At 40.3% G+C, this 121,896-nt stretch overlaps 7 protein-coding genes across 9 annotated transcripts in view; 4 read left to right on the top strand and 3 right to left on the bottom strand.

The window, feature by feature from the left end:
* The window catches only part of LOC121304822 (prostacyclin receptor-like), a 19,493-nt gene extending 16,543 nt beyond the window's left edge, over window positions 1-2,950 (bottom strand). The window contains exon 1 of the mRNA XM_041236228.1: window positions 2,102-2,950. Coding sequence (XP_041092162.1) covers window positions 2,102-2,899 — 798 coding nt within the window. The 5' untranslated portion in view covers window positions 2,900-2,950. The remainder of the gene's footprint in view (window positions 1-2,101) is intronic.
* A 7,489-nt stretch (window positions 2,951-10,439) lies between these two features.
* Window positions 10,440-15,524, bottom strand: LOC121304821 (protein phosphatase 1B-like). The gene is made up of 5 exons (XM_041236227.1): window positions 14,078-15,524; window positions 12,398-12,515; window positions 11,516-11,627; window positions 11,139-11,205; window positions 10,440-11,050 (listed from the first exon to the last, which is right to left on the bottom strand). The coding sequence occupies exons 1-5, from the start codon at window positions 15,038-15,040 to the stop codon at window positions 11,021-11,023; spliced, it is 1,290 nt and encodes a 429-aa protein (XP_041092161.1). The 5' UTR covers window positions 15,041-15,524; the 3' UTR covers window positions 10,440-11,020.
* A 2,005-nt stretch (window positions 15,525-17,529) lies between these two features.
* On the top strand, window positions 17,530-29,840 carry LOC121305014 (reticulon-2-like). 3 transcript variants are annotated; one of them, XM_041236494.1, is made up of 10 exons: window positions 17,536-17,636; window positions 19,599-19,652; window positions 20,085-20,603; window positions 21,394-21,591; window positions 25,819-26,029; window positions 26,253-26,391; window positions 27,306-27,375; window positions 27,741-27,787; window positions 28,694-28,752; window positions 29,108-29,840. In XM_041236494.1, exons 1-10 carry the CDS (start codon window positions 17,579-17,581, stop codon window positions 29,148-29,150), a joined length of 1,398 nt encoding a protein of 465 aa, XP_041092428.1. In that variant the 5' UTR covers window positions 17,536-17,578; the 3' UTR covers window positions 29,151-29,840. The 3 variants fall into 3 exon arrangements, with proteins under 3 accessions (XP_041092430.1, XP_041092428.1, XP_041092429.1); XM_041236495.1 differs by lacking the exon at window positions 19,599-19,652 and having other exon boundaries at window positions 17,547-17,636; XM_041236496.1 differs by lacking the exons at window positions 27,306-27,375; window positions 29,108-29,840 and having other exon boundaries at window positions 17,530-17,636; window positions 28,694-28,738.
* Window positions 29,841-34,554: 4,714 nt separating this feature from the next.
* Window positions 34,555-37,841, top strand: LOC121305016 (rho-related GTP-binding protein RhoU-like). Its single transcript, XM_041236499.1, has 3 exons — window positions 34,555-34,971; window positions 35,807-35,865; window positions 36,227-37,841. The coding sequence occupies exons 1-3, from the start codon at window positions 34,755-34,757 to the stop codon at window positions 36,680-36,682; spliced, it is 732 nt and encodes a 243-aa protein (XP_041092433.1). The 5' UTR covers window positions 34,555-34,754; the 3' UTR covers window positions 36,683-37,841.
* A 20,479-nt stretch (window positions 37,842-58,320) lies between these two features.
* LOC121304920 (ras-related protein Rab-4B-like) lies at window positions 58,321-67,540 on the top strand. Its single transcript, XM_041236350.1, has 8 exons — window positions 58,321-58,510; window positions 60,660-60,740; window positions 60,982-61,096; window positions 61,394-61,456; window positions 61,800-61,954; window positions 62,459-62,554; window positions 63,197-63,354; window positions 63,615-67,540. The coding sequence occupies exons 1-7, from the start codon at window positions 58,495-58,497 to the stop codon at window positions 63,310-63,312; spliced, it is 642 nt and encodes a 213-aa protein (XP_041092284.1). The 5' UTR covers window positions 58,321-58,494; the 3' UTR covers window positions 63,313-63,354; window positions 63,615-67,540.
* Window positions 67,541-69,009: 1,469 nt separating this feature from the next.
* On the bottom strand, window positions 69,010-73,677 carry LOC121304878 (AP-2 complex subunit sigma). Its single transcript, XM_041236293.1, has 5 exons — window positions 73,525-73,677; window positions 72,309-72,458; window positions 71,318-71,431; window positions 70,705-70,764; window positions 69,010-70,172 (listed from the first exon to the last, which is right to left on the bottom strand). Exons 1-5 carry the CDS (start codon window positions 73,525-73,527, stop codon window positions 70,071-70,073), a joined length of 429 nt encoding a protein of 142 aa, XP_041092227.1. The 5' UTR covers window positions 73,528-73,677; the 3' UTR covers window positions 69,010-70,070.
* A 2,626-nt stretch (window positions 73,678-76,303) lies between these two features.
* LOC121304876 (rho GTPase-activating protein 35-like) lies at window positions 76,304-120,188 on the top strand. The gene is made up of 7 exons (XM_041236288.1): window positions 76,304-76,880; window positions 96,935-101,142; window positions 103,715-103,859; window positions 111,123-111,200; window positions 111,698-111,829; window positions 112,345-112,450; window positions 113,683-120,188. The coding sequence occupies exons 2-7, from the start codon at window positions 97,333-97,335 to the stop codon at window positions 114,065-114,067; spliced, it is 4,656 nt and encodes a 1,551-aa protein (XP_041092222.1). The 5' UTR covers window positions 76,304-76,880; window positions 96,935-97,332; the 3' UTR covers window positions 114,068-120,188.
* Window positions 120,189-121,896: the final 1,708 nt, after the last annotated feature.

Genomic DNA, 121,896 nt, shown 5'->3' on the forward strand with positions numbered 1-121,896 from the left:
AAACATAATTACAGGACTGGAAAAAACAAAACTATATAAACACTTGCCATGTGTAGCACATACTTTAGTATAAATGGTCTGTCCCTTACGTGATTAATTAGTTTGTTATGCATAACAAAAGAACTCATATGCACAATACACTTCAGCTACAACCCATTATATAAAAGCACATTCAAAAAAGGATGTTTTCAATTTAAACTTCCAATGTTTCAGCCTGCCTGGTGTCCACCAGAATAGTATTTAAAACACCATCCTTCTAAACTAGATCCCCTAGACGGGACGTCCCGTGATACTGACCTTACCAATGCAACCAAATCATGTGTCCCTGCGTCAAATGCTGTACCTATAAATGCCAGGAGCCCTGATTGCATTTTAGCTCCAGATGTTTCCATCCTTTTTTATGAGACAGATGGAACACATTCAGGTAAAGGTGCAGTCTGTCTATCTGCTCTGCAGTGCGCTGCTACAGGGAACGTATTTTTAACAGCTATGGTCTTTTTCATGAGCTCATTTCCAGACTCTTGTAGCTTTGAAAGAGATTAATGGATAGAGCTGTCTTCAGGCAATTCAAATGACAAAGCTCCAGTAATACACTTTAAAAGCATTATGTATTGTGTGATGCGCTGCCACTACTGTCAGTGAGACGAGATTAGCTATGGCCAAAGCTTTCTGTATCATTTCTTATGGGATACAGTATTTTGTATTTAATGGACTTGTTATTGCTAGAGATGTAATAATTAATTTGTGACACTAAATTAAACATTGCATGATTAAGTGTTCTTGTTCCCTGTATTTGGTGCCTTTCAAAGCAAGTCAAATCTGACCAATATAACAATAATACTAATAATACTTTACACCTACCACCACTGTGAATATTACTACTACAAATGCTAATACTTAAATGTATAATAATAATAATAATAATAATAATAATAATAATAATAATAATAATAATATAATAATAATAATAATAATATTCTCACAGTCTAGCCTTGCATTATACAGGCGAGATTCTGATCTTTATAAACGAAGGGCTATTTTAGAAACCTAATGAAGCAACATAAATCATCAATCTACAAACCCTAAATTTAAAGGAAGTAGAAAGTTTGTATGAGGACTGTTAAAACTATACTCCAAAAAAATGGGACAAGGAAGAATATGGAAGAATGTAGTAAACATCTTCATAGGAATCTGATTTAATGAGTCAATGGCTCATTGTGAGACTCTGTCTAGATGATTCCTGACTTGAGGTCTCAGTGGCTGAAGGTGGTCAGGACTGATTCATTTCACTTTGCTGTGTAACACAGCTGACTATCTCTGGTATTTTAGTTTGTACATTTTTCCGTATCTTTCCCTTGTCACCATGTCCATTTCCTTTTTCAATAGTTTTGAGTTTATTGGTACATTTCAAGGTATTTTATATAATAATAGAAACATATTGAAGTTTATTAGGTTCCGGGCAGATCAGCTGATTGCTCTACAGACCTAGTGCATTGACCGTCTCAATACGACTCTTCTGTTAAGTATTGCGTTCGAGGCTGGCAATAGGTTTACAATACAATTCTTGGTGGAAGTCAGAATTCTACTACAGTTTAAGTTGTTTGTAAACAACAAGTATTTGTTTTTTTTTACATACCTTTGCTATTGTTTAGTCAGCTTTTAGTAAATAAACGCATTTAGGTTTTGTTTTCTGGTTGGACATCTATTAAGCGTTATATGTACTCGTTCGTGGGACACTTAGAAAAAAAGCCTATTGTGGTAAATTTGCACGGTGATTTGCCAGTATACCCGTGTTTTGCCCGGGGCTGTATTGTACATTTACTATAGGTTACCATGGTTTGCCATAACGTACCTCTCTGTGATAGACAATGCTCCATTACTATGCTTTCACTATAATTGTAGATTACATTGCTGTGTAATCTTGATTTGCTGCATATTATATTTTGTCGTATAATTTGCCCTTGCTGTCAACTATACTGCATTTCAATAATAGTTTTGCATTGTAACCCTCTATTGCACTACAAGTCGCCTTGGCTATTATTTACCATTCAGCCCAGTGCGTGGTTTCCCCAGTTAAAGAATTACAACAGGATTGTTTTACCGTGAGTGGCAGGGAGCAGATGACAAATATCGTAGTCATTAAAGCCAGCAGGATGAGGTGGTCAATTTCTTCCTCTCTCTGACCAAAGAAAGTTTTTCTTCTGCGCTGGGATGAAGCCACCGATCCTCTTCTAGTCTTCTGGTTCATGTACATCTTGCAGAGACTCACGATAACCGAGCCGTTGCAGATGATTATGACCAGAATCAGAACCGCCATGAGGGTCGCATAGGACAAAGAGAAAGCCACAACCGCAGGCCTGTCTGATTCCATCTCGATAAAGCACCAGGTCCCCGGACAGTACTGTTTGTGCTCCCCGAACGCGTAAAAGGGCATGGAACAAAATATGCTGCAAAAAATATAAATAACGGGCAAAAGCACTTTAGCGAAGCTTCTCCCGATGTGTTTCGAGTAAAAATAAGGGTGGCTGATGGCCATGCACCTTTCGACGGCCATGGTAAAGAGAATGAGCATGGAAGCCAATCCGAAAAATGTCATTGCAAACGCGAAGAAGTCACACAGCCTGTGACTGCCCGCCAGACCCAGGAGGGAGGCATTGCGGGCATAGGAGACGAAAACCACTGGGCTCAGGAAACACGTTCCCAACAGGTCGGTGATGGCCAGTCCAGTTACTAAAATGCAAAATACTGAAGACTTGGTGCGATACTCTCGTATGTGGACGCCAAGGATCCCCAGCGCCACTAAGTTTCCCAACACGCCGGCAGTGAACATCAGCGTGCTAACTACTGGGTTTCCATCGGCGTGTATCCTGGTAGTATTCGCACATGTTATGTTGATCATGTCTATTATGCGCAGGTAAACCCAGTCATTAGATTAAGTCAGGTGGGTTTGACTGCATTCATAGCAGCGCGAGTCCGGTTGAGATTTATTGAAAAGTTTCGAATCTTGTGATGCAAGTGGTCCGCTTATCCCAAGAAAGACGTCATCATTAACATATTCTTAGATGTGTTCTGTACATGTACAGCACTGATATTAAAAATCTTTATTTAAACAAATAAAATAATAATAATAAAAAAACAAAATGCTTCTTGCAAATAAAACTAAAATGACGCAATCTAAAAGCTCTGACTTTCTTTTTCAAAAGACTGCATTTATCATCTGCGTGTGTTATTTTAACTAATAAAAGCCCTATGTTCGCTGTTATATGAGTTTCTCTTCTTCTGCAGAGCTGCTGGTGAAGTACACGCTTCCAGTGTGCTGTACAGTATCTTGCCAAGCTGGATTCAATGTTCGTTTGAAAACAGCCCGCTCCTGTTGCTTAGTCAGAAGCTTTGAGGAACTTGCTAAAGTGATTCTGACGGAAGTGTGGTCTACTGTATTAATAAATTGATTTCTTAAAGCTATAGCGCACCGTCGAAATAGAATAATTATAATAAAAATATAAAGTCAATATCTCACTGATATAATTATGTTGCTTGCTTGAAGGATCGTGTTTACTTTAATTTGTTCTGTTCATCATGGTAAATCATGTAGAAGACTGGTATCGTGTAATCGCAGGCTATAAAATAGGGTTGATAGCAGATCTGATGCAAAGAAATGAGATTTATGTATTAAATTATTTTTAACGATAGTCAACAAGACTAACACATGTGTATGCGGGAGATCTTGAAATAATTTATTTTAAATGTTGTAAGAATTGCAAATGTATTGACTGTATGTGGCGAATATGAACACAGGGGGTCAGGATGGTTGGTCTTACGCATTGTATTGAATTTTAATTTATGGTATATTAATAGAAACGATTTTCTATATAATGTAAATGCAATATCAATGTAAATGCAATACAAAAAATAAATCAATAAATTAAAAAAAAAATGAATACAAAAAATAAACAATCTGGTTATTCAACTAATTTTTAATAATGTGTCTTTCTTTATATCAATTGCATTGTTGATGTTAGCGAATTCCTTTTAGACACTGGTATTTTTCCGTAAATTTATTAACATTTATACTGCAGTGCTATAATTAAAATAGTCATAACATTATGACAACAGCCTTAAATCATGTTCTTAGTTCCAGCCCGTTATTGTATTAAGGGAACAGTCAGCCGTATACATTACTTCATTTAAAATTAAAATGCACTTTTTATAATTCTATAGGCCTATATATATATATATATATATATCTATATATATAATATATATACTATAGAAGTTATATTATGCTATATGTATATATATTATATATAGCCTGATATATACCAATTAAATTACGGCCTGCTATATGTTATTGATAATGCTGCTGCTGATCTTTAATTGATGTATTGATTTTGTTAACAGTATTATATATTATCTCTAAAGCATTGTATATAAATATAATTTTTTTTGTTTGGCAGCTCAAAACAAACCGCAGATGAAAAAAATCTATCGTCCGTACTTTCCGCCTGTGCGCATGCGTTATTTCGATGGCGTGGATTTCCACTCTGCTATGGGGTCTGGTAATTCTGCCTATGGAGCGCGCTCTGTGCTGCTCATTAACTTTACTGTGTTCAACTTGTCTTATAATTGAATACTACTCTGTTAAGCACAATATTTCGGCAATATAAATTATCTGGTAAACATAAATAATAACCACAAGACTCATACTTTGACGGTTTTTGTTTTATTGATTAGGCGCGGCTGCATTGTTGGTTATTATAGGGTTATCTTGAGATTCATGTTTCTGATATTGTAAACATTTCAAATGGCACACAAGAAATCTGAGATGGTACGTGATAAACATTTACAGCGCAGACTATTTGTATTATTTATATTAACTTTGCTGAAGACGAGCGTTTCCAAAGAAATTCCAAAATACTGCCTTTTAATTCCATCGATCCAGAACACTTGGAAACCAGTTGTAGCAAGCAGGTATGAGAATTAAAAAAACACCCGAACAATGTAAAAAGTCCGGTGTTACCGGCAAAATGTTTACTGGCACTCAATCAGCTGCACAAAACCAGTTCTTAATTTAAACAGCCATTTCATTCTTTGTACTGGCAATAGGAAACCCCGCCAGTACTAACCACTTTGCAGGAATGACAAATGAAAACTCTTTTAAAAGAAAGTTTAAAAACAACAATGTCAAAAGTAATGAAAAGCTATGTTTTTTTTTCATCGTGTTTTTATTTTTTATAATACATTTAAACTTTAACTTCACGAATTAAGTAGATGTAAATGCTGTATAGTCGATGTTTAACTTTGAAACAGCCCTCGCTGTAGACGCATTAGCTACGATTAAGATGTATTTTTCACAATGTGCTGCAATTTATCTTACATATCACGATTCATTTTAGACTTGTCGGGTTATCCTCCGACCTCCTCAGCGTTTCCTTAACTAAAAATCTATTTTTTTTCTTGGCTTGACTTAAAACCTGCATCGTGAATGAATGTGCATAGCGGGGAAATTGTCTGGAATTACTGTTCATTATTCCGTTACGTAGCCATTTAGATTACACAATCTAGGCAGGAGATCAGAACGAGAGAGAGAGAAAGAGAAACCCCTGCTGTTTCACCTACGCCTGCACGTGGAATGTAGTAGCCACTAGCGGCCACTAGAGGGTGCAAAAGAACTTAACACTTATCACACACTCAAAAACAACATTATACCAAATTTCTCATCCTTGACCTTTATTATATTAATGTAAAGAAAAAAAATGTGGAAAATAATAACAAATAAATCTAATGTCATTTACAAAAATAAGTAAAACAGAATACAGCTGAACTGTTACAACTATACAAACAACAAAATACATACAACCGCTATTTTTATTCTTTATCCAAAAACCAGAAAATCGCAACGGAACGAATTGAAACTCCATGTTCACCTTACCTCATTTATAATTACTAACAACAACACCTATTTTTCCATGTGCCACTTTAGTCCTTGCCACATCATATGTGACTTACCCCTACCCCTAAACATAACCCTAAAGCTAACCTCTACCCCAACCCTAAACCTAACCTCTACCCCACCCCTAAATCTAACCCTAAACCTAACCTCTACCCCACCCCTAACCCTAACCCTAACCCTAACCTCTACCCCACCCCTAAACCTAACCCTAACCCTAACCCACTAAACTAACCCCAAACCTAAACCCTAAACCTAAACCCTAAACCTAACCATAAACCTAAACTCTACCCCACCCCTAAACCTAACCCTAACCCTAACCTCTACCCCTACCCCTAAACCTAACCCTAAACCTAACCCCTAACCCTACCCCTAAACCTAAACCTAACCTCTACCCCACCCCTAAACCTAACCATAAACCTAACCTCTACCCCACCCCTAAACCTAACCTTAAACCTAACCTCTACCCCACCCCTAAACCTAACCATAAACCTAACCTCTACACCTACCCCTAAACCTAACATCTACCCCAACCCTAAACCTAACCCATAAAATGAACTCTTGTCACTAGTATCAAATAATTTACTATTATTTCAACACCGTTTGTTTTGCACCCTCTAGCGGTCTCTCGTGGCTACTACATCCGACGCTCACTGCCCTGAACCGAGAGGCAATATACGTAGTAGTGGTTTTACCTATATTTCATAAATAAATTCATCATTTCTGCATGTCCTCACTTTATTGTTGTTAAAATGACACATTAAAGCTTAATGAGCAAAAAAATTGGCAACATTTTCTATTTTTGAGCGTGTGAGTTAAGTGTACCTCAACTCTATAGTTAATGAACTGTTTTTCCGCTTCAAATACGTCAGATAAAATCAGAGTTCAATTATGTTCGCAAACAAGCTTGAAACTCATTTCAGAAACCAAAACTGATGTGACTGACTACAAAAAACAATTCCTGCCAGAAGAAATAAGTGAAATGCGTCATCAGTGGCACTGGAACAATTTTTAAAGTGGGGGTGTTGAAAGCCATTGAACAAAACTGTAACCCCTGTACATGCAGCACCCCCAGCACTGCTAGTTCCAGCGCCCGTGTGTGTCACATCGTTATAAAACATGTCAGTTTGAGTTCTGGCAGCTGTAAATGTGTTAAATAATTTCTGGTATACTAAGAGACACTCACAACACGATCATTACCTCGTAAAACACACAAAAAATGAAGAAAGTATTTAATTAAAAAGTGATGTTTTTTCCCTTACGTATGTATGTTTACAAGAAATGAGATACTTGCATTGTGACAAAGCTTAAACGGTGACAGATTTACAGAGAGAAATATTCAACACAGCAACTGATATAGAAAATGGAAATGTAGCTTTAGCCAATATCACACTGAGGCGCTTGCCAGAGTTGTCAACCGCGCCCTGAGAATTCTGTAGCCAGTTCGCGAAAGCCAGACTCCTGACTGAAACACTGGAAATGAGATTTGGCAGAGTTTGGATCGCCAGATGGAACTGTTAGTCGTTACCAGGGTAGCATTTGATTTAAGCTTTTACTGCACACCAGGCAATATGAATCTGTCACACGTTCCTCAGTAACTCTGTGGGAGGTACGATTTTCAAGTTATTTAAACCATAATTATGATTCATGCAATTATTTCTAAACAGTAGAAACATATCTGTGATTATTAATGGTGTCTGTGTTACATGTCTGCATCGTTGATGGTTCATGAGTCATATCATGGTGCTGCTTTTATGATTACAGTCCAAATATGTATCCAAATTGTTACACCGCTTTTTCTCATGTTAATTTCGTTCCCTCACTGCGCACAACAACGCAGGAAAACTGAAGGTCATCGGGCGTCCTCGATTCCAACGCAATTGCCGGCAGGTGTCCACTCTGAGCTCAAGGAATGAGACTACTAGGTTTCGCTAAAGGATAAGAAAGAGACCTTGTTGATTGAGCTTTCCTAACGTCATTGTGCATTTACCAGGTGAGCTACTTGGGAACCAATGCATATTCCTGAAATAAAAAAAACCGAACAAGTGTTATTAATGAAAACAATTATGTTTGAATTGATATCAGAATTGGAGATGGGAATATCAAAATAACATGTAACATATTCGTGTTTTATATTTGGGGAAAATTAACTTAACAATTATACAAGTCTCTCCTATTATTAGCTCAATTAACATTGGCTTAATTGTATTGAAAATCGTTTGTTTCGTTAATTATTTTTACAGGTGATTTAGAATATGCAAATATTTCAAATACGCCATAGCCTAATATAATTTGATAAGTTATACCAGTTAAAAATGCTTAAAAAAATTACAAAGTAGCCTGTTCTCAAATAAGGACAATGGCACTTAATATGGTTCATTAGGTTACTTTATATTCTAAAGCTTCCAATCATATGCTTTCATTTCTCAAAGGGATATTAAGTGGGGCTTGCCCTCATTAACTCCCATTGTATTCCGTTTGGGAATTTCAATGTGGTGATACCAAGCGGAGGGTGACATTAACCAGAGTGATATTAGGGGTGTTTGACTGTGTATAGAATCTTTTTAAAAAAAGAAGTGTGCAAATTCTCTGAACAAAGCCCCCCCCCCCCCCCCCTGGGGTGTGTTCTACATTCTAAATTGGATTTGTGAACAGACGTTCCACCACTGAGGGGTGAGGGTGGAGTAGGAGTGGCCTCTGGAAGTGGGGGAGCAGAGGGGGTGAGAGGGGATGTAGAGAGCAATGATAGTCTGGAGATAGGAGGGAGCAGAAAGGTGAAGACAGCAAAAGGCGAGTACAAGAATTTTGAATTAGATGCGAGCGGAGAAAGGGAGCCTAACTTTTCTTATTAGCCTGTCTTATATATCTTACCTAACTGTGTGTGTGTGAAGCTGAACTTTGTGAACTCTGCTTACACTGTGCTTTCCTTACAATATCTTAACACTATCAAGCCTACACCCACATCAGCACTCAGAACCAATCACAACAGCACAGTGAAATAGATGGAAAAAAAGGTCAGCCATTTGTCTTCCTTAAATAACCAGACTGACAATACAAACACAAACACAGTAAGTCACAGACTGCGGTTACAAGGAAAGTTGGCAGAAGATGAAAAAGGGTTTTTGTGCGAGCAAAGGTGCTGGTCATTAAGTTAAAAAAACTTACTCAGAAATAGTTTATGAGGTGCTCTAAGGCTTTCCATTATTGTGCAGTGGAAATTCCTTTTAGAGGGTTGTATTCCACCTGGTATTCCTTGGCTTATTGCTCCTTAGTCCGTAGTCTTTATAAGGACCTAACGCTGTGACTTACCCTGCACACCACACAGCCATGCCATTACCAGGGGAGAGCACGCTGTTCATTGAAAAGGGAAGGCAGTGATTGTGTCGTGAGTGTGTTGCTGAGCAGTCAGGTTCCCTACACGTTGTGTGTGTGGTTTTGGCAGTGAGGGGATTAAAAGTCCACCCCTGCAATGTTAATTGATGTGTACTTCCTTTCCCAACCAAACATGTGAAAATGTGCTGTTCAAACCTAACTGGGAGGGAAGGAAATCCATGTGAGGAATGTGGTCAGATTAAATTGATTGCAAATTTAACCTGGACATGTATTTAAAGCATCATCCTAGGACTGAAGCAGAGTGAAGTGTAGGCCCACTGTTCTGGTCTCTGAGAAAGCTGTCAGTTTGGGCGACTATAGCAAGGGTCATTTATTTGATTTTGTTATTTTTTAAAATAAAAGTGCACTTAAATGCATTTCCTGAGTCAGCAGGACCTGCTTCAACTGTTCTGCCTCACCACCAATCTACCCATTCACAAAGTGGCTTAGAAAAAAAACAAAAAAAACATCAAAGCGATCCGAGCAGGCTGTTCAGAGAAGTACCTGGTGCTGAATTCAGAAGTGCAACTACCACTGGAATCACTTTGTACCCAATTCTTGAAAGACTCCTCTGCAGTTCTGCATTGTCGTATGTTAGACAAGGTCGCCACCTTCTGGCATGGAGGTGTAATCACTTTGGAAAATGACAGTAAACATGCTAAGTTGTTTTCTATTTGTTGCTTAGCCATTAGAAGTGAGTAATTGGGAGAGGGGAAAGCATGGTGGTCCGAACTGGTCGGCTAGATGCCAGTCTGGGTTTATTCCATTCATTTAATCACAGTATTGGTGCAGAGGATCGTGATGACAAATGTATTGTTCATATTCATCTCAAACAAGTTCAAGACGCAAGTTCTCATTGCTACAGAAAATACCAGGAAGAGTGCAGCCAAAGGCTCAGGGGAATAGAACACCACTGTGGATTAATAGAATATCCAAGGATGTGTTTCTCAAGTGAGAATTGGTAGGTGCACCTTGGTGCTACCTGACTGGAAATGTTGATCTTCTCACAGACACCTGGATTAACATAGCAACACACTGCATTTTAAAAGCAAATACGATTGTGAGACAACTCAAAATTATAACACTGAGGAGACTTTGGAACATCAAGAATACATCTTTATTGTGTAATGATATATTTTTCAAGGCAAGAAAGAATACATAGTAGGAAACTAGGCTAAAGAACTGGGGAATTAATTGTCGACCAATAATAATTGGTTCTATTAAGTAATTGAGAAATCAGGTGGAACGAAAACCAGAAGACCCTGTGGCTCTCCAGGACCAGGGTTGGCCAATCCTGTTATAGTGTTTTCCAATGAGACCAGAAACCTCAATATGCCCTTCAATGTTTACAGAAAGGTTCAGCAATGTGTGTTCAAACACAAATACAGTCTGAGGCACATTGTAACTATGCATGATAACATTGTAGTTATGTGTAAGTACATATGAATTTACTAAGCAACTTTAGTGCTATTTAAACTCATATATCTAGGACAGGCAGCTACAACTGTAGAGCAAAACCTTAACACATACCTCTTTTATAACCCTACATATTTTTTGTCCATGTATGGATGACATGCAGTCTGTGCTAGCTTGTGATTGGCTAGCTTTTCAGACATGGTTCAGGAAGCTTGCTAGGATGTGAGGGTGGTGTTTCCATGGAGATGTTGCACACTGGCATTCTGTTTCCACAGAAATAGGCTGTTAGCCGGAGTCGTCTGAAACGTTGATATCCTGAAAAGATACATTTTTATTGATCTATGTTTTTTTTTTACAACTATTTTTTATTTCTTTTTTGAGAAATTGTTAATAATCAGCTCACCGTGGACTCTCCGAGTATGCCCTTCTCAGCTCTTAGCTTGTAATATGCAGAAATAACAGTGTCCCTCCTGCAAAGGAACAAAGGAAAACATGAGTCTTTCTGTCCATTCTTATCCTATTTCTTTCTTTTCCTCTTTTTTGCACATCTCCCTTGGCTTTAAATAAGGCTTCATACCATCCTTTTCCTGTTCATCTTTATCTTTCTCCCTTCCCTCTTCTCTCTTCACTCCCTCTCTTCTTCCCCGCTCTCTTCTTTCCCTGTTCCCCTAACCCCCTTTCTATCTCTCCCTTCCTCCCTCCCTATTCCCATTCTGAACTCCCCCTAGTGGAAGCCCCTGGTAATTCAGCATTAGTCTCCTCACTCTCCCCTTCACTCACTTGTTGGCCAGTCCGCCCCCTGGTGGCAGTCCTGGGATTATCTCAGATTGCAGGTATTTCATCACATAGATCAGGTCAGGCACGCCTTCCTCCTGCCACTCCTCGAAGATTTCTGTGACAAACACACAGCACAATACTCACTGTAAGAACAGGCCTCCAGCCTATTCTAACCTGCAGTTTGATCAAAGGTAAATGGAAAATGATCACGTTAAATGGCAAAACTTCACATAGCAGGTAATAACAGTATGATCCATCTAAGCTCATTCGGTTCCTAGTAGCTGATTGATCTCAGAGCTTTGTCAAGTTGGGTCTTAAAGGATCCCAGTGATTCTGCCTCAACAACATGACTAGGCAGCCCATTCCATCCCCTCACTACTCTCTGTGTGAAGAAGAGACTCTTTCAGCAACATGACTAGGCAGCCCATTCCATCCCCATCACCACTCTCTATCTCCACTTCATTTCCAACTCTGTCTCCTAGTTCTGGTTTCTGTGCTTCACTTAATGCAACTCCTTTTAAGATTTTAAAGATTTCAATCATGACTCCTCTAATTAGATTCAGATCTTTCAGTCTATCTTCATAGTTTAATCTAATCCCTGGAATTAGCCTGATCTAATCCATGGGATTAGTCTGTTTGCTCTTCATAGGACTCTCTCCAGGGCCACAATGTCCTTGGTTATGCATTATATAGCCTCATCATAAATGCTTTGGATTTGTAATCTGCTCTTTTGTCTATATACCCAAGCATTGTGTGCCTGTTTGATTGCTTGCCCTGCACGGTGCGGTTGCTGACAGAGTCTGTTACAATACAAATAAAAGCACAGCTTTATTCGATGTTCATGCTAGCAAGGGCATATTTAAAACAGAGCTTTTCTTTAGTTACCTGCCACTCTGCTTTCCAGCACTTCCTCCAGCTCAGCCTCACGCTGCAGTGCCTCTGGTGACACCTGGGGGGCGCCAGGGAAGCAGATCAGGGTGATGCTTATGTTGTCCTGACTGCCCTGGGGATGGTGAGAGGGGTTACACAGGGTCAGGATCAAGATGAACCTTATCATCCTGTATTCCTTTACAACGGAACATCATTACAAACATTAATGGAATGCTCTCATGTTAAAAGTCCTATATAATATTTAATCACAGGAGGTTTGTACAAAGCCAAACCCTAAACCCGATATCCTGGAACGAATTTAGATGTTTACAGGAATCCTTGGAGGGGGAGAAACAGGGGGAGGGGGCAGGGTATTTAGATGGCATAATTTAGTGCCAAGACAACAACAGCAACTATATTATTAACTGTTTAAGCCTGTGTTTTATGCAGCAGTTATGTATTGTAAATGTTCTTTGTAGTGATGATAAGAATCTGTACAAACCCTTTAAAGGCGTTCCGAGAGATTTAATTTATAGGTCATCAATACTGGCAGACATCATTCGAAGAGCCTGTATAAGACCAGAGATTTTCTTTCATCATGCAGAAAAAAGATCAAATCCGTAAATGAATACTGTATTTCAGTATTTTTCCGGCAGATTGATTAGGAACAGTGATGAACGATAGCATTCGAGGTCCTTCACCAGAGATTAAGGACCTCTTATTGACCAATCAGGTTAAAGGGAATCTGTAATGAAGCTTTAAAAGGGCTTTAAATGGATGAGTGAAATTTATGGAGACAACAATAGGGATAAAACATTGTTTCAGATCACTGGTTTTGATCAATACATTACATAAAAGCTCACTGAAAACTAATACAGAATACAAAAGGTTCTTTCAAATAATGACGTCCTTTTAGGCCATTTGTAATTTGAACACAAGCCTCTACCTGAAATCGGCTTATAAGGTCACAGCCTTCTTATGTAACTTTAAGTAGTTTTAAAACCTTTACAAGGCACCCTCTTTAAATGATGTCATTTTGCAATTTCTGTGTTCGATAGCCAATTAGATAGGGTCTGTTTTCAGATCCTTTGTAATCCAATCTCTGGCAAATGAATGGGGTTTGCAAGTTTGAGATGAACATTAGAGTATAATGTTGTGCTACTTTACTGTTTAGCGATTAGAATTCCTTTTTAGGAATTCTGTGTCTTCCAGATTCAAGGACAATTCCCTAGACCCTGTGGAACTTAAGAACATAAGAAACATTTTGGAATGAGAAAAGAGCATTTAGCCCATCAAGGCTCATTTCCAGTTATGCCCGCTTGTTCCTCTCTGTGCTAACTTTGAAGTAGAGTCTTGGGTTAACTTTATCTTTTCTATTTATTATTTTATAGTCTTCTATAGTCTTGTACAACTATGGCCAAAAGTTTTGCATCACCTAGAATTTTAGGATTGAGAAATAATTTTAAAAACTCAACGAAACTACAAAATGATGTCACAAAAGTCTACCGGAAGCCATAGTAATAGTACAGTATTTCATGTTAGAAATCTTACTTAATTTTTTTGTTAAGTGTATGGAAAACTACAAAGTAATTGTAGTTCAATATGTAAATGAAATTTGTTAATCCTATAGGGTGATGCAAAACTTTTGACCATAGCTGTGTACATCTTATATGACTGGTTAAGAAATGCACTCACCTTATACAGACATGTATCAATGATCTGAGCGCACACTTCCTTCAGATCACTGCAAACCTGGAGCCGGTTCGTAACGAAGGCGCACAGAGCCTCATTACTTATAATGTCCCAGACTCCATCGCAGGCCAGCACCAAAAACTCATCCCCAGGGGAGCGGGCCACCTCATACACCTCCGGTTCGGGGGAAACCAGCTGCTCGGTGGGGGAGCGCCACTCCACCTCCTTGAAATCAAAATCGCCCAGCGCCCGGGACACAGCCAGCGAGCCGTTCACCCTCTGCAGGGTCACCGTCCCGCCTGCATTCTGAATCCTCTCCCTCTCCCGAGGGTTAAAAGGCTTGTGATCTTCAGTGTAGAAGCACACCTCTCCGTCACGGCACAGGACAGCCCGGGAATCGCCGCAGTTGATGAAATAGATATGCTCGGGTGAAAGCATGACGGCCACAGCGGTCGAACCGCTGCTGTCCCAGCCCCGGTACCTTGTCAACCGATGCATGTAGCTGTCGATGGTCAGAAAGCCTTCCCGGATGCTGTCCTTCACTGTCTCCGGGTCCCCACCTTGCTTCACTCCTCCAGCTTTTAAGATGTGCTCCAGTAAGTGGTTAGAGCAGTACTGGGCCACTTTGGAGCCAGCATGCCCGTCGTAAACAGCAAAGAAGCACCAGTCGGACAGCTCTCCTGGCAGCTCAGCCACACACGAGTGGGCATCCTCCATTTGTGCCCTCCAGCCTTGCATGCTGGCCAAGGCATAGCGCAGGCCCCCCCGCGTGCCCCCCTCGCCCGTTTCCTTGTCTAGCACCGGCTGGTCCAAGTAGACACGGTCCAGCCCTTCCTCCTCCTGGGGTTCTCCCTTGAAGAAGAAGGACACCATCTTCTCTGTCTCCCGGGCCAGCAGCCTCACAAAGGAGGTCATCTGGGGCATCTTGCTGTCCCACTGCGAGTTGTCCGCCCCCCTGCACTTCATCAGTCTGGCTTTTTGTTTTTCTAATTTATTCCGATGTTTCCTTTCTGTCTGTACTCTCTGTACGGTCTTTTCTACTGTTTTGTTCTTTTTTGCACACACTCTATTTATTTCCTTCTCTCAATTCAGTAAAGCATCATGATCGTTAACAAAAAATGGTTCACAATTCTAAGGTTATATATGTATGCTGTAATTAAATTTCCATGCAAGATTCACAGTGGTTCAACCTATTTATTTTTCTATTCTCTGCTAAGTCCTGCTATGCCCTCTATCAGTCGACAGTTGGTCTGACAGGTTATAATTCTAATGCAAGAGTACCCGATGGTATCATCGCCGTCTTTCCCTTTCTTCTTCGTCACTGTAAAGGTGGCTCAGCCTCTCTCTTTCTCAGTTCTTTGTTCGAAAGTCTCCCCTCTCCTCTCTTACCTGTGTACTTCTCAGACTCTCTTGGATCACACCTGCTTTGTTGTGATTGGATGCTCTCTTTCTGGCCCGGTCTATGTTTAGCTCTCTCTCTCTCTCTCTCTCTCTCTCTCTCTCTCTCTCTCTCTCTCTCTCTCTCTCTCTCTCTCCCTCCCTCCCTGTTGTTTTGTTCTTATTAATCTGTGGCCTAGTTAATACCTGAAGATTAAGAGAGTTTTCCCAGCGCATTTTAGCCCTGGAGAATACATCTAGTCTCAACAGGCTGCTTCGATTATTTTTAATGAATGTGTTTGTTTGTTTGTGAGGTCATGCGTTAGTTTACCATTTTATTTCCATATGTTCCTTCAGCTACAGGGCTCTTTAGAAATACAGTATAAATGAAGCAATAAAATTGTGCTTAACTGCTGGCAGCAGAGCTGAGACCCACTTTCTTTTCTTCTCATTTTTGAGAAAAAAAGGGTTTCATAAATTTGGCAGGGATGGGGTTAAAATACCCCCCCCCCCAAGACTAATAAACCCTCTACTCCCAAGCAAAATGCATTCCCAGTATAGCAAATACACTGTGATAAACTAATAGACTCAGCCAAAAACAACGTTGCTTATCAAAACAAAAGCTTAAACCAAATTAACAGGGTCAAAAAGCTAAGCGTTTCTAGTTGGAAGATGGTCTGACTTAAACATGAAGAGATCTGATATGAGCGTGTGGTTGTTATACACGGTTTCTGCCTTTCCCTGATGTGACACTGTTTCCCTGTCAGTACCTGAAGATTATTTTGCTCTGTAGTTTCTGTTTTAAAAGCTTCACTAGGGGCCCTGCTAAAATAAAACTTCAATGCAAGATGACTGTTTGGATGATGTAAAAAACGTTTGGATGATGTTTGGATGATGTAGTTTGTTGTTATCGTCACATGTATTTGTATTTACACTCCATTCATTGACAAGCTCTTAGTTCCAGTTGCAATTTTAAAATTAACAATATCTTTGCTTTCTTTTTCTTTTATTGATTTGAAATGTAATTTTAATCATTTAGGTCAGATTGATCATTGTCCTTATAGTAGCATCACAAATGATTTACAGGCTTCTGTCTAAGGACTGCCAAGGACACAACTGCATTGAATATTGTTCCCGTCTTGGCAGTCACTGGCTAGATTTGGCAATTCACCCAGTCATTCAGCATTGCTGGTAAATGAATTAAAATCTATTCCACTATATCAAGATAATCAGTAAGTAAAGGGTCTGAGTGAGGAAATGCGGGCAATACAATCCCCACCCCTAATCTTGCTGGAAATCATTTTTGCCATAATTTGTGCTGGTACGGTACATAGAATGTAAATACATGTATTATTATTATTATTATTATTATTATTATTATTATTATTATTATTATTATTAGTAGTATTAGTAGTAGTAGTAGTAGTAGTAGTAGTAGGGTTATTATTATTTATTTGTTAGCAGACGCCCTTATCCAGGACGACTTACAGTTATAACAAAATATCAGAATACAAAGTATCACTTTACAAAATATCAGAATACAAGGTATCACTTTACAAAATATCAGAATACAAAGTATCACTTTACAAAATATCAGTTAAGAGCATTTACAAAGTACAATAAAATCAATAGAAAATAAGATCAAATTCAAATAAGAGCAAAGCAAAGAATACAGTAAATAATTACATATAGATGGAAGACAGGTATAAAGATACATAGTTAAATTAAAAAATACATAGAGAACAAAGATCTGACCTACCTAGGCTGCCGTACCCTTCCCCCTTCCCATCTGCCCTTCCATATACCCCGTACCGACGCATGGGAAGGGGGACCCAGGGTAGACGGGAAGGTTATGGGGAGGGGTAGATAGAGATGTGGGGGGGATGGGAGGTGGGGATACCCTCCACCCCCTATCCCACCCCCACCCCACAAACTCACACACGGACGTCGCCTGGCAATAAAACAAACAGCGAAAGAGAGAGAGAGCGAGACAAGAAAGAAAGTGATACAAAGAGGAAGGAGAGTGCCTGACAGGGAGGGAGGGAGGGAGTGGAAGAGGGGAAAGGGGGGTGGGAGAGAGCTGGGGGCAGCAGCAGCAATAGAAGCTGAGCAGGGACTCAAGTTTGAATGGGCCCCGATGGTGCTGGATGGAGCATGGGCCAGGTTTTAGGGTTTGCCCACTGCAGTACGTATTGATCTTATTGTTACACATTTTGCTCTGTTGTCTTTGTACGAATGAAGAAAAATATGGGAGGATGACTGGAGCCACCTATCTTTGTATCCATCCGGTGTTTGTATGTATGTATGTATGTATGTATGTATGTATGTATGTATGTATGTATCTGTACTGGATATATGTAGTAGGTAGGTACATATTTGCATATGTTTAAATGTAGTACCTGTATATATGTAACAAAAGATGTATAGCGTTCTATGTTTGGAAGTATGTACACAATGTATGCATGTTTGTTTATGTGTATATCATGTTTGGATGTAAGTATATGAATAGCACTAAAAAAAGCAGTTTAGTAATTCAATTAGATAAACATTTTAACAAAGGTCTTTGTCTATCTATACATCCATTCATAGTGTATATATGTACTGCATATACTACATAAATATATATATGTATGTCAGCATACAAGCATATACAGTACGTATCCCTCGCTCTCTTTCTAACTGTCACATTTTCTTGTGAGATGTCTTTGTGTTCCCATTGACAAAGGTTGCCTATATTAGGTTTGATTTCCTATAGAATATGTAGAACCTATGTAGCTGCACATTACTGAAGGCGTATGATAATCATTTGCCTTCAGTAATGTACAGCTACATACGGACTCAATACAGTCAAAGAACAAAGCCACCACTACTCCTTCATTATACACAGTGTGTGTGTGCGTGCATGTATGCGTGCATGTGTGCGTGCGTGTGTGTGTGCGTGTGTGTGTGTGCGTGTGTGTGTGTGTGTGTGTGCGCGCGTGCATGTATGCGTGCACACGTGCGTGCGTGCATGTGTTGTGTCGGTGCGTACGTGGCTGCATGTATGCATGCTTGTGTGTGTGTGCGTGCAACACGTGCGTGTGGTGCATACACACATTGTGTGTGTGTGTGTGTATGTGTGTGTGTGCATGCGTGCGTGCGTGTGTGTGCGTGTGCGTGTGTGAGTGCGTGTGTGCGTGCGTGCATGCGCGTGTGTGTGTGCGTGCGTGTGCGCGTGCGTGTGTGTGTGTGCGTGTGTGTGTGCGTGTGTGTGTGTGTGTGTGTGTGTGTGTGCGTGTGTGTGTGCGTGTGTGTGTGTGTGCGTGAGTGCGTGTGTGTGTGTGTGCGTGCGTGTGTGTGTGCGTGCGTGTGTGTGTGTGTGTGTGTGTGTGTGTGTGTGTGTGTGTGTGTGTGTGTGTGTGTGTGTGTGTGTGTGTGCGTGTGTGTGTGCGTGCGTGTGTGTTTGTGCATGCGGGAGTGTGTGTGTGTGCGTGCGTGTGTGTGTGTGTGTGTGTGTGTGTGTGTGTGTGTGTGCGTGCGTGCGTGCGTGCGTGCGTGCGTGCGTGTGTGTGTGTGTGCGTGAGTGTGTGTGTGTGTGTGTGTGTGAGTCTGAACTCAAACCAGTTTTTTCCTGTCTCCAGTGAAAAGGGGAACAATTACTGTTCATGCATGTTCCAATAGAAGTCAACTTAGGGGCTTAAGAGAATTTAAGGTGTGGTTGAAAATAAATACACCTCTGGTCAAATGTTTCGCTTCACCCTATAGAATTAACTAATTTTGTTTGCTTCATGAAACCTCCTGAATAATGTTACGTTAACATATTGAATTGCATACCGCTTTGTAGTTTTCCATATACTTAACAAAAAAATAACAAAAATTTCAAAATCTACCATGAAATACTGTACTACTATTATGGCTTCTGGTAGACTTTTCCGATATCATTCTGTAGTTTCTTTGATTACACGATGTTAAGCAAAATATCTAAATGATGTTTATATATCGCCATATCAAACCCCAAGTCTCCCCTGGTGTGCCATCCAGCGGCCTGAAGCCTAGTCTCCTGAAACCAAGTTCCAGTCCACAGAGTGGCTTCGTGTTCCCTCAGCTTTAGTTTCCATAGTTACTAGCCATCGCTTCGTTAATTTTGTCCCACTCTGATTGGTTACAGAGGAATCTGGTTCTATCTCCACTACACCTGACTCCACCCCTTCCAGCATTGAAGGTAAGTGATACCTAGACAATAAGAGAGTATGTTGCGTAGGAGTGTGTATCTACAGCTGTGGCCAAAAGTTTTCATCACCTAGAATTTTAGGATTGAGACATAGTTGTCAATAAGTGAATATAATTTAGATCTTTTATTTAACATTATGTAATCAAAGAAACTACAAAACGATATCACAAAAGTCTGATAGCAGTACTGTATTTCATGTTATATTTCGAAATGTCAGTTTTTTTAACATTAAGTATATGGAAAACTACAAAGTGGTATGTAATTTAACATGTTAATGAAACATAATTCAGCAGGCTTCATTTAAAAAAGCAAATTTAGTTTGCTTTTTTAAATGAAATGAATTTAGTTCAAAACATTTGGCCATAGCTGTACACAAGGTCAAATGAAGCCCATGCTGTTGAACACGGTCTCCTTGTTTTCCAGGCGGAGATGAAGAGCCAGATTTCCCTGAGCTGCAGACAGCTCGGCACTGGTCGAAGGATGAAGAGAAGGAGGAGGAAGAGGGGGTTGGGGGAGGCTGTCCGCTGGTTTGGGGGACCCCTCGCCAGAACTCCTGTGAGCTCACTTTCTCCTACATCACCTTTGCGGAAGAGGAGGCCGGCCAATCACAGCAGGACTCAGTGGGAGCGAGGAGGAGGCGGAGCCGGACGTCTGGACTGAGCAGGACTGACACAGCCGAGACTCTCCTTCTCGACACAACCAGGAGCTCCCCGCTGGGGGAGGATGCCTTCGCACAGTGGGATCCTGCTTTTTCCTTAGTGGAAGATTCCAAGACTCAGGAACAAGGTTTATCCAAGGACCTTCAGGGTGCTCCTGAGCGTAGCTTGGAATACCATCTCCAGCCTGGGATTTCAGAGCCCTTGGAAGGACAGAGGGACAGAATTCCGGATGGACAGATTTCCGAGACAGAGGATGTCACTCCTGGGAGTTCAATAATCCCCGGTAAGAGTCCCCTAATCTACAAGAAAACATTTATTTACAATATTTACAGTGTTCACGGTTTTGGTCCAACTCTTGCTAGGAAGACACAGCCTGAGCAGTAAGTCCAAACAGGAGCCAGACACAGACCCCTTGGCAACAGAGAACAAACAAGTGTTCGTAGGAAAGTTAGAGCTCCTACAACAGAGCTTGAAGTGTGTATAACCTCCTAATGCTGAAAGTAGTAGCGTTAACATTCTTACCTGGATCAGAGATTACAGTGGCAAGCAGGTTTAACGTGTTTTCATTACAGCTGAAACTACATTTGGGAATGTAAACAAACTGGGCTGTCAACACTTTTTTTCTGAAATGTAATATCCCGAAGACTAGGCAAAATTTAAATATGGGCCAAATTGGATCTAAAATAACACATAGCATTCTGAATGTGATCATTCTGGATGTGAGCTCATGCTTGATGATGTAGTCTCTCATATTACCAGATAGTTGATGACTTTGTCTAATGGAGGTAATGTAGTGTATCATAGTTTCACTGTCTTCAACATCTTTGAGTTCATTCATTAGACGAAAGGCTAATCCCAATAGCTTTTACCAGATTGATAGCCAGCTCTGAAGTATCTTAACTGTTCTCTTATGTTTTTTTTTTGTTTTTTTTTGTAATAAGAAGCTCCAACTCAACTCAGCTTGGGTAGACTACACGGGAGAACCTGGATCAGCTTAGACTGGCGCTCATGGAAACAAGTTTATTTGGATTTGGGATTCATTGATGAACAACATTTCCTCTGTCTGTTTGCAGAGTCGCTGCAGTCCAGCGCTGACCCCTACGCGACCTTAGATACCACCACACTGGTCTTTACCACACTGCCAGGGGCGGGGCATCAGGACATCACCTCCCACCCCATTGGGCTGGACAGTCAGGAAGAGCAAATCAGTGAGCAGTGGAACACAGCGTTAACCCAATCAGAGAGCCCGAGGGGAGGCATGCTCCTGTCAGGTGAGATCTCATAATCCTGTAATAAATAAACACTGTCTGGAAGATTCACTGGGACCTGTACCTAATATCTGGTTGGGCCTCTTTTTGCCTTGATGCGAAGTTGGTGCAGAGAGGTAGTAAAAGGATTGCTATTATAAAAGTTACTCCCAAGCATGCTCACTTGGAATGAAACTGGGGAGAAGTTGGGGTCAACTGGAGTTCATAGTTGCGATATAGGTAAGTAAATTATCTTAGCCCCACTCCATTCATTGGTGCTGATATTTGTTCAATACACAGATGTTCATTAGCCAGGACTCCTAGGTGTTTAATAATCTACACACAGGCCATGCTTTAGGGTTTGTGTGGGCATGCCAGGGTTTTGAGAGGGTATGCAGACAGACAAAAAGTGAATTCAAAATGAAAAGATAGAAATGATTTTGTCGAGATTTTTCTAATACCTGGAAGGGGATAACTGACCCAAATTTCTTCAGAATTGTTGTCAAAAAGAAAGGAGATGTAAAGGCAAAGAGGAACTGGAGTCCTCAGGAGTGAATTTGGTCCAGTTTGCATTGACTAGATCTACTTTCTGCTTAGCTTTGCAGCTGATTTGTGTAAGGGTCATTTCTCTTCCCTGTCAATTAAAACTTTCTGTTTCTCTTGTTAAATATGTTGAATATATATATGCCACTGGATTGGCTGCTAGGCAGATTTCAGCTGTTGACAAATGCATTTGTACTTGGATTTTGTTGCAAAGACAACACTTTTCCCCAACAAATACAGACTGCATGTATATATCTTTCAACTTTAGTTCACCGGCAGTGGTCAGAATCCAAAACGTTTGTGCATCAAACATCACTGACTGACACACTTATCCCCTTTGACCGCAGGGATCGTATTGCAGCCACACCATGAGATCACAGCACTGATGTAACAGGGTGGAGCGCAATCCAGTGACCACACACACACACACCGCAAGCCATTGTCTTCGGTAACCACAGGGGTCACACTCCGTAATGGCAATACGTCACACAACACAACACACACGCACACGCACGCACACACACACACACACACACGCACGCACTCACGCATGCACGCACGCACGCACACACACACACACACACACACTCACTTGAATTACTTCAGATTATTAACAAATTATATTAGCTCAAACCCTCTTGGGCCCTAAGGCCAAGTGGCCTTAGTGATCTATGGGACAGAAGCCTGAGTGCAGTGCTCTTCCTGGTCTCCATGACGACGGCTCCCCTGGGCCCGAGGAATGAAGGTAATTAGGAGGAGCAGATAGAGCTTGTCTGAAGCTTCTCCCCGTGTCAGCAATTTACTGGAGAATCAACAAGGCAGCTGGGCTCAAATCTTATTGAGAGCACCAGGCCACACTGACAGCTCTAAATAAAACTGAATAAACCAAATGAATAATCACACCCAGTCCTTCTGCATGTGTAGTAAATAGGCCACGCTGACAGCTCTAATAGGACACATTGCCAAAGAAGCAGCATTTCATAGATTTTTTGCCAAAGTAGGGTTCTGGGAAATGTTCAATTCACAAATATATATATATATATATATATATATATATATATATATATATATATATATATATATATATATATATATATATATATATATATATATATGGGGGGGGGAAATACACCACAACATTGCTGCAGCTTGATATGCATTCATATCTCTAATACTGACAGAGAGATTAGTGGATAGCAAGAGTCTTGTATTATATCATACGAAGGGTTAGAGCTGAGAGCCTGCTAGTGAGGGTGGAGGAGCAGCTTTCACAGTCTTGTAAAGAATATGGAACAACCCACCCAGCCCAGGAAAAGGTCAACAGCAGGTGTGACCCTTCCTGTGATTGGTCAGTTATAATTAGGCCCTCTGGCTGGGAGGCCAAAAAAAGCACACAGGGTTTTGAATGTTAGGCTGTGAGGGAGCAGAAGGGACTGGCAAGCCAAAATGGCAAGCAAAGGTGAGGCTTGATGTTGTTGTTGTTGTTGTTGTTGTTGTTGTTGATGGCGGTGTGGGTGTGTCGCTGAGCTGTGAAAGTAATTTGTCGGACGAGAGGCTCTTAAACTTTGTTTTGAAAAGAATGTCAAAATCCATTTTTGACATACATCCCCCTGAATACAGAAACAGCCTTTAATATAGTAACCTGTTGTAGAGGCTTATGTGCTATTTCAGTGTTGCTCTCCTATAGGTGAACCTATATGAGCCCTATGGTGGTTCCTACAGAATTTCTCATTCTGAATAACATATGATTTATTTGGTATATAGGATTCATATCCTATATAAGCGAATACTGTAGGAATATTAAAGGAGTGTCTTGTCTAGAGTTTCCTATATGATAGTAGCAGTCTTTTACACAATGTATGTATAGATATGACTATACTGTGTTATGTCGGTGACTAATTTGTTTCGTTGTACGTAACTGGCTTTTAAAATAATCCAAATACAAGACATAAAAATAAAATAAAATACCCAAGCGTGCACTATATTAACTATAGATGCAGGGTTCCACTCTAAGTGATTATAAACAATCTATAAACATGTTATTGATTATGGTTTTAGCAATTATAATATGTGATTAGAAATATGAAGTCTGTTATACACTTTTGCCTTTTTGCTAAACTAAAGTGTTACCCATATAATATACTTGGATTGAACAGTCTTCCTTGCTTGTGAAAATCTTCGATTTTATCCACTCAGTAAGCTGTTTTATCGGCTCAGCATGTCCCGTAGCTGTTGCTTAACTATATCAACACAGTATATCAGAATTATTTAGATGATTCCAGACCACGTCTTTGACAAAGACCTGTAAGGCACTGCTTTATGAGTGTCTTCAAGGGAGCAATAAACAAGTGCAGCTATTTTAAAACTCAATCCTGCGCTGTGACCTTTATCACATGATACATATTTGAGCAATCCTGTGTCTCATGTTGTCTCAAACATGGTTTAGAGAGGCTGTATTTCAGAACACCTTGTAGAAAAAATATGTGATCTGTTTGTTCCTAATTTTTGTAACGATCTTGTGATGCAGACTGAACTGCTCCCTCACCCCTAAGGAAAGGGTGCTCCCTCCAGTCAAGAGCAGGCTTGAGACATGGAGACTAATTGCTCCCTCACCCTGCTCAGTTCAATAAAAACAAAACATGATGTAACACTTTCTTCCCATGCACAGGGAGCAGTTTCTGATGGGTATGTCAAATTTTGGCTAGCTGTGAATTCAGTGGTAGGAAGTGCTGTAATGTGAGACTGGAGCTGAGGAGAGAGAGAGTGGGGCGAGTGGAGGAGTAAGGGGGGGGCTGTGTGAGGTGTTGGAGCAGCTGGATAAGGAACAGGACGTCTCCTCTCCAAATCCCCCCCCCCCCCCCCCCCCACGAAGGTTCTGGCTAAACTTACTGCATTCTTCATAGTTTTACCCAGAATCCCGACAAACTGGGCGCCCTACAGTAGCATTTGCTACCCCCTTAAGAATCGCATAGCATCAGCAAAGCGGCTTTATATTCAAAGGGTAAGAAGGCTCAAATGTCCACTCAAGGGGGCTCCTAGCTGTGTCTAGTGTGAAAAGACATCATGGGTTTTAAACAAAGAAATAACTCCTCGTTCCTGCGATAAATGTTCAACCGATTCAAACTGACATGGCTTGAGTTTTTCTTTTTCATTTTAAAGTGTTTGTAGCTAACAAAATAAATCCATACATTTCCCATGCCATGCACATCCATTTACTATACATTCTCACATGTGTAGAATTGAAAGAAGTCTGTTTTAACAAACATGTATTTATATTTTAATACATGCTATCAGTTACTGCACTGGGCTGAAGATATACATCTGTGATGGGTACCTGTGTGTGTAGGTATTTTGCATTTGTGTTGTATTGTTATTTAAAACGTATTGTTTAGTTTATAAACCAGGATGGTTTTGCTATTATTATTTTTTCAGCATGGATGGGGTTAAAACTCCCCAACTATACTAAACTTGTGTAGAATGTGGCCGTCTCCTAATTAATTTATGGCTAATTTGGAGACAGTCACATATATAAAAACCTGAATATAGCAAAATGATTCTGTCCTATTAAATTCCCCTAATAGGGATAAACGGTGTGCTAAGATGGGACTACCCTTAATAGAACCGCTTTCTCATTCCTAACTTTTCTTGTGTTGGTGGCTTTCTCTCCTTGAACCTCTTTGTCCCACTCCTGTTCTGTCCCTCTCCCAGTGGTCTCAGAGCTCATCTACTGGAAGGACTCCAAGCGGACAGGCGCTGTGTTCACCGGCCTGGTGGTGGCGCTCCTCTCCCTGTCTCAGTTCAGCATCATCAGTGTCATCTCCAACCTGGCCTTCCTCCTCATGTGTGTCACCTTGGGAATGAGGCTCTACACTAAGGTCCTGCAGGTCTTGAACAAGTCTGATGGAGCCAGCCCCTTCCAGTGAGTCCCGCCCAGGCTTCCCATTGTATTGTTTCTGGGACATTTCAACATGGTGGTAACATGCATAGGGGTTCCATTACATGATATTAAGCGATTGTAGTACAATTTAGTAACTAAGAAAAATTCAATTGTTTTGTATGATCCTGTGAAATGCCTCACACTGTTTTTTTATCAAGCAATTGTATAAAGCTTGTGTGTTTGTGTGTGTGTGTGTGTGTGTGAGGAAGTTCCTGGATATGGATATCAGCCTCTCTCAGAAGCAGGCTCAGAGCTATGTCGACAGGGTCATTTCAATGGGCAACTCGGCCGCCATTGAGCTGAGGAGACTTGCACTCATTGAGGACTTCATTGACTCCTTGAAGGTAGGAGAATCCATCTATCTCTGTCAGTCCTATCCTCCCCTCTACTTAATTCTACCTTCCAACTCTCTTCCCTTGCTCCCTCTCTATCAATCTTTCCTCCCTCTCGCTTCTCACTTTCCCTCCCTCTGTGACATGAATTATGTATAAGAGTATGCTTGTGACTTTATTAAACATGCCAGATATTGTTGACTGCAGAAACAGTAATAAAACATAATGAAGGGTGCAGACAAAAGTATTGGCACCCAAAGCTTATTATAAAATAATTCAAGGAAACAGATTAAGAACAAGCACTTAGTGAACTGTAACCACTTTTTAATAAAAGACACAATTTGTAGTTATTTAACAAGTAATATTTATCAAAAAACATGCAAACTTATTTCATTTAAAGTATTCCTTCATGACTAAAGTATTACTTTAGTATTTTGTGTCTCCTCCTTTTGCTTTTATTACAGCTTTCAGACGTTTGTGATCATTCTCAACCAGTGTGTTACATCTTGTTGGTGAAATCTGGACCCATTCTGTCTTGCATATTTCCTTCAGCCCAGACAGATTAGATTTACAATGCTTGGCTACAGCTTTTTTTCAGCCTGAAATATTTCTATTGGATTGAGATCTGATGATTTGTGAAGGCCGTTTCTAGAACTTTTAACTTGGTTTTCTTCAAGAATTCCAGTGTTGACTTAGCCGTATGCTTTGGGTCGTTGTCGTGTTGGAACTGCCTGCCAGACCTCTCCTCCATGTACCCTCCAGTTTTTATGATGCTCCTGTATAATAAACAGATACGCAATATATTGGGCACATTTAGAGGGTATTTAGTTCATGTAAATATATTTGTCTTTCCCTCTCACCCTCCCAATTCTTCTTTGCGAAGGTGCAGTACACTGTGAGTTAAACCCATGTGTGTGTGTTCTCAGTTTGCAGTGCTGATGTATATGCTGACCTACATTGGAGCGGTGTTCAATGCCCTTACTCTCCTCATTATAGGTAAGAGCCTCCATTCTCACCACCACAAGGACTGGACAGAGCTGGGATTCAACACTGATTTGGTCTTTTCTTTTCAGTCTTTAGGCTGTAGTTTGTGGTGAACTTTCAGACACCCAGTGGGTCCATTATTGCCCATTGTAAATTAACATAGCTCACTTTTCAATTGCAATATCACCTAACATTTCATAGTGAGAGAACAAACACTAGCTAGTAAACACGGTTTCCAATTGATTACAATTTACAACTTTTTTACTATTAGATTATGGTCCAAACAATGCAAAATACACGAACCTCAGAAATTGCAAAACTGTAGTTAGACCACTGAGGGGTGCTGTTGTGACGCGTGTCTCTCTCTTCTATTCCAGCGGTGATCTGCGCCTTTTCTCTGCCGCTGCTTTACAGACAACACCAGGTAACGTCCTATAACACTGTGTAACACAATTTTTGTTCCTGGGTAGTAAGTGTTATTTCTTAATTGCTTGTGCCTCAAAAGTATAGAAAATGGCTATTATTCCCCTCAAACTTTGCTTTTGTGACCAGGACAGGTACATTTCAAAATATCACTATTTCCAATGAGAAAACGGACACTTGTGTCTTTTCGTTCACATAAAGTCAGAAAAAAACAACATGTAAATTTACAGTATAATCGTAAATCTCGAAAAACTACTCACTTCTAAATCTTTTGTAGTCATTTTTGTATTACTTTAGTATAAATAAATGTTAATTTGGATTCATATGTTGTTTTTTTCTGACTTTATGTGAACGAAAAGGCACAAAAGCGCCCGTTTTCTCATTGGAAATAGTGATATTTTGAAATGTACCTGTCCTGGTCACAAAAGCAAAGTTTGTGGGGAATAATAGCCGTTTTCTATGCTTTTGAGGCATAAGCAATTAGGAAATAACACTTACTACCCAGGAACAAAAAAAAAAAAAAAAAAAAAATGTAATCAACTCGCCACGTGTGCGTGAGAGCAAGCGTGTAGAGTCTATAATACAGAGGTACCAACCAACCAAGCCCCTGCTGGCATCCAGCAAGCGAATCAGACCTGAGAGCTTTCTGTCTCATTTTGCCTGTCTTGCAATGGGGATACGCATTTTTTATATATTTCACAATGCAAGGAATCCATCTGCATATCAGGCCGTCACATGATACATACAAACATACATCCACACACATGGACATACAAACATATATTAACATACATAACATTCATTACAACTAAAACAAGTCTCCAGTGCATTTGTTGTGTGTGTGTGCGCGCGTGCGTATGTGTGTTGCTATGTAAGGTGTGACTCAGCTGTCCTCTCTACGTTTCAGGTGCAGATTGACAAGTATGTGGAGCTGGTCAGAGCGCAGCTCAGTGACATCCGAGCAAAGTGAGTACCCAGCACCCCCTGGTGGCGCTCGGGGGAATAGCGAAATAGAATTGGAAGCTTTGCATTGAAAAGCTGGGAATTTGCATGAGGGTTTGATTAAGATATGGGGCTGGATTCTCATAGTAATTTACTTTCTGTTCAAACCCATTAAGCTCTTCAATTGGATACTTCATATTGCAAATCGCAGTCAACCATAAGGATCCTATAGCTATCCATTCGACAGCCCCCTGTTTAAATAGTTCAAATAGACCATTGTTTGTATTGCACATTTAGGTAGGATTTAATGGAATTAGATCCATGTTTTTTCATGTGATTTTTTTTCCCGCTAATCCAGTTGAATATTTTTCTTTTCTAGGATCCAGGCGAAAATTCCAAGTGCCAAACCCAAAGAGGAGTGAGTCGGGTCAGAACATTTGAAGTCTTTAAGGACAATTCCTCATTGTCGATTTTATAGACTGTATAGAACTCCCAATCTATTTATGACGTGGGTCCTATCCACCGGGCTGCAAGGAGAAAGGAGTATAGCGACTGACAGAAAAGATTCATAAAAATGGTCCTGCTCGAAGAGATCCTACAGTTAAATGTTTCATAGAAGTTCTAAACAAAAATGAAAAGCAGCAAAACATTCAAACCAAGAAAACTTCACAGAAAATGCTTGAATAATCCTACCTAATCCCTTCGAAAACTAACACATGCATAGACGTTTTCCCGAACGCATTGTCATGACATTTACTGTAATGCTACAAAATTATATTATTTAATAGAACACAACAATTACACTATAAGTGTTAATGATTACAAGTCGTGCGTTTAAAATTCTGGACGACAGTAGTTATGAGATAATAATTAATACTTACTTGAATGTTATATAGTGCTATGTAGCATAATGCATCAACCCAAATACATTGTTATCCATTCTGTATTGCCCTCAGTCTATGTGGTTTTACACCTTCTCACCTTCTAGAGACCTATTCAAAAGCAGTATTTTTTCATGATACAAAATGGCTTATTTCACTGTCTAAAGAAAGGCATTTCAGGATATTACATCATTAAACACAGTATGCATTAAAGCAAAAAAAAAAAAAAAAGTGAAATATCCCCTTCTTATACTGTCTTTATTTATCTTTAGTAGGAATAGTTCTGATCTTTGATGCAGCTGGTTTTTCTTTCGTTGAAGACATTTTTAAAGAAGTGTGTTCTATCATTTACTGGAAAGCAACTAAACCGGCTGCCAGGTTCCTAATGCAGTGGAACAGGCAGCGCGTCAATATGGCAAACTTTTGCTGTATTTATTTTTAAGTGATAAAAAAATGCATGAAAAAATTATTTTATTGAAGTTTGTTTTTATGAATAAAATATTGTTTGATACTTTTGAAACTTTCACAGGGTGTTTTTAAAGATGCCAACACTGTCACAGACTTAAAAACTAATTTGGATCATAAATTCTTTAAATAATCTAGCTTCAATTTTCTCTAACAGAAATTTTATACAAAGAAAGCAACTTCAGAAAACCACCCAATGCCTCTTGAAATATAAACCCCACCCCCATGTATAAACCCCGCCCCTCATGTACAAATGTCCCTCCCCAGACTCCACCCCTTACCTACTAGTCCCTCTTCCACACAGCCACCTCACTAAACAAACCTAATTTATTAATACATTTATTTATTCATTACAAATTATTTTCCCACCCTCAATTTAGTTTTGAATACCTGGGTGTAGTCTTAATTCTTACCCCTTATTGTATACTATGATCACACATACTTTGTCCTCTCAGTCCAGAGAAATTGATGATAATAATGATAAATACGCTCAAAAATTAGATTCAGCAGCAAAAGCATGATTCCAAATCAAACAGATTCAAACTAAGAGAAAAAAAATACATTGTCACATTGAAAACAATGACTAATTCGCATTGAGATCTCAATATGATGTCAATGTCTTCCTTGCATAAAACCAAAACCACACAGCAATGGCAACACTGTGGATTTGGATCCTATATTGCCCACTGGATTACCAGAAGTGTGTGTTATGTGATCATACCATTGGGATTGTATTGATATCTCAACATAGAAGCCCATTGTGGTGTATTGCCAATAGCAGGCTCATCCCGTTGTAGCTTCCCTTGTGCCGCAGGCATTGCACAAGCCCGATGTGTTGCCATTGAAGTGACCCAATGGAAAATGATCCCGTGAAAGCTGTTTTTGTGCCTCCTCGCCAGTATACAATATTGGATTGTTTCAGATTCTGTTTGTAAGGCTGGTGAAAGATAAAGTCTTAATAGAGGATTCAAATCCAAATGTCATTCATTTTGTATTGTTAACATGTAAAGGACTACTTTTCAACAACTTGCAATAAAGCAAAAAGAAAAGTGGGTGGTGCTTTTTTTTTTTTTTTTTCCTGTAGCACTGTGTTTATTTCCAGTGAAGAATTAGTGTTGCATACACTGAAGACATGTAGAAAACTGTACAAAGCGGTGTGTTATTCAATATGTTAATGCAAAATTATTCAGCAGGTTTCATTCGACTTTATGATTCAAAATTAGATATAATTCTATAGGGTGATGCAAAACCTTAGGTCATAGCTGTATATCCAAACCCCTTTTTACTGTAATATAGTAAACTCTAACATTTTTTGGGGGAAGTTACCTTTGAAAAGGAATCTATTACATTACAACTTAATTGACCAGAATTCTAACTAGCTACAATAATTATTACTTTGAAAAAAATATGTCTAGTTACTGTAATGTATTACTTTGAAAAAATGTAACTTGTTAGAGTTACATATAGTTACTTTTCAGACACAGTTGACAATTTGAAGTACATTTAGGGCAGAAACAAATGTGCACACCTGTGTTGCCTTTAGACAAATCCTCTGCAGTTCTTTATGCAATAAATAAATAAAAACACGTCATGCTCCTTTCAAAATGCGGTAGCATGAAGTTCAAACGTGGGCTTTTAAAAATCAATTGATGTTATATATATATATATATATATATATATATATATATATATATATATATATATATATATGAAGGGGCCCCTAATATAGCCTTCAGATCAGCTACTCTGTAGGGCGGTGCTGTGATAAAGCCAGGGATGCATATCAAAGAACAACCCTTTGCATTGTGCGAGTTTGTTTAGCTTGCGTGCTGATAATTAGTATCACCTAGTCAGCTAAGATCTGTGTGCTGAAGAAAATTGATTTTCTCAAAACAATAGGGGCACGGGGCATGGAAACATGAGCACTGAATGTAAATGAGTCACCGTTTGTCCAGGCTAAGACACTGGCTTTTACCCTTTCTGTTTTGTATCGTCCTGGTGACAATGTCATGAGAGCTGACTCCATACCGCCTCCGGTGTGTTTGTCTGTCGGCTGTTATCAGGCTGTGGCTGCAGCGGCACCGAGGCTGTTTGCCCAGCTAATGGACAAAGCTTTTATATTTTACAAGGACAGACGATTCGAAACCTCTTCTAGCTCCTTCTCAAAATAAAAAAGTAGTGTACACTAGTATAATACATTTCCCCGGTGAGAAATTTCTAGGAATCAACGTGGTTTCCTGTTGTGGAGAACTGAACCGCTTAAAAAAAGGTTTTGTAATTTAAAAGCATTTGGTAAAAGTTACTATTTTTTTATATAAATGATATCCTCTACGCACTAAAGATTCAAGTCTTTATTGATTTGAAACATTAACATGTACGCCTATCAAGCCAGGTGTCATCAATCTTATAATCAAATAAAGAGGCGATCTTCTTATCAGCAAGAAAACGATCGACTCTTTGTTTTGTAGCATCATCTCAACGAGACATCGTAACGAGGAGAACCCGACGGCGTGATCAATAAATACATTAGGAAGTACATTACGAGGAATAATGAATTGAACTCTTTAGCACAATCGAATCAATCAGATAATCAGGATTGTCCTGCAGTTCATTACAACATTAAACGCGTTTTTCTTTCTTATACCTACTCAAAGCGGTCTGTAGGCTTAGTAAATTGAACACAAATGGAAACGTCTTTGAATGGGTGCATCAGCTTTGACTCCGGGGGGGGTGGAGTTTATTTAAAAAATCAAGTTCCAATTGCTTAAATAACTTTAGTTTTTAATATCCAGAAGGGGGAAGACAACTCTCGGGAGTAAGACAACGAAAACAGATTGGGTGTTTTCCCGCTTCGGACAACCGTGTAGTCTACTGCTGCCTGTCTCTGTATCCCAAGTACGTATTTTGGTTTCCTTTCTTAATAACATAATATATGTGTTGGCTACACTGCACTGCATTGATATATTTGTGTATTACTACAAGAAAAAACATTTCCCCAAGGTATTTGCGACTACGACAAAAATGAATGGATTTTGATGTAATAGAATACTGCAGTCTATTTGCAGTATTCTGCGCCTCTAGATTAACGCTGTACACGCAATTAATGATATGTGTTATTGGTAGCCTATCGTCTAGCATTGTGAATACACGAAGGGGAAGCCCGTCTACATCCTTGGAATAGACACTTGACATTTATGAACTTGAAAATTTCTGTAAAAAAAAATATAAGATATATATATAAAAAAATACAATTATCTCAGAGTTTTTCAAAAAGTCCAAAAGGACACCGCGGTCGCATTCGTCCGCGCGTTGCTCACGCGCGCGTCGGTTTATTATGCCATTAGGACTGTAATCCGTTAATAGCCAATTCTCCTAAAGCTTGGCACAACCGTGTGTGATATAAGTGGAGTAGGGCAAGTGTGTGTGTGTGTGTGTGTGTGTGTGTGTGTGTGTGTGTGTGTGTGTATATATATATATATATATATATATATATATATATATATATAGATATATATATATATATAGTGTATATGTATACATTTATTATTGATTTATTGATAAAGGGTAGTCGTAGAAGATATTTTATTACAAAAAATAATCACCATTTTACAAATATTGATGGGACCCACATCAGTGTTTATATGTACAAGAATAATACAAAAATAGTCTGCAAATTATGTACTTTGCAATACAATGCAATTACTTTTGGTGTTGGTAAAACTTTTTTTTGTGTAGCTGAGTTTTGTTATATAGGGTCAAAATGGCAACGCGTAAGTGTTTTATTTTTTATTTTTCTGTTTTAAGTTATTTACATAAACGTCACATTTATTTAAATGAATAACATGGTAATGAAAATATGTTTCTATGTTTTGTTAATATTAAAGTTAGGCAGAAGTTGTCCTACAGGGGGAGACGTACTCAAGGCATTCCCCCTGCGTTCTTTATACGGCTCCCCTTGGCACACGAAGGAACCCCGACCAGTCTATGAGATATTGTTGAATATAAATTCGGTGTGTTCTAAATAGAAGCATTATGGGTTCCTAAATCTGATGCTTCATATTTCAAATCGTTGTGGATTCCGAATTTGCAGAATCGGTGTTTTTTTTTTATTTTTATTTTTTAATCCCCTAGTGATTTCACATTACACCCTACAATATGAAGAATCAATAGTTGCATCAGACCTCAGCAGGAATATTTTTTTGTTAAACTATATAATAATAATAATAATGAATGCCCATGTGGGTAAAACGCATCTATTGAAATCGACAATGATGACTTGCAATTAAGTGATTGACTCTGACACTGTAATTAGTTTACACAGTATGTAATAAAAAAATTAAAAACCTGTTCAAGACGTCAGCTATCAATGGAGGGGCGGGGACTGGGTGTAATGCGTTCTATTTCCCGGTAGGGTATCTGCGCACAGTGGGAGTGGGGAGGCGGGGACATGCAGATCACCGAGGGTCTTTAAAGCATATTTGCCAAAGAAGACAGTCAGAAGGCAAAGTTAGTCTGGTTTAATATCAGTGACACTACAGAGCTTCAGAAATCGTGCAGGAATTTATTACACCCTTTAATACAGCAACACTGTAGAGCTGTCCGCACGTTTCTGAACCGTCTCCTGTAGTATATTGATATTATTTTGAGATTTCTTTGTGCACATTATTAAAACGACAAAACATGCCACCTCAGAAGACCTTGGATTACGGACAGCACGTGGCTCCTCCGGTGCCGCCGCACAACGGTAGAGAGACCGGGCACAGCATCGGACAGGAGCGGAGTTTGAAATGCGTATTGCTGGGAGACGGGTCTGTTGGGAAGACCAGTCTGGTTGTCAGCTATACCACGAATGGATACCCGACCAAGTACGTGCCCACTGCGTTTGACGACTTCTCAGGTAAGAGTTATTATTCTGATTCTTGCAGATATTAATAAAGAACGGGTCTGGGGATAATTGGATACATTGCAGGACCCGAACCATAACTAAATGCACCATTTCTGTCACAGTATGAAATTATTACATGCAAATGTGTTTTTAGATATCTAGTTAAGGACGTATTGCAGAACAGTAGCATGTTTTATACACGTGTCTTGCATTGAAACGATTCCTTATTCATTTTAACTATAGGACTATATAACAATTGTGACACTGGTTTTCAGCAGAACACACACATAGTTTGCAACATTGTGTCAGTCTTATGTTTTCTTATTGTTACTTTGGAACTGAAAGGAAGTTTGTCTTGACGTGCTGCTAATCAGAAGCAGGCGCTGTTGAATCTCCTGATTAAATAAATAAACAAACACAACAGAACGAACCCTGCAGAGGTGGGAGACTCAAACTCCAGACCCCTTGCAAAGCACGTAGGCAAATTTGGGTATTATTTTATTGGCACAGCGCCTGGGGGCGGATTAATTGGCCTAAACACTTGGATATAGCAATATATGGAATATTAAACTTGGGAAATTATTTTCTATGCATGCCTTCATAAGAAGCAGAAACGGTGTAGTTAGCACACTTCGTTAAAATGCAACCCTTTTAGAATTCCTATAAGCCTTTCAAACGCTGGCAAAGGTTTCGGTGCAGTAGACAAGTGTACGTGTCTCTATGATAATGATAATGAGAGGAGAGACCGTCTCCTGTGCAAATTCTGCCTTACTAAATAAAGTGCTGTGTAAACTGTTTGTCACAACCGTGTAGTGGCTTTATATTTTAACTGTGTTTGTGATTTCAGCTGTGGTGCAGGTTGATGGAACTCCAGTGAGACTTCAGCTCCGCGACACTGCTGGACAGGTAAGAATTATTTGGGGTGTAGTTGGGTTGTTTTTTTTATTTTTTTTTTGCAAGGCCTGTCTTCTAACTGAACTTCGGTCTGCTGTATTTAAAAGTCCACCTAAAAAGTTGTTGATAAACAAAACTCCAATTCGTCAATCTCAATGAGATTTGTTTCCTGTTTAAACAAAAGTGAATAACTAGTCAAATAAAGAGAACTGGAAAGGCATGCTTGTTGTGTAACATGAGTGGGTGTGTGCAATCCTTTAGGTGCACCTAATTCAACCTGAACTGTGCACAGACAAGCGGGGGCAAAGCTTGTAAATGGTATTGACATGAGCACACAGTTTAACTCTCTCTCTCTCTCTCTCTCTCTCTTTAGGATGAGTTTGACAAGCTGCGGCACCTCTGCTATCCGCGTGCCGACGCCCTGCTGTTGTGTTTCAGTGTGGTGAGTCCTGCCTCCTTCCAGAACGTTTGGGAAAAATGGGTGCCTGAAATCAGGCGCCACTGCCCCTTGGCACCAGTGGTCTTGGTCGGCACACAGTGCGACCTTCGCCAAGACGTGAAGGTGCTGATCGAACTCAACCGGCAACAGGAGAAACCGGTGCCCGAGAGCGACGCCAGGGCGCTGGCAGAGAAGATTGGAGCCATCTCATACGTGGAGTGCTCAGCCCTGACACAGAAGAACCTGAAAGAGGTTTTCGACGCGGCGATATCTACCGGACTGAGATTCTCCGAGCAACGGGCGCGCAAAGACGGGAAAATGAAAAACACGGCAGATAAAATGAAAACGCTCTCCAAATCATGGTGGAAGAAATACGCCTGCCTACAGTGACAGTTCACGAAGTCTGTTTCCTCATCCTGTTCTCTCCCAGGTATCAACCTTCCAAGGTGATTTTTGACGCTCTCGGAAGTTGGTATTTAAATTTGCACTGGGATCGATTTATTTTCCCAGCTGTGTGAGTGATGGAACTCTGTCTGGATCTTGTACTGTATTTATTTTCTGAAAACATTTTTTTTCTTTCTGGAAGAATGTCTTTGTTAAGTCCTGTGGATTTTTGTATAAGAAATAATTTTAATAATAAATCCTTTTTAAAACATACTCAGCAGAAGTGTAAACCAGTAGTAACTTTTTTTTAAAAGGGTTTGGATCTAACCAGGGCCTGAATGAAATTTGAATTATGGCCACGCATAAAATTGAAAATTGGTTTAGTTCTGAAAATTAGGTATTGCTTACATTGAATCGGCCTCTATAGACTTTTCTGTGCATGAAAAACCAAGACCCTGATTTTGTATATGACACCAGAACCCAATAACATAGAGGGAAGTTGAAATATAGTCTAAATATTTATCTCCAGTACATGCAACACAATTCAGTAGGTCACTGTGTTGCCTGTTTTAAGGACCTGGTTTGATCACAACATACACCACAAATTGCATTTGATTAAAGACTGTTGTAAATGTTTTTTTTTTCCTCATTCTACTCCTGCTGCGGGTATATTTGTGTCATATTGCTTCTCATTCTTTAGAAGCTTATATCTGTTGTTTTAATCAGATGGTTTATTGTGTGTCAGTGAGAGAAATGCAAGATGTATGAGATACTGTTAAAGAACCCTCCTTTTTTTTTTTTTTCACCAGTTGTTGACTCCATTCTAGCTGGGACCAGATCTCTAAATGGGGTCTGATCTACCCAGCTAAACCATTCTAGATTTGCAATGCTGTGGATTTAGCTCTTCCAGCTGATTACAATTCAGGATTTTAGTCTGGTGGGCTGCACACCCTGCTGTACATTATCGGTAGTGGGGAGCGCAGTAGTTGTATTGCCCAGCAATGTTTTCTAGGAGGGGAAATGGTCTTGTCTGATTTGTTTGTTCCTTTTTAAATGTGATTCGTGTTTCATTCCTGCCTCTGCTGGGGACTGCGTTATAAGCAGTTTGCTTTTAATGGAATTGTGTCTTATGATTTTGAAATAAAACTAATAGTTTAGAAAAAAACAAAGTTCTGTTTCCTGGTGTTTTTGTTTTATACTCTACTGATAAAACTGCTTGATCTACAGGTCAGGGGGAGTTTGCCTCACTCTTCACACCTCAGAGGCCCCTACCAGTCAAGCGCCCTGACACAGCCAGGCACACGAGCCAAACTCATTGCTTGGGTTTGGCTGATGAAAAGAGACCTCGTGGTTAGAGCAGAGGGACTGGGAACGGGGAGAATCCTGCAGCCCAGCCCCTGACACACTGACATCCGGACGGATGTGTCACTTAACCCGAGTGTGCCTCATTCTCTCCACTTTAAAACTGATTAGAATCAAAAGCATTGCCGGTGTCGAGTTACCGCATTCATCTCCGCTCTCCAGCTAATGGATCTCATCTGTGAAGGGGACTGGGGGTCTATGTGAACTCCCCTTCATGGTGTGATTGATTACGCTACAGTAAAATGCAAGGGATGTTCCTGATTATGGGGATCCTTTTTCTATTAAATAAACAGCACCCTTGAACTTATTTCACTGCCAACTACCGTGCAGCTAACTACCCTTAGTCACGCGTAACGCCAGGTCCAAAAAAACATGTGAATAAATAAAGTAATAGAACCTTAAAATAATCCAAACAATCCTGTTCAAGTTTTGCTGCAAGGTAACGTTCAGTTAAAAGTGAACTAGAACACGTTGTTCCCAGATCCCAGACTTCAACTGCTTCCTGGCAAACAGAGTCCCAGGATACAGGAACTGTGAGCTGGGAAAACATTAAAAAAAAGTTAGTGTTCTTCAATAGTTCATTATTAACAGGCCCTTCCTTTACTCAATGATCTTCAACACCAATACATTAGGACTAAAGCAGCAACAGTCTGCACAAAGGGGTAACAGTAGCTCAGAGGCAGCTGCAAGGATATGACTGTCACTGGTAAAAGGACTTCACAGTTAATCTTGTAGCCTCAGTAACATTTGACTCTATTTTCCACTTCACAGTAATGATAAGGCATAACTAGGGCCCCTTTGTGTTCAGTTTAAAATCTCCCAAAATAAAATGGTTGTGAAATATTAATTCCATTGCACTGATACTCCCAATAACCGCTGCTTAATGCTGTCAATGCTACATTTAGTCACAGTTGAATATTTTCCAGTTATTTGCAGAATTGTAAGTGTGGTAGACAGACCCCCCATATATCACCAGAATCCAATACTCTCAATAACTTCTGCTGAAACATTTTTATACCGAGATTCATTGCAACTGAATAAGTGGTTTCCAAATGTATGAAAACTTGGGACATTTATCCCCCTGTGATGAAAGACTTGCTCACTCATTTATACAGACAAATGCATTGGCCCCTTACATAATATAAGATAATTCAAGAAAATATGTTAAATACAAGCATTCAGTGAATATTAGCCACTCATTAATATGACAGACCACAATACACCATTTCTGGAAGTTTGACAAACAACCTTTATATAAAATGAATAAATAAATAAACAGAAGCAATTGCAAATATTTGTTCCTGTCAGAAAAATGCTTGTATTTAACATGTTTATGATCTTATGTACGATCTCAATGCCTTTGTGACTGTATGACAACATCCAATTGCTTCTGACAGGTTTGTCACTATGTGAGTCAAACAAACTGTTTTAAAAACTGAAGGCAAAGGGTTAATTCCGATCTGCAGTTCACTGACTCACACTGTGTTTACTTTACATTATCCACAAGTATAATCCTTCCCCGCCCAATGCAAAACAAACATCCAGTTCTGCAAGCCTTAGCAGGTCTTGGTTCTTACTGGTGTTCTGGTCTACAGAACTATCTGATTCCAGTTTGACTCAATGGACTTTTCACACGTATTTTCTCCTGGTATACTATAATCAGTACAGTGATTGGATTGCTTAATCATTACTTGAAAGAGTAGATTTCAAGGCAACCCAATCAGATCTTTCCATAATGCATGTTTAAAATAAATATTTAGTTCCTGGATAAAACCTAAATCAGGGCTTTTAATAATGGATGCCAGATATGGCCCACAACAGATGAGGCTGATCTCATTGTCTGACAGACGTGGATATAACAAGCTCATAGCTACTATCAAAGCATCCCCACCCCCCCCCATCTGAAGGAAATAACACGTGGAAAGCCAGGCTGCAGATTGTTTTGCTGTAATTTCCTCTTTGTTTTTCTGCCTCCGATGGGTGAACTTTGGACCTCCAGCTTTGATGATTGTAATTCAGGAGATAAGAGCAGCTTTCAAAAGGACTTGTGCTTTTAAAAGGCTGTTTGAAACTTGCATGGTGGACAAAGGTTGCCGTATGTTATCCGAGATTCCACCCAATGCAAACTCTGCAGTTAGTTTGATTTGGACAGAACTTTGAACACTGTCTTTTTTATCCTCTCAGTCTTCCAAAGTTCCCCTTTGTAAACACAACTCACCACGATAAACGAAAGGCGTTGCAGAGCATGAGCTATGAGGGCAATGGGGTGTTGTAATAAAATATCACAGTAACTATATTATACAGAATTACCAGGCAGATTACATTGCTCATTCATGGAATAACTACAGTACTCCAGAACGTTCAATGACGTTTATAAAATCATAAATATATTTGTGTCAAACTTCACACAAACCAGAGGGTAGTAAAAGTTAAAAACAGAAGACACTGTTTTTTTTTTGTTTTTTTTTTTAAATAGGGCAGTGGTTTTCATCATGGTCAAGTACCCCCAAAGCCCTTATTTAGGTTTTATCCAGGAACTAAATATCTATTTTAAACATGCATTGTTTTCCAGTGCACATAAGACAGCCCTGATAAACAACCCCCTAGACGGTTGGAGGTACTGAAGGAGTCTGGGGAGTCACACATGTAGCAGTATCCTAACATATTTAATACATGCTTCATGCTTTGTTGCTCCATTCTTAGCTGCTTCGTGCTCTGCTGCTTTCCTGCGTTTCTAACATGCCTTTTACTGTGCTTTTAACACTGCTGTTAAATGCTTTTGCCATGGTTTACCCCACTAAAGTTGTACAAAAGACAAGCACAGGGTTCCACCTCCCTTTCTCAGTCACCTAGTCTATTATATAGGATTGAACCCAGTGACCTCTGTAGCCCCTTCCCTGATTCTTCACACTCGCTCTACAGAGTCCGTGCGTCACAAAGAGAGCTAATGAGCTCGTAAAAGTAGACTCGTTCCCAGGACAAGCACCTGAAGAGTCTCGTTAACACAGGGGGCCTAATGAGCTCTTTTGAAGAGAGTGGAGGAGATGGATTCTCTGGCCCACTGAACTGGCAGAGCGAGGCTTGTATCCCAGAAACAGAAAATGATCCATCAACGCTTTCCAATAAATGGTGACAGCTAAAACGAGAGAACGCTGTCCTTGTGTGCTGATGTTTTCACTTTCCAATGTGTCAAACCCACTGATAAAACACAAGTCGTGGGGACAATCATCAAATCAGAGCTGTTGGAAAGCATAATCTGAGCCTATTAAACTCATGAGCTATTTAAATAAAGACAAATAATGTGGTACTTAATGGGTTATGTTTCTGATTCCTTTTACATTTAGAAAATGTTCTCAGCTGTTGCTTGCCTATATTAATATGCTTCAGTGTTACAGATATATTTGCAGTGTACAGATATCAAACAGTTCCTTCAGGATAAAAGATCTGGGAATTTTGCACCGGTGTTATGGCTACCATGCTGTGAGGTTTCTTTTCCATGCAGCAACACCTTGTTTGGTTGAAATCCTGTTGGATTTCAGATGCTAAAGGGAGCAAAGTCTGGTCAGTAGAAGGATGATGAACCTCTACAGAGGCCCAGCTGTGTTATAGGAAGGAAGTGTGGTTAACTCCTATCTACTTTCCACTCTTTTAAAGATCCTATTGGAGCTACTTTGAAGAGCTGGGGCATGAACCCCCGTGTCCCGTCTAAATCGTTTTGCTTATTTAAGCTTGTGAAAATGTCTCCTCTGATTTTACTTCCTGGCTCAAGGAAGTGGAACGAAAAAAAATTATAAGAGCCCCCTTTCTCTCGTCCACAGAGCAGAGGGAGACAACTCCATTCAAAACTGCAGAGCGCTCTAGCAGTATAGGAAAGAGAACTCCACTCTCCACACTGCAGAGCGCTCTAGCAGTATAGGAAAGAAAACTCCACTCTCCACACTGCAGAGCGCTCTAGCAGTATAGGAAAGAGAACTCCACTCTCCACACTGCAGAGTGCTCTAGCAGTATAGGAAAGAGAACTCCACTCTCCACACTGCAGAGCGCTCTAGCAGTATAGGAAAGAGAACTCCACTCTCCACACTGCAGAGCGCTCTAGCAGTATAGGAAAGAGAACTCCACTCTCCACACTGCAGAGCGCTCTAGCAGTATAGGAAGAGAACTCCACTCTCCACACTGCAGAGCGCTCTAGCAGTATAGGAAAGAGAACTCCACTCTCCACACTGCAGAGCACTCTAGCAGTATAGGAAAAACTCTACCTAAAACTGCAGAGCGCTCTAGTACTGTAAGAAAGAGAACTCCACTCAAAAAAAACAGTAAGCTAACTACTTAAATAAACAGATTTTGCTTTGTAATAAATAGTTTCTTTCAGTGGACAACCCTTACGTTGTCACTGATTATTAAAACAATATTCCCTAAAGTGCTTTATTTAATAACTAAACATTACTATTTCAATATTGTTACCTTTGTATTTTAAAGTACTTATCTTAAGGCAGATATTAATGCCTGATGAGCAATTCTGCCCATGTTTGGTTTATGCAAAAGCAATTTTCATTTCATTCAAGATCAATAAAGCAATTGATTTTCAAATGTAAAGGCGTTCTTACCAGCAGTGTTGCAGTGCAGCCCTCGGAAAGGGTCCTTTTCCTTCAATTTTGAAGTAATAAAAAGAGACTCTGACGTTTAATCTCTCTGCTGTATCGAACAGTTACTAATTAGAGGAAAATGAAAGACCAACTTCTTGTGATACTTGTATGTCAAAAATGCTTGCTGGAATAAACTGTAGTTTTGATTGTATAGGTTGCACTGAACTGTATTGAAATGGCTCCCACTGGGAAAACATTCTATCGTAGTACCATAGTACCATTGTAGTGCCACTGCAATGTAAAGAAAAGCAGGTTCACAACAGCCTGAATGGAAGCAATCAAACATCAAAGGTAGCAGCTCGGCTTAGTGTGTGCAGGGGGGTCGGGATGGGGGGCACTAATGGGAGAAATTAGAGAAATCGAGAGCGAGTCCCCAGTGTGATTGACAGGCCGGGTCTGGGAAAGTCATTTAAAAAGGAGGGGATTAGACGAGAGGAGAGGAGAGGAGGGGGGGGGGGGGGGGGGGTGGAAAACGGCAGTCAGGGAGGTAATGGAAAGGCTCCAACTCCCAAGGTCACAGGACTAACTGAAGCTTCCCATTGAACTTACGGACTTATTCGTCAGTGTTGAGCTATCCTTTCTTTTTCGTCTCTCTGACGACAGAAAAACAAGCTAAGTGTCACGCACTGTTTGATTGTTTGAACGAGAAACTTCTTCCCGGCGTGAATCTTTCACCTATGTTTACCGTCGTCGTACCTTTTAGCATAGGAAAACTTTTTCAACATATCTTATAAATAAATATAAACACACTAGCTAATGTCGGAGCATTAGGTAGGTGGATTTAAATATATAATATAATATATATATATATATATATATATATATATATATATATTATATAATTAAGTTAAATTTCAAGTTACATTGTTCATTATCCTGTTGGATCCAGATTCTCCAGATACTCATCACAGTCATTTCATCTCCATGTCAAAGACCCATTCCATGCAGATGCAGTGACTGTCCTGCTCAGTGTACTCTATTATACAGGCTCTGGTCATCACTAACAGATTCACAAAGGCAGTTTGATTGATTGATTGACTGAAGTAATGTGATCTCTTGTACTCACTAACAGAGTCACTGAGATAATCTCTTGAGCAACGCAGAAAATTTTACTGACTGTCCTGGTTCACTACCTTCTGACTATATAACGTCCGTGAAATTGTAATAAATCCTTGTATACAGTAGGATAATTTTACAATACAATTTCTGGTACAAATTCTGTACTTATGTTAGGAAGAAGAACACGTTTGTATATGTATGAAATCCATTCTAGACCTTACTTACGTATATAGGGCGGCCACTGATGTACATCTTAACATGGCAAGTTTCAAACAATATATATATATATATAATATATATATATAATATATATATATATATATATATATTATATATATATATAGTATTATAATATAAATTTTTAAAATTGCAATGTTGCAAAAGTGTTTTTTAACCCTAATCTGATAAGTACCAGCAAGTGTCAGCCACAGTTTAAAGGGGTCCCTTTCATTAAAGGAAGGGGACCCTTTTAGGCTGTTCCACTCTGACACGACTGATAAGACCACACATATCATTTGACATCAGATGTGCCTTTCACAACATTTAAGAAAGAGATGTAGGAAAAATCACTTTAAAATGAGCAAAATTGCACAAGTGAGCTCACATAGAATTGAATACACATGGAAAAAAGTAGGAATGTGGCAATAGACAAGTCCACTCCCGCAGCAGGGTCCTGGGGAAGTTCCATTGCAAGCGAAATAACTTCCATGGGAAATATTTTTGTAGTTCAAATTCTAGTCCTTTAAGTTTAAATAAACTTTTTTTTAAAAGAAAGAAACTTTGCATTTGGCCTTTTATGCATGGCAGGACTGATTTCAAGGTACAGAGTTATTCTGCTTGCATCCTTTGAAAGGTTAAAATACAGTGTGGTATTAAATATCTCCTCTGTGCTTACTCATCCTAATATAATTGCAGGCACACTGGCAGCTCATGCTAAGGAGTGTCTGATGCTGCATGTACTAGGTGGAGAAATTAGTACAGTCGAGAAATTTCCACTAGAACTATTTATCTAAAAAACACTCTGTTAAACTATTATGAAAGCATCTCAGCAACGAATGACAGGAATTGGAACAGGACTCAAATAACCCCCACGTCAGGGCCTGACTGCGAACTATTCAGATAGGTGCAATCAAACTAAACTGATACAGGCGCATCAGTGGCCTGCTCCACATTGCCAACTCTTAACCCTTAAGCTGTTTTTCAGGAAAGTGCTGTTCATATATAAAAACAGTGCCATTCGTCATTGTGTGTTGATGTGTTTTTAGGCCTTAAAATCTTAAAAGGCCTTACCATTGAAATTGAATTCAAATCCTCAAGTTTCTTATTAAATTGAACACAAAAATGTGAGTGGACAAATTATTTTGTTTCCCATTCTAACCCCAATTTAGCATCATTCGATCCCACGACCAAACAGGTTTTCTGTTTTACACATAGGAACCAGCTACTGGCTGGAGGACAGAGGATGGGAGTTGGTTATACTAAAATACTTTGAGAAACGTTTTGACTAGAAGTCTATTTCAATGCATTATCTACTGTGTGACACTTGACTGGAACAAAAGCTTTGTACAGGTAGCTACTTTTGTTTGTAAGTCCAATACAAGAACATATGAACACATCCCAAACTACAAACAAAAAAAAAAAACTGCATGGGAAAACTGTGTGCTTTTATATGCCAAGAATTTGCTCAGCACTGGATACTAGTTGTCACAGAAACTTCACAATTTCACGTTACATGTGGTGTCAATGGGCATTAGGAGTGTTCACACTGGGGCAAGATTTGTTCCTCTACTGCAGATCCTAAGAAAAGATTTCAGTGTTTTCTTTATAAAACGGTGCCCATTGACTGCTCTACTATAGAGTCTCTGCACTGGTTTATTCTAGCATATACTGACTCTCCTGTTTGAACTGTTTACAGATAATAAACTAAAAAAGTGCCTCCTAAAATGAGGCTTGACTGATTATTGAAACCCAGAGGAACTGCTTGAATAATTGTGCCATTGCCTTAACAATGAATACAGGAAAGAGTGCAGCATTATCTCCTTGGGTAACAAGTAGCAACATGGAAAGTAAAGTCGACTGTTTACTTTAGGGATGCTAGCAGTGGCTGCACTGCCCTGCAGGCTCCAGGCTCGCAGACTCACAGCTTATAAACATCATTTACAGGATGAGTTATTGCTGTTCTACACCCCCATGCACTGTGGATAGGAGGCGACTCCTGAGTAAAGGTGGAATTTCGTGAGGTGCACTGTCTGATGCGTCTTGCTTGCACTCTGTGAAAAAAGGAACAGGTTTTGTTTCATTCTTTTCAGTGCACAATAATATGCTCATCGTTTTAAAAAGCAAAATCCAAAAAGACGTTATGAGGAGGTTTTATAACGAGCTGGTGAGACCGCGCTCAGTACGCTGCCCCCTCGATAAAACACATATACCGTGGCCCTGGAGAGAGTCTATTAAAAGAGCAGCCAGGCTCATCCCTGGGTTTAAAATAATCAGTTATTGTATGAAGACTGAGGAGGGTTACCACATTTCCAGAGTGGAAAACCACTTTTTTAAAAAAATCTGTAATCTCATTTTTTTTTTTTTTGTAAAGGGAAAACAACATTTTCACAAAATTATTATTTTTAGAATTAAATGATCATTTTCAATAAAGGACATATTGTCAACTGTCAATGACTTCCAGACTTTTCTTTTTATACATCTTTAAACTTTCTTTCATAACATAACATTCCCCTTTCTGTGTTTCATATCTGCTTCGGTCACAGCTTTCACCCAGTCAGCTTGAAACCAGGCCTATATAATATATTATACACCATAACAACCTTTACAACCAATCAGATTACTCCGTTGCCAATGGACATGTCATGATATGCTATGTTTTTTTTATTTCTGTAGTTTATTAACTAGAACTAATTTAAGATGGAAAACAATCATTCCAACTCTATGGTAACTGTCTTTATGAGAATTGAGAATGTTTACCTCCTCGTAAACTGCACTTACAGTAAAAACTAATTATTGCTAAGATAATACCTAATTCTGCCTGGGATCAGCTGGCTTCAAAGCGTGGTTATCTCACTGAGAGACACATTTTAAACCTCAACCTTTCTTGGGACTGCCGAGAGTTGCTGAGGACATTCTAATCTCATTAATGGGCTGAAAAGGGCACAGGGGAAAGTACACTGTCTTGGAAAGCAGTGAAACTCTCAGAGGTTCCAAGGTAAACAATTGCAACACAGTTCTATGAAAAAAAAACTTGCAATTTATTGTATAACAAATGTAGGGCAGTTGATTTCTAAAAGATTTTTGAGAGATTTATGAGGTTTATACAAAAAAAAAATAATAATCCTAATGGGTTATTGAGGGCATGAAAATGTGTAACGTCAAGATCACAAGATTATCTCAGGATCTCGACATTTCAAACTGTTATTTCAAACTGTTATATCCGCTCTCCTTAATGAGCCATTGCACAATACTGCTATAGCATTATCTGGAACGTTTGCTACTTGCAATAAAATCTTTTTCTAGAAGTGGTGTTTTGAACCATGAACCATTCTGAACCACGGCTCTTTGAACAAACTAATGATGCTTTCACAGTAGGTTAACAGAAATTCATTTAGATATCTTGTTTTGTTCTGATGTTACAAAGGATTCCTAAAGGCTAGCACAATTGGCTTGATTGGAGAGCCAGGCACAAGTTAAGCTGTGGGGACAATGGGTGCAGGCTGTGAAGTAATGAGATGGTGGAATTGATGGAGCGTGCTGGAATGGGTTACCTTTCTAAAGCAGGATCTCCAGTCAAAGAATAAGACTCTGCCAACATAGCGTTTTATTAAAATGAGCTCTATAGGCCTTTTCACATACTGTTTGTTTCTAAACGAACCCGTTTCGGTCTTTTGAATTCGCATCACGCTTTGATGGGAAAGAACTTTCCTTGGAAGATAATTCAGTTAAGTGTTGATGGTTTGCTTTCGCGTTGAAACAAAACCAGATTCAGTTTTAATGAACCGGACGGAGACCACCTCCTGAGAATGTCTCCTTGAAATAGAGTTCATTTAGCAGCATTAGAGATGGCTACCTGAGTCGCAGGGTAATACGTGGCAGTAGACTCTAATCTTCTATGCTCTACTGGCATTGCAAAGTGACTCCTCTGGTAAAGGTTATGTGGTGCACAGGGTGAGTCATGAAATTTAAAGTTTATCCAGTTTCTATCCATGTTGTGGCATCCCTAAACATGACTAAGGTAATGTATCACCTATATATTTATTCCCAACTAACACAGCCATCTTTTGTTAGAAATCTTAGTGTTAAACTGGCTGCTATAGATTCCACCAGCACTTGAGGCTATTTGCATTTGGTGGTTTAATGGGAAATGCTGTTTTTTTTTTGCCTCACACATTCTGTCAATGTCCAACTGCAGTGTTTTACCAGCGATCTGCTGATCTGATTATCCTGACAGCCCCCACTGTTCAAATTGGCTGTCAGGGAGCCTGGAATGGCTCCACCACACAATGGGAGTTGAAGCAGGCTGGAAGGCAATGTTAGGCAGGTATGTCAGTGTGAAAAAGTGGACGTCCATTTACAAAAAGAAATGAATAAATAAAAATGCTTGTTAGAGACTCAAATGCCCTGTAGTTAGCGAAGACTTTTCAATGTTGCATTTCTGCAATTTCACCTTTCGTGATGAAGCTGATGCTCAAAGGGCAAAACAAAAGGAAGGATGTCGTGGGCCAGTTTGGTAACTTTATTGGGTTCATTAAAAAAAAAAAAAAAGTGCTAATTAAGATTAGCCCAAAGCTCCTGGAGAGAGTTTATTAAGGTCTCACAGTTTCACAGTTTCTCAGATTCACTGTTCAAGCCAGGGATTTATAGCAGAGGTGTCAGTGGTCTCTCCAGGAGACATGCCCACACTTTGACCTCAAGATTATCTTAATCAGCAATTTCCAACCCTGGCTCTGAAGCACCCAGGTGTTTGTTTCAATCAGAAACCTCCAGGCCCAGATTTGTGCACCTCTGCTGTAGTCTGTGATCAGAATAACAATTATTAAATGTATTAACATTGCTAGTAATTTATTGCGCTGAGAATCTTTTTTTACATTAATTCAGGATATGCAGATATTTCCAATGCAACACCATAAATAAACAGCTGCATCCTGGTTGCTGTAGGTCACATGGTCTGATTGCATCTATGCTATTGGAGTGAGGTACCGGGTCAAAAAATAAGCAAAAAAAAAAACAAATGATTTTAAACACAACAGGAAAGTGATCATGTTATCAGCTAGTGCTGATAAGAAGTAAGAAATGGATTTTAAAACCTTTATCAGTCTCTTATGAAAGTGTGTGAGACTCACTGGGCGCCTGGCCAGCAGGGTTAGCTGTAGTGCAATGAGGAGAAACAGTCCCTGATGGTTTGGCTTTCCTAACCCACGGGAGCGCCAGAGCCAATTCGACGCTCCCTTTGGAACCCCCGGCAAAGCCTTTGCACAGACAAACAGGCAAGGGGGCTTACAGAAGTGAACAGAAGAGTAATCAGTAAGTCAGAGCATTGTCGCGAATGCTTGGGAAGGAGGGGGTGGGGGGGTGCGGGGGTCAGGTTTCAAAGTGCCCAGGAAAGACCCTGCTTCTGGAGCTGGAGCAGCAGCAAGGGGCTGGAATACAACACAGTTGTGGTTATTACAAGGGACAGTTGGACTTGTGGGGGGCCCCGGGCAGAGGCTACAGTGCAGGCCCTGCCCTCCTCCCACCTGCACATTGGAGGATTTCCACTGCTACTTTTCTTGGAAAAGGAGATATATCTTCCACATAAGATATAAACACTTAAAAAGCGCTTGTTTATACAGCAACATGAGGAATGGTGGTGTTTTCAACCGCAGGTCACCCTGCTTCTTAAAAATAAGAGCTTGTTAAAATTCTCCATTCTTAGCTCTCCAGCAACCTGAGCTCAATGTGATCAAACTGTAAGATTTCAATTCTTGGATTTTGAAGACTACTCTAAACATTCTCAGCTCTCCGTCACTGTGTGTGACCTAGAAATTGAAACAATAAGAGTCTGCCTGAAAGTAAGTGAAGCAAACTGAGAAATGTCTTTAACCTGGTACCAAGTACAGGGTTTCCATTTGATCTGTTTCTTTAAAGAAAAACTGGGCATTTCAGACCTCCATAGTGAATAACAGGTAAGATTTGTGGAATTATTTTGTTAGTTAGCAATGCAAGATATTACACTTACTTACCTTTCGGAACATTAACTGCCATGGGCAAACTGGAGAGGGTTCTGCTATGAAACTAATAACTGCACAACACTCCATTCTAATTGAAGGTTACACCCCACGTCTGTCATCCTTCATTGCCAAATTAATTACAAACAGAGCCCCTTGCATTCCTTTTGCACATTGGTTAAGAATTTCCAACTAATTGAGTAAAATTGTAATAATAAAATTGGCTGCACATAAATTGCTATTAATTCAGATGACTAACATATCTCTTATTGAGTTCATTTCAAGTAAGCGTTGAGGGTGCAGTTGCTTGGTAACATTCTCTGCTTAGGTTCAGGTGAAAAAGAGAGGATTTGTACCACAGCAGGAACAGAAGGGGCTCGTTTCAGATGTATATGCATTTTGTTAAGAACAAAATAACCCCTGAAAAATGTGACCAGTAAAAACAATTCTAAAAAGGCTGTTGTCCCTTACAACAGTACTGAAGGTTGGCAATATGTTTGCGAACATGTTAGTAGATATGAGAACATGTTAGTTGATATGAGAACATGTTATTTGATATGAGAACATGTTAGTTGATATGACAAAAATCAAATTTCTGGCATTTCTTTTAGTTTTTTTTTTCTCTTTAGAGCTTCAAAGTTTCCAGAAAGTTAATGAATCATGTGTCTTATCTTACTGTGCATCATATATTTGCATGAAAGCAGACTGTAATTCTACCGGTGAGGGCAATTCAGTTTGATGTTCTCTGATAATAGAACCGTGTGACACATATTGTTTAACTTGCATTTATAGACAGCTTGGAACTCAATATTTTATTATAAGCCTCACAAATATTTAAATACAACTAAATATTACTCCAACAATACGCAGTTAAAAAGCATGTCTAAACTGGTTTTAAAGAACATCTCGAGCTATTCAAACTAATTGTCTGTATAGTTATGTCTTGGGCAATTTTAAACGTGTCAGCATTAGCAGTGACCAAGAAAAATGAGAACACCACAAAATATAAACCAATAAATCAATTAATCCTATAGGGTGATGCAACACTTTAGGCCAAAGCTGTAATTATAAATATCATGTTTTACAATGAACAGACATGGTTGCTGTAGCATGTGTTTCAAAACTACCTATGTAGCTCAGGTAAGATTTGTGGAATAATTGTATTATTACAACCACTTCATGATGGTTTCACAGTTAACATTGTAACAAATAGAGAATAAATGGAACAGCAGCTAGCGTTTTGGAATTCAGTTTTTTTGCCTGGTATTTTTTAGATCCTGGGGCTGGATTGAGGGTGCCAGCTTGCACCGTGGCTGGATTTGATGAAGTGTCAAACTCCAAAGTGTGAGAAAATGCAGGCAGTGTTTGTTTCCTGGATTCTCCCACCATGCTTCCAGTTCTTCCCCGCCCCTCCTGCTTCCTCCTCCCCTCCGTTCTCTACCTCTTGTTGAAACATCTGCCCCCTGAGTGTGGGAATGTCATTGTCCCCGAGACAAGCCATCAGTGACAGGACATTGTGAGCCGAGTGACGGCAGGTTGCATGCTGCTGTGGGCTGGGGGGGGGGGGGGGGGGCATTGTCTCAATGCGCTGGCTGTTATCTGTGGTGTGAAGCCAGCCTGCGCAAGTAGATTTAGATTACACTGCAAAAGCAAGGGGAGTTTACAGGCTGGCATGCTGACCAAGCCAGTGTTGGGAATTTACTGTAGAAGTGAACAAAATTGTAACGAGTTACAGAAGCACGTTACTTCTCTTTATTTTTTACATGTTACGTTTGCTGTTATAAACAGTTGCTTTTCTGGCATGGTTTACATTTTAAAGACATATTCTTTTTAGTTTGGTGAGGCTCCTTCTTTGAAGATCAGTTACAGTAACACTTTTTTTTATTTTATAGTTATTTTTTGTAAAGCGCCCTGGAATGCTCCACATGAGTAGCGCTACATAAAAGCAAATTGTTCCCTTACATTCTTATGATGCTCTAGTTGGCTGCTTGAGACATAATAATAATAATAATAATAATAATAATAATAATAATAATAATAATAATAATAATAATAATAATAATATTTATTTTGTATGTGAGAATTTCAATTTTCTGGCACTAATCAGTGCTATAGAAACAATAGGCATTCATGTGTGAAACTGTTAGAACATGTTGTGCTTTAATCAAGCATTTTAAACAGCTTCCAGAAAGGCTCATGCATTTTGTCATTTGCGGCTCCCCGTTCCTTCTCTCTTACTATTTTTAATTAACTGCATGTGCGGCCTGTTAAAGCCCTCAATGAAATTAGACAATCACTAACTTACCTATTTTGACACTTTCTTGATTTAGGGACCCTTATAGAAGTTTATCGCACTGTAATTTTGCACGATTTATACATTTACCATGCTTTGCTTTACAATATGTTTTACCATACCTCTCTGGGGCTTAACAACATCACCAGGCTTTATCATACCTTGTTTTAGGGACTTTTTTTATACTACACTCTTTTAAAACAAACTTATCTATTGGCTCAATTTGAGTGTCTACCCATTTTTATTTTTGCAATAGCAAGTGTGTTCTTGACTACTGTATGCATTTCTATTACAGCAGAACACGTTTATGTTAATATAGAGTCATTCTTTTGGTTCAAAGCATTACTGAGCTAGTGCTGCTCTACTTATTTATCTAGAGGAAATACTTTTTAATTAGACCAGCAGCTAGTGTATATGACAGTTCCTGAAGGGGAGCCATTTTTTCTAGAAAAAGTTTGATTAAAGCTCATTTGCATACGGTACTAACATCATAGCTTTGAAAGAGCTGATTTACTACCGCCTTTCAGTAATATCAAGAAGGCTTGTTAAAAGGCCCAGTTTAAAAGCTTACCTCTGTATTTTTTTTTTAAGTTTAGTCTCGGGGGTTTATTATAAATCGGATAATCCCTACTTCTTAGCCCTCGTCAATTCAGTAAAAGGGTGACTAATTGACCTGCTGACTTTTAAGAGGAAATACCCACCAACATGGTTAGATAACCTGTATTCAGGACCTTCCAGTGTTGTCATGGAAACCAGGGTGTTGCTGTGGAGTCAGAAAGAAGTAATCAAAGAGCCCTCCCCCTCTATTGTCTCACCAATACCCCCTGGAGGAAACCCTGCTAACGATGGATTTGTTAATTTAGAGCCAGGCTTTGAAGGCCTACTATTTGGTGTCAGAATTAGTTTGAAACACAAGAGGTTTAAAATTAATATACCACCCACCCACCCCCATAAAATAAAAAAATAATCACAGGGCTAGGCCCACTGGTCTGTGTAGGGTGGGGTAAGAGTTTGAATTTCAATTTAATAGACAGTACAGCCACACTAGCTTTATTTATTTAAAAGATTTGACCCAAGAGAACAGAAAAAAAAGGTTGATATGGATGTGTCGTTTTCAGCAGCGTCTTACAAACACAACACTAGAGGCAAAGTAATTAAAAACAGAGGCAAAGTATCTACACAGATAATTACATTATATATTTAATGTCTAAGACAATTGAACCTCTTTGATACAATAGCACACAATTGAATGGGTGTTAATCCTCCAATTCAAAAGTTGATGTTGCAGGCTGTGGTTTCCCACACATTTACAGTGGGCTCTAACTAAGCCCGCTTGTCTCAACTGATCTATAATCTGAACCCAATGACAATCATACTGACAGGAGCTGTGGAAACCACACTTCAATATAATGAGTGCATGCAACCATTGCTAGTTGTGTCTGTAAGTGGTATTGCTGAATTTTTAATGAAATATAAGTATTAAAAAAAGATCTGAATAAACACAGGATCCTTTTTTTTTGTTTTCTGTCATCCAAAACTCATCCATAAAACACTTGCTAATACAAAAAGATACATTTGCAGGCTACTGTATGTCACACATTTGACATATAAGAAGCTCTTTTTGATTTCTGCTGAAACTTGTTCATTCAGGGTATATGAACTTACATTGTTACATGCACACCCAGAAGGATATAAATCATAGGTCTTTATTGGAATTGGGTTAGGGTGAATAACCATTGCAGAGGCACTGACTTGCTCGTTCTAGCAACGGTTGTATTGCCAGGGTTGAGTGAGCAGAGGGAGAGTGCTGGAGCATGTTGAAGGTATCAGTTTGAGTATTATCTCCTCCCTAATAGAGAGCTCCACCAGATTGGACAGATAAATCCCTAGGATTGACATGATTGACTGCAGATATGAGACATCCTCTGATTCCAACAGCAAGCAAACCCAGCCCTGCCTAAAAGAAATGATACTTGCAGGAGGTTTTAATCTTGACATTTTCTATTGCTCGATTCATTGTCCGATCTACTAATCGATTAATCAATTAATCACACAAGTGTTCTACTGATATGAAATTGTATTGAAAAACAATTCCAGCTGATGGAAAGTATTAACATAATACTATTTACTGCAAATCTTTCAGAATGCAGGCTCGTGTTTAATAGACATAGATGTCATTTTACAGTTGATACTGCACTCAGGTAGAGAAGATTAATCAATCAATTATTTTTTAATCATTCAATCATGATTAATCGATTAATCATGAATCGATTCAAATCCTTAGTGTAGATTATATTGCTGTGGTCTGCTTGGGTTTCTCCAGGGTAAAAAGCTTGGATGAATATGGTATTCCAATGGCATGAGAACCACAAGGATAACGTTCCCAGTGCCCAGTATATTAGGGTCACCGCAGCATTTCTCACAGGTGCGATTTCCTGCTAGGATAAACAATAAACAGAATGGCTGTGCTTGGGTAGCGTGAAAAATATAAACAATTTGTCATAAATTCTGAGTAAAGCTATTACCAGCAGTGTGGTGTTTATTATTGCTGAAACATATGCCTGCTTGGTTTCTTATAGCGTTACCTCACAGTCTGTGTATCTGAATGTATTCTTTTAAAAATAAAACTGACAGACCTTGCTTGAGGATATATTTTGAAAGAGACTCTCTCTCATTTTTTCAAGGCACCTCAGGGCAATTGAATGCGTCATCTAAATGCTTGCCCCCGCTTTCCAGGTACAGGTATTTATGTTCCATGTTCCAGCACTCTCCCAAGGGACAACTAATAAATCACCAACTGTGCTGAGTTCCTTATAATGTGGAAAATAATGTCTGACAGCAGTAAGTTATGGATATTCCAATGGAAACATCATTGCATATCTAGTCTAGAAATAGTACTTAGTCTTATCTTTAAGGGAATCAGAGAATATGTCTTCTTCCTAAAGTGACTGAAGTGAAGAAATAATTCCATACATTTTCCATGCAGTGTACATCCATTCACTATACAAAGCACTGTGCAATAAGCAAATTAGTGACTGTCTAGTTTAATTGATGACTTTAAAAGACCACGCGTGCAATTCATTGAAAAAAAGTAAGGGAAAAGGAACACAGAGCCACACCTGCTAAATGGTAAAGAAGTAGCTTTAATTGATCAATGTGCACACTGCTGCAGAGCTCAAAAACATTTCTCTGTTTGCAGGCCTTGTTTTCAAGTAGTCTTACCCTTTCCAGGAAGTGAAGCAGTGACAGATTTCCTGGAAGGCAAGGGTTCAGACTGAGAATTTTCCTTTATCAGTGTCGTACCAGGTGTCATGCTGCACATCTGACACCTAGAGAATGACTAGAAGTGCACCACTGATAAGATTTATGAAATGATTTTGTTAAAGGATGGATTCCTCAAATAAGTAGCTTTAATTGATTAGACTGTGCAAATAAACAATGAGAGACACCCTACACACAACATATTGTCGTTAATGAAACAACACAGAACTGGCGTTGTTGCCCTCGTAATAGGTCACTTTAGTTAGTTTTTAACTGGAGACACTTACTGTAAAGTGTTACCTGAAAATAAATCTGTGCGTATGAAGAATGCACTTCCACACCCAATTCACTGTCATGAGGGGCCAGGTCAGTACTGCCACGTAAAAAGTAATTACAGTACAGTACTTTCAAATTAGTTACCGTAATCTTACTGATTTCTTACAATACAAGTAATGAATTTAGCTGCTACATACATATTTGGTTTGGGTTGTGAGTCCAGTTCATGAACTCGGAGGTCTTAAAGGTAGGGGAGTGTAACAGGTCATACCTCCTTGCAAAACCACACATCACGAGTTAAGAAGATGACTTTAATCCACACTCCGCCCTGACAAGAGCACATCAAAGCAGAGCTCAGCCCTGGACTGGCCTGGGGCAAACAGATGACAAATTAAAGAGTGATTTTCTATAATAATCAGGGTTATCTTTTTCAAGTTCTGGGAGGTGCCATTTTTTCAAAAGCTGCTTAACAGATTACAGATTTTATAGTCTTTATATCTGAGAGGGGAGGAAGTGTCTGCCTCTCTTTGAGAAGAGCGGATGTTGGCTTAAGGCTGTATAAACTCTCTAAAGTAGGTTTCACTTACACACAGACCGCAGAGCTTTGATAATGTACAGAGCTACCAGCTAACCCTGTGTCAAAGCTGGACGGCTGAGAGTTATAGCAGGTGAAATGTAAAAAGCATGCTTAATGTGTGTGCACATGGTGAGTGTGTGTGTACTGTAGGTGTGTTAACAAATCAACTGGCAATGCCGTGGCAAATAATGGTTCTATACAATACTTAGTCATGCTTTCATTTTCCACTGGGATTGGATTAGACTGCGTTTCCATCAGCAGCAGATCGAAATGGAATTCAATTGGAACTCTCTCAGTCCCAGTACATGATTGCAGGTTAGCGGAACTCAAACTGGGCGTCCATTGCATAGGATGTGAGAGGCTGGTTTTAAATCTCCCCCTGCAGAGCAAAATTGATTGGTATGCTTTCTGCCAGTAATGTGACCCAGAAGACAATGCTGGGGTGACATGACGCAGGAAGTAAAGCAGTACTGTAAACTTCCTAGAAAGCAAGGCTTGCAAACAGATATTTTTTTAACCTAGTACCAGATGTTTTAAAATTAAACTACATGTCAATCAATATCAATCTTTACTTCATATAGCACCTTTCATAGCGGACCACCATCACAAAGCGCTTTACAAGATAGTGAGGAACAATGCATAATGCATTACATAATGTAGAGAAGCTGGAGGAGGCTACTGGGACCATTCGGTTAGCTTAGACCATGTGACCTACAGAAAAGGTACCAGGATGCAACGGTTTATCTGCAGTGTTGTATTTAAAATAGTTGTGTTTTCATACACAAGAAATTGTGACCTAACCAAAGTGTAACCAGGATTTGATCGGGACTGAGCTGATGAACTGCAGTAAGCAGGGTTAAATAGTACAGGTTCTCATTTCTGAAAGGAATATCTCACAGCAATTGGGCTTCTTCAGTAATTGGTGCTGCATGTCTCAGTAGGAGTCTGGTTTATATTTGTTCTGTGCCCCTGAGGGAAAGGGTTCCTCTTGGAAGCTCAGCAGTGTGATTTATACAGGTAAAGCCAGCCTCAGGCTCCAAGCTGATTTATTTCCTGATACATACTGCGTTTCACTACACTGCTCCTCTCTCAGTGTTTTCAAACTGCAGGGCTGAGCTCTTTTATTTGTTTTAAGAAGTGATGGGAGTGATTTGGGTAATGAGGCAGACAGGCTTTTTCATTTGGGGGAAGATTTGTTTGGCGCTACTTCAAGGCGCTAGATTGGCACGAAGGAATGAAAGAATGAAAGAATGAACGAGCAAAAGAAAGAAAGAAATGTTTTAAGGACTTTTTCTAGAGACCATTTTATTGAATAAAATCACTGTTTAGAGAGGGTTAGATTATTCTAAGCACTAATATAAGAGAACGTTTGCAAACATTTTTCAAAAAACAGCCCTGAGAAAAAACCTGACCATCTTTAAACCCGACCATCCCAATCCTCCGACGTGGAAAGAAATGTTAGTGTTGCCCAATTAAGAAAATAATTGGTTCAATTCAGTAATACAATTCAGTAATAATTGGGAAAACCAAAAGACCTGAGATCTGAGTCACTCAGTACTCACAGATGAAATAGCTACTCTGCGCCTGTCACTAAAGCTTGAAACAGGCTTCCTAGTTCCAGCGTACAGTAATGCACGACACCTAGTGGCCAGTAAGTAAAATGGCAGTTTTTGGATAGCCATTGCTTTTTGAGAATCACTCTTTGCTTGGCATGCTTTGTGTTTTCCAGGACTTGCTGGGAATATCATGCAGCTGTGATGTGTTTAATTATTAAACCCAGCTTTCTATGCTATTATACTGAGATCGACTCAGTACCTGATCTGTACTAAACCCATAAGCATTATTCTTAGTATTTATAATTGTCTTTATTTACTGCTCCGGCGCCTCTACCAAGATGGCGACCGCGCTGCCCTCAAGTAACTCTGTTCGTCACCCGGCTACGCGATGACGTTTATCATCACCCCCGGCACGTCTAGTTCAGTAGGAAGCGTTTGGGCAGCCATCTATTTTCTCCTGAGCAGAAATATTTTTTAAAAAATAAAACGCAGTACTGTTAAATTAAAGCAGAATTAATCATCTCCGGAGCCGTCACACCGTCGAAATAGTCCGAGGCGCCTGGAAAATTGAGGAGAGCAGAGATGTCAGAGACCTACAGTATGTTAATTGTGTATCTGTGCACCTACTGACACCTGCACTGTTAATTGTGATGATCAGTGAACTGTTTCATTTTCTTTAGAAATAATTACATGTATGCTCAGAGCTGTGCATCCTGGGCCATATGCTATTTTGCACCACCCACTAAAATCAACTTTGCTTTTTTAAAAAAAACAACACATTTAAATAAAGTATTACCGTTTGCATCCGTGTTTTAAAAACAAAAACCACGCATTTACGGTCTCGCTTATTTTAAATGAACTGTAAGAATACTTGTTAATTGCTAGTAGTAATTTCGAGTATAAAATCTAAAATACCTGTTTGTTTGTTTTTTTGTTGTTGTTGATAATTGTACAGTTTAATATCTTCTGTCGTCATCGCAAACACCAACTGTACAGTCCTCTATGTGATAATATATTATTGATGTAAAGCATCGCTGTGTTAACGCAGGGAGTTGTAGTTCATACAGGAAGATGGTTACCGTGTCTTATGTTTTAAATTTTAAATACACTAGGTATTGTACTTTGTTTGTTGTACTGTAAACCACACGTCATTGCACGAACCTCCCTTGACTTATGCAATCGCTCGCCCCACCCCCCCACCCCCACTTCACGGGTACCGTCTTGTTATTATATTTCCTTGGGCTGTACTGTTAACTGCATTATTCAACCTGTCGTTATGAAATGCAATACAATACAAATTCAATACAGTACAGAACCGGCTTTCTGTTGCATTGAAAGAGCTGCTGTTGTAATAAATATAGTGCTTCCTTGTTTAATTATGACTGAACACTATCTGTTGCTTACTATCTTTCTGCTATAAGACATTCTGCATTCATATTTTGTGTTCTGCACTGTCAAAATACGGTGCCTTACATTAATAAACGCACGTAGCATGGCAAAGCATCCCAGGTAAATTATATTGTGCTAAAGTGCTGGGCAATCAAGGTTGGTCAGCGGCGGGAATAGGACACTCAGAGACAGTAAGTGCACCTTATAGCCTGGAGATCACAGGTTCGAATCCAGGCTATGTCATTGCCAACCATTACCAGGGGGCGGCGCACAATTGGCTGAGCGCCGCCCGGGTAGGGAAGGCTTAGGTCGGCAGGGCAAACCACGGTTCACGGCGCACCAGCGACCCCAGTAGCTGATAGGGTGCCTGCGGGTCTGCTATGGAGCCATTCCGATCTGTGTTGTCCTCCGGCACTATTGGTCTGGTGGCTTCGCTGTGGATCTACAGGGATAAGGATTAATAAAAAATACAATTGCCGATTCCAAATTGAGGAGAAAACCAGGGTAAAATCATTGTCAACTACTAAATATATAAAAAGAAAGGAAAAAAAATTGGCAGTACCCTGTAGTGCCACCACCCCCCACCCCCCTTGGTGCCGGCCCTGCATAACATTTTAAATTGCTCAGCAAAATGTACTATAATCCACGTTTCCCTGTTTCTGTGATTGCGAATGACTAATAGAAAGTGAAAAATGTGTTTGCTGAGCTACAGCCCGCTGCTGTCTTCAACACATTTAGCTCCATGCACCCCGGAATCTGTTGTTCTGGAGCACCGTTCGACAGCAGAATCAGAGGAACACGTCACTACAGCCCCTGCAATGCAACACGAAAAAGTAGCACATTTGCACAACCACCACAGTGACTGCAGTTGTGTATAACTTGGTTGATTTTACATCTGTTCAATGTGTAATTGTTGCTAATGGTACAACAGGTAAGATAGTCAACATTCGTGCTAAGCAGGTTCTGTAGACCCCCCCCCCCCCCCCCCCCCCCCCCACCAAAAAAAAGTGAATTGATTAAAAGTAGTACATTTATTAGAATCTGCTGAAGGTGGGTATCAAAGTAGACACAGTATAACTAAACACATTAAATATTGTGTTCTTGCTAGAGATCTGTTTTAATGGGGCTTAGATATTGTGTGCTGAATCGATTAAAAGGACATTTAAACCCCCCCCCCCCCCCCCCCCCAATGTAGAATTGATGTGATTGTGAGGCACTGCAGCTGTACGTTTTAACACTTTGGTTTATTGCTGAAATGAAACTGCGCTATGTGAGGGTGTTGTTTGGTGACGTTTTAACGGCTGGATCGGCACATCTTATAAGCGATGTATTGATTGGCTTCTCCTTCCTCTCTTCAGATTTCCTTTTTAAGTTCCTGGTGATCGGCAGTGCTGGCACAGGGAAGTCCTGCCTCCTTCATCAGTTCATTGAGAATAAATGTAAGTAATAGTGAGTTGATGCAGTGAGCAGGTAATATAGATGTTTGCCTGTGATTATTTCAAACTTGAAAAATATACAGATAACAAGTGGACAGTCGTCCGGTACAGCAGCGGTGGCTACAGTACAAAAGCTATAATCTAGTGTTTGGAGTTGTCATGAAAAGGTCTTTATAAACCAAATGTTGCTGCCTGTTGTGTATTCATACAGGCTGTTTAACTGTATTTTTTTTTTGTTCTTCAGTCAAGCAGGATTCGAACCACACAATCGGAGTGGAGTTTGGGTCCAAGGTGGTCAATGTGGGCGGGAAGACGGTGAAGCTGCAGATCTGGGACACAGCTGGGCAGGAGCGCTTCAGGTGAGATTGGGGACTGAAAATGGGGCCTTTTGGGAACCTCGAGTCCTTTTCAAGTGTGTGTGTTTTTTTTTATTTTATTTTTTTTATATATACTTTTTAGAATGAGTAGTTCTTATTGCAGTTTATTTTTTATTTTATGTTATTGTTTTTGACAAATCTGTGTTCTGGAGCTGCTGTTCACTTCTAATCATAGATATATATTATAGCCAGGTAGATCAGCCAGAGTGTGTTAATATTGGTGCCAGTGCCACCAGTAAAAGGACTCTAGTCCAAAGGTCATCCTCTCTGTGTCCGCAGGTCTGTGACTCGGAGTTACTATCGAGGTGCGGCTGGAGCTTTGCTGGTCTATGACATCACAAGGTGAGCCCTGCCCACTGTTTCACATCATCAGCATTACCCTTTTAACAGCTTTCTTTGTTGAATGTCATGTGGTTGTAAAAGTTTAAAGTAGCATCAAGTAGAATTCTCTCTACTAAGGTAGAATACCTGGATTGTACCATCTTAAATAATTCTCTTACCCAGGTGACGTTCATGGTGTTTGTGCGTGCATGCGTGTATAAGTAATCGCAGACATACACATGTAGAAATGCACTAGCAAACGGTGACTCTTGTAGTTTCTCATATCTCCAGAACCCCTTGATTTAGATGATAGTGCATTCCTTGTGCAGTAAGTGCCCATGCTCCTGTCCTTCCCCCACGACAGTCGCGAGACGTACAACGCTCTGACGAACTGGCTGACGGACGCGCGCACCCTGGCCAGCCCCAATATCGTCATCATCCTGTGTGGAAACAAGAAGGACCTGGACGCAGACCGCGAAGTCACCTTCCTGGAGGCGTCTCGCTTCGCTCAGGAGAACGGTGAACGCAGAACTGACTGCTACACTGTGCTTTTTTGGGTCATGCTTTATTGACCGAAAATGAAAATTAATTTGGGGGGGAGGAGATGCCACTTATGTTCTGGGTTTTTCAGTTAGGGGATCCCTTTTATAAAAAATAATAATCACAAGCTTTCAAGACCTGAGAGGTCTCTTCTTCAGGTGAAAGTAGGACAGAGAGATTAATGTTTACATTCAAAGGTGGCATCAGAACTATTAACAAAAATAACCCATTTTGAATCACTACAGTTGTAATACTGCAAGGAAAAAAAAAAAATAATAATGTCCTTTATGAACCACAAGGACTGTTTCTGAAAATAATTGAATTTCTTTGGCCATGTTTAACAAAATAACACTGGGAAAAAAACCCAACAACTATTACCTGTGAGAAGGCCTGGGATGCACCTAAAAGCCCTTAATTCGAAGGGGTGAAAAAGTGTGTGAATCTGGAACTGACACGTTCCGTTTTTCTCCACTCCTCCTCCAGAGCTGATGTTCCTGGAGACAAGCGCCCTGACAGGAGAGAACGTAGAGGAAGCCTTTCTGAAATGTGCTCGGAACATTCTGAACAAGATCGAGTCAGGTACTGTCCATGATTCCTCCGGGAGATTTCCTTGTAATCCAAGAAGTCACCTTTCTACAGTACGAGACAGGGATGGTACAGTGTACACAATGACTTTCAAGTTGCACCCTTTCTACTTGTTCTGTTCAGGATGATTTGATGAGTATTTAGCACAAGGTATATGTGATTCAATTCAGGAGGCAATGTGAAGGGAGGCTATCAGTCTTTCCGTCTGTCTGTCTGTCTGTCGCACTTAATGTATAGAATTGTACCACGTTAAGTTTCCTGTCTGTTTTATAATGCATCTATGTTTTGGCAGGGCAACTTGTCAATCTCCATACAGTTCGCACAATTTCAAAAAATGTATACAAAATTATAACCGAAGGGATATATAGCTAAAGAACCATTTATCCAATGGAAGTTCCTTTAGTTGTTGGAATCTGCTGTATATGGACAGTCTGTATGTGACTGTGCTGTTCTTGTTGTTTTATTAGAGTCTGTGGTATATGGACAGTCTGTATGTGACTGTGCTGTTCTTGTTGTTTTATTAGAGTCTGTGGTATATGGACAGTCTGTATGTGACTGTGCTGTTCTTGTTATTTTATTAGAGTCTGTGGTATATGGACAGTCTGTATGTGACTGTGCTGTTGTTGTGATTTGCAGGCGAGCTGGACCCTGAGCGGATGGGTTCTGGGATTCAGTATGGAGACGCCTCCCTACGCCAGCTCCGACAGCCCCGCGGAGTCGCAGCACAGAACCAGCAGCAGTGTAACTGCTAGGGACTGGCCAGGACATGCACCCCACACAGGGCCTGGGAAAAGGTAAGCAGAGAGGGGACACTGCACACGCACACAGAAACACAACAGACACACAGGCCTGGGAGAATGTGGGGAGAAGTGAGAGTACAACACCTGCACAGACACACGCACAGACACACACGCACATACTCGTGCACACAGATACACAGACACACACGCACACATTAAGAGTGAAACAACTTCTAACTCATGCTGTTTCTGGTGAACACCAGAGCTGAAGTTACTTCCCTAACCCTTTGTGTGTTTCGATTTCATTCTCACAGTGCTGACTCTCCACTGGTTTCAAATCCCCCTCGACTCAGAGGGTGAATCTCGACCCTTTCTGAAAAACAAACCAGTGCCCGAGATGGTGTGCCTTGCCCGTGCCCTCCTTTCCACCTTCCCGGCCCTCCTGGTCTGCTCACGAGTAAGCCTATGGGAACAGTCTCCCGCAGAGCCCAGGTTACCCAGCAAGGGGCAATGCGCTGGTCACTGGTGTACAAGGCAGGCCTGCTCTTTCTGAACCACTCATCTGCTGTGATCCACTGAGCTTTGAGTCCCATACTTCCTAACAGGGAGGCGCATATTTGTAAAACTTTCACCCCATGCATTAGTCAAAGATTTTTATCCATAACTTCAACCACTCAACCAGGTTAAACTGTTATAAGAAAAGCTTTGTCCAATGCCTTCATCGGTTTCATGGCTTCTTTTGACAGTAAGAGATGACTTTTAAAGGGTTATAAAGCCACTGAATAGGTTAAGCAGCAGTTACACACAGGGTCCTTCTGGGTTCTTTCATTGTCCTTCTGTGTTCATCATTGTCCCTGAGTTCTGTGTTCTTTATCATTGTCCTTCTGGGTTCTTTCATTGTCCTTCTGTGTTCATCATTGTCCCTGAGTTCTGTGTTCTTTATCATTGTCCTTCTGGGTTCTTTCATTGTCCTTCTGTGTTCATCATTGTCCCTGAGTTCTGTGTTCTTTATCATTGTCCTTCTGGGTTCTTTCATTGTCCTTCTGTGTTCATCATTGTCCCTGAGTTCTGTGTTCTTTATCATTGTCCTTCTGGGTTCTTTACTTGTTCTATGCTGATTTGTCACTGTACAAAGTTGACGCTTCATGGTATCTAGCCATTTCCTATGCTTTAGGTAACATTGTCTGAAACCATCTAGAACATTATAGTGAAACTGACTTAACGGAACAAAAAGTAGTTTGCCATCAGGAAACGGCAGCACATTTGTATTCTGTGTTTTTGAAATGGCAAATTAAAACAAAAAAAAGGTAAAACTATTAGAAAATAAGTCAGATAAACAAAGTGTCTGACTTCATTTCTTAGTGTATTACCAATTCTAATTGGCTGTACAAATAAATGATCCCCCTTTGAAGATGCTTGCTAAAGGTAATATACAGTGTAATCTGTGTTTGTATTTAAAGTGCTGTGCATCATATCCCATGTTCTTGTGGTTGCAACTGTTGAGTGGGTTGTTGGTTGATGCTTTAATGGTAAAGGCATCTGTAGTGTAGCCATGCAAATGTAATACACAACAGGACAGTCAATGTTCAGTGCACATTTCAAACAGTAGCACAAGTACTTTTACCCCTACCCTCCCCACCCCCTTTTTTATTTACCTTTAATTGAGCGGTTTTCTGGTTGACAAAACAGAAACCCAACTTTTTCTCTAACTTTCTGACAATGTAAAGTTTGGTTCAGTGGGATTACAAATATGTGCTATCAAAATGTAATTCTGCTGTCATAATTGCACTGGGAACCTTTGCAGGAATTGCAAAGGGAATATAATTGGATGTCAGCACTTTCTTCCTTTGTCTCTGATTGGCTTTGCTGAGACTCTTATCACCTGATCAGTTAGCCCATTGATCTTGGTAAGCTGATTGGATGCCCAAAAGGTCCCATGGGTTGCAGTTTAACATAAAACCTAATTTACAACATCTCATAAGAGTGGGCTTTGCATAATGCCCTGTGTGTGTGTGTGTAGGCACTGTAATATGTTACAAATGATGTGGTTGCTGCACGTTAGTGCATATATCTCAGGTAAAGCTAGCAGTTTTGTAACCTGACCTTGTGCATACCAGTCGACCAGCGTATTACCCCATTCTCTTTTATTTGTAAAATAAATCTAAACTAGGCACCAATATGTCACTCCTACTCTCTCCCCTGTGTTATCTTGTAGTATCTCTCTCATTCTCTCTGCTTCTGTTATGCCAACAGATGTGTAGTCAAGTCTAGTACCTTTGATTCCAGCTCCTGATGTTTCAAAGTCTTTAAGTAAAGCATGTTACAGGACTGTTCCAAAAACGTTCTTCCACTCTATCTAAAGGAATAACCCAGGCTTTAAAAAAAAAAAAAAAAAAAAAAAAAACGCTCAGAATTGGCAACATTGTCACTGGCCCTCATTCAGCCACACTTCCTATCACTTCCTGTTATGTAGGTCACATGATCTGATTGTAGTCAAGCCATAGCAGTAAGTCTGACCTACATCACAGGAAGTGATTAGGCACAAGAATGCAAGATTCAATCTGTTGTGCATTAAACAGAATATCTTGCTCTCAATAGAGGTGGTAATGGTTTCTTGTACAATGGTAAGACTTAAATACATAATTTGCTGAAGTTTAGTGAATGTTTTGTAATGCATTACACCTGAACTTGAACCATCAGGACTCAGAGTTGAGTGCATGCCTCTGTTCCAGTGTCTTATTGCAGTGACTGTGTGAAGTTCTCAGTTTGTAACAGACAGTCCGAGTCAGTCGATTCCAAATGCACTCTCTTTATTTTTATTGTTTATTTTAAATACTGTAACTAGAGACTAACATTGTAATAAGATTGAAGTAGTAAATGTAAATGTAAATGCAACATTCCTTACTGAAAGGTGACTACTGAGCCTGCTGTTACAGCACCACATGTGGAACGAGACCCACACCAGCACTTGAGCCAGGGTGCCCAGTAAACTACAACAGCTGCACATCTGCAAATCTAGATCCTCTTAATGAACAGCTTGCTGTGGGAGATTGTAGTGAAATTGTGTAGGTTTGCTTGGCTTTCTTCATTGGCAGGTGACATACAGTGAGAGTGGGCTGTATAATGGAGGATAAATATGATTGATTTGTATTGGGGCACAATGCTTCAGAAGGTATATCTGGTGACATTTTAATGATAGATTCACCCCCCAGCTTAATGTTCTAAACCGGCTAAAATAGGAGGCTGTTGGGAGAGGCTCACTGTTTTTACAGGGCACCCCTTTAGCACCACCAGAGTTCAGAGCAGAGCTGTATACTGAGTGGATAGCAGCCTTATACCAGTGACTGTGTTGAACCTATTTGAGCACAGGGCTAGTTTCAAGCCACGTCTATACATGTAAATACCTCGGGATGACCTTGCAAGATTAAAGAAACAAAAGTCAATAAATACTTCAAACACCCAGTGTGTGTGCCATTAGTTTACTAGAATGGCTGCATTGTACTGTATACTTGCATGATAACTGCTGAACAGGGAACATGAACAAGGAGATAACTGTCCAATGGGTTTTTAAATAGGACTGGTGCAGCGCTGAGTGTGACTCGACCCTCTCGGCAACAGAGTACTGTGCTGTCAATGGGGGCCTTTGTGAGGGTTGTTGATTGAAAATGTAGTGTTGTGTTGCTGTGGGATAGAGAGGGGGTTTACAGCAAATCTGGGGCTGAATTCTGGTTTAAAATAAGTATATTTACTAACATAAAAAGTACTTTAAAGCTTGAAAATAAAAATAAAATATTTCCCAGGTAAGTTCCCCAAGACTCTCTTAACTCAAGCTCTTTAGAATGGAATGATATCAAGGGGTAACTCTCCTTTGTTATATTTCTAAAACCTCACTGTATAAACTATTCCATATTTCAGAAAAGAAAGCTCAGTTGTTGCCTAGTAACTGATACAACTTATTTAAGATACTGTATATCTGAATCTACAATGCTGTAAATATGTTGGGTTTTGTTTGCCTTTTTTTTTTGTGTGCTTTATATTTTTTTCGTGAATGTTATTTATGTGTTTGGGGATTGCCCGTGCGTCTCTTTAGACATATCTGCAAATGTCAGGCTTTAGCACACTCTGTTTAGGATCACAGTGCAAAGGTTTGTGTGTTACAGAGAGGTGTTGTATCAAAGTTTGAAATCATCACAAAGTCTTTTCCCTGCTGAAAAAACAATAAACAAAAATAATAATTTTACCACCCCCGCTTCGTCACTCCATTGCCACCCACCTCTTCCATAAAAGCTCTTCAGATCTACGGTGAATGTTCCCACATTAGTGTCCATGCGTGCGTGTGACGTTTTTAATAAAGAATTTAAAAAGAAATGGTCATCTCTTAGACTAAAGCACCCAAATTGAATGCTATGAACTGAGACTCCAAGTGCTATGTGAAGTTGAGCAAGCCCTTTGATAATGCACTGAGCAGTTTGAAGTACTGCAATTACATTGCCCACCTGTGTCACCATATGTATTTGAAAGAGAAAAGGTGCTTTTTTTGCATGCTAGTTTTAAGGACTGTTATATGAAAGTTTTCTGTCTTTTAAAGCACATTTTTATAAATTTAAGTTTGCCATTCAGAAATTACTTTAACTGTTTTAGAGAACTTTGTTTGCAAAGAAAACCTAAGAGTGTTTATAAAACACACTTTCAAAAACAGTCTTTAAAATACATTCTTTAAAACAGTCCTTAGTTTTGTGAATAGGGTCCCTATTTTACATTGAGCACCACCTTTCTATCCAATTAAAATAGCTTCTTAATGGTGACATCACAATAGCCAAATATGTCCACAGTTTTGTTAAGATCTAAGATTCACAGGAGGAAAATATAATGTCTGCAGCCAATGGAAACTTAGGTGAAAACAGCCATTATTGACCCAGTTGCAGATAAAAAGCCTGTTTTACCACTGCGACCAGGGGGGCGCTGTTTTGCCACTTGGCAAGGAGCTCCGTTGGTGACCGCAAGTCACTGAAGCCTGTCAGTATTGTGTAATGACTCTCGCCACTGATAACTGAGAAAGCGTTTCTGGTATCACAGACTATCTCCAATTTTCTGCAACAGTCACTGTAACAAAATCAGATTTACAAAAAGAAAACAAAAACAAGTGTTAGACAGTTAGATATTTGGGTTTGCTTCGATTTATTACATGCTGCAGTGAAGAAAAAGCATCTAAATGTGTACTTACAGTATTTCATCTTGCAGCCTTCGTAAAGTTTAGTGGGAAACTGTTCCAGCACAATGGCATCTGGGGTCCAAGTGCTTTCACAGAATATCGAACGTCACACTTGTATGCCACCTCACCTTGTATAACTTGGTAGATCTTTTTAATTAAGTACTAAGAGACCGGTTGAGAAATACATTTACAAACAAAATCCCTATTCAAGAGACTGTAGGTTCATTTCTGAATAGAGAACTAGAATGGTTACTGGGCAGTATGATCACTAGCTTTCTACATTGTGAAGCAACATGTTTTTTGGGGGTGTTTGTTTACTGCAGACCTATCACCTGGACTTTATGGAAGACCAGTAATTAAAGGTAGGCTTTGCTTTTGCTTTTCTTTTTTAATTTTTCAAAGGCTAAATGTTAACAACCTTAACCTTTTATAATTGATTGTGCTTCAGATTTACACCTGAATAAGCTAATGATGTAAAAAAGCAACACGAACAACAGTTTCTTCATAATAATGTTTATTCCACGAATCAAGATACTCATGTAGAGTGTATATAGTAGATATGTAAACACAAAGGCACAACGAGAGCACAACACTACCACAGATTCATTTTTACACTTGCGCTAACTCACAAAACGGACTGGACAGGCTAAACACGGGGAATGCTACATCTCCCCTTTCCATTCGCTACCAAGGGACAGGAACAGAAACAAAAAATAATAGTTTGTATAACGTGTTTCTTTCTAAAAAAAAAAAAAGAACTAGACCTCTCTAGTTTTAAACACTGTACAAGCACGGTGCTGTCCTAAACCTGTCCTGGTCCCTCAAATAAAATTCAGACATCATAAAACTCAACACTTTTTGGAATTAGATCAATAACAACAAAAATAAAAGCACACTGGATTTCAGCAAACAATGCCAGGAGAATTAACCAGAGAACTGTAAAGCTGACCCATGACCTCCCAACAACCAGCGAGTGAGGGCAGTGCTTCATTTAAAAGGGGTCATTTCTACTACCCAATACATTCACAAATCTGCTTGCTGTATCTTTAGCAATTCCAGTAGGAAATGATCATTCTCAGCACCTCATCCCTTAATCACTAACTAAGAGGTACATTGAACAGTGCATTGAAAACTGGATTGCTTTGAGGTTTATTGAGCCCTTGAGCCAGTGAAATATTATCCAAAAGAGATCATTCCTGTTCAGGGGTGGCCAATCCTGGAGAGCTATTCCACTCCTGGTCTTTGTTCCAACCCTGTTCTGAACCAATTAAACCTCCCTCCAGACCATGAAGTCGTTCAGGATATCATTTTACCTGTTAAACCTGGAGTGGAATAGCCCTCCAGGACCGCGATTGGACACCCTTAGTTTAGACGGTCCATTTGGGTGAGACAGGAGGAGATCTTGGAGGGGCTGTAGCGAGCGTAGGTACGGACTGGAGGGCTATGGCTTGGCTGGTTGGTTCAGTTCCGGGAGGGCACGGGTTTACAGGTTCTCAGAGGGGAGTAGTGTCTCTGGTGTGGGAGGGGGGAGTCAGGGGAGTGAAGTCCTGAGGTAACTCTACTCCAAGGACTGCAGCATCAGTAGCTGTTTCAGCACCTTGGTCTGGCTTGTCTCTCGAATCTCTCCAGCCAGGAACATCTCATCCACCACAGTGTACACCTGCCATCAGGACACGAGAGGGAACAGCAGTTCAGAAGGGTGTCTTTTTTTTCCCTGTTTTATTGGTAGTCTATTACCAGGGATGTGCAAAATGATTTGATTCTCTGTCCCTACGGATAGTGTAATTACCACTCTATCAGGTCAACTGGGATTCTTAAACAGAACGGAAGGAAAGCTGCTAATTGCAGATAAGGATAAGGCTTGGTTTCGTAATTATGCCGTTATCACAATGCCTCTAGGGCAGCATTATCGTCTCAGAGATTGGAATCTATAACAAAATCATGTATTCTGGGATTCACAGCCATTATCATAGCATACGCCTTTGTGAAAGATGGTGGGTAAGACTTACTTCTGTTTAACAGATTTCTGTCAATTTTTTAATCATGTAGCATTTGGCACTTTGTTAAAGACATTGACCTGATTGGATAAACTGTGTGTCCATTATTCAGCGTAACTCGCCTTCCCCTTTTGTTAAGACAATGTAGAGTGTATGTAGAGTTGAGAAATTAGAAAGAAACTATGTTCGACTTACCTTGTAGAAGTTAAATACCAGATCTAACTCACACACATTGTGGAAATATTCATTTAATACCTGAAAAAAAAAAAAAATGTTACTTTGTTATATTTTTGAATTGCAAATATACTAAGATTTCTTGATTGCTGTCAGTATTAGGTTGTCCTAAAGTCATTCATTTTATTGCAGACTACTGAAAAAACATCTTGTTTTGAAAGCTCAACACCCCAGTCTTAAATAGTACAGCAACAGCTGCTCGGCCATCAACATTATCCTACATTTCATTATAACTTTACTGCTATTGATTCGCCTGTCCTAACCATTTCATTACCTGAAGTTAGCAGCTGTAACACTTAATTGGAGAATATAAGAGTTTCAAAGTTTCTCTGCTGTGTGCTGGTGGAGCAAAGAAAAAAGAAAGGGAGGCTCCTATACTCTCATAACAGCTTATCTCTACTCTGTGCTTGTAGAGAAAGAGAAACAGGATCTTACACTCTCATAACAGCCTCCCTCTGCTCTATGCGTGTAGCAATTCCTCGGTTTTGAAAGCACTCTGGAAGGTGCTTTGATAAGGACAGGCAGTTTGGGTTGTTAGTGATATGTGGGGATCACTGAACACAGTAGCCATTACCTCTACAAAGTTGTGAATAGCCTCCAGGTATGCCAGATTATTGTCAGTCACATCCACACAGATACAGAAATACAGGCCGGCGTAGCGTCTGTATATTATTTTGAAGTTCCTGAACTGCAAGGGAAAGAGAAGGGTCAGCTCTACTGGTGTGGCTTTACCGTCTTTTCTGATTTCTCAAATGGAGCATGCAGAACATAGAACTCTGCAAGTGTGAAAACACTGATCTTTTAAATATAATTACAAGGGTTATTCAGCACTGTAATTATCCAAGCTAAATGAATATTGGCTTTTAAATTCATACGTGCAGCCTTATTCAAACCACAGTTGCAATGAACTGTCAATTTCTGTAAAGCAAAAACTACAAAACTGATATCATGAAAAAGTGTATGAAACACATACTTAAAAAGCAGGTATCCACTTACAGCTCAATACCTTGTGATATACAATGCCCTTTATATAATTGGATATGTAGTTCTTTAATAGATGTGTGTTAAAATCAGAGTCTGGGTAAATTCCTGTTTTTGATCAAAATTGCAATCAACAGTATTCTGTTGAATTAGCTTTTCAACAATTTGGCAAAAAATTACTTAAACGTCACTGTTAGTCCAATTAAATTGCCTTCAAATGAAAGCAGTTGATCACAATAATTATGTCTTTAAAATAGCAATCCCAATTCTTCAAAAGAACTGGGAATTTTTTACAAAAGTACTTGGAAATGGAATTTAAAAAAAAAAGGTATTGACCCCAACTCTGGTTAAATTATACAGCTAGGCTAAATAGATACAGTGCAAACATGCATGCAAGCTTCTGGCCTATATACTTGTCGTCACGGATATACATTTTCACAGAGGATAATAAATGGAACAGCAGCAGAATACACATACAGGTTTACAAGCAAGTTATGTTATTTCCCCGAGTAGAGAAGCGCCTTTAGGGATTCCCCCTGGCAGTCTTTATTCCAGGCTTGATTATAAAGCAGGGAATACCTCACCTCTACGAAGTTGGTGTGCTTGGCGTCTCTGACAGTCACCACTGCGTGCACCTCCTCAATCAGCTTCTGCTTCTCGTCATCGTCAAACTGCATGTACCACTTGGCAAGACGAGTTTTTCCAGCCCGGTTCTGAATCAGGATGAATCGGATCTGAAAGCACATCCAGACAGAGTCACTCACTCGCTAACACTCCTGCATGAATGTGAATGCACATCCAGACAGAGTCACTCACTCGCTAACACTCCTGCATGAATGTGAATGCACATCCAGACAGAGTCACTCACTCGCTAACACTCCTGCATGAATGTGAATGCACATCCAGACAGAGTCACTCACTCACTAACACTCCTGCATGAATGTGAATGCACATCCTCCAGTCAAGAGTGACATGCTAACAGTCGTACATGAACCTGAATGAGCTATTTCATAATAGGGGTGTTAGTTTCCTTTTCTAAATATCTAAACTTCAGGACTAAACATGTTTAAAATGCTAAACACTAGCATATGTAGCCCCCCCCCCAGTACTTGATTATATTATTTGACCAGCATATTTTTCACAAAAGTGGAAATGCACAGGCAATATTATTTTAAATTGTTTTAACTCTACTAACACTACTCTACGAACATAATACAGTAAAAACTGAAATGCACAAACACAGTGTAATAAACACTAGCATATGTAGCCCCTCCCCAGTACTTGATTATATTATTTGACCAGCATATTTTTCACAAAAGTGGAAATGCACAGGCAATATTATTTTAAATTGTTTTAACTCTACTCTCTCTCATAATACAGTAAAAACTGAAATGCACAAACACAGTGTAATTAATACTGCTGTCTCTCCCCTCTCCTCTCTCTCCTCTCCTCTCCTCTCCTCTACCCTCCTCTCCTCTCTCCCTCTCTCCTCTCCTCTCCTCTCCTCTCCCCTCCCCTCCCTCTCCCCTCTCCTCTCCTCTCCGACCAGGCTTGGTGCCCTGCCCCTTTGCTCTATATGGCAAATGACCGTAATAGTCTACATTTCAGGAAAACCTAGAAAAAACACACAATATGTGAACGTCACTAGCTTCTGACTTAGTTATTTTTGTAAAAATATCGAAGAAAAAATAATAACTATCATATGACAGGCCGCCTCCATTCATTTACGAATTGCCTCTGCACTTAAAGCCGTCAAAATTAAATTTAAAAAAAAAAAAAAAAAAAAAAAAACAGACTCACCATTTTGTAAACGCCTTAAGCGAATCTCAGCGTTGCAGAAGAAACTGAAAGGTTTTGTTTCCTGGTGAGAAATATAAAGTTATTTATGTTTCTCGCCAAGACCTGCGAATTAGAGCTCAGCTTTCATACCCAGGCAGGAAATCCGGGCAAAGCCTTTGGCGCGATGCATTGTGGATATTGTAGTTCGTTTAGTTGGCCGGAAACGATGTCATCCTGCGCACAGTTGCAGTATTTTTGACTGGTCTGCCAGAAAGCACACGGGGTAATAGAGTCCAAAAACACTCAAGAGTGGCGCCTGTAAATAAGCACATTGCAAACCATTGATAGAAACATCTTTATATCCTTAATTAGCCCAGTAAGCGGCATTGTCCTCATTTGAGGACAGGCTGCTTTGTAACTGTTTTGGATCTTTTTTAACTAGCACTGCCACTGGTCTGGTGCCGGGTACTTCTAACTTGACTGTTCTCCAGTTAGGACGCTGTGAATATACATGTTGTCACTGTGCCTATCCTGTTGCTATAAACTTTTAATAAATGTAGAAACAGTAAACGCCCCCTCGCCTATATTCATCACAGTTTATTTTATTAACATTGGGGCATATCTTTTTCGCGTCTTTAGTGAACTGCTGTTTAAAATCCTGTTACTTTACAAAACAACAAAGTGTGATTGGGGATCTAGGTTTACTCACGTAGTCTCTTACGAAGAATAAGCATTAACAGGAATTGGTCTCCAGTGAAAAAAAGAGGAATTTTATTCTCCTATCAAATATCTGGACTTTTTGCGAAACCTTGTTAAACGGGGTAACGGAGTATTACACGGACGAAAACAGGAAATAACCTAATTTCACCTGTGTGAACGATAAAGGGTCACCACCTGGTGGACCCCTACGATTTAGCAATCGTCCTTTGCATATATATATATATATATATATATTATATATATATAGTATATATATATAATATAAAATATATAAGTTACAATATACAGTACAATTCTCTTGTAGCTCCATTGTATGTTTGCAGCAAAATACAACAGTTACTGCAACAGAACAAAGACTGCCATGTAAAGCCCATAGATTACAACTATACAACTCATTCTGTGAGACAAATTATGGTATGAATGACGCCTTTAAACTCCTTCATAGCATTGAAAACAAAAGCAGGATTTTATCCCTGCTCTCCCTAAATGTTTATGATTTGTATTATAAACCAACCGAGAAAGTATTTGTCAATACTCCAGTGCTTATTATTTTGTGTACACGTTCCATTGCATGCACATCACTAAAGTTAAAAAAAAGCAACAACAAAAGTTGTATTTATATTTTCAATAGTAGTTCCTGAATCCAGTCCTCTGACACACATCCCTTACCGTCACCATAATAACCCGCCTCTAGTCATGTCATACTTCCCTTATCTTACCTATGCAGAAAATTATAATGTTATAATTCCAAACAAGGAATTTCTATTTTTAATGGTGTGTGTGTGTTGTGTGAATTTCATCACAAATGTATTTCGAGCTGTATTTTCCGACTCTGAATTGGGTTAGTGGATAACGATAAACATACACTACAGAGCATTGTGTAAATAAACTGACATATTTACATTATCCTTCTGTTTGTTTTAAAAGGCAAACGTCATACAGTTATTCAAAATATAATTTCCTCTTTCAAAATGTTAATTGCGCACGATGTACCATGTGGGCGTCTGAACGGTTTAAGCTAATCGTATTTTATTGGTTAATATTCAGCAGGTAAAATCTTTTTGGAATATAATCAAAGTCCCCGAGGTCTGCGCTGGGTTGCACCAGTTAGCCTGAAGTTTAAATCAGTGGTACATCGTCAAAATGTGGTAGGTGTACCAAAACATGACACGTGTAGCATCAGAAAATGGTACACTGTCAATGCTGTGATTGACGACTGCACAAATCATTACGAATAAGAAGACCAAGTGTAAATTGCCCACGTAATCGTATATGTTTACAATTTAGATAACCCAATGTGCTGCACATCAGTTAAAAGTCACATACGTTTGCTGAATTGTGAAAATATATTTATATTAAAAATCAATATTAAAAAGAACTTCAAGGGTCAGACTCGTACTTCTTAGGGAAAAGCGGACACATTTACGGTGGAAAACAGGTATTAGGGAACGCTTATTTAAACTTAGCATTTTACTTGCAATTAAAAGAATGCAATGACACTGAAAACCTATATTACACAATTGTGTGTGTGTGTGTGTGTGTGTGTGTGTGTGTGTGTGTGTGTGTGTGTGTGTGTGTATGTGTATATATATATATATATATATATATATATATATATATATATATATATATCTATATAGTTTATATTGTAATATTTAATTCTGAATTGCCAGAAAACAGATTTTCTTTATAATTCAATTGTTTGATCTCACATCATGTATTTGATCTGAGAAACTGTAATCGGACAAACCAAGTGGGGTATATATTTTCCAATCAAACGCTTAATTTGTATTAGTGTGTATTAATCTTTGCCTGTATCAGTCTCGTTATAATTTGTCAGACACATTTGTAATTATGGTGGTTGATCCAGGCGATATTCGAAATATGTTGCTCGTTTTCAGACTGACAGAATATTGCATATTTATGAGTCACAAACGTGAAGCGTAATAATAATGTAATGAGGTATTTAAACTCCCCGCCGCTCTCCGGTATGTTGGTACAGTATGTCCGTGTTGTTTAAGTGTGTGTATTGTGTTGGTTTTGTGTTGTAATTGAGCGCATACGCCACTGGGCGAGTCTCTGAGTCCGTGTCTCCCTTTTCTTTTACTGTCGAAGGAGAAAGAGACGGGAGAAGGGTCCGCCATTATTGGAAGCCGAATAATCCCTAAACCAAAGCGCAGCGATTCGTACTGAAAGGGAGGGCAAAACACTAGCCTGAAAAAAAACAACAACAACTATTGCTTTTTTTAAAAATCACACTGCGTCTTTATGAACAAAACAAACAAACAAACAAACAAACAAAACCCCAGCAATATAAGTAATCGCTAGTACACAACGTGGTGTGCCCGCCGATGAGGCATTATTTGTAAGTATTTGTACGCCCCCTCTTCTCCATTATTTATGCCGCGGATGAGGTCTCAAAGGTCATGAGGATTTCTAACACCAAGAAAGAAGACAAAAAAACGAAGATAAAAAATATTCCAAATTGAAAAAGAAATCGAGATCGTGTGAACCGTGGGACGAAGCAGAACAGGAAATAACGAGATTGTGTGTTTGGGGGTGCATTCGTTAATTTATTTATCGAACCGGTTGGGTTTTTTTTTTCTGCGCGGAGCGGACACAACACGAGAGAGAAAAAAAGGAGAGGCAGCGACATGGTATGTATGCCCGGCTGTGTTACCATTTTACAGAAAACTACAAAATCGGTCGCTGTACAACAAAAGATAGTCCGGGAATGAAATTGCGTGTAAAGAGATGGGTATGGGGTCAAAAATGTGTTATAAAAGCGAACCCTCTCGCACTCAAGAGTGCAATATAATGAGGTTGTGTTTTTTTTTTTGTTGTTTTTTTTTTAATGATTACAGGCCTGCCTCTTTTTTTGGAGAAAACGTTAATAATAATAATAATAATATATTTTGTTGCACCAGGTCGTTTTAATCGTTTAGCGATGCAGATTTGCGCTCACCCAAGGGAGGTGAAATATTCTTCCCCACATTTTGTGTCTTGTTTACCAGGCCTAGCAGTCTTAATGGTGAATTAACAACACAGTTTAAAGAGAGCTGTTTAACCCACGTATGCATTGTTGTTGCTCATGTTTTACATAAATATTCAAATTTTATAGCTACGGAGAGCGCTGTGTTTTCCAGGATGTTTCTGCAGTTGTAAGAATACGGCATTCGGTATTTTTTTTATTGCCTTAATTAAAAACGCCCCATAAAATCATTTTACGTCGTTCGCTTGTGAAAGTAAAATGCTTGATTCACGTTTTTTTTTTTTTTTTTTTTTTTTTAATGTGTTTTTCTTGTATTATCTTTATAGGCTTAAAGTAGTCAGCGAGTAATTGTGCATTGTGTTTTAATACATTATTGAAAACTAAGCTATTTGACAAGACTGCATTGCAAATAAAAAAAAAAAAATCCCTATGAGGGGTGATGTTGGGTATTATTAGGTATTTGCACTGGGGCGGATAGGCCTGGAAACTGTGGGCAAGGTAGCCGGGATTAAGTCAGACAAACCGGTTGTCTTTGCTCTGTCGTGAACATGTGAGTAAAACGAGAGGGATTGCTAAAAACAATCAAATGCTTATTTACTCCAAACTGCTTCAAGACTTTAGATTTCCCGAAACAAAGAAAAATAGTATATAAATATGTGTAACTACACGCACAGCTTCCGATATTTCTTTCTAGTTTTGTTTGAGCGACACAAGTTTGTGTGTGTTCATTTATTGTTATTATTTGGTAGTTGATCATTAAAATAAATAAAACAACCCTATTTCCACGACACAGCTTTCATCTAATATAGTTTCTACAAATGTTACGAAATCGTTTCAGAACATTGCTATTTTTTTGCTTACTTGTAACGTCAAACAACTAAGTCGTTTCTGCAATATGTTAATCTATTTATTTGTAACGTTTTGTGTGTGTTTGTTGCTGACGACAACTGTTTTTTTACAAACGCAAACAAATGAACTAGAAACCACTACAATTTGCAGTCCGTGGTGACCACTCATGAAGCCGGTGTATCTATAGCTTTTAAAATATTTAAAATACCAAAGGCCGTTTGTAAACTTTTTGCTGCACAATATTCTTGGTCAGATGCATTATTCAACAAATAATATACAGTATATAAACAGTAAAATAAGCTTAATGCATTCAAGGCTGTTTGACTACAATATTTCACAATGAAGACGTTGTGGAATACCTAGTCAAAATGTTTTATAATGAATTTCTATATTTTTTGTTTTACTATTTATAAATGTACGTGTTAATTCACAAAAGTTATTTTAATATTCCCAGGGTATACGTGTTATATATAAAATAGATATAATATTAGATATCGATAGATATAGATATATATATATATATATATATATATATTGATAATAATATATATATATATATATATATATATATATATATATATATATATATATATATATATATATATGTATGTGTGTGTGTGTGTGTGTGTGTGTATATATATGTATGTGTGTGTGTGTGTGTGTGTGTGTATATATATATATGTGTGTGTGTGTGTGTGTGTATATATATATATATATATATATATGTGTGTGTATATATATATATATATATATATATATATATATATATATATATATATATACATAAGAATGTTTACAAACGAGAGGAGGCCATTCGGCCCATCTTGCTCGTTTGGTTGTTAGTAGCTTATTGATCCCAGAATCTCATCAAGCAGCTTCTTGAAGGATCCCAGGGTGTCAGCTTCCAACAGCTTCATACATCTTGATAAAGTTTATTTTTAATAACTGCTGCTTTTTGCTTTTTTCTAAATGCATTGCTTTCTAAGAAATGTTATCTGGACCTTACAATGTATTGTGATGTTGTATCATGACAGTGTTATTGCATTGTTGTCACCCCCTTCCCCAAGCTTTAAGAAGACATTCTCCTACCTTTTAATTCCCGTTGGGACAGTTGACTTTGAGACACCACTGAAGGTACAGCGCCATAGACAAACCACCTCCTTCATGTTTTGTCTGCACAAACGATTCCCCTGTGCATTCTTTACCCGGAAAAGATGTGTTTTTTTTATTTTTTATATACAGTTCTGAGTAGTTGCTGTAAAACTCTGAGTGTGATTCTGCCTCTCTGCAGTGGGACAGGTGAATGACAGGGAGATCGATATTTATTTCTCTGAAAGGGACTGTCTTTCAGGCGCAGAGAGCATCAGGAGAATACCAGCATTCAGTGATATTTAAAGCAAAGTAATCTTTCTAGAAAGTATGTGTCAAACTTGGCAGCGGGTAGAAAAGGATTACAGAAGCTTCTTAAGGGTAGAAACATTGATTTTAAAACCAAAAGAGATTACAAGCAGTGTGCACCACTAGTAGTTCAGGGCTGGGGGTCAGTTCCTGTTTTTCAATTCCCATTTCCATTGTAATATTTTGCAACACGTCCTTGAATTGCAATTCACAGTATTCTGGTAAAACAAGCTTCTCCCAGTGGCAATAAATGACTTGTATAAAAGTCACAGCAAGTCAGTTAAATTTGCTTAAAATAAAATTATAATAACACTCTAAAATATCAATTTCAAGTCCATCAAAGGAGTTGAGAATTGATCCCATCCTTGAATTAGTGTTCTAAGTTAAACTAGAAGTAGCATCCACAGCAAGCGGTTTCCAGGGCATTGATACGCTATTGTTTACTTGCGTCTGTTTTATCAAAAGCTGTGTGAAATCACGAACCCGACCCGCATGACCCCAGGTTCCCACCCGGGCAGAGCATGCCAGTGTGGAAGGGGCTTAGTTCTGAGGTCCTGGACTGTTTGCAGGGCCACTGCTAATGTGTAACCATGGGCAAGGAGGGGGTGCTTTCACTAGTCGTGGGTGATTTAAAAGGGTTAAAAGACCACTATGGGAATGAGCGGTGGAAATGAAATATGTGCTATAGAAGTTGTTTAATCTCTAATGAAAATACCAGGACTAGTCTGCTGCCTCATTCATTTTGTTCCACGCGAATTATATCCTATGCTGGTCCATTTGTGCAATCCACTTGTGATTTTTGCTTACTGTCACACAGTATTACATGTATAAGACCCTATACAGTGCTCAAGGACAACTGGTCTTTTAGATGTGGACTTCCGTTTTTATACAGATATCTGCCACTGCCGTATGCATAAGAGTTGTGAATTCAGTAAACTCCACAGTGTACTGGAATATTCCTTCTAGCAGAGCAGAAGTTGTACATTACAACTTCACTATGTTTTGTGGGTTTTGCAATATTGGGGATTTGAGGGGTTATTGTCCTTTGGTACCAAATTTGCTTTCTGTCCAGTATAATGTATTTTAGGTGCCAGTTAATAGCTTTCTTTGATACAACTAGACTGGTTTTATAGATTTCAACTGTCTTATTTTTTTAAATATACATTCTTGGACTTCTGGTTACACAGTTGACCTTTTACCTGGACAAACAACGGTTGTGCAAGTCTGTTAACGTGTAGGTAGTGCACATTGCGTCGCACACAAACGGAGGGGGCAGCGATAACACATGCTTCACCAAGCACCCCAAAGTCCTTGATCCCTCCCTTATCTCCTACAAGGAAGCTGAGGTTAAGGCAAATGTCTAGAAAGCCATAGGAGCGCCTGAGCATCTTTCCTGTAGCCTGTTTAGTAAAACAAAAATCGCTATTCCCTCACCGTACCAAATGATAACAATTTATTTTTCTTTTTTTGTATAGTGGGTGTTTTTATTGGTTTGTATCAGTTTGCATCTGTTCTTTCAGAGCCCACAGTCCACATATACAAGAGGGATAAGGAGTACGAAAGTGAATCATGCCTGTAGTAAATTAGTCAGATGTCAAGGTTGAAGAAAATTCAGCACACCGCTCAAAGTTTAATGAAAACCTCCCTGTATTTTACGACCGCTCGTATATTTAGTGCATCAGTCAACGTAATGACGTGATGGGAGGTATAAAGATACTGACAGTGGCCCAGTTTGTCATGTAGGATTAAGCCAGCTTTGTTCCAGCCACCTTTTTAAAAGTTTTTTTTGAAATGTTTTTCATACCACTTTCACTGACCCCCCCCTCTCACCTGATTGACGTGAGGTGGAGTTTTAGGAGATATTTAAATATATTCCTGTAGTTTCTGGTTTGTGTGCTTGTAGTGCTACACACGGTTTGGTTATTTATACGTGTGTGTGTGTGTGTGTGTGTATCTATATATATATATATATATATATCTATATATATATATATATATAACCATACTGAGCATAAACTATTTTGTTGTGTAAGCTAATGATTGAGGGCAGATGTAACTGCATGTCAGTGAGCGACGTGTGGGGTTGTGGTTTTATTGCAGTGTGACAGTTCAGACTCTCCAGGGGTATGATGACATTAAATGGCATACAAGATCAGTTACCATTTGTGGCAGAAACCACATTTCTTGGACTAACACTGGATGCTAGCCTGTACACATCTGACAAGCTAAGCAGAGCCTGTTAAGTGAGAATTTATTCTGCTTGTCTGCAGAAGATGATTGGTTAACGGATGCTGAAGGCTACAGGTTACCTAAACGATAAGCCCCCCCCCCCCCCCCCCCCCCCCCCCCCCCCCCCCCCCCCCCCCCCCCCTTGACTAATTGACTAAAACAACACTTCTGAGCTCATTTCATGGTCTCCTGCAGGCATTCGTTATTCACTCTTTCCACAATTATTTTGTTGATTTCAGAGACTTAATTTCATCAGTAGCTTTAGACACTGAATTCAGTGTTGTGGTGATTTGAATTAACTTTTTTTTATCTGCTTGCCTAGAAATGTACTCATTGATGTGCCTCTCGCACGCTTACGTACCAGTGTTTTTCTCTGAAGTTCTCAAATTTCAAAAATACATTCTGTGATTTCTGAATTTTATGTGCAGCTGCTGCATGCTGAGATTAATTCCACCACTTCCAGATTCCAATTCGTGTTTTGCCTTCGGTCATGTTCCTTAAACCTTTTTTTGGTGCTGGTAATGTAGTTTTCTCACCCATAGTCCAAAATAGGCAGGCGATGTGTGTTTGAACTAGGAAAGTTAACTCTCTTCTGTTTACTGTTTATCTTTAATAGCCAAGGAATGACCTTCCATCCAGCGTCATCCCTAGGTTTAACTACTGCACATGTGTTTTGTGTTATACAGCCATTTTAGATGGTTATAAGTTAGACAACAGGATTAAAACATGAGGAAAAGAAGAAACCTAGTCACTCCCCTTCCTAACTCTGTATTTCTGTTTCACCTTATAACTAGAACGAAAGTGCAAATCGGGAGAATATATTGGGTGCCATGATCATAGAGCTTACTGGATATCCAGATGTGTCTTTCAACATGAAACTAGCGGCGTCTCATTAAAACTGGTGTTATGTGAATGGATCTTGTAAACTTTTTTTTTTTTTTTTTGTGGGTTGACCAGATTTCGCGTGGCGTTTAGACGGCCGTGGTTTCTGCATGACAAAATGTCGTTGAGTTCACTTGGTTGTCACACGCCGAATCTGGGGTTATCCAAAGGTCAACAGACCGCATATTCTTTTGTGGTTTCCAGTTAAGACCTTTCAAGTGTTTACAGGGCGATTTGACTAACCCATAGCGTTTTGCTTTTAAAAAAAAAAAAAAAAAAAGTCTCGGATTGCATTAACAGTACTACGAACTACAAACTGAAGCACTTCTGATAGATCACTTTGTCAAAACAGCCAGATGAATTGCAAAAAGGGAATTGGTGTACACAGTTTGAGTTGAGCGTTTTTCTCCCTGTGTTGTCCGCAGCTTGGAATGTATCTGTTTATTTTACAAAGATTTATTTATTTATGTATTTATTTAACAGGACCAGCTGACAGCAGTCGTTGTTTTATAATAAATTGCAAACCTAAATATTACTTGGCGCTAAGAGACTGTGCATGCGTGTCTGTGAAATAGAGAGAGAATGTGTAATGCAAGTCTTTAAAGTGATTTTGGCATTCTGGCCTCCTGAACAGAATGTTTTTGTAAAATTTTTGATTTCACATTTTTTGTAAAAGCCCTAGCTACAGTAGCCTAGCGCTTGGGTCTGTGATGCATTCTGTTCTGCTATCTAGGTTGACGGAAGGGGTGTTAATAGGTGTTAGCCTTGGAGTTTATATAGTACTAAGTGTGGGCCAATTTTATTTAGTGTTAAATATTTCTTTGCTGTCTTTTCAGTATGTGATTTAGTGCCGTACGCACACAGATACCTACTGCAGGAATGCATAGAAAGTGATGAAGAGCTACTTATGGTGGCTTTTCTGGTAAACAAACGTTCCCAATCAAAAGACTGAGCTGTCAAACCCCAAAATAGCAGAGGAAAGACAGTTTTCCCAGTAGAGTTTTAAACGTGCCTAATCATAAATTGTAAACCTTTAGACAATTAAAAGTGAGATTCCTAGTTTGTTTTTGAATTTTGGTTTTGTCACGTTACCCAACACAAAGAAGTTGGGTTGTACATATTAAATGATATTTTTTAAAATTTGTATTTAATATTATGTAAAGGATTTCAGTGACTAACTGTGTGCACCGCCCCTCAGCTGAAAATTAGTCATATTTTTGTCTGTGTAAAGATAAGGTATCAGATGTATAATCTACCATTATACGTGTGATGTTTACATAAGGAAACTTTATTTCTGAACAAATCAATTTGTCAAACCCACTGCCTGCAACATATTAGATATACACAGTGATTCTCCAGCTTGGTAGTTTAATGTGTTTTTTTTTTTTTTTTTTTTTTTCCCTTTTGTTGTGGATTCTGCACTACACCAGCTTCATGAATACTAGGAGTTTCCTGTCTCCTGACATGAATGAACTAGAACTGCTTCATGCAATCTTTTTCCTTTTCTTTGAGATGGACAGCTTTCATTTAAGCCTTAGCTTAGTGTATGTATTGTACAAGACGGAGTCAAAATGTCATCCTCTGCTTTTGCCAGGAAAGTGAAATGCCACAGATCAGCGCTCTGGGGTAATTGTACAGCGGGAGTGCCTGGGCTGTCATCCAGAAACAACTTGACATACTTTAAAAATCAAAATGTTTTGTTTTCTTAAAGTGCCAATAAGGTCTTTTTTGTTTTGTTTTTTTGACCAATGCTGGCTTGAAGAATAACATTTTAAGAAAGATTTCAATGTGAATTGCCCTTCAACAAAAATGTTTCCTTTTTTTTTTTTTTTTTTTTTTTTGCTTGTCTACAGCTCTTCTCTCTAGTGTTGTACTTGAAATTCAGCTGTGCAACCTGTCTGTCAGTGGGAATAACAGCATGACTGAGCTGAGATTTCATCCCTGAGTAACGGGAAATCTTGAAATCAAATTTCTGCATTTTTCCCCCCATAGAATCAATGTTCACGCACGGTTGCTGACTTTCAAGTACAATACTTGAGAAAATAGATAGCCGATGATTAAAGGATCATAAACCAGAAATATTGTCAATTACTAATTGACATATAAATGTAAATCTCTTGAAAGAGAGACTGCAGTCAAGCACAGTACAGGCAGGTAACGTGAGAGCCTCCCATCACTGCTCTAAAAGAGAGACAACGGGTGTCAATTCAGGCTTGTTATCCAGTCACCAGCCTCAATTTATGATGTGGGATTCGAGAACGCTCCCCTCGCCTGTGTCCCAAATCGGATCTGAATCAAGTCTAGAGTACTCAAACCTAATTCTAATAAAACTCACCGTCTCTAATTTGTTTTCTGTTAAAGCCGCTATCAGACATCTTCCGATATTGTTTTGTAATAGCTGGTTTTTTTCAAACGCTTTTTGAAGTGGCGTGGCGTAATTATCGGGCAGTTTCACAGGTTTAAATCCAGCGGTTTGGAAGCCAGGGACTGACCGATAGCATCTGTGCACCGCTCGCTTGAGCAGCTGAAAGGATTCCGCTCGCGAGTAGAAAGGCGACAATTAGATGTTCTGCCAGAGAAAGAAACTCCTCATTTAAAAAATAAAGCATGCACACACACACAAAAAAGGAGAGAGGGAAATAGATTAGCCTGTTTTGAATGGCAACATAATTGTCAAGCAGCCTACAATCCAAACGAAACTAAAAACATTTGAAAAATGTCTTCGCACTCTAAACCATTTGTTCAGTTTATAATGGCGTTAATTCCCTTCACATCAGTCATTACTTGGAGATAACTGACCGCGTCTCTCATTAAGTGGTCTCGCATTTGGCTTTGGACACCTAACGCTGCATGATTTATTCCTAATAAATGCGTCAATCCCCTCCCCAATTCCTTTTTAAAATCAATTTCCGGTTGATATTTTGGAGGCATAATAATTGTGATTTGTTCAACTGCTTTCATTTGAATTGGGAATTGATTTTAAAAAAAGTGGAATTGGAATTGACCCCAACCTTTATCTTTAGAAGGATAAATGCAAAACATATTTAGATGGGTTGACCCCCTCTTCCCACCTCAAATGTATTTTTAAAAAAAATTGAGAGCATGTAATTATTCAACGCAGGCGGTCCCAGATCTGGAGTCTCAGAATCGGGGTGGGGGGGTTTATAAAGAAGCCTGGCTGTCTCAAACTTCTGCAGGTAGATACTGTAAATCTAGCACAAGGTAGGCGCATTATCGCGATGGCTCCTGTAATAAGGTCTGCTCTACACCTTTAGGATTCTGTCAGTGGCTTATTATTGCTGCACAGTCATTGCTAAATAGCTATGAAGCTGAAAACCTCAGTTCGATGCGCTGTTCATGTACATAAACGTCCCAGAGTTGCAAAACATTCCATCTTTAATTTCTCGATAGCTACACATTGATATGTCCAGGGTTTCCATTCACCCATGAAGTGAACACCAAACATGCTGTACATGTTTGGAAGGGCTTCTGTAGATTCAAATGCAAAACGAACTACCTGATTTGAGGATCAATGAATACACAAAAATGACACCAAGCCTGTAGAACTAGAAGTCAAGTAGGACAAATGCTTAGGCCAAAACCTTTATCAGCGTTCAGCAAATAACATGTGTTTAAAATGGAATTAACTGTCGCGTCTGGCTTGTGCCAGCAGCACGCCACGTGCTTATAGGCGAAAAAAACATGAAGAAATGAAGCTCCTTTCCACTTTCCACTGCTGCAGTATTTTTGTTTTTAATGCAGATTTCTGACTTGCTAAAACTTGGCTTATTGTTGAAGGGGTTTCCTGTTTTTTTCGAATATGTTTAACACAGAAGTATGTGTTGTCTTGGAAACTCGTTAAACTAGGGGCTTTACAGTGCAAGGTAATATGGGTGCATATTCGCTAATAAAATCCCTGCGCTATTAACTGATCTCTCAAAAAATGCAATAATACAAATAAAATATAATGTTCCAACAGCTGTCAAAATATATACTGTACGCAGTTGACGTTGTTCTGAGGCTTAAAGTGAGTAATTTTGCTCCTAGACTTTTAATTGTCATAACTGCGCTTCATATTCAGCTGCCAGGCTAAGAGGGTCTTAAATCTGTTTGCTGCTCGCTGGTCACTGCTTTCAGTAACTACAATACAGTACTGTCCATTGGCTTGCACTATAATGATGACCGTCCACTTCTGCACAGATACTGTGATTTCCACACTAATGTAAGAGCACAAATACCGGCTTCCACAAAGATCAGATGATTTCTGCACTAACACATTTTGATAATGTGCTGTAAAAAGCCGCACGGATTAACGGCAGTCTATTTGTTTAAACCCTGTGTGGTCTTGAAAACAGGATCTAATTTAATCTTGTTAGGTGAATTCTTATAAAAGCTTGCTGGGATGGGTATGTATTATTTTAATGCAGTATTGTCACCAGTAATGCTCACATTGCAGTGTGGAGCCCTAAAGGAATCTATCCTCTTTTTAATGTGTAAGGATGTGATTCTAAAGGCATTAATCATTCCTGACATGCCGGCAACCTGTCTCTGGCAAGAGGCAGATGGGATGTAACTGTAGGGACTGCTTTCAATAGACTGCGTGGAGAGCTGTACTCAGATACAGCACAAAGAAGGGTGAGTTTACAATGCTGGTGTGCAAACTCATTAAAATACTCCCCCCCCTCCTTTTTTATTTTAATGGCTCATCTGGACTGCCCCAGTACAAAGAGGGGGTGGGGTGGGAAGGAGGTATTGAATTGTATACATAACGCTGCATGCTCATTCTTTAAAAGTGAAGGCAAGGAATAATATACTGTACATCGCATCATTGCAGTCCGGTTTCTCAGCCTCATTAGCCTTTAGATTTAAGGTGGTTGGGGAGAGGGGCTTGTTAGTTGAAAAGGGTCGGTGTTAGTACAGTATAACTGACTTCAGTTCTGCAGTTTTGGCTTCTAGTTTAGTTGCCGTTGATTTCCATTTTATTTCCTGTTGGCAGTGTGTTGTTTCTGGGAGGTTCTGCAGCAGTACTCCTTGGCTGTGGGTTTGGTTTGCCTTCCTTGCTTTGCGGTATGGTTCATTGCAAGCATTGATGACGTCAATACAACTGTGTGCCTCCTGTGCATACAGACTGAGAGCCACATGCATATGATTCCTGGGTTGTTGTGTGTTTTTTTTTTTTTACGCAGTTTATTAGAATAAATGTAAACATTCAATAGATAACACACTGTGGGAATTCTAGAATGTTCTAGTACTTGAATAGGGATTGCTGTGCTTGCAGCAGTTGGAGGTTATGAACAAACGACTTCACACTCTTTTTATAGACCAGGAAGAAATTTCAAAAGGCAAAGACCTTGTTTTCCAACTGTTGTATAAAAAGTGATTTTAATAGCATTGGAAGAATTGAGGTACTTACTGCTTTGAGCTAATGAGAAGTTGTCATGGCAACTGGTCTTTTTGTGTCCATTTTTCTTAAGTGTTTTATTCTGTTTTTAAATAACATGCGTGCAATCTTATAATACAAACATATTATCAGGTATATAACTTCTAAACCCACAACCTATACCTTCAGTGATAATTATCACCAAATAGGAATAGCAATAAATGTCATAAAAAATTAAGCCACTGTAATAATCCTATATTTATTTGTAAAATTCATTTTATAAATGGGCCACACATTAAGGAAGTAATTTTAAGTTCCCTTTCTCTGTTTGGTAGAGCCTCTGCAGCTGTAATGCACACATTAGATGTTTCCATTCTGTGAAAATTGTACCTCTCTCCTTTCCAGTAGTTTTTTTTTATTTCTGTTTTACAGCCTGTACAGTCATTCTGATTGGTTCTGGGCTCCTTTTGCTTCGGTGCTTCTTTGTATAAATATCTAGAGTAGGTGGCGCTAACAGAATCAAAGTCATTGCTCAGTCCCGGCACTTTCAGGATTCTCCAGACAATCTCAAAGGCAGCTCAAACCCAGGACAAGATTTAGAGGAAAATGGCAACTGAATATAGGCGCAAGTTTGCTGAATGACTGTAAACACCCTGACTCGGACCCACTTTTGAAGTAGCAATGAAACAAGGGACAGGCTGTTATGATCCGTGCTTCGGAAACCTGTCCTGTCTTGTTTGTTTTAAATGAATGTGGCTCACCAGCGCAACATGATTAATCTTGTATGCATGTTTTACATGAGGCATGTCACACAACCTGCCAGCACAGGAAAGCACTGTGGCTCTAGAATGGGTGCTGACAGCTTTGAAATCGGGCACAACTGCACTTGTAGTATGTTGGTGTTGAGATTAGGACTCCTACACTACTGGCAGAATTGGCATTCTGCACAGGCTGTTATGTGTCTGGGAAGATGTTTAGCCTAATGGTTTTATTTTTCATCATTCTAGCTGTTAGCATTGTACATGTGTTTTTCTAGATGACCCTCCATGCTTCAGTTGCAAGACTGTAAAAGACAAATAATCACATTTTGCTATTTAAAAAAACAAAACAAAAAACTGCAAAATTATATGCTGCAAAAGTAGCATAGTTACTCAATTTAGGGTATCCTGTAGTGCATGTTCCATGAAGGGTGTGGGATACAGTGGAGGCAGCTTATAGCATACTTAACAGATCATTGGTTCAATTGTGATGAAACTTACCAGACCACTTTTAACTCAAATATTTGAATGTTTAAATCTGAGGTTGAAGGAAGTTTGACTCCTCTCTCTCTCTCTCTCTCTCTCTCTCTCTCTCTCTCTCTCTCTCTCTCTCTCTGTCTGTCTGACACCTGTTATATTGAACCTTAAAAGGACATTCTTAAGAACCATTAGAATTGAGGGGTGAACGGTGGCGCCCAGTCTGCTGCCTGTATGCCACGCTCACGTTTTCACACGTATCTAGTGAGGAGTTACAGTATCTAAGTGGCTATTCTTTGAGTAGTTTTGGTTGCAGCGTGTTTAAGCCAGGAACAAATACATTAGACAAGCCTGAGACAGCGGGGTGGCTTTGTTTTTATTTATTTTTTATTTGAAGTTAGTAATTCATTAATATGTTTTTGGATTCCTTTTTTGCTATGCCAGATTAGATGGTGTTAGCTCTGAGTAAAGCCTCAGCTTGCATGTTAAACCAAGGTCTGTAATTACAGTACTGTAGGCAGGGCAAGGCTCTAGTGACAGCCATGCTCTGCATAGTTTAGGCAGCCGCATTGTCTATGACTTGCATTTTATATCGAGTGTGGAGGGCTTTGCACTAGACCATTCTTATCATGTGATAAAGGGAGCCAGGAAAATGGTACTTCAAGGATAAGAAGAGAATGGACATTTTACACCTTTTTTAAAAATGTGTGAATATCATGGAGAAATGGTCTATTATTCACCCTGCACTGAATTTTCAGAGTGTAGAGATCCTCTCTATTCAAGTGGTTTTTCTAGTTGAACCTTCTGGTTTTGAATAAAATAAATGAATAGATATTTCTTGAATCCACTTCGATAACACTACTCTAACAGGGTCTTTCAAAAAGCAAAAACACCTTATTGATCCATGCGATTAGGCAAACGTTTACGCAAGCTTGCTGAGGATTGACGGGCCCATTTTTCTAAATTTTTTTTGGAATTGGTATTTTAGAGACACAGTCATTGTGCTCAACAGCCTTCATTTGAAGCCAGTTTAATTGACTTGCGAGGACTTGGTTAATGATTTGCCACTGTGAGAAGCACGTTTTAACAGAGTGTTGCTCATTGTGATTTGGGTCAGTGATGTGCTGGAATTGATTAAAAGGGAATGGGAATTGGCAATTGATTTTAAATTGGAATTGAAAATCAGGAATTTACTCAGACCCTGATTTTTTACAACGTTTGTATTTTCTGCCATTTTAAATAACCCAATAAATAAGTACTAAAACTGATAATTATTTTTCTGTTCAGTCATCTGTGATCGTAATTAAAGACTTGGGCTGCTTTACAAAGTCTTTACAAAAGCGTGCATGTATAAATATAGTCACACCTGCTGCTTATGACAGCTTGGTGAAATCAACTTGAAACACGCCCCGCCCACTTGGAGTTCTTTGACATCAGGATTGGGAGGTGTCTGACTGCTGATTGGTTAAACATTCAAGAATGGGGCGGTGTCTATTCACAGCTGTTTCTTGCAGGGAGGGGGGGCCATTGGGTTGGCTCTATGTTCATTATTGTGTTATACTGAAGATACCATGCAGTAGGTATTTTAAAAGGCTCATAAAATGTCATGGGGACTTTAACTGACGTTGAAATCATTTTGAAACAGATAATGTAGTAAGTAGCTCCTCCCGGGCTGCGGGAAATCTTTTTTTTTTTTTTTTTTTTTTTTTTAGGATGCAATCTCAGTAAATAACTGGTAAATTCCCAAGGAGATGGAAGACACGGGTCACAGTTCGTGTAGTGGAATGAGGTTCACTAGCCTCTGTTTTCCTACATGTTTTTAGGATTAAGCGCATTTAAACTAATATATTTTTGTAACCAGTTTAAAAAAAAAAAAAAAGTAACCACCCACCAATGCTATTATTTTGAGAGTGTGGATGAGGCTACTTGTGTAAAACAGTTTGAGCAAGTGTTGAAATTAAACACTACAGCTCACCTATATATCCCTTTCAGACACAATTATTTTGTTTAATCTGTAGAAGATTGAAAACAGTTTGCGTGAACTGGATGGCGTTAGAGGGGACTGAAGAGGATATTTGCCATGCATACTGTTCACAATGGTTAAACGTTTAGGGAAAATTCTGTACTTTAACACATTGAAAGGCTAAACAGATGACAGATATAACCTGTATGAACTTCCAGGTGTGTCATTTTTATTCCAGTGTGAACATCTATACAGGACACACAACACGTTAATTCACATGACCCGCAAGACAGTAACCAGGAGTGATCTATCTGCTTCTGTACGATTCTAATAGCATGTGATCCAGGAAAATCTCTTTGCTCTTGCATGCTCCTGTTCAGTACCTGTTGGAGTGGAGATTGCTGTTTTGATATGTGAGGAGAGTTTGTGGTCCCAACATGATTGAGTCTCTGTTACAGCAGTCAAAGCTTTAGCAGCGCAGAGCTCTGTCGGACTCCAATCTATCGAGTCCTCAAGCTGGCAGGGAAGGAGGTAATCCACAGGGATTGTGCTAATCCGTTTTCCAAAAGCAAGTCCGAGCCGGCAGTATCTGGACAGACATTCACCATTCAGGCTTTCGAGTTAATGAAGTAAAACCGTGTGGGTGTGTGGGTGGGTGTGGGTTTATAGTGCTTGCTGTGTCAAGGAAGGAGTCTGACAAAACCTACCTTATGAGAACACAGGCCAAGTCCTTGTAGTGTTTAAACAGATATTCACCCTGTGTGGAGTTTTGTTTTCCTGGAGTATGGAATAGTAAATAAATGTAGTGAATAGAGTCTGAAAAGTCCTCATAAACACTATAAACAAACGTGTGTGTAACAGTAATGGGGCCAAAAAGTCTTGAGCACATTTATTTTCTCTAACTTTAACTTGTTCAAGATCAATGCTAATTGGGATTCTGTGAAACCACCACTACATGAATGAGCATAAAATGATCTTTTAGTACAAGACTGAACTTGATGCTGGGTCAAAATTTCAGCTTTCTCTTCCAAATTGAAATGCACTGTCCTCCAATATACAGGCGAGGCCATGGAGACTTTCTGGAAGATTTAGACCCCTTTGCTCACTAAATATCTCGATGGAAGGGACAGATCACAGGTTTAAGAGTAACTACACTCCTGATTTTAAGCCAAGAATGTCTAGAATCGCTATGCAATAAACTCATCTGCTACTTAGTTAGTCTTTTTAAATGTGCACCCAATCATCTTTGTACAAAGCAACGAGGTAGGGCCATAAAACAGAACTGGGTGTTGAGAGAGTAAATTGGTCCTGCCCTTTTTGTGCATCAGAAGTGTCTCTTGTTCAGTGGCAGGCACGTTGGAGCCTGTCTGGTTTTCTGTGTGCTAAGCAAGGAGAGATCTTACCATTGTACTGCTGTGCTTATGTGCACCACTCAACCCGGGTTCAAATCCCTGCTGCCCCGATACTGTGTTTCCATGTTATTTAGCCAACCCGCAGTGGCTGCCAATCTGAGCTACCCCTGATTTTTTTTTTTTTTCTGACCCTTTCCCAAAGAGGGCCAAAAGCGGGCTGGGTAGAAGTATGCCACAGCACTGCCCAATCAAGTGACAAGTGGGCGGAAACATTGAACTCGCATCCCGGTTGAGCAGGTTTCTCAGAGCTTTTAATATTCTCGTATTGTGTTTCCTTTTTTTTTTTTTTGTAACAAAAAGCTCTGCAGAATTGTTAGGATTATTGGAAGCAAAGCAACAGCGTTAATCATTTCAGTTTTTACGAATGAATGCAACCTTATATGCAAGGCTTGCTGGGAAAGAACTGCCAACACCCGTCAAACTCTCATTGCATGAACACTGAGTCGTCTTGCTCAGTTCAGGCAAACTATCTGGGGGGGGGTGCAGGAGGAATGTGGGAGAACCATGGATTGAAGCCATCCAAGTTACTGTTTTAACCAGCTCCTAATTTTTCCCCGCAATGTGTAAAATCGTACAAACCTCTGATTTGGACATTTATTAGCAGTAACGTTTCCCCATGCTTTTTTTTTTTTTTTTTGCTGGACAGAGTCACAATTAGAAGTCCACTTAACTGCTTCTTTATTGAACTTTGTGAGACAGGTGAGGGATGCACAGCATATATTTCCTTTGAAAGGGAAGTGTTCTGTAATGCATTTCATCCCATGATTATGAATCACCCCTGTGCACAACAAAAGTGTTATTTCCCTTTTAATCCCAGCCCTCACACGACTGCGGTCTCCTGATTAGCCACCACTGATAGCAGGTGGTGTAATTAAGTAATGAATTACTTTCAAGACCTGGATAGAAATTGTATAGAGCAGGTTCTATCACATTCCTGAAGCAGACTGGAATGGGTACCTCTGCCTGACCGTGCTGCAGATGTACTTCACTGATGCTGATTACTGGCATACTGTAGCATTATGAATTCAAAACATAATGAAGCATTACAGAAATCAGTTTTTGGAATTTTCCATTGCCTGATGTTTTTTTTTTTTTTTTTTTAAATCTTTTGTAGGCCAGGGAATGTGTTTAAGACACTGAAGTTTAAAATGTGTATGTATATCTTTGCATGAATGATCTGGTGTATATTAGCATGTAGTGGGGGAGGGGAAGCAGGCTAATCAGGCTAGCAGTCAGTATTTTCTTCTTTTGTGGAAAGCGCCATGGGATCATCCTTTAATATCCATAAAGCAGACAGGACCTTTGGTATTTGCTAAGTGAATGTGCCCCCACCTCTCCACCTCTTTCCATTATAAACCTTCCAGCAAAGTAAATGTGCTCTCAATGTGAAGGCTTCCTATTCCCGTTGTGTCGCTGGCTCTGTGCTAATGCAGTTTGGATCCCTTGAGAGTAATAGAGAGCGAGAGAAAGAGAGAGGGCTCTTTCCTGGGGAAGGCATTTTCAGTGCTCAACCCAGTGATGCGAGTGCTTGTTTGTGTGTGACTCCTCTTTGTCAAAGAGCTTGGACACTGCCCAGCATTTCCAGATAAATGTTGGGATTTTTAAGTCGGATTTAATTTGTTGGATTGTTTGCAGCCAGTGCAAGTGGATTCCAGGGTAATAGAGCTGTGCACAACTCCTGGGATTTTCGTATGGATGTTACTCGCTTGTGTGGCCACTGGTTCGAGCCCAGCCTTTGCCCTGTTATACAGGTGAGCCGGATCTCGTGGGAGGAGAAAGCCTAGTGACCATTACTATGGGATGCACTGCTGTTTGGCTCATTTCTGTAGTGGTTAAGAAGCTTGCTTGAGGTGTGCACGGCCACTGGTTCACGCTCTGTAAAATAAATGCAATACTTTAATGATATCCTAATACCACTGCCCTAAAACCTGTAAACCAGCCTACAGACCTCTTTTTACAGTGAATTGTTTATTATACTTTGTGAAGTTTCATAAGAGGTCAATAATTAACCATGGGGTTCAATACATTACCCCTGGGTTTAAACACTCAGCTAAGTTAATAGAGTGAAATATGTGATGCTGTTTAGATCATTAAAATAACCCCTTGTGCCTCCTGCTTTTACTGTTTTCTTGATGCTTTTGTTTATTGAGCAATATTGGTTTTTGATTTTAATGATTTTACCAGTCGGCATGCCTGCATATTTACCTGCACCCATACTAAATGGGGCTCAGTGCTGTACACATTATGCTGTCTGCCCTTCACGCTGCAAATCTCACAGACTCTGTCGTGGAGGATGTTGTTACACACAGGTAAACAAAGTAACGTATAGGGTTGAAGGAAATCTTTGATGCAGAATACCTGGTCAGTCAAGTTTTTCAACTTGAGAGCTGATCCAATTTGCAAAATCTATCCAATAGAATGCAGAGCCACGCCTACTGAAGTGTCTGTCATGGGCCATCCTTCAAGGATTTCTGGACAAACCAGAGTTCCTGCAGCATGGGTCTCTCCAGAGAATGACCTCAACAGGGTACTTGTTAGTAATGGGATGGAATGGAATGAAAAGCTCCAATATAAGCCACTTCAAATGATTTGCTGCCTCTTTTTTGCACTTGGTGGTCTCAGGATGTTTGTTGAGGGAGCAAAGAGCAAGACTCTGCAGTCAGAAGACTGAAGTGCATGACTGTTTTAACCCAGCGATTAGTCATTCCAATCCAAGCATTTTTTTACCTTTTGAACCCTGGAGTGGAATGGTTCTTTTTCCAGACCCATCAGATATGAATTAAAATAGAATGGAATTACCTATATTAAATTACTTCTTGCTATAGCAGATGCTTCTAACAAGGTTTATTGTATTTAAGCTTTGGATAAGCCCTTCTTTGCTGTCGTACTGTTTTTTATTATTATGTATTATTGTCATAGGTTCTGGTAGTCTTGTATGTCATTTTCTGTGCAAATAAATGCTGTATAAAATGCCGTAGATGGGAGTCGGAGCCTTTTGAAAACAAGTCCTCTGTGGGGACTGCGTCTCCTCTTGAATATTAACGTACATTTAGCTGAGCTACCCTTTATATATTTCACTAATTTGAACATTCAGCATACTCCTCGGTCTGTTTATTAGAAAGCCTGTGCATTCACATGAGCATCTTTTCTTAGTTCGTCCAGATATTGAATATCTGCCTTTGCTCTATGCAGTGCAAAAAAAAAAAAAAAAAGCAAGCTTTGCAGAAAGTCTGTGCTGTTACAGGGGTGTGTAAGCCACTATATAGCAATGTCCGGTTAGCATATCTAGATTGTCTATCATTTTGATCTTTTAATCTTTAATTTGTGCTGAGCTGCTTAAAATCCCTGAAGTAGCAGGTGCCAAAATGCAGCGGACCCAGCGAACAGACTGGGATGTTCGAGGATTCTTTATACTTGGAAGCAGAATGTTTCGAGTGGTTGTTTTATTCTAAATACAGGGAGGGAAGTAACCTGGTTTGAGATTAATGATCTTGTAGAAGGCAGAGCTTGCATGTAGGCCATGGACACACCTGCAGTCACACTGCCAAAAGGGTTTTGCCATAGACAGCCTACTTGGATGTGGTGGGACAAGTCTGCAAAGTGTCCAGGAGTGGGCATATGAGTATTCCTCCATCATTACCACTGCTAGAGAAGCTCTCTGGAAATCTGCAGTGATATTTGCCCTACAATTTTTTTTAACCTTTTCTGATAAGCCTAATAACCAGTATAACATGAGTGTGTCTCCGCACCAGTTAAAGCCTGGAATGGCTCAAACTGTGATGGATTCAACTTTTTTGTGGCATTTGTTTGCCTGCTTGCCTGTTTCTGTGTTGCTAAAATAGCATGCTCCGACATTCAAGTGTTGAAAAGGGTAACCTCCGGGATCCGGGCTACATCTGCCTGTGTGTGTGTCAGACATTGTTTATATGCAAGTAACATTGTAGACACTGGCTTTTCAAAATAAAGGGTTTACGTTTTATATAAAATGCATTATTTTTTCAGGCATGTACTCCCTAAACTGTGTAGGGGAATTCCTGTTATACTCCCCAAATTGTTTATTGTCTGTTTATTTTGAGAAATTTGGTGTCAGATACAATGTTCCCAAAGGCAGTATTTGTTTTCGAATTTTGAAAACCTGGACTTGGCGATGACATGGTGTACTTCAGCTACAAGGTCCTATTAAAATGTCTTCTGAAGGACAGTTAAACTTGTATATTGTACCATAAGCATCTCGCCCACACCAACACCCAGCCGTCATAGAGAGGTGGACTCCAAACAGACATGACTGATGTTAGGGCTGCCAGTATGTTTCTCTTGTTCTAAACATTCATTCAAACTCGCTAATGTTCTTTTCTTTCCCTTTTTCCTTAGGGACACATTCAGTCTGGTCAGTACTGAAGCCGTTTACCATTGCTGTTAATCAGCGTGACCTTGGAGAAGAGGAGATGGGCCACAATACAGTGTTTGCCTGCCTGCATCCATAATCCCAACAGCCTCCCCCTCTCCCTACTCTTACTCCCCCCCACTCCTTCCTACCCTCCCTCCCTTCTGTTCCCAATACCCACCCAACATCCCTAGATCCTACTCGCTACGACTCCCCTCTTCATTTTCACAAACTGCAACACCAACGGAACACCAAAAGGAACACACTTAAAAACCAAAACCACACTGCACCTTGAAGTAAAAAGTTGCATGGAAACGAGATACCTCATTCTCCTAGTATTCTCAAGCGCTTCAAAGCCAGTCAGGATGAGTGACGGTGCACGGTGATGATGGCGAAAAAGCAAGATGCCCGGACGCCCACCCACAACCTGATTGTGGTGGGTCTGTCCGGGACGGAGAAGGAGAAGGGCCAGTGCGGGGTTGGCAAGTCTTGCCTCTGCAACCGCTTTGTCCGCCCCAGTGCCGATGACTTCTACCTAGACCACACTTCGGTGCTGAGCACCAGTGACTTTGGGGGCCGAGTGGTCAACAACGATCACTTCCTCTTTTGGGGGGAGGTGATGAGGCCGGTAGAGGAGGGATGGGAGTGCCGGATGCACGTGGTGGAGCAAACAGAGTTTATCGATGACCAGACTTTCCAGCCCCACCGCAGCACAGCCTTGCAGCCCTACATCAAGCGGGCAGCCTCCACCAAACTGGCTTCAGCAGAAAAGCTGATGTACTTTTGCACAGACCAGCTGGGGCTGGAGCAGGACTTTGAGCAGAAGCAGATGCCCGAGGGCAAGCTTCTGGTGGACGGCTTCCTCTTGTGTGTGGACGTAAGCCGCGGAATGAACCGCAACTTCGACGACCAGCTGAAGTTCGTCAACAACCTCCACAACCAGCTGGCCAAGACCAAGAAACCCGTAGTCCTGGTGCTGACTAAATGTGATGAGGGTGTGGAACGATACATCAAGGACTCTCACACCTTCGCCCTCACCAAAAAGAATCTGGTGGTGGTGGAGACGTCTGCGCGCTCAAACGTGAATGTGGACCTGGCCTTCCTCACGCTGGTGCAGTTGATTGACAAGAGCAGGGGTAAACCCAAGATCATCCCCTACTATGAAGCACTCAAGCAGCAGAGCCAGCAGATCGCCACCTCAAAGGACCGCTACGAGTGGCTCGTGAGCCGCATCGTCAAGAACCACAATGAAAACTGGCCCAACATCTGCAGGAGGATGCAGTCCTCCCCAGAGTACCAGGAGTACGTCTTCTTGGAAGGCACTCAGAAGGCCAAGAAGCTCTTTTTGCAGCACGTGCACAGGCTCAAGCAGGAACACATAGAGAAACGGCGCAAGATGTACCTCGGCACATTGCCCCAAGCTTTGAACTGCCTGATACCCGAGCTGGAGGAGATCGACCGCCTCAGCTGGAGCCGGGTCCAGCACCTGCTAGAGACAAAGGGAGACTTTTCCAACTGGTTTGTGGTCCTCGACGAGACCCCGTGGGATGCCACGTCGCACATAGACAACATGGAGGACGAGCGCATCCCCCTGGACCTGCTGGACACTGTGGTGGCTGAGCAAGTCTACGACGCTCACCTGCAGAGGTTGCGCAATGAACGGAAGCGGGCAGAGATGCGGCGACTCTTCAAAGAGAGCTTGGAGACGTCTCCCTTCATCACGGCTGGAAAGCCCTGGGAGGAAGCACGCAGCTTCATCATGAATGAGGAGTTCTACCAGTGGCTGGAGGAACCAGAGTATCTGGATATTTATAACCGGCACCAGAAGGAAATCATCGAGCGGGCGAAGGAGGACTTCCAGGAGTTGCTCCTGGAATATTCAGAGCTTTTCTATGAGTTGGAGGTAGATGCCAAGCCCAGCAAAGAGAAGATGGGGGCCATCCAGGAGGTCCTGGGCGAGGAGCAGAGGTTCAAGGCCCTGCAGAAGCTGCAGGCAGAGCGGGATGCCTTGGTCCTCAAGCACATCCACTTTGTCTACCATCCCACCAAGGAGACATGCCCAAGCAGTTCACAATGTGGGGACAGCAAGATCGAGCAGCTTCTGGCCTCCCGCTTCCTGGTGCGACCCCACCATCAGGACAGTGGGAACCACAAGTCATATACACCGTCGGCAGACAGCAAGGCTGACCGGATCAACCTGGTCATCCTGGGCAAGGACGGGCTGGCCCGAGAACTAGCCAATGAAATCCGGGCTCTCTGCACCAGTGATGACCGGTACCTGCTGGACGGAAAGATGTATGAACTCTCGCTGCGGCCCATTGAAGGCAACGTTCGCCTACCTGTTAACTCTTTCCAGACAGCCTCTTTCCAGCCCCATGGCTGCCTCTGCCTCTACAACTCCAAGGAGTCCTTGTCCTACGTCCTGGAGAGCATAGAAAAGAGTCGGGAATCCACTCTGGGCAGGAGGGACAACCACATGGCACAGCTCCCCATGACTCTCATCCTGGTCACAAAGCGTGGGGTCGGTTCTATAGGAGACATAGGTGGAGAGACTACCCACAGCCTGATCATCCAGGGCCAGCAGGTAGCCAGCAAGCTCCAGTGCGTCTTTTTAGACCCGGCTTCAACAGGCTTGGGCTATGGCCGCAGTGTGAATGAGAAGCAGATCAACCAGGTTTTGAAGAGCTTGCTGGACTCGAAACGGAACCGTAACCTGGTGGGTGGGGGTGGTTCTGGCTCCCCATCTCTCCATCCAGTGTCCAGCATTAAAGACTTGCATCATCAACAGCAGCAACAGTTACAGAACCCTGAAGCAGACCTGCGCATCGTTATGTGTCTGATGTGTGGGGATTCATACGACGTCGACCAGCTCCTTTCCCCTCTCCTGCTTCCCCAGCACTGCAGGCCTTCCCAGTCATCAGCCAGCAGTGGGAGCTCGGTCCTCCTTGAGCTATCAGTAGGTGGCCAGCGACAGAGCATCGACCTCTCCATCCTCTCCTACCACTCTTCCTTCAGCGTGCGCAAGAGCCGGCTGGTGCATGGTTACATCGTAGTGTACTCTGCCAAGCGGAAGGCCTCTCTCGCCATGCTGTGCGCTTTTCTCTGCGAGATCCAGGATATCATCCCTGTGCAACTCCTAGCCGTCGGTGAGAGCCAGTCTGAGCTGACTGACTGCGAGGCAGCCAGGGACCAGCTGAGCCAAGGCGAAGAACTAGCCCAGGAGATCGAAGGGAGGTTTGCCAGTGTGGTTTGTGACGGGAGTGGGAGCCTGCTCTTGCAGCAGCAGCACAGAGTAGACCTCTTCAACCATTTCTTCAAAGATGTGGTGGAGAAGAAGACTATAGTGGAGGCTACTCACATGTACGACAACGTGGCGGAGGCCTGCAGCACCAATGAGAGCGTCCACTCCCCTAGAGGAGGCTCGCCCAGCCCGGTCACCACCCTGCTGGACTCCGAGGATGACGTAGAGCCCTCTTCGCCTTATGCCTCTCTCCGGGAGGACAACACCTTCTCTTCCCATGGTGGGGTCAAGCTCCCGTCCACCTGCGAACTGGAAGCCAGCGACACCTTCTCCCTCATCTCGGATATCAGGACATTTGAGAGCAAGCTCAACAATAAGGTGCCACCGCCAGTCCGGCCCAAGCCTACAGGCCACTTTGACTTCCGCAAAGTCAACACCAGCAGTTTCATGGACACGGGCAGCCACAGGCGCTCGCTCCCATCGGCGGTCACATGGGCCCCTGGGGACGGAGGCTACGACCCTTCAGATTACGCAGAGCCCATGGACGCAGTGGCCAAGCCTCGGCCCAGCGAGGAGGACACTATCTACTCCATTCCTGATGGCATCACACAAGGCAAGATCATCACGGTCCGCAACACCAACAAGACACACTCAAATGGTGGGGGCAACGGGTCGGACAGCGAGGTGGACAGCAGCTCGCTGGAGCGTCGGCGCAAGCTCTCCTCCGTTGGCGCCAAGCCTCGGCTGTACCGAGACCGGTCCAAGCGGCTGGGCAAGTTCAGCAGTTTCCGCACCAGCTTCTCCATCGGCAGCGACGACGAGCTGGGAGGACCGCCCAGGAAGAAGGCAGAGGACGAGAGCGGGCCAAACAAGGGCGACAACTCGGTGATCGAGAACGAGGGAGAGGACCCCAAGAGGAGGAACATCCTCAAGAGCCTTCGCAGGACCACCAAGGTAGTCTTGCTGTTTTTGGTTATTTGTGTTTTATAGAGGCACTAATGCTGAAAGAAACTTAATGTTAAATGACAAACGTTTCACAAATTCCTATATATGGATAATGCATATTTTGAGCAAACTCAACTCGTACCACTTAATGGGAGACTATAAGTTGGGGGTGGATTGTACATCACCCAGTGATATAATAATGTGAATCAAAACTCATTTCAACATTGAAAAAGAGTTGTAACGGTTGTCATTGATGTTTACTTCATGTTCTTTTGGTTTTTCTAAATTGAGCACTAGTGAGTGTATAATGGTTACCCAACAGTTAAAAAGTATAGCTTGAGGTTTTGGATCGAAGTATCGATATACTGGGCTGACCACAGCAAGCAGTGAAGTTTGTCTGAAAGGTGTAATGAGAAAACCTATTAAAATCTTATTTGAAGGTATTTGCTGTTAATGGAAATCCAAGCTTGTTTCACTCCCTTTGAGTTCCTTTCAACTCCTTGAACCCTGCTGTCTTCACTCTTGAAGTCTGGACAGTGTCAGTCTTGAGACCAGACAGCTGCTTGTTGCGTCTAATGCTTAAGAAATCTTCAGTGCGCGAGAGCTTGCAACACCAACACAAAATCAACCAGGTGTGCATAAGCGTTTTGAAATGCAGCATTGCAGTACAGCACAGTCAATTCTATAAGAAAAAAAAGCACAAAAAAAAATACAATGTATGGAATGCCCCTGCTTGGAATTAGAGGGCTCAGAGCTTTTTTACTCCAAATTATAATAGTCTGAACGTCTGCGTGTATGTCTCACTTTGAATGCCTGTGTGCATGCAGGGGAATTTGAACTTCTGTTTGTGCATCTGGGGATCAGCCCAGTTCAAGGTGCATTCTCTGTGTGATGTTTGCAGTTGGTTCTAAACACCTGAGAGTGTGTGTGTGCAGTGGAATTTGAACTGCTGTGTGTGTGTGTGCAACATGCAGCTTGAGCAGGCCCTGCCCCCAGCTGCTGAGGAATGTGAGCGACATGCCTGACGCAGAGCAGCCAGAGAGAAAGAAGGGAGGGAGGGAGAGAGATTAGACTTCTGCCAGGGTAAGCTTAGAGCGGAAACGCTTCCAATGGGTTCCAGAAGCAAACGTTTACTCATTTATGATTTTAGCAGAAGCAAGAATTAACCTTGAACTTTTTCAGCTAACGATTATCGGCTAAAAATAATCCCCTATAGGTTGCAACCTTCTCCCTAGTTTACAGTTCTTTCTCTCATTTTTTTGCTTTCTGCCTTTTTTCCCCGATCTGCTTTTTTGCTTGTTGGCTTTTAAATGAAGCCATATCACTCTTCTCTTCCTGAGACACAAAGATCAGTTTTTAATCTGTTTCCACATCCGTGTAGATTATACAGCAACACCACAATGGCAGTGCAGTAGATGCACAATATTAATTGGTTGTCAGTACTATTGTAGTAATATTTTGAATGTTTTCTTCTTTTTGGATCAGTGTATAATTTCTAATTTTGTCAGTTTTAATCTTAAAACAGTAATAGTGATATTAAAATAAAAATACCTGAAACAAAATATTTTATTTTTGTTTTAATCTGTTTGTCTCTCTTCTGAGTTTTGAAAATGTTTTAATGTAGCATTTACTTCTTGTGACTGACATCAAACCAAGTGAGGCACAGTATATCAGATGTGTTCTAATAAACAAACCAGATCTCATTTTTAAGTAGCCCACATTCACTTTAAATCATAATACAATCAAAGTGCAATTCATTCTGTGCTTTCTAAACACAATCCCACTGTGACGTTGAGACAGTTGCCTGGTTACCTGCTGCAGCGAGTTACATAAAAAATGAATCATTCATTAAAAGGAAGGCGAACAGGTAGAAATAGGTCAGTGTTTGGCAATGTCATAAATTTTTATTCAAGTATAAAGCTTTTAATAGTGGTAAGCAAGGCTTGTGCAGGTTTCGTCCTCTTACTGAAACTGACAGATCTGCAAGACAATGCAACAAAGGGTTAGAAACTGAATTTTTAAAGCCTCGCTTCTTTTTTTTTATTTTAATCGTGATAATGTGTTCAATGCATTGTCCCTTCTGAAACACAAGAACCCAAATGAACAGATTCAGTATGTTCTAAGTGAAAGGTAAGCATTACACAAGCAGCTCAGAATTCATAGTTTTCAGAACAAAATAAAAATGGGTGTAAAATGTGGCAACCTAAGAAGAATTGGAATGATCAATACTTAATGCCACCATGCTCGAGGGAGTCAGTAGCAGAGAACGAGAGGAGAATGTTAAAGAAGAAAGGGGGTGATGTCACCCCCATGCCAACAGACGTCTCCATCAATACCTTCAGTGTTTACTTTGAAATAAACTGCCATTCCCTGAGAAATGCTGCAAAGCTGGCTTTTCAGAACTGTGTTATATAGTTAAAGGTAAAGCCCAATGGCACTTCATGTTTCTGAGTAAAAAAGTGTCGTAGTGTTATTACTATGTGGTTGTATAGAAAATGTGTGTTCTTGTTTAAACCCCAAACTGCTCACGTAGTGGTCAATCCAATTTTTGACACTGAAGTACTTTCTGGTTCTCCCGTAGAAAACTAGGCCCAAGCCTCGACACTCCCTCACCAAACCCCCTATGGAGAGCAACTATTTCGGGGTGCCGCTGGTCAACGTGGTATCAGCAGAGCGGCCCATTCCTCTCTTCATTGAGAAGTGCATCAGATACATTGAGGCGACAGGTAAGAGTGGGGGGTGTGTGTGATTCATTTTAGTGTTGTGTTTTTTTTTTTTTTTGTTGGTTTCTTGTTTCAAATATGTATACATTAGGATGTATGTAAGGTGATTTTTAAAATATATGGATTCAGTCTTTTTGTTATACACTTAAATGTTGTGCGCGTGTAGTCTGGCACACGTTAATGTCCATTAAAAAAATGGATTGATTGGTGGCAAACATTCCCAAAAGTTTACAGTATATAATCCTATAGTTTAAACCTTTAGAAAATTAGAAGGAATCCAATATCTCTTAATAGTGTTTTTTTAATATTATTTTAGAGTACAGGTAAAACGCTTAAGGCCAGACAAGGGACCAACAAAATGTGGCCTCAATATTAAAGGTCTTTTAACTTCCTCCCGGGACCTCTCTGTGAGCAGGCTGTTTTGCAGCTCATCTAGCTTTTTCAGCAAGTACAATTTTAAATAATTCCAGTAATAATGTAGCGTGGGGTTTCCTTTGTACTGAGGTTGCCTGTTAAGCCAGATTTCAGACTGTATAAAACAAGGCGGAGTAACAGGGGGTCTGGACTAGGGTTTCTGTACTTGGGCGCTCTCGTCAGTAGTGCTTCAGTGGAATGTTTGCTATTCACCTGCTGATTTTGTATTTGCGCTGTGTAGACTCTCTGCTGCCAGACAAGCTAACATTCCCACACCTCTCATATCTCACCCTTGAGCCGGGGGACTGGGGGCTGGGGGGGATGGAATGGGCTCATTTTAATTTTTACTATTATGTAAGGATTTAACTGCAAATGTATTTAAACAACATGCTTGAGCCTTGAAAAAATCACAGTCCACTTTACATTGATTTTAGGCACATGCATCATGCCAGAATTTCCCAGAGTATAGAGGTCACTGCACTATTATTTTCAAAAGGGATTAACTGTACATGGTAGTAATAATGCCAGTGACTTGCATTTGTGGTTTCACTTTAAATCTCTCAGGAGTCTGGAATCATTCCTAGTTACTATATTCTGGATACAATACTATTTTATCCTTTTGGTAAACCTAGTTCGCAGTCCAGTTTGTTTACGTACTCGCTGACAGACTGTTAGTAGTAGTGAAGATTAGTGCCTTCCTAATCATCTGATCCTATCATCATGAAAAGAAAAGCTTGACACTACACTTTTAGAAAAAATAAATAAATCTTTCAGAGTTCATTTTTCCCAGTGGCTGGTCAGGATTCTTTTTTCGATTTGAGCAGATGTGTGTATTCTTATTATTTTTTTCTTTCCCAACTCTTGTTTGATATGAAATTTAAACGCAAATCAAGAAACATAATCTGCCCCAGGGGTGTGATATGAGGACGTTAATTTTCATTGGGCACCTTTTACATGGGAATAAGTAATCTGATGCATTTGTTATAGTGCACTATAATTGTTGCTGAAGAGGGATTATTCAAACTGCATTCTTCGCTCTGCAAAACACACACACATTTTCTTAACTGTCAGACAGCAGGTTTCCTGCTGCAGAGCAATGAAGAAAAAAAATTAGGTATACTATTGGGAGAAAAAGAGGTTGCAGAAATAGCTTCAAAAGCTCTTCAGCTTGACTCTCCCATGTCACTTTTCCTAATATTTTCTTTTCTTTTATATACTGTAGCAATCCATCTGTGCATCAGATATAATCTGAAGTTAACCAGGAGGGGAGCTTAGATTGTAGCTAACAAAATATTTCCATAAACCTCTCCTGTGTTCACCTTTTTCTTAATTGTGGAGTTTTGAAAGACATACGTTCTAGTAAATGTGAAATATTATTTTTAAAACGTGGTATCTAATACTAGGTTAATGAAATCTTTTTGCAAACCATGCTTTCAGAAGGGGTTGGTTTCTTTTTGCATTTCTTCTGCCTATACACTGCCTTTTAGTCTTTTTACTTTTGCCCTTGTTCACTAAACACTGGCTTGACAGTCTTTCTCCATTTCTCTTCCAGTGTCATTTTTTCTCCCTTCTTTTAATCTCTTATTTGGCCTCTGTGGTCTTTTTCCTGTCATTTTTCTGCTTGTTTTCTCTCTCTCCTCTCTCTCTGTCTCTCTCACCTCTCTCTGTCTCTCTCTCTTTCTCTCTGTCTTAGCACACAAGAGAGCAAGTGTTAAGACCGAGTGGGAGAGGGAGTGTGTGTGAGGGAGAAGGAGGGTTTGTGCAGGGCATGGCAGGAAGTGGCTTGATCCCTGGGTCTTTGTGTGCGTGTAAGGCCTTTGTGTAACCCGGTTCTCAAATGAGCCGGGCAGCAAGACGCACACAGACATGTTTGTCTAGCGAACATGTGATGTACTTTGTGTTTTTGTTTTTAAGTACAATTCTGTGTAGAAATGCTTACAGTTTATATATCTTTTCTTTTTTAAAAAGATAGATGCCCCTCCTGTTCCCCAAGACTAAAAACCAACACTTTTTGACCTGTCTGCTGTTCAATGGTAACCTTGCATAGCCAGGCAGTTTTCTTTTTTTGTAATCCCACTGCAGTACGAAACTAAATCTGGTTTGATTCTTGCTATTTTGGTATTATCCAGGCTGCTGTTTGACCTCCTGACTCACATTTACAAGGTTGAAATTAAAGTGACTTTTTATTACAGGGATTGTTAGCTGGAAAAGGCATTTGCGGTCATGGATGGAGGATTAGTTGCATGCCCCTAAGCCAGGCATCGTTGGCAATATCATATATTATGCTGATTTAAGATGTTCTCTGTTAAGTCATGTGTCCAGAACCTGTTGGCCATCAAAGTATTTGTATTTGCACACAAAGTATTTGTATTTGCTTTAAGACATTTCTAGCCTAAAATGCATCTACTTTATTTCTCTACATTTTCAACAGGATGCCTTAATAACAGGACAGCCTGTATTGAATATAATTTGAAAGCACAAACCCACCAAAATGCAACTTCCGAGTTGAAGCAGCCTTGCACCGTACAGCAGCTGTGATCACTGGACTCTGCTATCAAATCAAAACCCTCTGTATTGTGTTCTTAGTGGAAGAGGAGACAGTTTCACCCTTTCTGTAACACTCCCAGCATCCTGTCCGGCTCCTTTTTCAGTGATGATTCCGTAACTTGCGGTTTGGGCTCTCCGGTCCCAGCCGACTCCTGCACCCTCTAGTGAGCTGCCTGCTTTATGAAATGGCATTTCTAACTATTCCTTCATATGCCTATTTTATATAGATTATAGGGGCACAGCTGGTAATTACCCAGGTGCCAGCTTTTGCCTGGTATCTTCCTTATTGAAATCCATATCAGGAAGAGGTAATGAGAGTACTCTTCATTCGCTTGGAAGAAGCTCAACACGTTTCTGAAATTGTTAGTTAGCAGCAAGATCTTCTGGATAACTGAACTGGGTAAACATGTCTCTGGGGCATTGCTGAGTTTACCCAGCTTACAGTGGCACTATGAGAGCTGTATATGAGGCACTGCTGGGTGTACACAGGGCACAGTGTACTGGGCGTGCGTGCACGTTCTAGAAAAGCATTGGTTTAATTGATGGTTGACTGTTGTACAGAAAATAATGGTGCACTGCTCCTTTGTATGCCACTGTGCTTCGAAGCTATGTGCTGTTTGGTAAGACAGTGGTGTTAGAAGCACGATTTAAAGTACAGTAAAGTGACTGATTTACAGTATGTGGAATAAATTGTGCTCAGGATTTAAATGTAAGTGTGGCATGTACTGGCAGCACTACAGTCTCGGTGCTAAATAACGTTAACACCAAGTTTAAACACGTTATAACAAGCAGTCTTCCAGATGTGCGAAAAAAAATTGTAAGTGGGACACACAGATGGACAAATGTATAGACAATATCCCCAGAGTCAGATACTCTCGAACTTATTCTAAATGTTAATACCAACTCTTCCAGTTTTAAATATGAAACAAATGTGAAGTGTGTCATGAATACATAAACACAGAACCGCCTCTATGTCCCTGAGTGATAATAAGATTCCTATTATAGAGCAGCTGGAAAAACTGTAAAAGCTGCAATAGAGCAAACTGTTGTGCAATATGAACCCTGTTCCACGTCTGTAGGGTACAGTTCAGCAAGCCAAGAGGCTGTCAGGTTTTACACTATTTGTGCACATATTGAAATCCCAAGTGGCAGGTGTTCTGCACAGAACCGCTGCATTCAGTAAAGCAGATCACAGTAAGAGCCCTATTTAGTAGTCTTGCAAATATCTGTGCAGGGTTTTTTTTTTTTTTTTTTTGGTACATTGTGTGCATTTAAAAAAAAAAAAAAAAAAAAAAAAGTAACCTAAAACCGTGCTACCACTGCTACGTGGTTGAAAAGTGAATCCTGACTAATTTTTAAAAGTACAAATTTAGTTGCAGGAATCCAAGGCTGAATATAAATGCAAGGGAAGAAAAATCAATAGCAGCCTTGAAGCTGGAATTGGTTGTCAATGCCCATGTTCTTAGCTGCGGGTTTATTTTGAATGCGTTCAACGCAGTTGGTGAAAATTTTTGCCACAGTGTCAATGGGGGGGGGGGGGGGTATAAGGAAGACTGGGGAAAGTAGGAGGGAGATACAGAGTCTCTCTCAAATATATATATATATATATATATATATATATATATATATATATATATATATATATATATAATTTATTTCTCAATTTGTTTCAAGTAATTACAAATTTGGCTTTTCATTTTTGAAGGGGTAATAACCAAGGCTTTAAGAACAATGCCGTTCTTACCTTTCATCTGCCCCAAACACCTTTTGTTGTTGTGAAGGTTTGAGCGGAGATGCCGTGCGCACAGAAAGTGCCTCATCAGGCACAGGCGCGTGGTGAGCAGCGTCATGCAGACCAGAAAGGTCCGGGTTTGGGTTCAGGCTGTGCCAAGTTGCAGATCTTTTACTGGGAATTCCACAGAGAGCATCACATTGGAAGTGACCTTCAGTTCTCCTGGCTGCTGTGCTGAGGGAACATAATTATATGTTCTAGAATTGTGGGGGATACACTAATTGGCCACTCATTTCTGGTTTCTGCATGCATGTACCATTTTATGTGCCAGTGCATTCATTAGATGGTGGTTGTCTACCAGGAAGGTGCCTAATTTCTTATGAGGACCTTGAGCCTAACAAATTTGGGAACTCCTGTAGTTCATTGTATTGTTTAGATAGGGATAGGGTTGTCTATCTGTTATCAGCCTGGGGAGCAATCTACAGGGCGATTAGAAAGTAAGTTTACCGCATCAAAGCACCATATAATTGATGCAGTAAACTTCCTTTTAATCACCCTGTGTATAGACCAGAGTTGTAAAGGAAAGAGAATGAAGGGGAGGGATAGGGAGGGGTGAGTAGTGAAGAGGAGATAGTCAGACGCTGCATGATGAGGCCCAGCTGTTTATTAATTCCTGGATTGCAAACAGGATGCGGGATCAGGGAAGGTATTTGTCTGCTGATTTGTAGATATATCTGTTAGGCATGTTTGTCCCCTATACTGGGACAGTGAAGCATTTATTTTTTCCATGAGCAGAGGCTTTATTTAACAGTACCAGTTCATCTATTGATGGTGTAGCTCCGTCCTCTGAAAACAATTTAGAATTCGATAGAACACGTTGTCGTATAGCAAGTCCTGCTTCCCTCCCGGTCCTTCACCTCTAACCACTGAGCCACACCACTTCCCTCCTCGTCTCTTGGCTCTTGCCACTAGGCTACAATGTTTTGCTGGCTCAGTCTCCCTCGCTCACTCCCTTGCTGCTTTCCTGCAGACCCAGTCACTTAGCTCTAACCACAAGGCAATACTGCATGGAGCCCAGTTCGTCTGCTGTGACCAGTAGGCTATACTGCACCCTTCCCAGTCCCTCAGCTCTCGCCACAAGATAAAACTTGTTACTTATCTCGGCTCTAGCTGCTTGGCCACACCTGCTCCCTTCTCATCCTTCAACTTGAGCTAGTTTCTCGGAAGTCTCTCCAAACCCAGCAGCATGGAGGGGGGTGGAGGGTAGGGTTCCCGTTGAGAATGCAAGTCATGTGAATTGCTCCCCCCTCGGCAGCAATTACCTTCAGGCTCTCTTCGCAATTGCAGTTACCTTGTACAGATATAAAAGCTTTTGGGGTTGTTCACTGGCTGAAGGGAAATCAATGCGGCCTGATCTGTCTGCGATGCTGCTCATTTCCTCGAACAGCTTGCAGCCTTCGCTTTATCGACAGGCCCCTGAAACAAACAACTTTGAAATGGAGAGTGCTTCAGCTCTTATCTGAGGGCCTCAGGGAGCGGAAGGGGGCAGGGAGCAGTATTTTATTTGTTAGGTTGTTTTTTTTTTTCTAGTTTTAGTGCTGGGACAGATATTTTTCACTGTACAGGAAAACGCACTGGTGGATCAGAGAAAGGGAACATCTTGTACTGTCTTAATGATCTTCTGCTCTGTACTGGTGCAAAAAGGAACCCACTGGGGTTTCACACAGAGCTTCCCAATCACTGACAGACAGACTGACACACCTGGGTAGTCTTCCTGTTTTACCTTTTGAGATTGATGGAGTTTTAGATGATCTCCAATTAGTTTTGCTGCTGATCTTTTTGATTTCCAGACCTGGTCTGTTAATAGTTTTGAGTTTAAACAATCAGCCAAGTGGTACATGGTTAACCTTGTCAGAAATATGCAGGCCAAATAAGTGTCCTCTTTAGTGTTTACATAGCGGAACCTGTCATATCTGATTGAACTGTTTCCAGGGATCTGTTGGATATGTGAAAATATCGAATTTCAATGTCTCGTTATTCTACATTTGTTGTTGCTGTATTAACATTGGGGCATCATAGGTTTACACTGTCGGGAACAGGTTTTTTAAGTGACAGCATGCAACAGGTGAAACTGAAATCCCAAACCATTCTGTCTTGCTAAGAGCTGAACTACAGACCCTTAATTAAAATGTGCATTGATCAGTTTCCATCAGCACCGTTCAGTTGGTAGCAGCATGTGTAAATAAAGACATGCAGAACATCCCTCAGTTAATGGAGGGTATCGTATGTTACTGGATCGGGTACGACGGGTTCTGCTCTAAGTTTAAGGTGTAGGCTATAATCAGTATTTTTTCTCAGACTTTTCCATATACTATACAGTTGGGGCTTCATACCTGAGGCTTCTGAGTGATTACCAGCATTCCCGTTAGATAGAGATTTAGAAAACATGTTGCTGACATGTTCCTGGTGCGCTTGTTTTTAAAACCTTGGTCGGTTGACCCTTTTTAGTGTAATGTTCAATGCCACAGCACATTAGGATGCAATTAACCAAATGCTGTTCTTGTTTTCTGAAGGGATTAGCACTGAAGGAATCTACCGAGTGAGTGGAAACAAGGCAGAGATGGAGAGCTTGCAGAGGCAGTTTGATCTGGGTAAGGGCAGCAGGCCGCTTCAATGCCACGGTTCAGACTTCTGCAGTGCGCTTATCCGGGTGCTTCAAATTAAAAGGATGCAGGCGTGTCATTATGAAGGATGACCAGTAAGCAGCTCATAGGCTTATAGTTATGAAAGCTTTAGGGAGCATTCTGTAGCAAAAGCACTGTGATGACGTAAGAAACATATGAACGAGATCAGGCCATCTAGGCTCATCCTGAAAGCTTATTGATCAAGTTGGCACTTAGTGATTCGGCATCAACAACATGGCTAGGTGACCCATTCCATACCCTCGCCATTGTGTGTGACAAGCGTCTCCTTAGGTAACAGTGGGTATGGGTTGGTATCTGACTGAATTTGATGAAGCATCACACATACTATGTGGTGTCAGATTGACTTTACTATTGACAACTGTAAATTGTAGGTGTGGACACTAGCTCTCCAGATCATTGGCAGTGTCATTGACGTTTCTTCTTGCTGTGCTGCTGTTTTACAGATCACAGTCTGGACTTTGCGGAGAAGGACTTCACTGTGAACGCGGTGGCTGGAGCCATGAAGAGTTTCTTCTCAGAGCTGCCTGATCCCCTGGTGCCCTACAGCATGCAGGCGGAGCTTGTGGAGGCTCACAGTACGTACTGGGCCCTGTTTATACTCCTTTCTGATTAGATTGTGAAACCGGCAAAGTCCTGGTTTTTCAGTCTTGTTTTACTGAAACGATTAGGTGCTGCTTGCTGGTTCCTGGAGCTGTATGTAAGTTTTATATTATTGCGGTTGTTGTTTTGAGTTAGTTTTCCAAACTTTGTTTTGACTGGCAGGGTAATCGCTTTGTGTTTAAACTGATCTATGCATGTAACCGTTGTGAAAAATATGCAGAGCAAATAAAGACCCTTGCTGTGAACCTAGTAGAGTGTGTGCAGCGTAGGTCACTTTACTCCATCTACAATATCCAACCTGTAATAACCCTCACACGTGCAATAAAAAAACATTGCTGCCTGCGCTGCTGTTAGGAGGTTTACGGTAGTGACGCAGGTATATCTGTGTGGGTGAGCATTGCTGCTGGTCCTGCCGTGAAGAAGTTTTCTGCTTGATGAAGGATTCGACTGCCTGTGTGGTTGAACCTCGCTGTCTTGTTCCTCTTCACAGAAATCAACGACCGGGAGCAGAAGCTGCACACACTCAAGGACGTTCTGAGGAAGTTCCCCAAGGAGAACCTGGAGCTCTTCAAATATGTCATCAGTCACTTGAACAAGTGAGTGTACAGGGGCTGGAGGAAGGGCTGTTGGGTGGGTGAGGGGGGTCTGTGCTGATGGGGTTATGATGAACAGTGGTGTGGTGGAGCTGGAATGTTGTTCCGGTACATTTTTTTTTATAGGCAGCAGTGGTGCTGTCATAATAGGCAAGCTAAGTCGCATGAGTCACATCTCCCACACAGCTGTCAGTCAATGCAATGAAAAGAGCATTAGGAACCTCTTTTAAGAAGGCTAGAAATGCAGCCGAAGGCAACAGTGCGTCGATTATGGCTGTGGACAGACACTTCAAGCAAAGCATTCTTACAAGAGATGTATGCATTACTTGTTATGTGTTACTAGCCATTCAATATACAAATGAAATGTGAATTTGTGTAGTAATCCATGTTTTAGACTCCCCTGGCTTCATCCAGTTATTCCTAGTCATTGTCTACAGTTAAACAGCGACAGAGTGGTTTGTGGTATGTTTGTGCTCTTTTAAATTATCCATGTGGAAAAGTTTTTTCCCCATCTCTGTCCAGTTTTGGAAAACTTGCTGCTAAAAAAAAAAATGCATTACTGCACTTGATGTTACAGCGACAGACAACCAGGCAAATCACAACTTAATGACATGAGCTAGACTTCACTGAAGAATTCAGTCAATAATAGTTTTATCAGGTGAAGTAGTAAGGAGAGAGAAAAAAAAACAGAATATATAGAGGTCTCTGAGTGGCTCATCTGATAAAGGCACGACTGTCAAGTGTTGCATCCTGGCTTTGTGGTGTTGGCAGTCTTTGCTGGCGATTTCAGGGCTCGTGGCGATTTCATTGACTCTGGCATTGAGCGGGTTGGGGAGGCATAGTCTACCACACCACAGCGACTCCTGCTGGCCATTGAGCTCAAGCGGGCACCTGCGGGGCTGGCCTTTATCCAAACCTCTGGGTGTAAAGAGGCAATTTCATTTAATCTTAAGCTCTCCATCCCCGTTGCAGGGACCATAATCGGACCTTAGGGAGAAAACCCTGGGGTAAAATGTTGTGCAACGTCCAGCTGTGGTCAAAAGTTCTGCATCTCTCTCTCTCGAACTAATTTTGCTGCATAGTCGAAATGAAACTTGCTGAAATGTTACGTTAACATACTGAATTACATTTCTCACATTAAATCCTGCTGTGGGTTACTATCAATGGGGTCTTCAGTTGCCTAGTGTTCTCTATCTTTAATCATGCTCTCTCTCTCTCTCTCTCTCTCTCTGCAGGGTAAGCCATCACAGCCGTCAGAACCTGATGACTAGTGAAAACCTGTCAATCTGCTTCTGGCCGACGCTGATGCTGCCGGACTTCACCACCACGGATGCCCTGACTGCCACCCGCACCTACCAGACAATCATCGAGCTCTTCATCTACCAGTGCGATTTCTTCTTCTACAATCAGCCCATTGCTGAGACCCCCAGCGGGCTGCCAGGATCCCCCACTACCATGACCACCAGCTCCAACTACTCCCCTTACTCTACCTCCCCAGCCGCCTCCCAGAACCAGCAATCCCCACCCCACTCGCCCCCTGCCACTCCCCTCTCCCCAGTGCAGTCTCTCCTGCCAGCCCTGAACCCTCACACCCTGCCACCTGAGCAACAGATACTGTGAGAGAGAGAGAGACTTCTACACATGCCATTCAAAGAGCAAGCTCCTAAGAGGCAGCGCTTGGGGTTTGGGGGTGGGTGGGACAAGTTCAAAAGATATACGAACGCATCTTGTTTTGTTACATTTTTTTTTCTTTTCGGGAGATCGTTTTTTTTTTTCTGTTCACTTGGCAACCTTTTTCCTCCAGCAGCAGTGGCAATGGGGAGATACTGGAAAGGAAAGTGGAGAAAGTGCCAACATTGCCTGTCTGTTAACAGGCTGAAGAGCTCTGGTGCAGGGTGATACACAGCGGGGGGGGCGGGTAGTAGCTACTGCTCTTTATGGGTGTGGAATGGGAGAGAAATGCCCTACACTGTGTCTGCCTTTAGACATGTTGTAGGCTGTCAAGTATTGAGAATGAAGGAGATTGGGCTCATCCACGCTGGTACTCGAGTGTTAAAATAGTCAGGGGTGCGAGGGGGGGGGGGGGGTTCAGGAACCAATTGAGCCGTAAGAGCCCGAGAAATCTGTTGTATAACTGTTAGCTGGGATTTTTTAAAACAACAAATAAATGAACTCCTTTTAGCTGTTGATTTAAGAACCCGTGCAGCGGGACACCCTGTTCTGGCGATCGCCAGTCCGTATTCCAAACCCCAGCAGGATTACTCTGGTCCCTCAATGGATCTTCTGGGGGAAATCTGGATTTGAAAACACTATGAACATTCCTTGACTCCTATGGTTCAGATTGTTGGAAAATACATTGTTGGACTTTATAACTTATGGAGTCATCACCAGCAGAGCTGGACTTTGTGTTTTTGATTGTCGTTTTTTTGTCTAGTGTGGAGTTATCCCGGTATTGGATTGTAGCGTGTAAGGAACATGTTGTTTGATGTGCTGGTTCTTGGGGATGGGTGTGTCCTGGATAGAGTAATTTTCATCACTACGTTAAGAGTGAGATGGATGTTTGGCAAGGGGAGGCACTTTGAAAACTGGGTTTTCTCAGCTTTCTGCATGCATCAAGTGATAAAGCAAGGCACAGTAATAATATTACAAGTACATGGCTTCGATTCACCCTCTCTCCCATGCCACAGATTCGTTATATTTGTGTATTGTGATCTCAAGCTGGGCAAATCGTTTGAAAAGTGAACCTCACCCGATGGCTTGTGAAAACGTCCCTCCCACACTGTCTGCATGTTGAAATACCTTCCTTCTTTTGAGAGTAACTGTGTACCATTAACTGCTTAGTAGCCAGGTAATGCTACAAAAACCATTCCAAACACTTTCCTCCCAAATCTTTGACTCTGTCCAATCCAATTCTGCAGTGCCCTGCTGCATGTTGATTTTCTGCGAGCCGTTCCTTAAAGGGGAGGTCTCAAGTAGCCTATTTGTTTTAGACGTTAGGCCTTGGAGGGCTTTAGGTTAGCATGACTGATGTGAACGATGAACTGGACAGAAGGACTGACATACGCTGCGGTAACCTTTCACTACCAGAATGTTTGTTTTGTTTTATTAGGCTTGTTTTTCACCTCCCCAGTTTTTTTCCTGAGTTTTGCTGCTGTGTACCGTGCAGATCTGAATTACAGTGTATCTGGTTTCATTAGGTACGTAATACACTTTTAGGGGATTCAGGTTGGCTGACAACCTTTTTTTTTCCCCCTCTATTTTTTTGGAGCACTAAGGGGTTTGATAAAACATACAGCTTTGCTTTATTGTAAATTGCATTATCACTACACTACACACAGTCACAATGAAAGCTGCAGTAAATGAGTTGCCTTTTTTTCACATTTAATTCCCTCCTCCCCATACAAATAACTAATTCTGAATTAAACTAAAAGTTAATTACTTGCTCAGAACAGTACATGAATTAATTTAAATCCTTGGGTTAAATCTATCCAGCTCTATAAAATTGAGATTTATTAGGTTTTAATATCCTCTTGGCTCCCTAGGTGTATTTTACAATATACTGTATAGTAAGGAAGGACGTGCATTGGCTGTACTGCTAGAGCCCTGTGAAACTGCATGGTCTTTCAAACACATTTAAGCACTACTAATAGATTTTTGTTTTATATAAAAGGGTAACGCCACAGAGCTACTAAATCTAGGGAGTCATAGGCTGTGAATAATAAAATAATAACCCATAGCAATTTAATCCCTTGCTGGTTTTATCGACGCTTTCAGCTCAGTTTGTCCAGCATTGTCTCTCTCGGACACTCTCTCGTTAGGCCTGCAATTTTAAAAGCAACCCGTTTGTTGGAAACCTGTTAACTCAGAAGCTGAAAAGTGGAGTGAGTTGTGATGGATCAATCTCCTTACTGAGAATACGCCCGAGAGAGGGGCTTCGGATCGGATTAGCACGCACAGGGCAGCACTCTTTGAGAACCTGGTTTTGGGAAGTGGAAACGCAACGTTTTGTTGAACTGATGCCTGCAGTAAAACCTGCATCTTACTGCAATGTAAGAGGAACATTGTGTAAGCTGTTTTCAGATTGACGCACTTCTTTTTGTCCAGTTGAGTGGCATTTCGGTAGATATTTTTGAGGCACGTGGCGGTGCACGTTTTTATCCCACTTCAAACAGCTGCGATGACAGCACCCTGGCTGTCAATAGCCACAAGGGTAAGATGACTGTAATAGTTTAATCTCACTGAATTGTTGCCACTTTTATATATTTGTATGGAAGAAATCAAGTACTGTACTAAAAAAAATAATAAATATACACTGCAGTTAAGCAGAATTTTTTTTTTTTTAATTCTGAATTTACTCAATGCAGATTTCTTTCAAGATGGAACTGGTTGGTCTTGCTTTCAAAACCTGCATGACAATATTAAAAAATTGCTCCGCCTGCATTGCTGGAGTGCTGCAGGGTGACCCGCGAGCTACAATGAGCTTTGCCGCCTCCTTGTGTTGGAAACTGGTATTGCAGCCGAGGTTTACTGTAAAAGAACGCTTTGGGAATCTGTTCTCCCCTGGAGTCCAGTTGTCTTGTATGTACTGTAGCGTTTCTGAAAGTAGTGGGGAAAGGGAAGAGCACAGATGGTGATGTAGAAGGGAAGAGAAAGTATGTGTGTGTTTTTTAAATTCTAATTCGAATGGGGTATTTAACAGTTAGACCCACCTGCTGGCTGATAATTGCACAGCTTTTTTCCCCCTGTATAGTGTTGATAGGAGTATAGTGTTTTTTTTAGCAAATTTTTTTTTGCTATTATGAAAAGTCTACGTCAGTCATGAGATGCTTCTGTATTTTCACGTTCAAACTTTGATAACCAAGACCTTGAAGAAGCTTGTGTAACATTCTAATTCCCTGCTTTGAAATTGTTTTCTTCCCTTTTTTCTTCATTCATTAATTGGAGATATGCAGAAGCTATAGATTGAGTTCGCTTAAAACCCATGCGAATGCTGGATGTTCAAGAATGACGCAGTCATACAAGTTTGTTCTTTTTTTAAAATCTGTAGCGTGGCTCTTCAATTACCTGCATATCATTAAATAAAATAATGAACAAACAAATGAAAAGCAGCTAGGAACCAAAAGCTTTTTATCCTTGTGAAAGGGGGAGCAATGATAAGGTTGCGCTCTCCTAAATTAAGAGAATTTATTTTGGTTCTTAAACAAAGAAAGGTGGTCTTTTAAAAGAACATTGCTGTTCAGTATGTTGTCTTGAATGAGTTTCATTACAGACTGCCGATTACTCTGCCTGACAAACTGGAGGGGAAAACAAATTGTAGGATTCAAATTCATACACTAGTTAAGAAGAGTGTGCTGCTGTAAACTAGGAATAGACAGATCTGTTAGTATGCTTTAATACAAGGGATGTTTTGAGAATCGCAAGTAAATCTGGAGTTGCCTGTCCCGTTGCCTTCACTGAAACCACTGTACCAGTGTATGTGAACACTAGTCTTGCCTGCTAACCATAAAAAACCAGTATGGGATTTCCCAGTCTGTGTTGAACAGCCTCAGACCCAGTTCCCCAAATTGCTGGGAATAGCTGTCAGGTGATCTGCCCATTCTCTTCACTGCAACTAACTTGCAGGAAACTGCTGACTCTATTTCAGACCATATTTCAGGACTATCTAGTCTGTTTTCAGCTGTGTATGGCTTTGCAGACAGGGCATCGTCTGTACAATGCTATCTTGAAGTCACGCTATGTTCCCTGTGAGTGAGTAGGATAGAAAGATTCAATTGCTTCTTTGCAACAGTAATCCTTGGCTCTGATAACTGAAACTAAAATGTAAAAATGAGCAAAAGTGTAAACATTACTTCAAAGTTCAACAGATGTCTAGTTTTTTGTGAATTGGGCACAATATCAGATACAAATTCAGTTTGACGTTTTGCTCTATTTGTAACCACTAGGCCAGGGTGTCTATTTTACTCCGTGTGCAACAGTAGCTCCGACAGACAGACGGACCAACACGCTCGCTCGCACAGACAGCAGACACAGAGGGGCTGGGGATGAGGAAGGGTGGGGTATCGGCTCGAATCCATTGTGTGTTCATTAAAACATCTTCATCGATGTAAAACACTTGAAAATAAAGATGTCTTTTACTCTGTTGCTGGAGATCTTAATGATAATCTAGTGAATGCTGCACTTTTTATTATTATTTTTTTTTTTTTTCTTTTTTAGCAAAATTTTAAATAAATAAATAATTAAAACTATCCGAAGGGACCTGTATTGTTGTCCAGGGTCACTGAGCCACTTCATATGAAGGTGTTTGTACCTTTATGTTTTCCCTGTTGTGTCCTAGTTTATGTAAAACACAAGTAGGCAAGCCATGTGGGTTCACAATGATAGGAACCCATTTTCTTACGGGACGTGAGAATGGGGTACAGGGCCAGTCGTTTGAAGTCTGCTATTGTAAACGTGTCTGAATAATGCCAAATGTATCCATTTATCATGAAATGCTGGGAGCAACCGTTTGGCACCCCCCCCCCCCCAAAAAAAAAGACGTCATAACGGCTATTAATCCCCAGTGCATTGGACTAGGTCTGGCACTCAGATGTGAAGGAAAGCATTTACAAAATACCTGGGAATTGTTGAGTTAAAAAATCCAAAATTGAGTTGTGGGAGATGGCAATTAAGTAAACCAAATAAACACTTTTCAGGGCTAACAAGTAATTCAAAAAGCCAGAACCTGATCTGCGAAGTTTGGTGAAGTTATGCTGTCGGCCCCTGCTTTGAGTGAATTGTATCTTTGGGAACAGTTTGAGGTCTTGGCTATGTACTGTCTGTATTATTCTAGCGCTTGACCCAAGCCTTCCCCTTCCCTGCCCATGTGAATCAAGCTGTTCTATATATGCCGATATAATCTTTTTCTAAATTGCGGGTCTGTTCTCATACGACTGAGAGACACTGCTTGTAATTAAACAAATGTATTTCAAAGTTAAACACTAGTTATGTCACCTTGTTTTGTATTTTGTTTTATTAGCTGCCTTTAGGAAAAAAAAAAAAAAAAGGAAAGGTTTGCAATTGTATTTGTTTCGTCAGACAATTGATGTGCAGGGGGAGATATTTTGCTGCTTCCAAGCTTTCGTTGGTACTTTGTAATTTTTTTTTTCTCCTGTAATATGTTCTCTTTCTCTTATATCTATTCTATCTCGCATATATATATATATATATATATATATATATATATATACACACACACACACACACTGAATTAACACTACTCCTTTTGAGGTGTAAAGCAATGAAAGAAAACAACTTGTATTAATGTGGTATTTGGTTAGACGATGTATGTGGCTGCAATTTTTTTTCTTTCTTTTGCAAGAATGGTGGCAGACTCTGTCTAAGTTAAATGAAACTATTAAAATGGTTATTTCTTTGTATGCTAGGGTGCTAACAATCTCCTTTAGTCCTTGGTGATTTAGAAAACATGTTCTTCTGTTTTATTTTAATAATAATTAAATACAAAAAGCAAACCCATTTTTAACAGTTTTGTGGCTGGTGTTAAGAGGCAACTCAATATAGTGCATGATTGCTTGCAAAACAAGCAAGGGAGTGTTTACTGCTCTGCATTTAAAAAATACAAAAAAAAAAAAATCATGTTTATTATTTGCTAAAAGTATCGTAATTTGTCTCCATGGGAATGGTGTAAAAACATTTAAGGCCTTATGTGACATGTATCATAGTTAATAAATCAATCTTGTAAAAACTGTCTTCAGAACTGTCCTCTTTACTGCTGGATGTGTGTGAACCCTTCACCTTTACTGGTACCTTCTTCTGAAGGGCTGCTTTCAAAACCCCCCTCAGTCCCTGTGCGTAGAATTGTACCACAAGTTTCCTATCTGAATATCTAGTTTTAATGCGCGCATATAATATTTTAGATATATGAGAGAGAGAGAGAGAGAGAGAGAGAGAGAGAGGGGTGTGTGTGTGTGTAATGGCAGGGCAACTTCTTGAATGCCATAGAGTTGAATTTATTTTCATCCTAATATTTCTTCATAGTCTTTTGGGTGTTGGGTTTAATCCTAAAGTTTACAGATTTTAAGAAATTAAATGGAAACTAGCACTTTTAATTGATGTGTGTGTGTGTATAATATGCATGTAGAATTTTTAAACCTTCCTGGAAAATGGTTTCTCCGATTTGTGGTGAAACTTGCTGAGGACAATAATTGATTGTTTGCTTCGTGATTTTCTGCATGTGCTGCTCCTTCAGGGTACGCAGCTTTCTTTGTCGCCTACAGCAAGTTATAGCTGGGGGCCCACAATATAGCAAATGCCCTACTGGCCACAAAACACCAGCTGTAAGCAATGCGGTTTATTATTTTATTCTGATAGAACACACCCCTATGAAGCTAATTTCAGCACTGGCTAGTAAGGTATCAAACATCTAACCCTAAACCCTTTGTTTAATATCCATATTAAAATATCCCAGACAGAATAGAATGGGGGTCATTGAAGTTACAGATTGATAATTATTTTAGTGTTTCATTACTTGTTTGTGAATAGGTTTCAGAACTTGTGTGTGTGTTTTTTTTATATATAACAGGTCTCGGCAAGAAATAGATTTTCATGTGTAAATGAATTTAGACTTTAAAGAAATGTACACATCTGTTTTGCCTACTACACCTTGCCACTAGATGTCAGTACATCACAAGAAGTTGCAATAAGTCATGTGACGTAGTCAAAATAACTCAAGGGTGCTGGAACTAGGGGTGCTGTAGCACCCGCCTTGGCTTTCCATGGCTTCCATCATATACAGGGGTTACAGTTTTGTTCATGGCTTTCAGCACCCCCACTTTAAAAATGGTTCCAATGCCACTGAGAACTGTCACTGTGGTTTAGTTTGGATAACGGAGGCTGTACTCTTACTGTATGAGATTCAAAACTCATTTCATCATTGAAGGTACTAAAAAGAAATCTGCAATGTTTGTTGTATTTATTTAGTTTCTTTTCGATTTTATGTTTTAATTAAAGTTTGCTTTGTGAAACATTTTTAATCGCTAACACTTTACATTGTCTCAAATGACTGTATTTACATAGTAGCTACTTTGTAAATGGATGTGTGCTTACACATAATTACAATGTTATTATGCATAGTTACCATGCACTTACTGTGCAAATATTTTTGTGTGATATAACCCTAACCCTGTCTCTACTCCAAACGAACCCTTTTCTGATACAATTGTGTAAAGTATTTACGTATAGCGTGCAAACAGATTCACACATGAAGTATTTTAACTTTATGGGAACTACTGAAAAATGTATTATGCAGCAATCATAAATTACAGCAGCATCTGATTTGAAACCAGAGCAGGAAGCAATTAGGAAGGATTTTTGTATGTATTTTTCTCAGCAGTGCTAATGAATGCTTGAATGTAGATGAGGGTGCGAGGTCGCTGTGCGACGGTGAGAGGTGG

The sequence above is a fragment of the Polyodon spathula genome, chromosome 40 (assembly GCF_017654505.1).
Source record: "Polyodon spathula isolate WHYD16114869_AA chromosome 40, ASM1765450v1, whole genome shotgun sequence".
NCBI classification, from domain to species: domain Eukaryota; kingdom Metazoa; phylum Chordata; class Actinopteri; order Acipenseriformes; family Polyodontidae; genus Polyodon; species Polyodon spathula.

Coding starts and splice junctions, on each gene's coding strand:
- LOC121304821 (XM_041236227.1), bottom strand. CDS start 15,040: ATGAAGTGCAGGGGGGCGGACAACTCGCAGTGGGACAGCAAGATGCCC. Junction 11,628..12,397: donor GCTGGAAAGCAGAGTGGCAG/GTAACTAAAGAA, acceptor TGTTTGTCACAG/AAATCTTCGAGGAGTGGCAG. Junction 11,206..11,515: donor GGGGGCGGACTGGCCAACAA/GTGAGTGAAGGG, acceptor GTTCCTTTGCAG/GAGGGACACTGTTATTTCTG.
- LOC121305014 (XM_041236494.1), top strand. CDS start 17,579: ATGGGCCCCGATGGTGCTGGATGGAGCATGGGCCAGGTTTTAGGGTTT. Junction 19,653..20,084: donor CACCCCTTCCAGCATTGAAG/GTAAGTGATACC, acceptor CTTGTTTTCCAG/GCGGAGATGAAGAGCCAGAT. Junction 20,604..21,393: donor TGGGAGTTCAATAATCCCCG/GTAAGAGTCCCC, acceptor GTCTGTTTGCAG/AGTCGCTGCAGTCCAGCGCT.
- LOC121305016 (XM_041236499.1), top strand. CDS start 34,755: ATGCCACCTCAGAAGACCTTGGATTACGGACAGCACGTGGCTCCTCCG. Junction 34,972..35,806: donor TGCGTTTGACGACTTCTCAG/GTAAGAGTTATT, acceptor TTGTGATTTCAG/CTGTGGTGCAGGTTGATGGA. Junction 35,866..36,226: donor TCCGCGACACTGCTGGACAG/GTAAGAATTATT, acceptor CTCTCTCTTTAG/GATGAGTTTGACAAGCTGCG.
- LOC121304920 (XM_041236350.1), top strand. Junction 61,097..61,393: donor GCTGGGCAGGAGCGCTTCAG/GTGAGATTGGGG, acceptor CTGTGTCCGCAG/GTCTGTGACTCGGAGTTACT. Junction 61,955..62,458: donor TCGCTTCGCTCAGGAGAACG/GTGAACGCAGAA, acceptor CTCCTCCTCCAG/AGCTGATGTTCCTGGAGACA.
- LOC121304878 (XM_041236293.1), bottom strand. Junction 70,765..71,317: donor CTATTCACAACTTTGTAGAG/GTAATGGCTACT, acceptor TTTTTTTTTCAG/GTATTAAATGAATATTTCCA. Junction 70,173..70,704: donor TGGTATTTAACTTCTACAAG/GTAAGTCGAACA, acceptor TCCTGATGGCAG/GTGTACACTGTGGTGGATGA.
- LOC121304876 (XM_041236288.1), top strand. CDS start 97,333: ATGATGGCGAAAAAGCAAGATGCCCGGACGCCCACCCACAACCTGATT. Junction 101,143..103,714: donor GCCTTCGCAGGACCACCAAG/GTAGTCTTGCTG, acceptor GTTCTCCCGTAG/AAAACTAGGCCCAAGCCTCG. Junction 111,201..111,697: donor GCAGAGGCAGTTTGATCTGG/GTAAGGGCAGCA, acceptor GCTGTTTTACAG/ATCACAGTCTGGACTTTGCG.